We start from the raw sequence: 144,179 nt of genomic DNA on the forward strand, positions 1-144,179 counted from the left end.
TACATATTCAGGGTAATCACTGTACATATTCAGGGTAATCACTGTACATATTCAGGGTAATCACTGTACATATTCAGGGTAATCACTGTACATATTCAGGGTAATCATTGTACATATTCAGGGTAATCACTGTACATATTCAAGGTAATCACTGTACATATTCAGGGTAATCACTGTACATATTCAGGGTAATCACTCTACATATTCAGGGTAATCACTGTACATTTCAGGGTAATCACTGTACAAAGGGTAATCACTGTACATATTCAGGGTAATCACTGTACATATTCAGGGTAATCACTGTACATATTCAGGGTAATCACTGTACATATTCAGGGTAATCACTGTACATATTCAGGGTAATCACTGTACATATTCAGGGTAATCACTGTACATAATCAGGGTAATCACTGTACATAATTTCACGGTAATCACTGTACATATTCAGGGTAATCACTGTACATATTCAGGGTAATCACTGTACATATTCAGGTAATCACTGTACATATTCAGGGTAATCTGTACATATTCAGGGTAATCACTGTACATATACAGGGTAATCACTGTACATATTCAGGGTAATCACTGTACATTTTCACGGTAATCACTGTACATATTCAGGGTAATCACTGTACATTTTCAGGGTAATCACTGTACATATTCAGGGTAATCACTGTACATATTCACGGTAATCACTGTACATATTCAGGGTAATCACTGTACATATTCAGGGTAATCACTGTACATATTCAGGGTAATCACTGTACATTTTCACGGTAATCACTGTACATATTCACGGTAATCACTGTACATATTCACGGTAATCACTGTACATATTCAGGGTAATCACTGTACATTTTCAGGGTAATCACTGTACATATTCAGGGTAATCACTGTACATATTCAGGGTAATCACTGTACATATTCAGGGTAATCACTGTACATATTCAGGGTAATCACTGTACATTTTCACGGTAATCACTGTACATATTCACGGTAATCACTGTACATATTCAGGGTAATCACTGTACATATTCAGGGTAATCACAGTACATATACACGGTAATCACTGTACATATTCAGGGTAATCACTGTACATATTCAGGGTAATCACTGTTCATATTCAGGGTAATCACTGTACATTTTTTTAATCAGTACATTTTCGGTAATCACTGTACATTTTCACGGTAATCACTGTACATATTCAGGGTAATCACTGTACATATTCAGGGTAATCTCTGTAAATATTCAGGGTAATCTCTGTAAATATTCAGGGTAATCACTGTAAATATTCAGGGTAATCACTGTACATATTCAGAGTAATCACTGTACATATTCACGGTAATCACTGTACATATTCACACTAATCACTGTACATATTCAGGGTAATCACAGTACATTTTCACGGTTATCACTGTACATATTCAGGGCAATCACTATATATTCACGGTAATCATTGTACATATTCAGGGTAATCATTGGCGTGCGGGTCGTGCTAATACACGTGTCCTGGTACCCGGGTCCGTCATTCAAGTGACTCGGGTAGCGCGGTGCACACGCAATTTTTTTTGTTTTTCGTAGGTGTAAGGATTTTTTCTTGTAAGCTTATTAAGTTTTGTTGGAAGAATATTAATAATATTAATCAATTGAAATGAATTTTGATCATTTCGTTTGGTATTCAATGCAAACCAGTATTTAATCATTGAAGTTGTTTTCAAATGTAAGCAAGTTGCGCGTGCTTATGAAGAACAATACATGTTTCTGTTAAATGATGAGTCAATAAATCCTGCGGTACCCTCTGTCGCTGTGAAAATACAGTTAATGGTTGTTGTTATTATTATCCTATTGGATAATTAAAAGGATAATTTTTTATAACTTCATAGCACCACGTTTTACCGCTGGTCAGAATCTGGTTTGCAAAGAAGTAGGAACATGTATGTCTTAAACAGGAATTTTATATTTATCTCTTTAATCACTATTGATGATGCATGATTTATTTGTTTGTTTTCTTTTTTTCCATTTTAGCATGTTTTGAATTTTCTATTTCACTTGGTTATCAAGCCTTTACATCATTTGTCTTATCTTGAAACATTTCTTAATTCTACAACAATGCTGTAGTAATAGACTTTATTATTTTTTTTTACATTCGCCTGCTAATTGAACTATTCAGATAATATCACTTGTTTTAATTAAGTAATTAAGTCTCATAGGCGTTTTATTTTTTATTGTTTTTTTTTTTCGTTTTTGCTGTTAATGATTATCATAACACGAATTCCATTCAGGGAATTTGTAAGTTGAAAATTAAATCCTTAATTGTCCCGACGGACGAAATATAACTGATGCAACCGGTGTGCTCGCTATGATAACTCAATGCCATGCAGTGTCTGCACCAGGGATAGCAATAACAATGTTCCAAGCAAAGATAGTTTTAGGCTTCCCGGAAAATTATCGTTGATTCGAAGTAAGTATACACAAAATTTAACACTCCAGTTAAGACGACGAGGTTTTTGTTTAGCGAAAACACAATTACAAAAATATACCACACATAACATTTTAATTCAAAATGTGACTGAAAACATCGCAAAATCACTGAACAGTTTTGCACAAAATACATTGATACAATATTGCCAGAATTACGATGATCTCCCTTGTTAGAGGTCATACTGTCCTCCATTATTCATATAAGTTGATACCATAAAGACGATTAACCTAGCCCCCCCCCCTCCCCTTGATCATAGTACAAAACAACAACACGTCATATTGCTGTATTGCTCTATGACGTCACTCATTCTACCCTGACCACGAACATCTTAGATTTAGTCTCGTCAGACACCTCTTCTTTCACCGTTATCACAGAAAAACTAAATCCATCTTGCTTGTAAAAGATGCAGTTCTGGTAATCCTCTTCGTCAGTAGTCTTTATTAGTTTTTCAATACTGCAATTAAACAAAGATATAAAATTCGATAAAGGCCTAATTGACATTCGAGTGAATCTAAATTGTGCAGTCATATCATGTTTAGTTTTGAATAACCTATGAAAGAACGAAAAAAATATGACATAACGAAGGAAGATAATTTCTAATTCGTGGTCTGTCCAGGCCTCGAACTCACAATCTGCGGCACCTAATCGCCTAGCCAAGAAATTTCCAGACTGCCTAACCATCACACCACAACGACATCCCCAAAAAAAGGATGACTGGCATTAAACATACCATTCTTCTTCCAGCACTTTCTTTGTGAGTATTAATTTGGTTAGATCAGGTTGAATGCGGTCCAGAAACTGCTCAATAGAGGAAGTCATATCCATATCCCCCATATCAAAGACAAGAGGTTTTCCATATCTATAAATAAACATGTTTGTGATGTCATATCAAAGACAAGAGGTTTTCCATATCTATAAATAAACATGTTTGTGATGTCATATCAAAGACAAGAGGTTTTCCATATCTACTAATAAACATGTTTGTGATGTCATATTAAAGACAAGAGGTTTTCCATACTATAAATACAAATACTTGTGATGTCCTAATTATGACGATATTTTTCAACATCAAAATTAATTAAAAATATCAGTAATTATGTTATTACAATACTGACATACTAATTAACCTAATAACATAAGCACATCACTTATGTTAACGATTTTTTTCGAAACAAATTCAAAGTCGAGTCATGAAGATCATGTTTACTGACTTACAAAAGAGAGCTTAATTGAAGTGGAATTAGCTATTTTTCTGTTATTAACAACATGTAAACCAGTATTACTGATCGTTGTCGTTCCTCCGCAGAAAGTGAGAAAACAAACAAAACAAAGCTTTTGATGAAATGGCTGAAACATATTTTCCTGGTCAGTATCCTTTTTACAAATACCTGAGCGACCCTAGCAATGCCTTTCGTATCCTCTCGGGATCCATGTCATCCGAAGTCATGACCTCAAGGACATTAACATCGCTGTATCGGAGTAACCTTTGGACGACTCCAGTGGAATCAACGATATACGGCCACCTGGAGGTCATAAAGTAGAAGTGAGCCATTCGGAAACCCCTGGATCTGTAGTTTCGGTTTATTGCTTATTATTATTATTTTTTTTTAAATTTTTTGACGCAAATAACGATATTGGTAAGTAAAATTTGTACCGCCTCTTGATAAGTTAGGTTGAGAGCACATCATATATCAACACACGAATATACTGTATACCGGGGGAATTTTTCGTCCCCGTTTTAACATTCACCCTCTTCGTCCATGGACAGCGACGGCTTATTAAAGATAGGGACGTGAATTTGTTTGACTTTTATAACCCTTTTATATAGCCCTCAGAAGGCGAAATGAATGTGAGGTGAATAAAGCTGGCGCGAAAATATCGCGGTATGCTGTATAACAGTTGTGGAAACGCACAGCGCGCATCATCATCATCTCTTTTATTTCTCAATTGTGAGATTCATAGTAAGTATTATAATGTATTATAATATATACATGCTACATCGTGAATCAATTACATGTATTATAGTAGTATACTTTGTACATAAGTATGTGAAATGTTGCCGTTTGTCCTTACAACTGAACTGTATACAGATGTATCATTATTTAGTAAACACCCCCTACGTGTAATACCTCTTAACAGAAGCTTCATACTCGCAATTACTGTTACATTATACTAACATACACAATATAGATATAAATATTGACTGATGAACCGTCACTGATCCATATTAACAAATGTGTAATAATAACATATTGTGAGGCTCTACTACTAAAAATGATATCTTTATATTAATCAAGTGAGGTCGTTATAAAGGTCATTCGGTACAGTTTGTGTTGGAACGCACGGACAAAAGTAGCGTACTCCTGAAACCTTGAGATCAGTGTGTCTTTCTTCTGATATGCCGAGTTGTCTGTATATCTCGGTAGTGTTACCTAAAAATACCTGTAGCATTTGCTCCTCAGGTAAACAAATATCAAACATACAGTTCCATAGGAAATGTGTCTGTCACAGTTTCCTAATAACTTGCTGTATGTTTAACAGCAGATTGACATATCTTAACTAAATGTAGTGTTAAATCATTGTATTCATCACCACAAGAGGTATTGATACTCGTCAATTTTCAATTTATTTGATCTTACCAGAAATACATAGCTAAACTCACGGAGGAAAATAATCAACTGACTCGTATTTGCGATTTATTTTCAAACTGAATATTACCTTTCATATTTCTTTCTGATTTCATCAGCGCTGTTTGTAAGGAGAGGTATGATTTTTTTACCTTCCAACTTTACTTCTGGCAGTGGTGGTCCTTTAGGTGCTTCTGAATGTAAAACAACAAAGAAAATAATCAACAGAATCAAAGGCTTAATTCAAATTCAATAAAACTAGGGCAAAATACGAACAAAAGAAAGGTTACTCGGATATTCATAAAAACACCAGGAGAATAAGACCATGTGTTCTGGAAGAGTAAGCGTAAACAAAGTTTGTATCTATAGTTAAGTTTCCCGTTATAACTTTCGACGTTTTGTGGTGAAATCCGAAATATCTTGAAAAACTCGTGTAAATTGAAGTCTGTGACTCTGTATTTACCTAGGTGAAGGGGAAACCGCTAATCTAAATAGTGACCAAAGATCTATTGTGATTACTTAACTTCAAGAAAGTTTGAAAAAATCTTCTTTTGATATTCACCAACCACAATCTATCAAGATTTCCGAAGGGTGATCATGATTCGTCTCGTTGAAGAGTATACGGTCTTGTCATTACCAACCCCAATGGTTGTAAATTCATGTTGTTTTTATAACTAGATCTTATATGAACGTAGTTTAAATGCGAAGAGACATGTAAGATTTACAAATAGAAAAAAGCCCAATTGAAGTTTTGTTTTTGGAACTATTTTGTTGTCATGCGGTTTCGTACAGAAAAGTATGACTGTTCGATTGAACCCTCCACTGTGGAGATGATGTGTATACAATACTTTGTTAATGTTTTATGAAAGTGTATCAATCTGTGTTTACATTGTGGTAACTTCATATTACCGTTAGCCCACCAAGTAAAAACGAACAGATAATACAACTTGTTGTAAAATAAATCCATGAATGTATTTTCAACTATATGTCACTAGTCATCATATGACCAGGAAGCAGCAATCAGGATTTTAACCCGTAGACTCTTAATCAAATATCTACAACAACAGTTACCTAGACCAGGGTAAGGAATGATCGTGTAATGTTTCAGAAATATTTCTGTAATACTATCAAATCATCAAAATTGTATAAAAAAAAAACCACACACACAACTTAATAACACCTTTTAATACAGCAGAACAGTTGGATACAGCAGAGCCAAACCATGAGTTAAACAGCATCATATAGCTGAACATTTTTGTAATTCAGGTCGGCCTTACAATATTTTAGAAACTCTCAAAGAACATTTTTGTAATACAGGTCGTGATGGTCTTAATTGTTCTAGAAACTATCAAAGAACATTTTCATAATATGGGTCATGATCGCACGGCACAATATTGTTTAAGACAAACAAATATGAATGCACCGAAATGCTTTCCTACATTGTAAATGGTAGACAGATTGTTATGAGGAGCACGAATAGAATTTCTCTTGTCCAGAGCTTGCATCAAGTATATATACTTTAAAAGGAATCTTCATCAATGATTAAAACAGTCGGAAAAGGAGCATATTTTTGATTGCCTGGCATGATTATAAAGTATACACATGTTCTGGTATTTCAAAAGTTTTCATAATTATAATGTCACTAGTTTTTTTTATTCATTCAATGTTGAATATATTTGTCATTGTACCTTAATTAATATGGGTCCTTGTTATTAACAGGTTATATGAATATGGAGTCATAATGGAAATTATAGTACATCGTATGTGTGCGTGAAAAGCAATTCATGTGTTTAACTGTAAGATATATTCTTAGATCAATCCATAAGTGCTTTTAGAATAAACGGCTTTTTCAAAACGTCACATATTTTCACGTCCCCGTAACGTTGGTTTGAATTGGTTTTGCGATATAATAAAGATTTCTTTTGTTGAATTTAAACTCACATTTAGTAAAGGTAAAATACTTAAATGTTTCACAAATAATGAAAATCTGCATTTTTTGTTATATCTGTAAGGTTGAGAGTTGAGTTTGGTAATTCCTTAAAATTGAATCTCAACGCTATTAACATAGCAACTATCTATACGATATGCAAGATTCACTTCCAAGGGCTCTCAAATTAATTTGATATAAAAAAATAAAGAGTACCCCTTAGAATATTCCATTGTATCAAAAAGATCGATTTCATAAAATCGTTCTTCACCGACAAACAGTTATCTCTTAATACATCAATATCTCCAACGTATGATAGAATTACATTCAATTCCAAGGTCATAGACATAGGGCGAATACACTTACTGATAACAGACGACTCCGTTTTAATATATATACAGTTTGCCTACTAAAATACCCAGAAAGATATAATCTACGTCAGTTGACTTTTAAAAGCTTTTTAAATCACTGTTAGAATATAAGCTCAAACATGTAATTACCTTAGCGGGTGTTCATAACAAACTATATCATCCAAAATGCCTTTTTGATATTCAGTTAACTCCAGCTACCATGTACTATCAATTATTTGAATGACAAATTTCAGAATCACCCATGTTCACACAGGACAAATTGATATTTCTGAACATTATTTTTAGATTGGTAATGTCAATAAAAAGTGTTTATAACACAACCAGTAGAAGATAAGAGTGTGACGTTCTGATGACTACACAGTCACCTTCATCTTATAACACAACCAGTAGAAGATTAGAGTGTGACGTTCTGATGACTACACGGTCACCTTCATCAGACAAATAACCAGTGTGGAGCGAACTAGCACTGACGAACGAAGTGTACCAACGTTTTCGGTTGTACCAAAATCCTATTAACCTTGGGGTCGAAAACAGTGTGACGAGATGGTAAATAGATATAGACCAAAATACACGATACGGTAACAATTTTCTATAGCCTATTCTGCTACGCTTATTCATTCTATATTCTGTTCATATTTAAAAACACCTCGACATAGAATGTGCCTTGTAAATAAAACATGTCATGTATTATCGAGGGTAGTTGAGTTAATTTTCTTGCGAGATCTTAATTTCCAATGAAATTGTTATTATAATAATCCTCCAAACGAGTGACTGTTCAAGCTGTTTCGATGTTTTATGTTGTAAATAATACACCTATGATTATGTAGTGATCCTCATAGTAGTACAATCACAGTCAGAACTCTATATCTGACTGCTACTTAGCGTTCGCAAGGGTACAAACCTAGGTGCTTCGCGTTCGTAATGTCGTTGTCATTCAGTCAAATATGCAATATCTTATATATTTTCGCTCCCTACCTGCGACTGGTTTTGGCTTCGGCTTCGCTGCGCCTGCGCCCTTTGCAGCACCACCTTTTGTAGCGGGCTTCGCTGCCGTTTTCGTTGTTGCCGGTTTCTTCGGTGGCATTTCGCCCTTGTCGTCTGCTCTGGGTAAAGTTGGTTACCTCTTGTGATGGACAGTATGTACTGGGATCGTTATATAAACTCTTCCGATGAGGTTTTCCTGTTAATGTGAATCCCCTGTTCACTCCCTGTATTGACTCAGAATGATCGTTCACTATGTGTAGTCTCTGCCAAATTACAGAATTAAAGTGTATGAGATTTATAAGTGTCGTAAAATAAGCTATGGCGTTCTGCTGACTAACAAGTACAATGGGATTTCCATAGGATCTTTAAAAAATGCCAGGCGGGATAATTAAATGGTTTTACTATCAGGGACATAAGATACCCTTAGGAATAACAATTCTCCTATCATGACGTGTACGTAATCTAATTCGTGATTAGTAAGTTAAGGTTAATATATATTTTCACAATGTAAATCATTTGGTGACTCAGGACTTAAATCTATCATGTATATACTATAATTAGAGTGCTTACAGCAACAAGTATAACAACGAATTCGATAAAAGCAAAAAGACTAACAGACGAAACACCAAAGAAAAAGAACAAAACGAAAGGACAAGTAGTCCTACCTTACATCAAAGACCTGTCAGAAACCATTCAGCGGATTTACCATAGTTTTTTATATTGACTCAACTCCATCCATAAAGAACGCCGCAGAATGCGAATACAAAATCGGATGCAAGAACTGTGATGCATCGTACACTGGAGAAACTGACAGGCGGTACATCGAATCACCGAAACGGACCAAAACAGACCGAAACGGACCGAATCGTACCGAAACGGAACCGAAACGGACCGAAACGGACCGAAAAAAAATATAAAAACAGTATTGTATATTTTAATCAGTATTTAACCTAAATTTTAGTAGTATCTCAATACTTAGATGTGTTCCAAATGGGGAGCATATGTTTTACAGAGAATATTGATATTTTAAGATTAAATCACAAGCTTATCATCTGTCAATACTACATTACATACTAGAAAATTTCTTACATTGATCACAAAAGTAATGTCTTTCATAAGTATCTAAAGTGAATCTTTTTCACAATGTGTATTATATATATTTAGTAGTGTCAGTATTTGGCTGGATATTTTTTATATTGATGTTTTCTGCATTTTATTTTACGGTCTTTCAACATGGGACACATTAATAAAATAAGCATTTTTTCGTATGCTTCTTTGTGATGACTTTGCGGTAACCACTGAAACAATGAAAGGCCATGCCTTCTGTAATTGTTACACGCGTGGGTGTTGTGTAGACAGGTGAGACATGTTTGTTTAACAATAACTGAAGGCACGCGTCTATAGTTTGACGGTTGAGTATTTCACACCTTAGTCACTTAACCCGCGCGTGGCTAAAACCTTTGAGGTGGATACGGTACAGAACAATTACCAATCATTTGTTTAATGATATTCCAAAGTAAACAAATTAATGAAAAGGCTTCTTAGGTAAAATAAAAAATTGTTTGGCCGGTAATTATTTCACACATTTATGATTTTATAATATAAACAAATTAAATGGAAGGCTTATGTCTAAAAAAAACTTCGGAATTTAAAGAATTCCACCAATCATATTTAAGAACCAAATGTTAATTGTACAATACGCTATAAATTATCCTACACCTTCCACATCAAATTCACCATGGTTCGCAAACGAGTGCAGTGGCCTTGTGGGAAATGTAAAAAGGAAACCCACGACACCGAAAGTCTGATGTGTGAAACATGCGACAACTGGCTGCATGCGAGTTGTGAGGACGTATCCCAAAACCAGCTGAAAGCCTTCACTGCCAGTACAGAAACGTACATATGTTCCTCATGCAGAACAGAAGATGGCCAATTCGATTATCTCTACGGCATGGCCCAACTCCAAAAGGTAGTTATAAGTTGTAGAAAACAAAATCAAATTAGTATTAACAGCTATATTAATTCTAGTTAAATTGCGTTTTTTAGGCTTATTATTTTTCATATAGTTTGTGACATCTTATTGAGTTTAAACTTGAAAATATGTAATTATCATTTCCTTACTCTGCATACATGTACTTGTAACATTTAATTGTTTCCTTTCTGTTATTTATTTGAAATATTAAAACGTTAACTGGCATTGATTCTGTTGTCTTCTGTTGTTTTTTTTTCAACATTTTATCACATGCCATCAAAGCAGTATTACATTTTTAGTACAAAAGTACTGTTGCATATTATTATAGAAAATAATAAGAGAAACCCTAAATCTAATATACAATAGAACAACATTATTGCTATGTTCTTGGAATAGTATCTTTATTTTTTATTTAAAAAATTCATAAATCAGATTGAAAAACAACGCAAATTAGAAAAATTAACATCAGGTGTGAAAGCAAAACGGTGTAACAACTACATGTCTAGAAGTATGATACGACCATAGATACTTATATTTTGTGGTACTTATAAAATGAATGACCAAGCTTTATACAGCTGAAATTTACACAGCCTATATTTCATGTTCCTTTCTGGTAACACATAACTGTTTCGGTGCCGTTTCGGTCCGATTCGGTCCGTTTCGGTGATTCGTCGCACCCCTGACAGGTGATTCGGGGTCCGGCTTAATGCACATGAGAAAGACGCGGAATCCCAAGGATGCAAAAACTTCACTAGATTAGACCGAAAACATTCTCAGTCCCAAATTAATATATCATATATATAATATAAGATCATTCCACACAGCAAAATCTTATAATTGACAAGGTTAAATTTAAAAATAATCGACTGGAAAAAACATTTCAGTGGGTTGGTGAAGGAAACCATCTGAATACGCCGCATTATCCAAATACATAATGTTATTGTCCCTGAATTAGACTCTGTTCACCAATTTCATACTGTTCTTGTCTCTCCCTAAAATAGACACAATTAAGCAGTTTACGTGGAAAACATATTGTTATTTTTCTGTTGACATACCATCATTATTTATAGACAGTCTATGACCAAGTGTTAAACAAAGCGTAGCAGAACAGGCTATAGAAAATTGTTATCGTATCGTGTATTTTTTGTCTATATCTATTTACCATCTCGTCACACTGTTTTCGACCCCAAGGTTAATAGGATTTTGGTACAACCGAAAACGTTGGTCGATTCTTTAATATCTCGTACACTTCGGTCGTCAGTGCTAGTTCGCTCCACACTGGTTATTTGTCTGATGAAGGTGACCGTGTAGTCATCAGAACGTCACACTCTAATCTTCTACTGGTTGTGTTATAAGAATTTTTATTCTATGATAGCAATCCACAGTTTTCATTTACCTTTCTATTTGTTATAAGCGGATTACTATAAATCAATTATTTCGTGGTATCAAAAAATATTAAACTACAAAATTCTATTTTCATTTATAATTAAGGTTTATATTAAAGGTTTAAAGTATAAAAGTATAGAATATTTACATGCATTAACACTGATAATAAAGGTTTGATAACTTATGCCCAATCCCAGTGTATATATTTGATGCGAATAGGATCCTGTAGGTTTAAACAAAAAAAATATGTCTTAAAGTTCATAACTTGCATTTAATTAATAAAAAGTTGTCACTATTACGTTCATGTTGGTTGAAAGAAATCAGAAAAAAATTAGAATGTGGAGTTTCTAGTCGAAGGGAGCTAACTCCTATCTAAAACTACATTTACTTATTTAAACATAATAATGAGATTGCTCCTGAACAGTATGTCAATTCAATCGACTAACGTAAAAAAAGGCTCATGACAAGGTCAACTCAACCAACTAACGGATAAAAAGGCTCATGACAAGGTCAACTCAATTGACCAAACGAAAAAAAGGCTCACATCACGGTCACTCAATCAATTAACGGATAAAAAGGCTCATGACAAGGTCAACTCAACCAACTATCGGAAAAATAGCTCACATCACGGTCAAAGTAAGGTCAACGTAATCAACCAATAAGAAAAAGACATTGACAGCTTAAACAACCAATGAGAAAAAGGTTATGAGATTATCAATGTAATCAGCCAATGGGAAATGCGTTTACGACATGATCAACGTGATCACCGGAAGGAAAAAAATTTACGATTAAAAGTAATAATAATGATTAGGCACATCGGTACAATTATATTTTGATGATAAATAGTAAAGGTCATTTGACGCGTTAGGTTTACATATAAAAATATTTTTCCAAAGACATCAACGAAAATGAAAAGTAGATTAACCAACCATTGTAAGTCGCATTACCTGTAATCTACATATAGATTACAAGTGCTAATGAATCTGATGTAATTCCTGTATCAGATTACAAGGCTGAGTGTGTGACTTGTGATTTAGCCTTATTACATAATAAATTAGAGAGTCGGTTACCTGAACCCTTTATCTGTATTAATATACAACTTTGCAGTCCCATGTCTCTCCCCATACTTTATCCTACATGTTGATAACAAGACACAAGAAATTTGACCGCATGTCGATAGTCAAACAACATGAAGTATATCAATAAATTTTTATATATTTTTTTTATAAAACCTCAACAGTCTGTCACAGATATCAAGGTATAATCAGCATTAAGCTTGTAAGGTTAAATAGCATATACATGTTTATTGTTTAATCTTTCCGTACAATGTATAAAAATATCAGGCTGTGCGAAGTTATCAAATAACTAGATATCCTTAATCAATGCGAATGTCTCAGAATTACACCAGGAAGTACAAAATAAATAATGCACAATCACAGCACAGGTGAGGATTATCTAGTGTGGATCTGATCACACACAGACAAGAGGTTTAAATATGTATTGCCTGTGTGTAAACAATAGCGGAATTAAAAGTTACAGAAATATCGATTTTTACAGGGTAAATAAAGCAGGGGGATTAGAAGACGTTTTAAGAATACATTGGTTGAAGAGAAGGTTTGAAATACACTGATAACATTAACAAAATAAGATTTACAAATGTGACGTCATCAAGCTTAACTGTTGTTGATCAGAATAGAACTTAAATGTCAGAGCAGTGATTAAAAAACGGACACAAATAAACTGTACAGCTGTATTTTTTTCTGTTGCTATGATTTTTACAGATTTCGTTTATAGATAGTTGTCCAGTAACGGCCATTTTATTTGTACTTAAAATGCCATGAACACTTTCTATGATCACGTGTAAATATGAACATGCCATCATTAGCCGTGTGATTTTGAGAGATGTAATTCCAATTGGTACAGTTCAAACAAATGGAATTTGGTCCAAAAGTGACCGAAGGCGACTAATAGTTTTGAGAAGATTTGAAACATTTTCTTCGGGTTGGTAATGTCAATGGAATAGAAGTTCTGATAAAACAACCAGTAGAAGATTATAGTGTGATGTTTCGATAACTACACGGCCACCTTCATCAGACAAAGGACAAGTGTGGAGCATACTAGCACAGACGTGCGTAGTGTTCGAGATGGTAAGGAATCGACCAACTTTTTCGGCTGCACTATAATCCTATGTATACTAGAGTCGAAAATAGTGTGACGAGATGGTAAACAGATTCTACAGTTTTGAGAAGGTATATTAGCATTATGAAGCTATTGTTGATATACTATCAGAAAAGTAAATATAGATTTAATTTCACCATTGATAATAAAGTAGTATGGCATTTAACTGATGAACTTTGAAGGGTAGATGCATCAGGAGCGTGAGAAATCAGTGTAGTAAGTATTGTTTTATGGGATCGACCGTGAGCCGGCCGAGTATTCATCTCACGGACTACCTCTCGTTTGATGTGTTGAATTATATGTACATAGATCTATATATGTAACCAGTTATCACTACCGTTTATCTTACGGCGACCAAAGAGTTTACATACTGCTGATATGAGTACTGTACTCAAACGTGAAGGAATTCATTGATAAATATCATGACTCGCTCGTGGAAATAAACAGTATTTGCTAATATAGCAATACCATTGTGTATATAAACAGTCACTCGTACTTCTTTGAAGTCGAGGAATCGTTTGATTCCTGTCGAAGTAATTCTAATTATTTGGGAATGAATTCCTTCTGCAACCCTTTTCTATTTTTTTTTACCAAGGACGAGATATACAGTTTTTTTTCTGAAAGGGGCTGTTTTAAGGGTGTTGTATCATGTATCATTACGTCAGTACTAGCTAAGTTTTAGCTTAAAATCGAAACGTGTCAAACGTAAATATTTTTTATTTCATTGAGTTAGTACAATACAAATACAAATAATATATACATCAATTGATAACATATATTAGGAAACCTTCAGTGCCGGCTGCTTTGCTAAAACCAACCTGAAAGTAGCGATTTATCGACAAAATTTCGTTTCGAAAAAGTATAAACAAAAGAAATATTTGTATGGAGACCTCTGAAAATGACACTTAGGAGAAGATCATGTGTTCCGAAAGAATATGCGTCTTATGCTTCATCGACAACATCCGCCATGTTAATATTGTTCCTAGTAGAAATATGCAATGTCATATGTTCTCAAATAGGAGAAACGGTTAACAATAACGAAACTGCAAGGGATACTAACGACCATCAAATTATCACTTTAATTACTACATATAACTATTTCATTTCTGTTTGAAGTCAGAAAAAGGCATTTTTTCGGACACGCCTTAAACAGTACAGTTATAATGACCGCTTCCGAATTTTATTGCAGCCGGTGGCATAGCGTTTTATAACGACATCTTATGGGGGCATAGCATTTCATAAGCACATTTTATGGGGGCATAGCATTTCATAAGCACATCTTATGGGGGCATAGCATTTCATAAGCACATTTTATGGCGGCATAGCTTTTCATAAGCACATCTTATGGGGGCATAGCATTTCATAAGCACATTTTATGGGGGCATAGCATTTCATAAGCACATCTTATGGGGGCATAGCATTTCATAAGCACATCTTATGGGGGCATTGTGTTTCATAAGCACATCTTATGGGGATATAGCGTTTCATAAGCACATCTTATGGGGGCATAGCATTTCATAAGCACATCTTATGGGGGCATAGCATTTCATAAGCACATCTTATGGGGGCATAGCATTTCATAAGCATATCTTATGGGGGCATAGCGTTTCATAAGCACATTTTATGGGGGCATAGCGTTTCATAAACACATCTTATGGGGGCATAGCTTTTCATAAGCACATCTTGTTCTCCATGAAATGAATATTTCAATATTGATGTGAAATACGCTCCTTGCCCTTCCTATCAGCTACATAGTGTACATATTTAATAACATTGTTAGCATTAGTGTCCTATGGCTTGAGATTACTGTCACCTGATACCGATAACATGCTTAGTCCTGATCTGGGTTCAGCGTCATCACAGTTTCGGAACAGGCGTTCAATATGGCCGCATCATTTCCTGCTGTTCGATTGCTGTGTTTGCTCTGTTCTGAGGTGTATGACACTCCGAGAATGCTTCCGTGTCATCACACCTTCTGTAACGGTTGCCTCCAGGATTACATCGGATCTCTCGGGCTTGTAGCAGGGGATAAGGAGTTTCCTTGTCCCGCCTGTGCGCAGATAACTCCCGTGTCAAACAATACTGTTCCCTTGGATGAATGGGCAAGTCTATTCCCGGTGAACAAATTATTTGAGTCTTTGGTCAATACGTCTCTGTCACAGACGACTTCACATTTTAACACCTTGTGTGACCCGTGCAAAATGCTCAAGGAACAAAAGAGAGCTACTTATCAGTGCTTTAACTGCTCCCAGTCTCTATGTGGCTCATGTAAAAACTATCATCAGCGAAACAGATACACAACTAGTCATACACTCAGTTCCATCGAAGCAAGTACCGGTTCATCACCTGGTGGAAACGTCGATATTTTCTGCAAATCACATCCCAGAAAAGTTATAGATATGTTCTGCCGGGATCACAAAGCTCTTTGTTGCTCATCTTGTACCTCAAATAGCCATCAAGGATGTAAAAGAATGACGTCAATTGATGACGTCACACCGCATGGCGCAAGTACTGTTGCTGAAGCAACGACGCGGAAACTAAATGAAATCAGAACACAGATTGAGGAATTACGTGAAATTAAAGAGGAAAATATTAAATCTCTCGACTGCGAAAACGCGAAACTTCTAACGGTTATGCAGACAATGGTGGAAGATGCAAAGACCAAACTTGATGACTTGTTGGAAGATTTTCAGGAAAATCTACATCTTGAATGGGAAGACAATCGCCGGAAACTAGTCTCGGCATTAAGACACACACAGATGTTCTCCTTAGATCTGGACAACAGTTGTACTCTCGTTTCAGTACTCCAGGAAAAATCACTGACAAATCAAGTATTTATCGCCCAAGAAATGGTTAAAGCACAAGTAAAGGCTCACATCCATGACATGAGAACTATATTTGAAAAAGATGCTGATATTATGGAAGTTGACATGGATGTGCATATTGATTTACTTGACGATAAAGCCGTCGAAGCTGTTCGTAGCTATGGTGGCGTTTCCGTTGCGGAAATGAGATCTTCACGCACTTTCAAAATAACAAAGAATCTAGAATCAACTGTTAAAGATATGGATACCATCATTGAGCAGATAATTCCAGAGGAGCCAGCAGACCTGACGCAGCGATCAGTATCAAGGGTTGTAGAGATGCTAGGAGGGAAACAGGCCGCCAAACTTACAGGAGGTGCCCACCTTCCAAGCGGGAAATGCCTCATGGCTGATCAGAAACATCGACGTCTGCTTCTGTTTGACAAAAACTACAAGATCGAGAAAGCCATGCCCATTGACAAACCTCCAAGTGACATAGTATATAGCGACAAGCAACAGAGTGTTTTCATAGCTGTTGGGTACTACTTTGATAAAGACATTTACCGATATAGCCTGGACAAAGATTCCATCGAGTATAAAGATAAACTCAAAGTTCCGAAAGGAACGTGGGGTATTTCCGTGATTGATGACGTCATACTAGCAGGATGTCCTAACTCCATCGAAATGATTTCTGTTGATGGTACCTCGCTGAATTCATTTCCTACCAACGGAGTGTGTACGTACGTGGCGGCCTGCCCACGGTCGAACAGCTTCTGGTTTAAAGATGGTGACAACGTCGTTTGCATGAAGCTAGATGGGACTTCCGGTTTTCGTTATCAAGATGAAGATCTTAGAGGCGTATCAGGGATAGCGTGCGATCAATTTGGGAATGCTTACGTGTGCTCACGCGAGACTGGCCATGTTCATCAGATATTTAAAGACGGAACTGGTGGACGTATTCTCATGAAAATGCAACACAACATAACCCGTCCGCACGGTATTGTGTTCCACCCTACCAGACACGAGTTTCTCATCACTTCCGACGGCGAACCAACTGCATTCGAAGTGTATAAATTTGATTAAAATATACATGTAATTTGACTTGGATAAACTCATGAAATGGGCGCATGCGTCCAAACGTTGCCACATACCGTACATCACATGTCTCTAACGTGGATTTAAGCAACATTATGATCATCTGGACATAAAATGTACGATGTATGTCCATGATGTAACCATGAGCTAGAGGAGATATTATATAAAAAAACTTACTGCTGTTCAAATGGTTTCATATATAGACTTCCCGATATCTGAAAAAGCAAAGCTTTGCTGAGGAATAAAACACACGAAAGTTTTAAAATATGATTTTGTGATCGCAACATTTTGACAATTCAATGTTTATAACTTTACTTTTTAAAGAACGTTTATACAGTGTTTAGTTATTGCTTTGAAATAACAGTCAATAAAGTTGCCTTTTAAAATCTGATGACTTGAAATTATTATCGTTCGCAAACAACCATATAAATCACAGCGAGTCCTTACTGAATGCAGGATGGTAGTAGTTATCGGCTAGTATCCAAATCCCTTGATGTAAGCCTGTATGTTTTACACAGGGATATATATATTCAGGTTGTATGTCAATAGTAGCCTTTAAAGGGAGGGCGTAAGATTTCTGTCTGTGTTCCCACTGCAATAGTCTAAAACTTTGAGACTAAATTTAGGACATTCATCCTTACGTCCAACTTGGTAGCTATGATTTGGTATCCTTATCAAAGGAAGTTTGTGTAAACTTTGACGTCACCAGAACACTGACGTTCGTCGGTGAGACAAAGGCTATAAATAGGACAAGTTAAGAAGACGAAAACTATTATACAGAACTGTTTATCCAACACTGGTTACAGGGTCTAAAACTGGAAATCCAAAACTCTCACACAACTAAAAACTCAGCACGTACATACATAGATACATACACACACACACACACACACATACATACATACATACATACATACATACATACATACATACATACATACATACATACATACATACATACATACGTACATACGTACATACATACGTACATACATACATACATACATACATACATACATACATACATACATACATACATACGTACATACATGTACATAGATACATACATACATACATACATACATACATACATACATACATACATACATACATACATACATACATACATACATACATACATATATATATACATACATACATACACATATACATACATACATACATACGTACATACATACATACATACATACATACATACATACATACATACATACATACATACATACATACATACATACATACATACATACATACATACATACATACATACATACATACATACATACATACATACATACATACATACATACATACATACATACGTACATACATACGTACATACATACGTACATACATACGTACATACGTACGTACATACATACGTACATACATACGTACATACATACATACATACATACATACATACATACATACATACATACATACATACATACATACATACATACATACATACATACATAGATACATACATACGTACATACATACATACATATATACATAGATACATACATAGATACATACATACATACATGTATACATACATACATACATACATACATAGATACATACATACTTACATACATACGTACATACATACATACATATATACATAGATACATACATAGATACATACATACATACATGTTACATACATACATACATAGATACATACATACATACATACATACATACATACATACATAGATACATACATACATACATACATACATACATACATACATACATACATACATACATACATACATACATACATACATACATACATATATATACATACATACATACATACATACATTACATACATTACATATATACGTACATATATACATACATACATACGTACATATATACATATATACGTACATACATATATGTACATATATACATACATACATACATACATACATACATACATACATACATACATACATACATACATACATACATCATATATAGGTACATATATACATATATAGTACATACATATATGTACATATATATATGTAAACATACATACATACATACATACATACATACATACATACATACATACATACATACATACATACATATATACGTACATATATACATATATAGATACTTTTAGATACATTCATATCTTCGAATTTAATTCAACAAGAATTTCATTTACCATGTCAAACGGTTAAACCAATCAGTAATTGAAATCCCGGACACGACAAGTCCTTCTGCTGTAAGTCAGAGGACCAGATCTCCTCCTAGCTGTATGATCAAAATGATTAACCGATTATGAATTTTCCTTTTCTAGATAGCAGCTTTATCTGCTACTTCAAACAATGGCGTTTATATGTCGCAGTTCACTCGATATTCAGTGTCTTCTCAATTTCATGATTTTCGTCCAAAATGACGATGACTTTTGTTAAAATAACCAGAGACATATATAACGTCTCTGTTATATTCAAGAGATACAAGCTGAAAAAGATCACCTAAAGTCGATCGTCACATCTACTGGAAAATATTCCCTTTCCTTGTGGGATATGAAGTCTACCTTTTCAAAGCCCGAGAGTATGTCAGGTCATTTCGCTGTACTTATTGTTCTCATTTGAAAACATGACCTAACTTACTTGGACAGACCAAGATTTACATGGTGCCACGACGAAGTAGGAAGACACCTACCCTTCCGGAACGCGCGGTCTCATTCTTCTAGTACTTTTTTTAAACAATCTACATTGTAAAGTGTGAATCTTTCTTTGGTCAATACTTTCCCATATTTCATCCATTCTGAGTTCGGATAATAATTCAGTTATTTATCTGTATTTTTTCTGTAAAGTTGCTAAATCAACAGATAGTACTTACAGAAAATCGTCATACATAATGCACTATTTTTTAACATAAGGAATTCATTTTTCATGAGCATTTGTAGTTTTACAAAATCTTAAAAACATGCACTCCTAGTAGCTGTTGTGGACATCGGTTACACTCACATTAAATTTCCTTTAGAACCGACTTCGGTGACGTGCCAAAAGCATTTGGTCACGATGGCGATGGCGGCGTGTTTACATTTTTACATAAATACGGCCGATATAATATGTCACTGAGTGGTGCCCATGTAGGGACCAGGGTTACATACTCCCCCTCCAGGAAATAACTCGTCCTGGATTTTCCAGGGGTCACAGCGATGCCGGTGGGGCATGGCTAAGTACTATTCCCGGGTCCCTACAATGTAACAGAGGTCATTTTTCATCTCAATGCCTCCGCTAGGAATCGAACCCGGGACCCCTTGCTTACTAGTCTCACGCTCAACCAATCGAGCTAAAGAGAAGTTCTCCCTAGCCGAGTGGTGTATTGCGGCTAGTAGTTTACCAGGGTTACACTAATAACTCAGTTACAACAAAATTAAATATTTACCTTTAGTATTTGGTGAGGTGTGCCTTTAATCTGATCACGTTTAAAACCCGCTTAGAGTTGAATTACATAAGATGTGAATGTAAGCAGGTGTAATCTCCATTAAGATTTTTTGTATAAAATGTAAAAATATGTATAAGCCAAGTGGGGTGAGGCAAGAATTCCTAATTCAGGGGTCAGCTATGGATAAAGAAAAAAGGAAATAAAACATTTTTTTTTCAACTCAAAACAGTTTTATAATTAAATCATAACTTTCAAACATTTTGATCAGCTTTTCATATTTGTTGATACATATATACTAATCACTTTAAATATCACACAACAGAGATAACTTGGAAATCAACATTGACAAATCAACACATTTTTTCTTCTTTAAATAAACACAAACATCGATCAGAATTTCCATTTATAGCGACAAGTCCTTTTATAATCGCCAATCGTTTGGCAAATTCCACTGTCATTTATATAAAGTCAGGTTTCTTTCGAAAAACAAAACAACAACAACAACCAATTAGATTGCCAATATGAAATTTGACAATCTGCCTAATGATTGAGTGAAAAAAAAACTTCATCAGCGCTGCAAAATTTATTTCTTTCAATTGAAAAAGAAGAAAATAAATGAATGAAAAAAATGAATTGTAATAAATAATGAAATATTGATTAACAGAAATTGTTACATGTTAGTGGTGATATATCAAACAGTACACAAATTCAGAATTTTTGATCAATACGGTTAATTACATTGTTTCTGTTTAAACATTTTTCTAAAAATATATACATGCATTATGTACAAAGTATTGCGCCAGTGGAAGAGCACTATGATTACAGCCATTTTGACAAATTATTAGACAATGAACAACATCATGATTTATAACAAATATCCTTGAACAATAAGATGGCATTACAAAGCCAGTGACTAAAGCAAATCTGATGTTGCTCCAGATGCTTAAAGTTCTTCTGAGACATGCTGTTTGCATATATCTTAAGACATGAAGCATTATCGACTAATCCTTTTGAAAATTATTTCAATTGATATGAAATATGGTCACAATGATAAATATCATCTTTACGGAACTGAATCATAAAAAATGGATTTCACTCTATCAGGTATGAAAATTCCAGAAATTAGAGTACAATGTTTATAACAAGCTATTCAAATCCATGCTTTGATGATAATTGGGAAAGATATTATACAAACACCAATTAAATCCTACCAACTTTTCTTTGGATATCAGTTTTCTCTAATAATAACAAACAAAATGCTGACATTGATCTCTCCAAGGTCTCTGTGCAGTCTTGTACAACTCTGTTTCACTGTAACACTTTCCTTAAGTTTACAATTGTTGTATCACCAAGCAGCTGAGTCACCAAGCTGCTGATGTCACCAAGCTGCTGATGTCACCAAGCTAATGATTCACCAAGCTGCTGATGTCACCAAGCTAATGATTCACCAAGCTGCTGATGTCACCAAGCTAATGATTCACCAAGCTGCTGATGTCACCAAGCTGCTGATGTCACCAAGCAGCTGAGTCACCAAGCTGCTGATGTCACCAAGCTGCTGATGTCACCAAGCTAATGATTCACCAAGCTGCTGATGTCACCAAGCTGCTGATGTCACCAAGCTGCTGAGTCACCAAGCTGCTGATGTCACCAAGCTGCTGATGTCACCAAGCTGCTGATGTCACCAAGCTGCTGAGTCACCAAGCTGCAGATGTCACCAAGCTGCAGATGTCACCAAGCTTCTGATGTCACCAAGCTACTGATGTCACCAACTCAATTGATTTTGTCAGGTTGACCAAATATCGATCTTACATGACTTGTTGAAATGCAGTAAAAAGAATCACTTGATATTTCTTTTATTTTTTATCAGTATTTAAAAGTTTGAAATTCAAATTTTGTATCTGATATAGTCAATTAATTGTTCAAAATAACATTGAATATCACCTAAATACATATTGATGTAACAACTTTTCAACAGAATTGAATATAGGGCCTTTTTAGAGGTACCTAAAACACCCTGTCGCCCTTGATTTTTAAGGCCATGACCAGTAATGACATGACAGAGGTTGGTGACACTGAAGCTGTAGTTGGTATATATAAGCCCTTCAAATTCAAAATAAAAAGGATTTTTTTTTTAAAGACTTCAAGTAAAAAAAACTTCCGTAATAGTTCATGGGTTTGGCTGACTTTGTGTATCATGCACTGTTTAAACCATTGCTTTAATTACTTTTTTTCTTCAAAAAAGATTTTGAAATTTGAAATTTAGTCAGATACACTGTACAGTGGATGTGATTTCAGCATTTCGTGTGATTCGAGTAAATTATCAAATGGCTGACATCAGGTCAACCTAACCGCGTGCAGTTGGGGACTTTTAATATCAGTTGAAAGGATCTGGGACACAAGGTGCTCTAGGCGAAACTTAACACTACATCAATGTATTGAATTATTTGTTAAGTAAGGCGGGACATGGCAATGCTAATACCACACATGGGTACTAACTGAAAAATAAAATTATGTATGAATTTTTGAGATATCATTATGCATGGATATATTTGTTGAAATGCTCCGTTTTCATAAAACATGGGACACCTCTCTACCAAGTGATCATATCAGTTACAAAAATGAATGTACATGTATACCTACATAAGTAGAAGACGTAGGTATAGGCAAATTTATTTTTTGATTTTCAATGGCTTCTACTTTTCACAATTTTTAAGAAAAAGACAAAATCATAGAAAACATGCATGAAGAAATATATCGTCAGTTTTGTAATTTTTGTGAAAAACGTGTATTTTTTATCAAAATTTTTGGAAAACCATGAATTGACAGTACCCATTGTTACTTGTAATTACAATACATCCATTAAGGATTTGTCCTACAACTAATTAGCCTACAATTCACAAAAACATCCACCTAATATCATATCAAATATGTAGTAAAGAAACAAACCAGTTTAGAAAAAAAATACATGTATAATCGATATTTCAAATCTATAGTTGTAGAGGTTTCAGATCATTTTTCATTTTCTCTCTAGTTTAGCCTAAATTTCTTTTACTAAAGATCATTACATATATTTTTTTCTTTGTGTATATCAGTAAATTTGAATACATCAAATTATTGATATTATCATCAGTGAAATTTACTGACATTATCATCAGTGTAATTTACTGATATTATCATCAGTAAAATTTACTGATATTGTCATCAGTGGAATTTACTGATATTATCATCAGTGGAATTTACTGATATTATCATCAGTAGAATTCACTGATATTATCATCAGATGAATTTACTGATATTATCATCAGTGTAATTCACTGATATTATCATCAGTGGAATTTACTGATATTGTCAGCAGTGGAATTTACTGATATTATCATCAGTGGAATTTACTGCTATTATCATCAGTGGAATTTACTGCTATTGTCAGCAGTGGAATTTACTGCTATTATCATCAGTGGAATTTACTGATATTATCATCAGTGGAATTTACTGATATTAACATCAGTGGAATTTACTGATATTATCATCAGAAGAATTTACTGATATTATCATCAGTGGAATTTACTGATATTATCAGCAGTGGAATTTACTGATACTGATCCATCCAACGAAATCCCACAGGATGGTAAATATTGATAATCAGTAAATAATTTTTTTTCTACAATGTCACTAAATAGAACCTTCTCAAACCTGCAAATGCAATTACACTTGTTAGATTAAAAACAGAAATCCTAATAAATGGTAACAAGAGGCCCAGAGGGCCTGTATCGCTCACTTGGCTCTTTCTGACCAACAGTACTATATCTGTGCATATGTTCCACGTTTAACACATTTGACCCCTGTGACCTTGAATATGGGTCAAGGTCATTTCTTTTTGAAAACTTTCTTGGACTTCATAAAGGAACATACTAACCAAATATAATGATTCTAGGCTTTTTGATATTTCAGAAGAAATTGCTTAAACGTTTAAATACATTTGACCCCTGTGACCTTGAAGATTGGTCAAGGTCATTTCTTTAAGCACAATTTGAAGGACACCATAAGAGGAACATATTAGCCTAATATAATGATTCTAGGCCTTCCGGTATTTGGGGAGAAGTTGTTTAAAGGTTTTAACACATTTGACTTCTGCAACCTTGAATATGGGACAATGTCATTTCTATTTGCAAACTTTGTTGGGCTTTATCATAGGAACCTTTCAGCCAAACATAATGATTCTAGGCCTTCTGGTATTTTGGAAGAAGTTGTTTAAAGGTTTTATCACATTTGACCTCTGTGACCTTCAATATATGTCAAGGTCATTTCTTTTTGCAAACTTTGTTGGGCTTCATCAAAGGAACCTTCCAGCCACATATACTGACCCTAGGCCTTCCTGTATTTTGGAAGAAGTTATTTAAAGGTTTTAACACATTTGACCTCTGTGACCTTGAATATGGGTCAAGGTCATTTCTTTTTGTGAACTTTGTTGGGCTTGACCAAAGAAACTTCAAGCCATATATACTGATTCTAGGCCTTTCAGCATTTTGCAAGTAGTCGTTTAAAGGTCTTAACACATTTGACCTCTGTGACCTTGGATATGGGTCAAGGTCATTTCTTTTTGCAAACTTTGTTGGGCTTTATCAAAGGAACCTTCTAGCGAAACATGATAACTCTACGCCTTTCGGCATTTCCAAAGAAGTTGTTTAAATGAAAAGTTGACGGACGACGGATGGACAGACCAACGACGGACGCCGTGGTATGGCATAACCTCACTTAGCCCTTTGGGCCAGGTGGGCTAATAAAACTGTCTCATGCATAAACATGTACATGTACACAACACCGGGCATGATTCTAAGCAAGCACTTAGAAATTAAATTCAATCATGGGAAGTATTTTCAAGAAATTATTGAATTGCTCATTTTTCATGCTTCTGGTAATGGAAAAAATGGATTGAATCAAATCCATACCAAAATATAACATTTTCCACAGACTTGTAAATTCAAGACAAATGAAAACTCCTTAAAACTTCTATATCAAAGAATCAACTTTCAGGATAAGAAAAAATTAAAATCCCTAACAACTGACTTCAAATGACTAATGTGATGTTATGGCTGAGTGTGATATAAGGCTATTGAGGCAATCAAGATTACAAATATAATGTAAAATGAGAAATGATGAGATAGAAATGTCAACAATGGTCAAACATCTCCAATATTCCCTGAAAATGTCAAAAAGATGGACATACCTTGTAAATTATGTATTATCATTACAGTAATTATCCAGCAAGAAACCCAAGTCTGGTAATAAGCCCATCCATACCTGTAATTGTTTAGTAAAATCACTGACAAATATGGGGCTATCAGCAGATAGTTCTATCAACCCTGGTTACATGGTAACCTCAGGTGAAGATCCCAGGTGTGTCATTTGTCTCTCCCTACCTGTGGCCATTTGTGCTGAGAAACCAAACAATCTGTGCTGACTTAAGTTGTGAACTTGGCTACATATTTTAGCATTATTGATCTCGAAAGCATGCAATGGGCCTTCTGTATCATGTTCAATGTGGACAATCTGCACACAATGTTAATGTGCACAATTTGTGATATACATGTATGACGTTATTGCCGATAAATGCTATAAGCAAAATCTATTGGCACCAAAAACATGTTTCCAAAAATAGTGTATGATGGATATGAATGATCAGCATTGTAAAACCTTATATGATTTACAAATCATGTTTTTAATTAAATGCTGCAAAATTTTACTTTCATTTTGAGAAATTACTGTGTTTAAATGGCTGTATAACAACACTGAGTGATAATTAAGCCAACTCAAAGACATTGCAAGTTTCAGTAGAATTGACGAATTCTACATCACCATCCAGAAAACATGTTCAGTTCTTAAAGAGGATACATGTTAATTGCTTGATCGATACAGTATTTTTATCCTGGGTCAGATTTTAAATGTTAAAGTGTGTATTGTAGAATTATGTCTCGATCCTCACAAAACCTCTGTGTAAAATGCAGGTCTATCCAAACCAAACATACAGTGGACAAATGGAATTATAAAAGAGATAGCCATTCCCAAACAATAAAACATAACAAATTTGTACCCAACCTCAACTTGTGGGTGTTTTTTATCTGGTTTCTCTAGACCTTGAATATAGGAAAAAATCCTCACCAGAGGAATCTTCATCAAGAATTGCATGGAGAACAGAATGACTGTTCCAACGAAGAAACGCATTACAGACATCGCAATAACCTTTAAGGTTGGTAATTCCAATTCATAAGGCAAATCTGCATTATTGTCAATAACATTTGTAAAACCTAAATGAAGATTTGTCCAAGCACCCAGGCCAACACCAGCGAGCACAGCGACGATTTGTACTGCATCACCACGTGTGTTGTATGTATATTCATCTCCTGTCTTGCTGCTGGGGTAGAACACTGTACACATGGCAAGGCTGCTTATGAAGATGACCAACGGAGCAAAGGGATGGGTCTGCTGGTACCAGTCAAAGTCACCAACATATGGTATCGTCAGGGCAATTACTGCCAAAGATAGGACTATTCCAACCAGAATATCCTACAACAAATAAATTATGAATTGTTAAAGTCATTTAGTTAATTATTAATGGTTTTTTCAGAAACAGAATAATTTTTTGGTTCCTTGGATACAGGATGGTATAAGGTATATTCAAAATTATTTCACTTTAGTGAAAAAAAAAAAGAAAAAATGATTCTACTTAAATTAGTGTTACTGTGTCCTTATCAAACTGAGCTATTTGGACTAACAGCTAGAGAACTACTGCCACTCCAGTCTATCAGGCTGAGTATATAAATAATTTAATCTAAGGAATATTTCCTGCTTTGAACCTGTCTCTGAGCTTTGATTAGGTCATAAAGTGTAACAGGAAAGATTAAAAACTCAATTCTTTAAGTTCAACGTCCCTCATGATCGTAAACGGGAAATACTTTTTTACGCAGTGTACAATATGTCTTATTTACTTGTGCTGTTGTCCTAATGTTACATCAATTTGTTTCGCATTTTGAGATGCGGTTTCTTTGTGGTAAGTGGTGGCTATATCAATGAACAATAAATGGGAGGCCAATCACATGCTAAATCCAAAGTAATTGGGATAACATTGTCCTGACACTGTAGACTACATGACAATCCATTTCTCAGCTTTATTTAGGAAAAATGTTTTGAAGGAATGACTCATTTAAATTTAAAAAAAAAAAGATATTCATGAAAGATGATTTAGAATTTCTCCTGAGGATTACTATAATAGCCTAAAAGCTGATAATCCTAAACCTTTATCCAGGGTGCCGCCAAAGGAGTAATTTAAAATGAAACTAGAAATTGTTGCTAACAATTTTGCGGGCTTTTCACTTCTTTGGCGACAATCTACCAAAAAACAAAACATTAAATTCATGGATGTTCTGCATCGATCTGAAGAAGAAAATTTCAAGAAAGTTCAAAATTGAAAAAAAAATAAAAATTTGTTAAATTTTGAAAACTTCACCCAACAGCGAGCTTTTTTATTTGACATATTCTCTGATAACATGTCATGACAAAAATTTAGATAAGGAAATTCTCTAAAAATAATATAATTGCACAAATTCTGTATGATCAACGATTTTGGAGATATCGTCGTTTTTAAGTTTTTAACTTATGACGTCATGGCGGCCATATTGTGTTTTTGACCTACTTAAAAATTCGGCATCGACAAGTTCATATACGTATCTACATAAAGGTGAATAGAATGTATATCTATATATTTCAATTTAAAAGATTACGAACCCACAAAATTGGAAGAAGAATAAGAATAATAAGAATAATAAGAATAAGAAACAGAACAAAAACAATAGGTCTTTTTTTTCACCACTTAGTGAAAAGCCCTAATAAAACATGAATACTCTCACCAATGCAACCATCAAAACTCAAGGGTTTCATAAATCTACATGTATTAGTCAACAATACATACTGACCGTATGGATTTGATCAAATCATAAAAACTGACCCAGTCGTTTACGAATAGCTTCAGACCTGAGTAAATTTTACCGACAAGAATAAGACAGAAAGTATGATTTCAGTAAATTTTTCTTTAATAATGTTTAGTGGATTTAAAAAAAACTGACAAAAGGAGTGTGCGGGCCACCATTTAAAATATGTTATGGAAAAGAAGAGTCAACAGACCAGCAAAGCGAATGCTGTACAGTAGTCGTCAAAAAGATCATTAGTCAGATCAATAACACTACAAACATGTATGGATCACTCAAGTTCATCAACTGTTTGATGCTGCATCGATTCTCAAAGAAATAAATAAAACATGTATTAATAACATTTCACTGTTCTACAAAAACCAAAACCGGATACAACAATGTCAGTTATCAAGATTTCTCAAATACTGTACAGTCGGTTCTTTTTCGACAGGTTGATATATTAGCTAATGAGAAACCTGCATATCAAATGTCCATTTACATACAGATTGTGAAATTTTCAATTTGTCGAAATAGAATTATTTCAAATAAAACCACAAAAATTTTGACCTGTTGAAATAACTAGCTGTACAGTAACAAGAATTCAGAGCATTTGTTAAACTTCAATGAAAAACCATTAATTTGCACACTATATAAAATTAATCATAACAACATATTCTGTTAATGTAACATTCTATTTAATATCAAATTTTCTTGTAAAGATAAGTGATGATACCAAGCAGATATAACTGAAACACATATTTGATATGTGTCCCTGAAGTGGACTGGATCTAGTCATCCTTGGTAGAGCGTCCATCTACTTTGCAGGGTCCTGAGTTCAAACCTTGGTCTGTCCGTAGATTTTGGAGGGTCTTGGGTTCAAACCTTGACCTGGCTATAGATTTTTCATTCCTTTTATGTGTTGTGTAATAAGGTAAGTGATTGCGATAAAAGCCCACAACAGTTAAGCTTGCCTTAACTGTGGTCCTTATTAACATGTACCTATGTAGGCTGCCACACTTATCATATAATATTGATTCATCGCTCAACGCTTGTAATACAATACAATGTCTTATCCCCTGGAGATGGTAGATATCTTTCACTGTCATTATAACCACCCATTAATTTTAATGAAAATGTAGAGACAATAAGATTAATTTGTGGATGATTTCATTTTTTCTCGCCATCATGTACTCTCCATCTTGTCCAGGATAGAAAGGTCAGAAATATTGGTATATCTTCACAAGTTTATATAATCTAAACCAGAAATCTGAGAGGTTAGGCCCTATCATGTGTTTCTATCTGTCCATAACTGTTCAGGTTGACATAACACTAAAACACAGGGAAGCAAAATATAAATGTACTATGACACCAGTCTTGCTTACTTCCTCGACCTCTTTATGTTTTCATTGCTGGGCTAAATAAACATCAAAAGATTGCAATAATGCACATTTTTAAACTTCTATTTCGTTAAAACTTTAAATCCCTCTCCCCATGAAGTGATGACCAATCAGGACCATTGTTAGAGGTCTTGCAGCTACATGTATTTGTTGAAAGATGTTGAAGTGAAGTGCCTGCACGGGTGATAGATTACATAAGTAGTACAAGACAGGATGCAAATTCGAATTTTAAGATAAATACCGACTGGCTAGGATGTCTGCGACCTTTAAATCCACTGAGCTGAATACAGTCTCTGAATACATGGAAAATCTGTGATATATATTAAATATAACACAATAGCATGGAACAAATATATTACCTCATTCTTTAATGCAGCCCTCAGCAAATTTTGAATACCAGAATGAATGGACACTATTATATTTCATGTCTCTAATCACCATAAATGTAGGAATGACAAAGTTACATAAATGTAGCTTTAGGCAGATATAAACTGCCATGATGTTGGAATGATAAAGAAAATCTGATTAAATTTCTTGCTTCTAAGGCAAAAAATGCCATATTTTTGACATAATTTGTCAACATTCTTCAACCATCATGCTAAAAAACAGCGTGATGCATGTCTATGATAAATATATGTGGTAAACAGTGCAAAATATGTGCCTGGTGAAGCTATCTTGTCACAGTTGTTCCACCCTCTTTAAACATACATGCTATGCTAATTGCTATATACAGATGTTTCATCAGTTCCTCGATCCATTCAACTCTATCAGTGCTGGACTCGATCAGAAAACATTTACTGTGCTGTTCAAACCTTTGTGTCTGACTTAAAGCTTGTATTTTGTTGATTTCTAATGTTAATTGTTTGGCATCTGTTGTATGTTTACAGCCATCTTCACATTTATCATCATGGCCACCAGTTCCTCTACAAATGTTGAATTTGATAAGGAAAACACTTCTGACCAGATGACTTTAACCTTTGGTGGGTTGAATTTTTGTAACTAATTTTTCTTTTTAATGTTAAAAAACTGTGAAAGGCTACAAAATTTTATCTTGACCTTTGATCTAGTGACCTTGACTTTTAATCAGTTGAATTCATTCTTTAATAATGACAGACTGTGTTTCATAATGTCCTAACAAAATGTTCATCAGTGTAAAGATAAAAACTTTGATATTGACCTCTGGGCCTGATGACTTTGACCTTTGATCTTACATTTGGCCTCATTGTGTATTTTCATGAACTATGTCTTTATGTTCCTGAAAATCATCACTGAATATTTAGGTTATCAGCTTGAGTAACAAAATTTGTGAACAAACAGCTGACCAAGACCAATATGCTCTACTTTGTCCTTGACCTATGAACCAATAGGTCTAATCTAGTGAGCTTGATCATTGGTGACACGTTTAATTCTGATTAATTTTTTCTCCATATTTCTTTAACATCATTTAAATACACCAAATTTATGAAGAAAATAACATTTAATTGAGATTTTCATAAAAAATCACCCTGGAATCAAAACTTTTTCACCCTCATAACTTAATTTGATGAGCCTAATGTGGGAAATTACTTCTTAATCATGAATTTGCAGACCATTTCAATTTGTCGTTTCCTTAGAATTGAATGCATAATTAACTGGTATAAATGATCTTGAGGCACCGACTTACAGATACATAAAGGTGGTTGGGTGGTGTAGCAGTAATGCTCACGCCGCTCACCTAGGCGTCCAGGGTTTGATTCCTAGAATGGACATGAAAAAGTATGGGGTCACCTGCTTGACCACATCCAGGCCAACATTTACAGAGTGATAAATATTGGAAACGGGGAAAAAAAAAACTGTTTCGAAATTGTTGTAAAATGAATAAAGTGCGCAAGACCTTGTTTGAGGTTCATAAATTCTGCAGCAGAGCTGGTTCTTGAACCTTTGACTGTTCCTAAAACATTATTTTGAACCACATTTATATGTCAGCACTTGTTTTCATACTAATGTTAAATTTGTATAAACAAAAATAAATGCGAGCTGATATAAGTCATTGAGTCTTCTTTTATGCAAACAATTACAACTTTTTTATGACTTTGAATGTGACCATCTGGAAAGTTTCCCAATAGGAATTAAAAAGACCAATGAACAAGTGTACTTGTTAATTTAGACACTATTTACCAGTTATAATTATTACATGTGTTAAGCAGTTTAATGATATATCTTAATTACCCCTTTATTGTCTCACCTCAAAATATTTGTAAAAGAATTGGTTTAAAAGCTTGTCAATACAGCACATACTGCACACTTTCACATCATCCTCTGTCATGACAGGTTTATTTACACTTGGAACATTTTCAGCCATATCAATCAATATCAATGACGTAGTTTGATAAGAGATATTGTATACATGGCTGTTGAGAACAAGAATTTTGCTAAAGGTGTATGATAATACCTGCATTAACCTGCTCTACATGTATTTATAATATTGACTAGGAAGTTATGGGAATCGATGTCACTCACCCTCAATGCATACTCAAATAATAAATCTACTATACAGAAGATCTGAAAGGTGCTTAAAAGGTCACTCCACCTGATTTGTAAATAATTTCCCTTTCCAAATCATTATTACAATTTTCTGCCATTTCAGAACCAACCACCCCTCCCATCCCTGGTCTAAAGGATCTTTGCCTACAGTACAGGTACATCATTTCTCACACCTCAGACAGTGATATCCCACATAAAACCCAATCCTACATTTTTCTGTCTCGCCTGATCTGTCTAGTACCCTTAAGTGCCTTTTAGCAGAATTTTTTGCGCATTGGTGTATTCATCGGCGTATAGGCATAGGTGGCACGTATATCTGTGCATTACAACAAAAATGTAAGTTTTGTTGTTAAAATTTCAACAGTATTCCACTTAATTAATCCTATTCAAAATGAAATAGAAAATGCAACCCTGCTCTCTTAAAAGGTAGGTATCTTTTGTAAGTGTGGCCTACATTGTTTACACTGCACTAGCCAAACACTGTTTAAAACTGAAGAGGCTGTGTGGGAAGTTCGAGGCAACTCCCACTGGATATGCCAAACTCTGATGAAATATTGAATAATTTTCAGAGTCTAAGTCTCGGGCTAAGATCTTGTAACATCCTAACCTTGGCTAACACCTTGGTCAGGATTATGTTACAGGATCTTAGCCCTCAAATGAGATACCCCGATCTCACTCAGTTACAGGGAACAGATTTTATCGACCACATCATAAGACAATACTGCATTCCTTTGAATTGTGTGATTAATATTTTAATTGATCTCTTAAACTTGTTTTATGTACAGAAAGAACATTGCAAGGCTATTCACCACTGAACTCTCCTTATATGGCATTTATAGCCTTATGAATAATAGATCTCTACAGGCAACTAACTAGGTATCAATTATTGTTTTACTAGCTTAATCAAAGTGAACATTCCAGATATATTTTTTTTCTTTGCAAAACTTATTGTGTATGATATATTACAATGACCTGAACTAAAATAAATCATTTTTATTACTGAATGTTAAGTTCATCCTTTAAATAAAAACACCATTTTGGGAGAATCTATGATGACAGCAATGACATCATAATGTACACACACTTGGTATCATGAAGAAGTGTTTATAAAGGCTGGCTGGCTGAGCTTCTAGCCATTGAATACATGTTATAAACACCAAGACTAATGTACAATTATGCATACAGAAAAAAACAGAACTGTCGTGTAAGATTCTCGTGTAAAGCAATCTGTCAGTTGTTACACTTTCACTAAAAAAGTTATTTTGACAAAGATTATGTATCATGTGACCTGAATAATATGTAGATTATTACACTAATGGACTATTGGACACAATGTTTGAAGCCGAACGAAATATGTTTCTTTTTTGGTCCAGATTTGACTAAGTTTATTGCAGCTGTACATCGTTTCACAGCTAGGGTCATTTAAGGATGTGACAGGTTGGGTGGTTTAGGAAAACTGGAGTTGAAGTTACTGGAAAAAAAAGCAACCGACCTGCAGCCAATACCTAGAAACAGTCCCACATAGGCCTAGAACATTGCATGGGATCTCATGACCTAGAGGTGGAGAGCTAGTGATAAGAGCTGGTCTGACACCTTGGCCACAGTAGCCCCTTTTATACTTATATTTTTTTCAATGTGTATGCAGGCTGTTACACCTAGGTGAGCTACTGTGATTACCTGTGTTTTAGTAGATTTTCCTGTTTATTTTTTTTTTAATCTTTTTATCATTAGCTGTGGCAGATTTATGCCCCAAAATAAGCCTTAATGTCTGATATATATCACTGTCACATGATGTGTGAAATATTGATTGTGACAAATGAGAGTTTAACTGTACACAAGAAAATCATACATTTATCTATATAATAGACCTTACACACATGCTCTACACATGTATTCTAATCTTACACATGTTCTAAACATATATTCTAACCTTACACACGTGCTCTAAACATGTATTCTCACCTTACACACATGCTCTAAACATGTATTATTACCTTACACACATGCTCTAAACATGTATTCTCACCTTATACACACACATGACCTTACACACATGCTTTAAACATGTATTATTACCTTACACACATGCTCTAAACATGTATTCTAACCTTACACACGTTCTAAACATGTATTATTACCTTACACACGTGCTCTAAACATGTATTCTCACCTCATACACATGCTCTAAACATGTATTATTACCATACACACATGCTCTTAACATGTATTCTAACCTTACACACATGCTCTAAACATGTATTCTAACCTTACACACGTTCTAAACATGTATTATTACCTTACACACATGCTCTAAACATGAATTCTTCTAACCTTACACACATGCTCTAAACATGAATTCTAACCTTACACACGTTCTAAACATGCATGTTGACCTTACACACATGCTCTAAACATGAATTCTAACCTTACACACATGCTCTAAACATGTATTCTCACCTCATACACATGCTCTAAACATGTATTCTCACCTTATACACATGCTCTAAACATGTATTATTACCTTACACACATGCTCTTAACATGTATTATTACCTTACACACATGCTCTAAACATGTATTATTACTTACACATGCTCTAAACATGCATGTTGACCTTATACACATGCTCTAAACATGTATTCTCACCTTATACACATGCTCTAAACATGTATTATTACTTACACACACTCTAAACATGCATGTTGACCTTATACACACACATGTATTATTACTTACACATGCTCTAAACATGCATGTTGACCTTATACACATGCTCTAAACATGTATTATTACTTACACACACTCTAAACATGCATGTTGACCTTATACACATGCTCTAAACATGTATTATTACTTACACATGCTCTAAACATGCATGTTGACCTTATACACATGCTCTAAACATGTATTCTCACCTTATACACATGCTCTAAACATGTATTATTACTTACACACACTCTAAACATGCATGTTGACCTTATACACATGCTCTAAACATGTATTCTCACCTTATACACATGCTCTAAACATGTATTATTACTTACACACGCTCTAAACATGCATGTTGACCTCATACACATGCTCTAAACATGTATTCTCACCTCATACACATGCTCTAAACATGTATTCTCACCTTATACACATGCTCTAAACATGTATTATTACCTTACACACATGCTCTTAACATGTGTTATTACCTTACACACATGCTCTAAACATGTATTATTACCTTACACACATGCTCTAAACATGTATTATTACCTTACACACATGTATTATTACCTTACACACATGCTCTAAACATGTATTCTCACCTCATACACATGCTCTAAACATGTATTCTCACCTTATACACGTTCTAAACATGCATGTTGACCTTACACACATGCTCTAAACATGTATTATTACCTTACACACATGCTCTAAACATGTATTATTACCTTACACACATGCTCTTAACATGTATTCTCACCTTATACACATGCTCTAAACATGTATTATTACCTTACACACATGCTCTTAACATGTATTCTAACCTTACACACATGCTCTAAACATGTATTCTAATCTTACACACATGCTCTAAACATTAATTCTGACCTTATACACATGCTCTGAACATAATACTGAGTTTACACACATGCTCTGAATATGTGTGCTATGTGTAAATTAGTTTTTACCTGTAATTCTGATGAACAATATGATAATCAGTATTACTAGATAAGTAGCATTAAAATCCACAATGAAAAACGATTGGTTACACATCATTTACCCAACAAATCTAAGATAACACCTGCAATGTCACCTGTAACTAAAAACTCGTTAGGTAATGGAATGTGACCGACAGTTTATCAGTTTATAAGGACTTACAACAGAACAAAAATTAATTTTAAAACCTAGATTATTTTTTACATTTTAATATGCATGATAAATTACATATGTATGATAAAATGTTGGCACTTAACGTGGTGAAACATCTGTTATTTATCTTTAGATGCGTACACCTAATGAAGCTCGTGCATGTCAAATAAATTTCATGCTGTATTAAGAAATTATATTAAAACAATTAAGGAACATTTTACTTATTCTTAAGATTCATATACCTCACCATTTCACAAGTTCAAGTTATGCTGTCAGGTTTCTGTATAATAGAGTAAACAAACTGGTATGTTGTGTACACATGGAGCCATTATTTTGAAGCTAATTTGAACCCCATACAATAATTATTGTAAAGGAAATGACAGGTTTTCAATCAAAATAACAATGTATTCTCTATAAAGTAAAAACAGCTAATAAATTATCTTTGTTGTGTTACTCACAGTACGAGCTTTTTTGCATATGAATGAATTGTTTATTAAACCCTGGTAAAATACTAGCCTCTATATACCACTCAGCTAGAGATAACTTCTCTTTATGTGTCAGATTAGTAAACCACAGGTCCTGGGTTTGAATCCTATCAGACATTGTAATAAATGATGACTTCTGTTACATTTATTTAACATTACCTGAAAATGTATATGACAGAAATTGTACAAACACATTCTTTTTATCTGAACGTATTTCAAAAGTACTCAGGTGTGACATTTGACCCAAAAGACAGTGAAGATAGTGGCCGTAGTGGTAAAAATAGATTTCAGACTTACCCGATAAATAGCAACATGTGGTTAGGACCATCTCAGGATCATTTCAGGCAAGCTTTAGATAAATCCCATAGACAGAACTTGATAAGAAGCTTAAAATGGGTATTGTTTAGAGAAACCATGAGTGTGCAATCATGTTACAAAATGGTCACTATATATGCCATATTGAACATTTGACGAAGAATAACAATACTTTGATAGCTTTCCTTTCTTATCATTCCCACCAATTTCATCTCAATGTCAACAGTGAAATTTGACGAGTTTAAAATGTGTTTTTAAGATGGCAGCCATACTGGATTTCAGACTGCCTTGAAAAATAACAAGACTTGGTCATGACCATCTCATTTCAGGCACGTTGAGATGTTTAAAATGTAAAAAGTTTAAGGCATGGCGGACAGCGCATGATGACAGATGATACATGACGGCGATATGTCATCAGCTTATCCTTTCAGATGACCTAAAAATGCATATTTTTCAATTCCAAATGATGTTTCACTCTTAAGTTAAATTGCCTTGTATTTTTCATGACTTGTCTACCAATTATTGCTATGGTGGCCATCTTGGAAAAGGACTTAAGATATTAAATGTGGTCAGTGTGGACCACTTGTATGAGCTAATATGAAGATCTGTTTGCTAGGTTTATTGCCCCGAGAACAGCCAGGGTCATTTTGAGGTGGGACTTCATGCAGTAGCAACATACAGGTGACTTGTGACATGCTGTTCAGAGTAATTAGTGTAAATTGTCTTGATAAAGGACAAAACCACACCAGCACAGACACTAGTCTGATTCTCAGCTTCCTAAGAGTCAGAAACCAGCAAGGGTTAGGAGCATGGCGCACTACACATCTCAGATCTTTACATAAGGTTACATTAGCCAATGCTCTGTTGACCCACTAATCTGTTGTGTTCCTGTTATATATACCAATGTAAAGTTACACTAATGGTTAATATAGAGGCTTCGGAAAGTCACAAGTCAAATGGCACACACACCAGTCAAACATTTTTTTGTGAATTCAATTTCATATATATGCATCATCAAATGTAAAAAGCTAATGTAGACAAAGAATTTTTCTTAATCATGTATTTTTTTTATTATGGTGATCAAACGTAAATTTTGTTATTGCCAAGTAGTTAACAAAGTTTATGGACTAAAACTAATACATGTACATATTTATCATAAGGCTATTACAGTATACCAGTCACATGAATTTGTCAACGTGGTTTAATTTGTGTACTTGCAGGGCTCTCACACCCCACTTTGGGACTGGGGCCCAGGGCCCTATGATTGGGAAAAATAATGGTGTTTTCCTAAGAATTGGGAAAAATAATGGTGTTTTCCTTAGAATTGGGAAAACTTGGGGTCTAAATTGGGAAAAAAAATACTATTTTGCATTGGGACTGGGGCGAATATCGGCCCTAAATCTGGCAGATCGAGAGCCCTGACTTGCTTATACCTTGCAGTTTCAACAACCCAGACATTCTAGTAGACACTTGCTTATAAACGTACTTATTGGAGAAAATATTATCATAAAACTAATGGTATCTTTACAGCAACATGTTACAACATGATACTACCTACGATAAGCAGTATCACCGTATTACTGTGTGGTTTTTACAACCTAAATTGTCTTACGTTGTTGTACAATCATGTCTCCTACCAATATGCACATGCTACATGATTACAGGTTGCTTATCAAACATATGTTTGTAATTTACAGCATTTTGAAAATCAAATTAAAACTTATCACCTGTATCTTAATATTTTCTTGTGTTTAAGCAACAACAAAGTTTTTATTACCGATAATAAAAAATGCCGATGATATTCATTTTTATGCAGTTCATAGGTAAGTGAAGTATTTTTTTATTATTACTGGAGAGGAGATTAAATTTCTATGAATATTGAACACATAGTGAGCTGATTAGGTAATCAATTAACTATATAAAAACACCATTACAATTCTATCTGATAATTAGTTATGGTTTTTAACCCATGTCCGATCACTCATAGTAGCAGAATTGATTCCTGTTTGAATAAAAGATCTGAATTTTCCCAGAATTAACTCACAATTCATTGTTGACATGATAGACAGAGGTGCGTTATTACGTAATCGGAAATCCAGCAACAGTTTTGTCAATGAAGGCTCCCCATTTGGTACCTTTTATTAATCATTATGTCAATAGTCCCGATGCAGATAACCTGAGAAAAATCTTCTCAAGAAAAAGAGATAACAAATTTCATTGTCAAAAGTGAACTATTTAGTTACTCAGCAGCAAGGGTTTAAGCTTTGTAGTTTTTCACTGTTATATGATTTTGCTATTGGGTTCAAGTTTTGTAGCTATTTTTTTTTTTTTTTTTTAATTTTCCATTGCTGCATGATTTTGTAGATATACCAGAAATCAATTTTGATTTCTAACTTTCTATTATACGTGGACATATGAATACATGGATCACAAGATTGCCCAGGAAATCATTGAATGAAAGACATAATTTTTTTGTTAGAATAATGTTTTGAGCAATTTCATGTATGAATAAAAACCACAACAGTGCTACTCAGGAACACATAGTACGACATTTACATATAAGATAAAATGTATTAATATAGGTATCAATATCTTGTTATTCAAAGGGCAGACAACTCACCAGTACTGAGTGAACTCCGAGGTAGAGGCGACTGAGACTGACCATGCTACACCACAACACGGCTGCCACAATCAGCGCAGGGATATACACCTACAACATAAAGTAGCATTTAATTATTCATAACTCAAAATGAAATCTTTGAATCATCTGATACATTGAATATCTCTTGACCAACAATAACAAAAATAGTCTGTCAGGTCTTCTTGGGTAAGTGTGCATCATGCAGACTGAGTACAGATGACACTGTGCACATGGTATTATAGTACTACAAGCCTTAGGCATTTGTTCCTACCCTATAATTAAACAGAACATAATTAAAAGGCAGTAAATGAAAAGAAAAAAAAATCTGAAGAGAATGCTAATGAGTTTTGGACTTTCTATCGCTGATCCGACGTGTTAGCTGAACATTCTGAGAACAACTTTTTGGCTCACAGAGATCAATTTTGACTGAATTTTTGGGTGCACACATAATGCAAGTAGAAGTTCCTTTCACAATTTTCAGCTCCAAAAAGTACCTATGCATATTACGTAGGTGTGCACATTACGGATTTTTATGGCATATAAATACATGGTGCTATGGTGACCAAACTGATTTCTCACAGAAATGAACATATCTCTCACTTCCTACTTGTATATGTCCCCATTCTTCTTGTCCAGAAGTGGATTAATAAACTCAAAATATCTACCTGGTAGTCTTGATCTGTGATAGAAATAAAGTTTTCATCCAAAATTCAGGTTTTTAAGTTTTAAAGGAGAAAGTAAACATTTCACAAAATGAAGCAGAACTGTTTCACTTCAGTTGGATTCTTTTCTTTGATGCACCCTTTTTCCAATTTTTATTTAAAATCCTTCACCTTGGTCAGTGATACCAGCTAAAATATATCTGCATTTCTATTTACTTAAAAGAACAACAAGTGTCAGTAATGTACATATCATTTTAATTTGGATGGTTCATGGCAATACAAACACCCTGATAAATACGGGAAAAATGATTCACTCTTGTCCTCAGTGTAACTATTAGTATCATTTCTGAGACCGCATATATATCAATTATAAGCAGGAAAAACAAAACAACCCCCCCCTCCCCCCCCCCCAAAAAAAAAGGGAAAAATGAATCACCCAAACCTACATCATTAATTAATTTCAACTTTGGCTGTCCAAATACCCCTGTACCATTGTAGAGTGCAATAATTCGAAACAGGACAGAAATTGACCAACATCGTATGGTTTCCCTGTATTCTATTTCAATTTCATTCAATACAAAATGCGTTATATTGTAGATTCCATTTTAAAGTACAAGGATATATGCTATTTATATTATACCCATGATTTAAGACTTACATTAAGGATATATGGTACCTTACCTATGTTTGGGATTAGGGACAAGTATTGAGTTTTCTAATCCTTCAGGGATAAAGGTAATTAAACCTATTTATATACAAGCTGGTGGTGTATGGTGTGGAATAAATATATGATATGAAATATATTGTTAATGTGTATATGGTATACCTATTTTTAAACAATAGTATACATACTACACCATAGATTGATTATCTATAGAATACAAACAAATAAACAAGGGATCTTATTAAGGATAAAGACGATCATCTAATCATTCAACCACATCATGCACAGATCATTAAATTTTTCTCTGATCAATCATAATAAAGATGACAGCTGCAAATGACATTCATTCTTCTATAAATTCTTATTTAGAAAGGTATTTTACTTTAAAGTTACAAAAAAGGGAAACTTAAAAGGAACATATTCACATTCCATGAATACTGCACACTTAGTCAGTTATGTAGTTGATTAACTAGTTAACTAGGTACATCTAAAGCCTATCTAACTTGAACCAATATTTGATGACACATTTTCACTGATTTCCCATCACTAAGTCTTGGGTTTAACTATCTATAACAATATAACAGATCTTTATTGATTCAATTCAATCACCTCCATCCCTTCTACATAAAGATTCTTAATCAATGGATTGAATGTCAATCATTATGGCTACATTCTTAAACAAGGGAAGTCTTGTATACAGAATAGAAAAAAATATTACTTCTTTATCAATTCAATCTTTATTCTTCCTTTCAAACCAACGTGTCTGTGTCCAAAATAAAACAAGTGCACATCTAGGGACCTGAAAGGGAGTCTACCTATGAAATCTGACAATGATCCTTCAGTTTTTTAAAGAAGTACACACTTGCACAACTAGGGAACACTATAAAGGGCTCTGTTAACTTTTTTCGTCACATTATTTCCAGGAAACTGCCACCCAACATCTTGATTCTAGATATTTTGGTTCATCAGGAGCTGTATAACTAATTAGACTCCTGTGACTTTTCAGCCAGGTGAGCTAAATTTTTTTTGAAATTCTGTAAAAATCGAAGACGGCCACCCATCTGCGATTGCTATCAATAGAACCATATAAACACTGAGTATCAAGGATGCAAAGAAAACCTATAGAACACAGGAAACACCTAAAATGGGAAAATAATGAGATCCATTCTGTACACAGAAATCTGTCCAAATTCAACATGGCCACATGGGTGCCATTTTGATTTTCAGATTAGCAATCCCTACAGCAATGGAATTAATGAAAAAAATTAATATTAGTGATAAGTGTCAAAGTTGATCCAGTAATTCTCAAGGAATAGCAATAAAAAATGTGTCAAGGACACTTATAGACACTGTGTATGATGTGTATTGAAATAAAAGAGGTGGTATATCAGTATGGAATGGCATATAATCTGTAGATATTGGTAACACTGATACATGTATTCAAAAGGATCAAGGCATGTAGTCGTGATAAGATCTTCATATAATCATTTTGACACTAATGGGATTAGAGCGGTAATAACTGACCATGCCCAGTCAAGCGTGACTCTGAAATCTGCACCGTTTGCAGTGTACGGTTATAGACTACTGTAGTTTTAACAAGTAGTGAACTCTAGTTAATCAGTTGAATATTTACCTGTATTCATGGGGACGTGTTGAGAGTAAGCATGGTCACCTTTCTAGCTCTGGCTAGTGTGAATTTTTCTTTAGTCTAGTGGTGAAGTGTCTGGCTAGTGACCAAAGGGTCACTTATAGCCTCACCAGAATCATCAGTACTGGTGGAGGTGAAAGCCATGAAGAAGAAGAAAAATTCAAGCTATAGGCCTATTTCAATCTCATTGAGCAGCTAGGAGCTATGTTTTACATTACTCACTCCAGTTAACCTCAGTATATGTTCATTACTGCATGAAAATCCAAGAAAATCTAAACATGTTCATTTCTGAGTCGAAATACAAAACGATCAGGTACAATCCACACAAACTGCACATTAGGTTTCATTTCAACAAAAAATGAGTTCATAAATTCTTGCTCACAATTATGCAAATGCAAAAATAACACAAAAATTTAGAGTATACATGACTTACAAGACAAATCATATAGGTCTAATAGCTGGTTAAGCATTTAAACATGCTATTCACCACGATGTAAAAACAGAATTAGGCCTATAAACTTGACAAAACATGTAACCTTAACTGTTGCCGAAATTAAAATACCAACACATACTAGCGCAAAATTGAAGATGTTATCTAAAGACTGCTTTGTTCACATCCATGTAGTTTGCTGACTGCAGTTTATTTCTTTAAGCGATATATCTTTCACATGCTTGATCGTTTTCTCGTTCATACTTACAGAGTTTAAGCTTACTACCAAAATTTTATCATAAAAAATTAATTCTATACCAGTCATTGTTTTTTATAATCAAAGTTTTCACAAACTTTTCAATCAATTTAAGTTATTATATGACTTTCAAAATTGAAAAGTATTTCAAATTTCTGTTTGATGAATCATGCCAGAAACTTGATCTCGGAAGTCAGTGGTGGTAGGGCTACTGAAAATGAAACTAAACTACAAACATCCGATTTTAGAATTGTGTCAGAAATCAGTTACGCTTTCAAATATGTATGATCATCTATGCAACACTGATATCTTTCATAGAATAATTGAAAATATTTTAGCATTGTTTTAATTAAAATGTGGAATTAAGACCTTATCGTAAAATTATATATCTAGTGTATAAGTAACTTTGAAAATATTGACAAAAAAAGGAGATCAATTGGACAGTGTAGATGATAATTTTTAATATTTGCATGAATTAATTCCAATTTAAAACACAATATCTTATAGAATTTTTGTATCATCTTTTCTATCTATTTATCTTACATACATGTATTTATGAAATAACAACATCAACTAATTTCAAAACACATTTCCATGTAGGTATTTGTGCATTGTTTTTTTTTTGTGGTGTAAACTTAAGTCTAGGCTATGAATAGCCTAGCTAGCAGCTGATTTTGGTGATTCCTAAATATACCGAGTGTCCTACAAACACACAGCATCCAAAAACTTGTCAAAAACACAAAATGGTGACCTCTTAGTCTATTTGGTTTAGATCAAGATCAATCACAAATTAAAATCTCGAGAAAAATCTAAAGGACAGCTGGAATCAATGTGATCAAGGAAATTCATCCAGTACTTCTAAGAAGCTCTCAACAAATATATTATAGAGATATTAATATTTAAAGATGGAAGTAGAGTCATTATTGATGTGCAGTGATTTAGCAGCTTTAGATCTTACGTTTCCTACCAGACAGGATAAAGGTAAAACAATCGACTGTACAAATGGTGTAGGTATTCTATTCCACCCATTGATTAATTGATCAACACAATGACCTGTATTGCTCATTTCTAAACAACAGCATGTGGATTTAATCATTTTTCATAAGATGAGTCAGTGTGACCGAAAAACCCCAATTTGAAATAACCTTTAAGTACTGCATGGGTACCTCTGTCACAGAGTTTTGTATACAATCTGATTGTATCATACAACAATGCAGGATTAGTATTGTTATTTTTTTTACCATTGGGGTTATTCACATCAGGTACACTGAGCCAGCTAAAACTTAAGATCCTATTCAATAGGAAAATGTTTTGTTAAAAACTTTTAGGCAATATCGTTGATGTCAAGCACCAACGCTCAGGGGGTAATCTGATTATAAACGCAGTATGTAGTTAATACACAAATGTAAATAGATATTTCTGAGTGATCATACCATGACATGTGCACTCCACATAATGACTAGTAATCAAAAATCCCATTTGAAACAATAGGCAATGAAAGAAGAATTTCAGTATCTGTAAAACTGACTTAATGCTGAGAAAACATAGTAAAAATTTTCATGTGTTTTTGTACATGGATTTATCTATCATTTTCAGTAAACATATTCAAGGACATTGTTAAAAGTAAAATAATAGACCCCAGTATAAACACATAAACCAGAAACACATTATTTATTTTTGAAATCCTGCTATAATATGACATTTTATATGTGATGGTGTGGCAATTCAGTGAGTGATAAATGATGAAATCAAGTAATGTTTCTTCTGTTTGTTTTGTTTTTAGTCTCAATTCTTAAGACAAAATCAAGGAATCTTCTAAACTATCCAGTAAAGAGAAAGGACAGGAAACATGACTCATACTTGACATCAGATGGGCAAAGTATGTTAAGTTTTTTTATCAGATTGCCCAGTGTCCAGTTCTGATACAGGTGTCTAGTCATGTAGGCTGTCCTGTTAGTACAGGTGTCTAGTCATGTAGGCTGTCCTGTTAGTACAGGTGTCTAGTCATGTAGGCTGTCCTGTTAGTACAGGTGTCTTGTCATGTAGGCTGTCCTGTTAGTACAGGTGTCTAGTCATGTAGGCTGTCCTGTTAGTACAGGTGTCTTGTCATGTAGGCTGTCCTGTTAGTACAGGTGTCTAGTCATGTAGGCTGTCCTGTTAATACAGGTGTCTAGTCATGTAGGCTGTCCTGTTAATACAGGTGTCTAGTCATGTAGGCTGTCCTGTTAATACAGGTGTCTAGTCATGTAGGCTGTCCTGTTAATACAGGTGTCTAGTCATGTAGGCTGTCCTGTTAATACAGGTGTCTTGTCATGTAGGCTGTCCTGTCAATACAGGTGTCTTGTCATGTAGGCTGTCCTGTCAATACAGGTGTCTTGTCATGTAGGCTGTCCTGTTAATACAGGTGTCTTGTCATGTAGGCTGTCCTGTTAATACAGGTGTCTTGTCATGTAGGCTGTCCTGTCAATACAGGTGTCTTGTCATGTAGGCTGTCCTGTTAATACAGGTGTCTTGTCATGTAGGCTGTCCTGTTAATACAGATGTCTAGTCATGTAGGCTGTCCTGTTAATACAGGTGTCTTGTCATGTAGGCTGTCCTGTTAATACAGGTGTCTTGTCATGTAGGCTGTCCTGTTAATACAGGTGTCTAGTCATGTGTTAATATACAGATGTCTTGTCATGTAGGCTGTCCTGTTAATACATGTATCTAGTCATGTAGACTGTCCTGATAATACATGTGTCTTGTTAAGCATGGTGTCATGTTAATACAGGTGTCTTGTCATGTAGGCTGTCCTGTTAATACAGGTGTCTTGTCAAGCATGATGTGATGTTAATACAGGTGTCTGTGTCTTGTCAAGCATGATGTCCTGTTAATACAAGTGTCTTGTCAAGCATGGTGTCATGTTAATACAAGTGTCTGTGCCTTGTCAAGCTGGTGTCATGTTAATACAGGTGAATTTTCAAACAGTGTGTCCAGTTATAATCCATGTGTCTAGTCTTGTAGGCTGTCCTGCTAATACAAGTGTCTACTCTGACAGTGTCTCCTGTTAGGCAGGTGAATTGCGAGATAGTGTGTCCTGTTAAAACAGGTATCTTGTCAGGCATGGTGTTCTAGTTTTGGAGGTGTCTAGTCAAACAGTTTATCCTGTTTTTGGAGGTGTCTAGTCAAACAGTTTATCCTGTTTTTGAAGGTGTCTAGTCAAACAGTTTATCCTGTTTTTGGAGGTGTCTAGTCAAACAGTTTATCTCCCTTTTTGAGGTCTCTGCCAAACATTTTATCCTGTTTTTGAAGGTGTCTAGTCAAACAGTTCATCCTGTTTTGGAGGTGTCTAGTCAAACAGTTTATCTCCCTTTTTGAGGTGTCTGCCAAACATTTTATCCTGTTTTTGGAGGTGTCTAGTCAAACAGTTTATCCTACTTTTTGGTGGTGTCTAGTCAAACATTTTATCCTGTTTTTTGAGGTGTCTGCCAAACATTTTATCCTGGTTTTGGAGGTGTCTATTCAAACAGTTTATCCTGTTTTTGGAGGTGTCTAGTCAAACAGTTTATCTCCCTTTTTGAAGTCTCTGCCAAACATTTTATCCTGTTTTTGAAGGTGTCTAGTCAAACAGTTTATCCTGTTTTTGGAGGTGTCTAGTCAAACAGTTTATCCTACTTTTTGGTGGTGTCTAGTCAAACATTTTATCCTGTTTTTGAAGGTGTCTAGTCAAACAGTTTATCCTGTTTTTGGAGGTGTCTAGTCAAACAGTTTATCCTACTTTTTGGTGGTGTCTAGTCAAATAGTTTATCATGCCTTGTGTCTAATCAAACAAGTTTTTCCTGCTTTTGGCAGGTGTTTATTCAAACAGTTTGTTCTCTTTTTGAGGTGTCTGCCAAACATTTTATTCTATTTTTGGAGGTGTCTAGTCAAACATTTATCCCACTTTTGGAGGTGTCTAGTCAAACTTTTTATCCTGTTTTTGGAGGGTGTCTTGTCAAACATTTTATCCTGTTTTTGGAGGTGTATGTCAAACATTTATCCTGTTAACTCTAATGTTGATAACTAATTATTGACATAATTAATGATCAGTTACTATATATTTGGATTATAATCAGTTGCTGTATTACAGTACAATTAATCCATACTAACTGTACTAAGTGTAATATTGTTGAATATTTAAACAAAATATTCCCAGAAAGTATGATATCTATATTACAGGGATGTTATAAATGAAAAACGTATTATTGATATATTAACTAGTAAACCTGTATTTCATAAGGAAATGATGATATGACAACTTAACACTTGAATTCCTGAGTTGTTTGCTCAGGTAAGAAGGGATTGTGTTACAGCCGTCAGTCTTGTAGCCATATCAATAGTTCAGCAGATATTCTCTATCTAGCCTCAGATCTGGCAAGAACGAGCTATGTTCAGGTGTAGTACAGGTAAATCTACCTGTCTGACCTGATTTTCTGCATACCTCGGATAAACAATTTTCATCAATTGTAACGTATGTGGACAGTGCTTGTTATAGATAATGTACCAAAGAGGGGCTCAGTGTTAAAGTATAATGTTGGTAGTATCAAAAATGACTGATAAGAGGTGGTACACATGTAGGAATACATTTAAACATATATATGAGACATTGGTTGTGGAGTAGAATAAATTTTACATCTTGCTGAAATGATGCGGAGGTAAAGGACGGGTCATGCGAGGCCATATCTGTTTTATTTTCTATTTATGATACAGTACAGGATTTTAAAAAAAAGTTTGTTATTTCTGCTTTGGTTTAAATCATATTAAATACCTGTGAATCATTGTATTTGGGCATGTGTTATATTTTTCAAGTTTAGTAAAATTGTTTAATTACAAATGGGTCTATTATAATTCTTGTGATGTTCTCACCTGGTACCGGGAGATAATGAGGATAGCCAAGACGACAGGTATGGCTGTAGCGGACATGGCGTGAGTGGACGGCATCGCAAACTCTTGTAAATAGTAGGTCTCCAGACGTACCACAGGTGGGGCAGAGGGTCGGGGCCACATCAGATAATCTTTGATGCCTTGACCCAGCCACATGCACAAACACCAAACGAGAGCAGTTTGGCGAATTAACAGCGAATCACAATTCCACATACAACATGGATAAAACATCAAATAAAAAGCCTCGTTTCCAAGAGAAGATGCTATCGTAAAAAAATGAAGCAGTAATCTGTGTTTTATGGTGTATTTCGAAATGTCTGTCACAGGAGGGTCACTAGATTTTTCCCATTCATCTTCGTCGTTTGACACTTTGTCTTGCGTTCTTTTCTGCAGTCCGCCACAAATTGCATTATTATTATCGGATGTCGTCTGCTTAGCTGAGCAAGCTGACAAATCAACGTGTTTGAATGTTCCGCCCGAACGAACTGTAGTGTCCCCATTGCCACACCTACTCTCGAACCTCGAATAATGCACTCCACAAAACTGTTGAAATCTTGCTGTAAGTTCCGGATTGTTGAGATCTTTTAATAAATCCATCCTCAGAAAGTGATTCCACACCTGTGTCCAATACCACAACGATCACAGCACACAGCGGCTTCGAGAATCAATATTTATAGAACGTTTCATGTATGTGTAGTCCTTACGTGTGGTCATGTGATTAAAACTGTTACCTAGATTAGAACGGTGACGCGGTACGGGGGTTTTCCACGGACCGCTGCACACATCCTTGTGTCAAGTTTGTATCGTAAGTACACAATGTACTGAATTATCACGTTCTTGGTAATTGCGAATTGCATAGAAATTTATCAGAACACGAGTACACCGGACATTAGCTTGCATGTGAACGTTTTCATACACAGAAACAAGAGATATTTCGAACCGGTGCACGCACCATCCTGGTTTCAAGTTGTAAAAAAGATGACAAAGCTCTGATTTAAGCCTACGGAAATGTATCTGGTTTTTTTCGCTAATGAGCGCGTGATGATAAACATATTTCAAAGTAAACCATAAAGTTAATGCACAGGAACGTGATGTTATTAGACACTGTTCTTAACAATGTATCTGACCACGTGAGGCCTTTACTTTATAACCCAAGAAGGACTGGGAACGTTTTATACTGACAATGCATACACCAGGGACGTATATATTAATCATAATATGATATATACGTCCCTGCATACACGTACCTCGTGTCGACTGATTGGCGAAACAAGGATTGTCGACCGGTGGCCATCTTGGATTTCGACAGTTAATATTTTGTCAGTGATGGATGATAGACAACTTACAAAGGACCAATAAAGATCTTTTACAATGACAAAGCGTGAAGACACTCCCTTGATGCCTTTAAGTTGTATAAGAACCTATATAAAGTTTCCGTTTGGTATGTATGATTTACGAACCGGTTACATAAATAACATATATAATGAAAAAAGTTTAAGAGATCTTTCTTATCACACGATCCGGATTATCCAATTAAGGTGCGATAAAATATTTACTTCTAACGTGACCTACAATTTATGATGTAATATCAAAACATAATTATTGACATTTGAAACGAGGCTTCGTTAGATTTAATTACATTAAATTAATCTTTTTAGCCGAAATGAGAGAAAAAAAAATGACTGAATGTTTTATATGATGATTGATTTCGGCAAATTCGCTTTGTCGCGTTGGCGGGGGCGCCAAAAGCGACCGCGAGACAAACTCGCGACAAAGTGGAACGGCTGAAATCAGCCGGTTAAGTATTACTAAATATGCGCGTGATACAGAAGTAAGTATCACGTGATTCTTTATCAAGGCATCGTCGGAAACCCACGGGACTATGCTCTGTAGTTTGCGATGTTATCAATGCTGTGCCCGTGTGGTACCATCTTAATTTATCACTGTGTAAATATACTGTAATAGATTGTTCCAAAGACACACGAATGACAATACCTTTGAATATTTACGGATTTATTCACAGTTAATCGAGGAATTGGTTGTAGTTGTTTCACTTCATAATCAATTAATTGTTTCAGTATCACTGGCTCATACACTTTTCTGATTAAGAAATGGTTGCACTCATTTATCACAAACCAATCAATATTAACGACTCGTACCTTTATATAAACAAGTTATCATTTTTAGGAAACATAACTTACAATTTATAATAGTGCTTTCGTGTTCCTTTCATGTCACGTTTTCTTTCTTAACCTTTGACGTAAAAATAGCTCTACAGAACATATGTTTTATGTTTCCAGATATACCACTTAAAATTTATCGCAATTTCCTTTGGTTTGACACATATATATCAACTTATTTATTTATAGGATACTTTGTTATCACAGGGTTTATCAACCAGTATCTTACCCGTCCGACATAAACAGAGAGAAAAATATAGATAATTTTAAAGCTGTGAATATAAGGGACTACACGAGATACAAAGGTTTATTACCTGACATGAAAAAATTATATCTATAAAAAGAAAGGAACACTATGAATTTTTAGAATAATGTTTCGAGAATATGTTTTAAATGTGTTGAAGATGATGTTTAACGGATAAATTGTACACCCACGAGTTGCACAGCTGGACATAGAGTCTTATCTTAATGAATCTGAGTCAGTATCAGGTGAGTTTGACTTACCTAAATACGATAAAACAAACATAGTGTATCCGCATGAGAACAAAAGGCCGGCTTAATATCGGTTAAGTAAACATAAATTTTATCTCGTATGTTTACAATCATTCTCGGCGTCCATCGGGTCTTCAGCTTTATTGATAGAGTGGTACAAAGGGGAATAATTTTGGGAGAGCAGATGGCTAATAGCGTGCTAATAGTGAACCGAGCAAAAGTGAAATATATAATCGGGTTACTTACAAGTTTATCAATACATCTTATGTTATGTCCTTGATGTGAAGGCCACAGTGATCTAATTTCAGTGTACACCGCCCCGTCCATGTTGATGCATGTTTTGATTTTAACGTGATATCTGTTATGGTGAAGAAGTCACGGTCCAGAAAAGAATGACTAGTACTTATTTGACCCTTGACTTTGGCGAATTAAGTCTGTTTCTTATTAATCCCCAATATACGCATCATTTGGCAAATTTACGAAATTTTGAAAAATTCTGAGATAACCTCCATTTGGTAACTATTTAAAGATAAGATCAAAACGGCATAACGACTGAGCTGTATCTGTTAACACTTTGTGGGGATATCGAAACAAAAAATTGTAGTGGGTACAAATTGAAAATACAAACCGATGTTATACGAAGATCAAATGCCGTCACGAAAAAAAAACACGTGACCAATCGGCGTACTCATTTGTACAGGTGTAGAAAGCGCGTTTACATGATATTTTGTAAAGTGCGATTCGCACGTGCTGCGTTTTTCATGACGTCATACCACAAATGAAATGCATATGTGAAGTTATTGAAGGACGCGCATTTCAAATCTCTTCACATCAATCCGGATTTTCGACCCGCTTCACAGTTTTATTTTACAAGGTAGCTGTAAGCCTCGTTTTAAATCGAAAGCAAATGACAATACGAAAGTAGAACATGCTTGGCGCGTTATGTGTGTCTATTTTAAAACACGCGCCTAAATGTGGTAGGAGGATAAGAACATCGCTCATACCAGATAATTTAGTAAAACTTGGTAATATGTCGTATCCAGCGGAACACCATGGTGAATTTACGTACATTGCGTTTCCAGACAAACCGACGTATCTGTCGAAGCTAAATCTAAATTGCACGAGACCGGACGATTGTGCTACAGGCCTTAGTGATGCTAGTGACATTATCAGCGGTGATTGTGGATACAATACGATCCTGGTGATTCACCCTCAAGTGTCAGACGAAGACAGGCTGATGAAATACATCAAGACTGGAATAATATCACAAAGAGTAATACGCGATCTTCCCGATTTTCCAGGTGGATGTTCTCTTTGTTACACATCCAGATCTGAGGATGTAGAACGAGGTCTGTGTGTGTACTTCAGGGAGGAAGGTGACGACATCCTATCAAAAATTAAACGTGTCCTTAAAGAACATAAGATTAGTAACTATTTTCGATTCATCAATAACAGGAAAGGGCAACTTAAAAGAACTGAACATGATGTTTCAAACGAGGACATTGTTGATGAGTCAGAGTATGGTGTGCTGGAAAGTCAGAAACAATCTGCCTTTTTTTCTGTACCAGAATTTACACCTGTTTTCCATAATTATGCAAGAACCAGATTTATTCTGCAACAGGTACATATAGTATTGAGCTAATGTATGTGAATACATTATGAACCAAGTTTGTAACATCCTTGGAGTTGCGAGGATATAGAAATGTACATACTAGAACAAAGCATCCTCTCATTATCCTTGGATTGGTGAGGATGCACTTGAACCACAATGCATCATCATATAAAATAATGAGTGGATATTCTTAACTGATTTAGAATTTGCATAAATGAATCACATTTTAGTAGAAAACGGAATACATTAATGTATTATGATTATAATCGGTTAGTAATAACATCATGACATTTTCCCAGAAAACATTTGTGACTTTTATTTTTGGTTTAACTCACTTGGCCTGAAGGGTTGAAGAGAGAAGGCCAAAAAATAGGGGAAACAGCAAATTCTTCAAAATCCATCTTTTTCTGTAGGAATGCATAGATTCTTTTGGTTTTAATCTTCCTTGCATGGGTAGAGGAAAATCAATGTCATATTTATAAACTGATGGTCCTTTTTCCCTGTAGCAGGAAGGGCAAGGCCACAATATAGTGAAATATACATGTGGTAAATTCTTTTAAATATTTCTTCTGTAAATTGGAATTAAAAAATTGAACTTTGTCTAAATAATGTCCAAAGAATTCCTTGGGCATAGGGAGCACAGTAAACATAGTACACATGACCCCTTTTGAGACAGATTGGCAGGGCCATACACATGTAGCATTGCCTGTTAATTAATGCGCAACAGATTGAATATATTAATAGATAAGGCAGGTTCTTGTAGTTACAGTACTCTGGGAAAAAAATGACTCCACAAATGAAAAAAAAGTGGAAAAATATAGGAGAAATCCTAATTGTTTTATTTGAAGTAAAAAGGTTGAAACTTCAAAATATTGACAGTCAAATTGCTTTGGTAAATAGCTGATCATTCAAAATCAAAAGCGGGGATGGTTCTGCATAAAATTTTATTTTGTACTGATAAGGTCATCAGTTTTTTAATATGGTCAAAAGCATTTTGTTACATTAAATGGTTATCAAAATGGAAAAGAAGATTTTTTTTGTTTTAAAGGGGTCTGGAAAAGCACTCCTCTGGTTGTCATGGACGAGTGAAAATTGTCTCTGACAACCAGATTTATCTTTGTCAGTCCATTGGACGAGTACTTTTTTCCAATGATATTAATGTTATAACTTTAATTTCAATAAAAATGTAAAGAAAATTTAAAACAAAGAAACATGTTTATGGCACTTCGAAAACAAAACATATTCCAGTCTGCATTCATACTTTCGATTACACCGGAACTCCCATGACGTCAAATATGGCATTAGGAATATCTCCGTCATTTTCCTGCGGTCATACTGATGTCAGGTGCTCTCGTTCTTAACAGCACCTAGGCAGTCGGACGTAAAGAAACACTACGACTAGGCCTAAGTCGAGCACAATGTCTGATGCAAAGCAGCCATCACTACATAGTTTTTTCACTAAAACTTAAAATAAAAATAGAAAAAAGTCACATGTCACATCCTCATTAAGTCGCCATTTCATAGCTGAATTTGGACGAGTAAATTTCCAATCCGGATGAGTAAATTTTTCATCCCACCAGTCTTGTGCCTAGTGGTTTAAAACATTTTTCCAGACCCCTGAGTTTTATGGTTTATGGATGTGTGCCTACTTTACTAGCCAGAAGAATGAGAAACAGTGCTTTTGTTTTCCCTTTATTTTAATCCCAAATGAGTGTGAATCTGTACAATGAATCAGATGTTCCACAGCTTGCATGAAAGCTTTTTTTTCTAATTTTGGTTGCAGACAGATGATGTTCCAGAGGTTGCAGAACTCTTGGCTATTGCTGACCGTTTGGTTCCTCAGGACTTGAATGTCCAGCAGCTTCAGGACAACATGAAGCATCCTTTCATTGTGGTAGAAGGCATGGATGCCACAGGTAAATACTGTGTAATGATGAAACAATGTCGATGATCACACAATGACAGAGAAAATCATATGAGCTGAGAGTAATGGGCCATCTTTAGGAATCTAAGGTCAATGTTATAAACAAGAGGCCCAGAGGGCCTGTGCTGTTCCCCCATTGAAGAAGGCTTGAGGTCAAAATAATGACCATGTTTCTCTGTCTCTTGTTTTCTCCTTTTTTTTTTTTTTTTTTAGAAAACTCACCTAGAACGTATGATGTATTCATCAATTTCATAGTGTAAGGAAAATATATTTACATTTCATATAAATATTAGAAATAAGAGATGTTCCTGATGATTACGGGTAAATTTTCCATTGCTCTATACTACTTATAGAAAAGAAGATTTTTAGAGATGACCACATTTCTTTTACTTATTTCACCCCTGCCCCTTGACTCCTTGACCCCTTTGGGTCATTTTATATAAAATTTAAAAGAAATGAATAATGGAGGGGTCAATTCAAGTTTTTATGGACTCAGGACCTCTTTGCCCCTTCCACAAGTATCCCTATAGGTTGTAATATAATTATCAAAAAGGAACCTCTCTGGAAAAGTCCTGAACTGTTGATTTAACATAATAAATGCATTGGTGTAGTTTGTCAAGGAAAAGAGTAAGATAATTTTATTTTCAAAAATATTTTATTCTTGTTATGGTCAGACAGAAATAGTTAGGTAGCGAATACTAGTAGAGCTCTTGAATTGAAGAAAGTGAAGATTAATAAAAATGTGTTGGATGATTTTCTAGCTTCTGGTATAAGAGAATTGTGGGTGTACTCTAAAACTTACTCCTAGATTAGTAATTGTCTAATTGATAAGGATTCCAGTGTTTTATTTAACATGATATTTGATATAGTTGTTATGTCTAGAAACAATGATAATACTGGTACTCAGATTGAAATCTTGGTTAAGGCATACATCTGATATCACAGTTTGTTTAATTTGTAAGGAAAGACAACTCTGACTAAGATTCTAGGAGACAGACTATCAGCAGTACGTCTTTACACACCTCCTCCACCAATTGAAGAACTCCGTAAAGTCTTCGACCGTTTGCCAGAGCTAGTGCGTAGAGCATATTATAGTATTGGTAACTACATTGTCGCCATGGAGATTTCTAAAGAATGCAAGGAACATGCAGTTATCATGGACAGGTAATATCATTGTTATGCATCTGTGAATATGATTAATATTGTCAGGGCTCTCGATCTGCCAGATTTGGGGCCGATTCCCAATGCAAAATAGTATCTTTTTTTCCCAATTTAGACCCCAAGTTTTCCCAATTCTAAGGAAAACACCATTATTTTTCAAAGGGCCAATGTCCCAAAATGGGGTGAGAGAGCCCTGATTGTAACTTGATATTTTACAGGTCTGAATGTTGGACATTGAAGGAGAAAAAGGTACAGTACAGTATATTTAAAAGGAACTCCAATCAACATTAGGTATTATTACTGTGCATTGGACTCTTTGTTTCGTTATAAATGTTTTTTGTTTAGGCTAATTATATTTGTGTGCTGGGTTCATTGCTCTGTGAATGGCCAGGGTCATTTTTAGGCTCCTTTCCTTGTAATAGCTGGTTGCACACTGTCCAGAGCAATTGAGGCAAGACAAAAAAAACAAAAAATAATTGTTGTTTCCTATAACCCTCTTAACTCGACATTTTGTGCATACGCTAAACCATTTTATGGCAATTTACAAAAAAAAGAACTGTTGAAGTCAAGATCACTCTCCTTATAAACTTATTTTTCTACTTACCTACCCTAAATTTTTCAAACATGTTACAAGAAACATATATCTGTTTGTCTGGCCTAAAGTATGTTGCTCAAGGACACAACCACATCAGCACAGATCAGTCTGTTCTTTGTGTGTTGAGAAACACAAACTACTATGGGTAGGAAGCATCATACCACGAACCTTGCATCTTCATCAGAGGTCATGTACATGCAGGTTAATGTTCTAACCTTATTTACTAAATAAACACAAGATGTTTTCAGCTTTCCTAATAGTGTTATGGTATAGATCATCACCTGGACCTGTGACCTTGTCCCGAAAAAATAAATTATGAAATGTATAGACAAAATTTACAGAACTGATTTTTGCTTCTGTTTAACCAATCATTTTATAGATATCTGTAAATATGTCCAGTGAGCCAACATATCTGTATAAGTAGTGTGTATTGTTGCTGAAACACCAGACATGGGATTGCTGGCAATGCATTATATTTCCACTAGTGCTAATAATCATTTTTGCATACAGATATTGGCACAGTACAGCAGCATATGGTATCGCTAACGAGAGCAGCACAGGTGATCAGCCTGAACGTGGTCATCCAGTATACCAATGGCCAACTGATCTTCTCAAACCAACAGCAGGACTCTTCCTGACTGTTGGAGAAGAGATCCGAAAACAAAGACTCCAGGGACGTGGCATAGAGAAAACATTCGAGGAGCAAAGTCTGGACAAAGACCAGCTGTTCAGGCAAAGGTAGATTTTAAAATAAATCCTAAGTGGGTGATTTAGACCAAAATGTATCATTATGATGGGAAGTTGTCCAAACCAAGGTGCATACTAACTTACAACATTCAGGAAACAAAGTTGTATGATACTGCATTGTAGATTATTTTTCCTGTAATAAGCCCAGGGGGCCAATGTAGATATAACTAGTGACTTGGAATCGGCTGATGGGATTTATTTTACCTGACAGCAACTGGTTTGGGTTTAACATCTAGAGCGTACTAGATAATTTCTGTACAGATTAAACCATTCTGATAAAATATCATAGGACTCATTCAATAAGAATGGTCATTAACAGGTGTTATTTAATTAATCAATCAACAAATTCAGGTAAACTGTCAGATCAGTGTTTTTTAAGTCATTAGAATAACAATGAATTTTAACAAGAATTCAACAAATATGAAACAATTGTTTATATCTGAATGTACTGCAATAGTAAACTGCTCCTGAATTCTGTGTCAGGATATTGAGTTCCAACAATGCCTTATTGTCTTGTTTCGTAAAGAAAATTAGCCACCAGGAAAGCAGATTTTCAGGAGTCAACAAGAAGTGTCTTTATAGTTTTGTAGAAATACATGATGAAATTAATTCCTACCACCAAAAATCACATAGAACATATATACTTTCCCAAAAATATTAAAGTAAGCTCAAAACATGGTATATTACGTGAAATGAAATTGCGATAATATCAATCTTAGAAGTTTTATGGTCTTAGAGCCAAAAAGGTGGGGTGTTGAATGTTTACTTACTGACATCGAGACTGTTCCAAACCTTGAGGTGGGACAAAACTTTAACCCTAGAACTTTAAAGTTTTGAGGTGGGACAGAACCTTCAATCCTAAACTTTGAAATTTTGGGGTGGGATGTTGAGAAAAAATGTAATGTAATGAGTGATATATTCACTTTTGTCTTCACTTTCTTCTTTCCTCAGATTGTGTGATTCCTATCGCCGAATGGAGAATCCGAGCCTTATAGAAGTAGATGCTAGTGGTACAGTTGAAGATGTAGTAAAAAGTGCCATAGAAAAACTTACAAACTGTGGAATTCATATACCAAGCAATAACACTGAATGAATAAGGGTCCTGGAGTTCATGGACATTTTGGTTTTGTTTAACTAACATGGAGTCAACACAGCGGCTGTGGCCAAAGCCACGTAATGGGAGTATTGTTGATTGTATTGTTGGAGAGACTGTACTAAACAACAACATAAATGGATGGTATTATTACCATGCATCGGTTTATTGTTTGAAAATAGTAATTGTAGTCTTCAAATTCTGAATAGGATTGTAGATAATGGTATAATTATATGAACAAAATTATTGGTTAAAATGTAGCTTTGTATACAAACTCTACAGCTGAATGGGATAAACAGCATATAAACTGGCTGCATTCTCCATACTTCGAGAGATTAGGATCACTATCGCTTTCTTCACCACAAGAACGTTTCATATCTAAATTGATGGTTTGATCCTATGTACATCAAACGGATCTTGAGGTCACATGTCGTTATGTTGTACTGGCTTTGAAGTTATGCGTCATTCCTTTGTAATTTTCAGAGGAGCATATCAGTCTGTGATTGGTCAGTTTTTTCCCCCCTGAAATCTGCTCTAGACCAATTAAATTACTTTATTGGTGCCTTCAATTTTGCCAGGAAATGTACCAGTGGTGCAGATTGTGAAAGTGATTGTAACTCCGTACAAGCATTAATGATGATCTTGCCCCTTGACCTAGTCTAAGAATCTCTGTCTAAAATAGCTTATTTATTCCACACGTTTTCCCTCTTAAGTTATAGAAATCCTTATAGACCTGTGCCAATTTTTTTTTTTTTTTTTTTGCAAATGATAATCAGAATAGTTAACGTTTATATAATTTATTAGAGATGAAGGTGAAGGTGAAAGAACTGTACCTTTTGGGAGTTCTCTATTGGATAACAGTGATTGTTTTTAATCATCAAATGTTTAATAATAATAAACTTTACCAAAGAGTGTTTTTTATTTATCATAACCATATATATATATCTAGTCTGTTGGCAAAGAGAAAAGAGTTTTTTTATAGCGACTTGGTATGACAAAGGCATTGCCTTTTTAAAACTTTTTGTGTTTCAAATTTGATGTTTTATCTTGCATATGTATTCAACCAGACATGCAAATAATAAAACAGACATTTTGAAATATATTCATTACATGCTTGTATTACAGTAGTTTTTCTGTTGTATTTTTATAAATTTTTCTTAAGTCATTATAAATTTCACATCAATATTTTTCAATTTTGTTTTCATCATATGATTCAACAGTTTATATTACTTGTGGGGAAACATTTTCATTTGACGTGACGTGCACAAATTCCAAACATCATCATAAGAATGTCTCCGACCAGACCACATACAATTATCTCATACTCTTCAAACAAATGTAATTACTGTTAAAATGTCGGTCATCTTTGATATAACACAAAAATGCTGATCAAACCAATAATAGCTGAAAGTTAATTTACAAATAAGTTCTAGAAATTTTTTTTTTATTATTTATGGGCCAATCTGAGACCCAATAGAGCTCCTGTTTCATCATGTATGTGTATCTAGATAATTATTAAAGAAAAAAATTAAACAATTACCATTGATGTGAGGAAATATTAGTTGTTTGATAGTGTGTTTCCTTTTTGACTTTTGTTACTAAACATATAATTTTCTATTTTAAAAAGGGTGAAAGCCTTCCAACCCCATATAAATTGTTTGTGTGAAAAGAAAGTATTGAATATTTTGTATTGTGTTTTGTCCATAGGTTAGAAGTAATTTTTAATGTGTTTTGTCAATAGAATAGAAGTAATTACTGTAATTTTGTCAATGAATTCAAATTACTAATAAACTCCTACTATAGGGATTATGTTTGTTTTTTCTTCATTGCATATTGACACATACAGGGAAACATGTAATTTTGTTAGAAATATAGACACCTTGGTACATGTCAGCATTGTCTGTAACCCATGATCCTGACTCTCACGCAGAGTGTGCATAAGCAACTGGACAATGACACGTCTGTAGATTAAATGGAGACATTACATCATGGTTCTTGCCAATTTTTCAATACAATCTTGTATAGGCCATTAGAGATATCATGTTACCAATAAACACTGTTCAGTGCACTGAAATTAGGTCGCTTTGTCTCTCATCTCATGATTACAAAGATCAATAAATATGCAAAATTTCCAGTACATTCTTGTCTGGGCCATCACTATTGAACTGTCAAAGATATCTTTAGGGAATTTAGAAAAACTGTAACACCCAAAGATGGTTTTCATTGCATGAAATTAGGTCACTGTAACCTCCAACTCGAGTTAAAAGAAGTCAAATTTTTTAAGCACATCAAGGCAATATATTAAAATAATGATGAAATTGTAAACTTACAATGTACCATGTTATCTTCATCATCTAGACGTAAATATCAACAACACATGATCATTACCATGAAGTCAAGTCACTTCATCTTCAGCTGAAGGTGGTGATTACTATAAACAGTAGTTTGTTTTTAGTTAGTTTAGCTGAAGGTGGTGATTACTATAAACAGTAGTTTGTTTTTAGTTAGTTTAGCTGAAGGTGGTGATTACTATAAACAGTCATTTACAAAATATTTTTTTTTGATTTGTTATGACCAAAAACAATGAACAAAACCTACTGCTAATGACAAGTCACCTGAATAAATGTGAAGGTCGTTGGCTAAAGTTCAATTTTAAAATATTTTTGAACTGATTTGTATGATCAGCAAGAACAAGTGTTTTGTATAAATAAGTGGTCTGAATAGACAGGTGATCTGTATGAATTAGTGGTTAGAATAGACAGGTAATCTGTATGAATTAGTGGTCAGAATAGGCAGGTGATCTGTATATAAAATTGTATAGATAGGTGATCGGTATAAACACGTGGTCCGAATAGACACGCCATCACTTAAATGAAAACATCACTTGAGTAGGTGGAATAATAGATAAGGTGATATTAGACAGGAAGTGTAGTTTTAAATCAGTCATAATCAGGATCTAATAATCTGTAGACACATGATCTTCATAAAGAGGCAGTGAACTTAATTATAGTTAAAAAGAACAAAACTGCTGAGGAGTGTTTTAAGACATTTACTACACAGTAGCGTTTACAGTGCACTGTGTCTTTACTGATCAGAAATCAGCATCCACAACATTAAACAATCACACTAGATCAGGAGCTGTACTCCTTTCTGTTTATAAATGTGTACCATATGGTACCATGTGCTTGTATTGGTCCACAGAAACATACATGTTGTTATGTTGTGTATAAAAGTCACCACCAGGTAGAGAAATTAATTTTCTAAGTAATCTCTGCCAGTAGACGTCATATATTTCCTCATGGATCATTATTTTAAACTTTGCCATGAAATGCCATAAAATGTCTGCATTTTCACATCTGAAAAATGACTTTAAATGTTCCAGATGTATTTTTTTCACTTTTCATATTCCTTATAAATTTTTGTATGAAGTCCCTAATCAAGAACCATTCAATGGAGCTTAAGTGAGAAATATGGTCTCGTCCTTGCGTTTTTTCTGTACAACAGTGCCAGGTTTGTGTTGGGCTTCTGGATGGTTAGCTAGTTCTGGTGGACATGTGGAGATAGGACTAGCTAAGATAGTCTGTTTCAGGTCGTAGAATACTGGAGAATCTTCCTGAGTCAAGAAGGTCACGGCTATACCATTCTTGCCAGCACGACCAGTTCTACCAATACGATGTGTGTAATCTGGAAAAAGCAGAAAACAAAATCTAAGAACATGTTATACTCTTATTTACAAAGGCCGTAAGGTGGCGCTGTGGTAGCACATGTGTCATTCACCTAGATGTCTGGGGTTCAATTTCCAGAACGGACATGAATAGGTATGGGGTAACCTGCCTGACCATGTGAGAATTCACTAGGTAGTCTGGTTTCCTTCCACAGTAAGAGACACCTTGAGGGCATCCATCAGGGCTAACAAGAGTGATGAATATAACTTGGGAAAACATTATTCACAATCTTGTTAAATAAAGTTTCATTAAAGATTCTCATTTACAATTATACCTTGGGGTCCAAACATTTTCATCCAAATTCATTTTTGCCCTTGTACCATTATACAAAAATTTGTCTTTTGTTCATTTCACACTCGGAATATTACATAAAAGGGTTATATAAGCATGAAGAATTTTCGCCTCAAATAGCCCTCCCTGTTTATGGATGAAAAGGGTGAAAAAAAAGCAGAGCAAGAAACCTTTTTTTCTATGATTTGGGAATCAAACCGCGGTCCTCTAAGCTGAGTGCAGTGCTATCCATGGTTGTATCCGACCACTAAGATTTTTTCTATTAAGACCTGAATCAGTTACTTGAATGGACTTTATTAGTTTTACTTAATTAATGTACCACCATTTATCTCAGATACATGTATAATTCTAGGGGCTCTGCCTACTGAAAATAGGGGAAAGTAGGGGATCTGCTTACTGTTATACAGAACAAACCCTTTATTTATTAAATTCTTAGTCAGTATCAGTGATAATTTCATGTCACCAGGGCCCTTACCTTCTATACTCTTGGTCATGTCATAATTGATCACCATAGAAACGTCTTTGATGTCTATACCACGACCTGCCACATTTGTGGCCACAAGGATATCCTTAGTCCCATTCTTCAAACTAGATAGAGCGAACTCTCTCTGTTCCTGACCTTTTCCTCCATGGAGTGTGATAGCACTGTACTGTGAAAGACAAGAAAAACATGGTATGTAATTCCCCACTAAATAAGCATTAAGTGTTTATTTGAGAAAAGTGAAGAGCAAGTTAGTACAAACCAAGGGACATTAACTGGACAATCTCTTGACAAGAAAAACATGGTATGTAATTCCCCACTAAATAAGCATTAAGTGTTTATTTGAGAAAAGTGAAGAGCAAGTTAGTACAAACCAAGGGACATTAACTGGACAATCTCTTGAATGTGTCATTACAATTTTATTCCCCACCCCCCCCCCCTCCAAAAAAATAAGGCTTGACAACCTTATAGGTGGCAGACCTAAAACTTAACATTATCTACTTTGTATGAGACAAACTGCTGCCGTTCAAATTAGTGTCATAGATCGTTTTTGCATGAGTAATTGAAATGTTTTGACCGGTTGAACAAGCAAGAAAAATGCCAGGTAGAGATCGGGACTGAGGCTGGACTGAGGAATAATTTACACATGCAAGCTGAAACTTAACTGCTAAATACCATTAGTTTTCAGAATTTCAGCATAAAAAGTAGGGACAGTGCACTTGATGTTTCCCAAAACATTTTGCTGTTAAGTATGAATGAAATGGGTGGTATCTTAATTTAAGTTAGTTGTTATATGCCTGACAGGAAATTCGGAAAGTGTTCATTTTTAACTTCACATATATCAGGTTTAATATCCTGTACATGTGCATTTGAGTACAGTGGAATAATTCCAGACCACCTTAACTGTTTTATTCGGTTTGCACAAAAGTGGCCCTTGTGTTTATTTTCAGGTAACCTTGATCTTGACAATCTGAAGTCAAACTCATCCCAGATATTCTCATATATGACCTCCGACCTTTATGCCAGAGTGTTGACACTAAGTCTGCTGACAACATTTTAACTCAACTTTGAATCTAATACTGGTGCAATATCAACCAACACATGACCTTTTAATACAATTTACATAATTTTTGATGAAATTTGATAAAAAACCTGTTCAGAACTGTAAAGCTACAACAAAATGAACTAAAGACAGAACAAGACAAATACAACTTCTGTTATCTGCAATTGATGAAATAAAATGGAGCCGATGTAAAAACTTAACACTGTAACTGACAGACTTCATCAAGAAAAATGTTTTTGATAAGCCCATCTCAACTTCTTTGAGTCAGGGGTTATGTAAAGCCCCATACACCTGGTAAAGAATTGTATATGTAGTATCTTACACCCATCTTCTCCAGAGACTTTGCCAAGACATCTGCACCCTTTTTCTGGTTGACAAAGATGATGATAGGAGGATCGATGCCCTGTTCCAGGATGGTAAGTAACTTCTTTCTCTTCAGGTTACTGGTAACCATGTGAATGACCTGTTCCGTTCTCTCTGTGGGACGGCCTGCAGATCCGATGTACACGACAGCTGGTCTTCGCAGGTAGGTACGGGCTAGCCGTTCAACAGGCGGAGGCATGGTGGCTGTAAACATGACTGTCTGCAAAACAGAAGTAAAAATAAAATTACGTTTCCTTACCGTTCTTACAGGTTATAATCTTTTACATATTTTCCTTTATACTAATTCAAATGTCAAGGCAACATATTTTCTTCTTAGTGTCTCTAATATCTTAAAGATATCTTATAGGACTTTTATTTAACCTATTGGGCCATCCCCCCACAGGTAAGTTTACAAATAAACATAAGGTGCATCATATTGAGGTACTCTGTTGTACTATACCTGTCTGTATTTTTTGGTAGTGTTGAAGTTCTCTAACATTTTCTCATCATCTTCTGCATCCTCTGTGTCAGGCTTCATGTTTGTGACGGGTAGGTACTCGAGGATGCGTTGTACATCAGGCTCGAAACCCATGTCAATCATACGATCAGCTTCATCCATAACTACGTAGGTACACTGATTGAGAACAAGGTACCGATTCTCTAACACGTCGATCAGACGCCCAGGGGTGGCTATAACAATCTACAAAGATACAAGTATAACTAAGTCACAGAGTCCATATCAAAAGTGTGAATGAGTGTAGTACAAGCTTTTCTGCATGCACAGATTCAAGTTAAGTTTTTAACAATGCAACAACAAGGAAAGACATTTCTCACATAGTCAGTCAGTGAATGGTTCGGGCAAAAAATCAACAAAGTTCAAACATTCTTGCTTCTTCCACCTCTGGTTGCCAATGCAACCATAAGAGAACTGGGAAAAATGTTGATACTATGCTGAGAAGTATTGATGAAAAAGATAAAGTGAGTTGACACAAATCTTACTCTCTTGTTGTTCTTTGTTTATTGTCATGTCGCCATCACATTTTGATGTTCTCGGATGTCTCTCCTTTACTATCCTCTTTGACATTGTCTGTTTGTTGATCTAAACTTGAGGGAAAGGGATGTAATGTTTGTAATTCCTTTCTAACCAGCGTCCATTGTAACCTACTTCGCATCCCTGTCATTTCTAACCAGTGACCATTGTTACCTACCTCACATCCCTGTCATTTCTAACCAGCGATCATTGTAACCTACCTCACATCCCTGTCATTTCTAACTAGTGATCATTGTTACCTACCTCACATCCTTGTCATTTCTAACCAGCGACCATTGTAACCTACCTCAAATCCCTGTCATTTCTAACCAGCGACCATTGTAACCTACCTCACATCCCTGTTTCTCTAACTAGCCATCATTGTTACATACCTCGCATCCCTGTCATTTCTAACTAGCTATCATTGTTACCTACCTCCCATCCCTGTCATTTCTAACTAGCTATCATTGCTACCTACCTCCCATCCCTGTCATTTCTAACCAACTATCATTGCTACCTACCTCACATCCCCGTCATTTCTAACCAGCGTTCAGTGTAACCCACCTCACATCCCCGTCATTTCTAACCAGCGATCATTGTTACCTACCTCACATCCCCGTCATTTCTAACCAGCGTTCATTGTAACCCACCTCACATCCCTGTCATTTCTAACCAGCATTCATTGTAACCCACCTCACATCCCTGTCATTTCTAACCAGCGATCATTGTTACCTACCTCACATCCCTGTCACTTCTAACCAGCGTTCATTGTTAACTATTTCACATCCCTGTTTCTCTAACTAGCCATCATTGTTACGTACCTCGCATCCCTGTCGGAGCTTGAACCCTTGCTCTTCCCTTGAAATACCTCCTATTATGGCTACAGTGCGGAAACCCAAGTTCACACTAAACTTCATAGTTTCCTCTTCAATCTGCTGGGCCAGTTCACGAGTGGGAGCCAAAATAATAGCATAGGGACCTTGGTCAGCCTCCTCCATCCTACAAATAGATCATGTAACGGATAAAGTGTTATTCAATGTAGCAGGTATAATGTGGTTGACCTATCATTTACCTGATTACAATACACCTGACCTATAATTGACCTGATTACAATCTACCTGACCTATAATTGACCTGATTACAATCTACCTGACCTATAATTGACCTGATTACAATCTACCTGACCTATAATTTACCTGATTACAATCTACCTGACCTATACTTACTTGATTATAATTTACCTGACACAAGATCACACTATACTTTACCTGACCATGATGACCTATTACATTATAATTTATCTGACCTATAATTGATCTAACTAAAATTAACCTGACCTCAAATTTACTCGATTATGATTTACCTGACTATTTTTGGAAGTGACTGAATCCACTTGAGTAGAGGAATGAGGAAGGCAGCAGTTTTACCACTACCAGTTTCAGCAATGCCAATGATGTCACGGTTCTGCAGACCAATGGGAATGGCTTGTCTCTGAATTGGTGTAGGTTCCTGTGATAAAGATGAAATTAGTAATTTCAAAATAAAAAAAAATGAAAAAAAACTTCTGTGCATTTTCATTCTTTGATTTAGTTTCTTTGTTGCTTTACGTCCTATTAACAGCCAGGGTCAATTAAGGATATGCCAGTATTGGGTGGTGGAGGAAAGCTAGAGCTGTGACCAGTACCTGGCGACTGCCCCATTTAGGCCTTACCTAGAACCCATGACCCAGAGGTGGAGGGCAAGTGACAAAGACAGTCAGATGCCTAAATCATTCTGGCAATGTGGCCCCCATTCTTTGAACATATGTGAAAGGACAAAAGATAAAAATAAGTCCTCATTTAAAAAATTTACCCATGAACACATGTTTTTTTCCTTTCCCAAACTTCATCATGTGGTTTCAGCTTTATAAATACCTGATAATAACCCTACCAAAAATAACTCTTTCAAGAATAACCCTACCAAAAATAACCCTATCATGAATAACCCTTTCAGTATCTGACCATTGAAAACCATTAAATACTATGTATTGACACTTGTGTAGCAGCCTCTAGATGACCCAAAGGCTCTTTCAGTAAAATATCTCCATGACTCCAAAAGATATCACTTCTATTAATGATTCGGTCCCTGCTTATCTGTTCCGTGTAAATTGGAGTCCTGGGGTGGGATATATGGTTAAGTGGAATAGCCCACTGTTTTCATGTATCAATATTAAGCAGGAAGATTGGGCTTGCACAAGATTATAGAGATTTGAAACTACATTTGTTGTATGTAAATATGCAATGTTTTCTTAAACACATACATAAACATGGTTTTAAATGTGAGAGGATATGAATTACAATTGTAGGTTTTTTAATCACAAGAAGCCAATTGTAAACTATCATTGATTCATTATCACTGATAACACCAATATTAATTTACTTCAGGAACTATTATGTTAACAAAGCCAGTGTCGTCACCATATGCTTCCTGCATAATAGAACTGTTCAGTTGAACTTAGCGTTGTTCAAATGATGTGTATAATAAGGTAATTTGTTTGAATGTTTTATGAAAATCTTTGAGTATCAAATGTAGATATATGTATATTCTGTTCTGTATTTGCATCAAACATTGGGGTTTCCATCTATTTTATTTGATGCCTGTTTAATAGTCTGGTCAAGTGGCGCAATGATAATACACCTGACTTGCACCTGGGTGTTTGAGGTTCATTTCCCAAAGCAGACAGGAGAAGGTATGTGGATCATCTACCCCACTGTGTAGGTTTTCTCTGGAGTGCTCTGATTTAGTCCCACAGTAAGACCTCACACTCACTTCCAGCCAGGCCAACAAAAGTGATTACTATACCTGGTAAGCTGATAGCTTGTTTCACAATAGTAAAATAGATAAGTTTATATAGTACCCCAAATATATCATACATTTTAGACACAAGTACAGAAAATTAGGACAAAAAAAAAACATAAATAAAAAACAACTTGTTAGCAAATGAATATTACTAACATATTGACAGGAAAACAAAACTACTGATATGTTCATGTAAGTTTTACAAAATTTTTTCAAGCAACAAAATCATACCTTGTATCCAATTTTATCAATGACATCTAGGAGTTCTGTTGGCAGTGAGGACTCTTTCCACTTCCTGATTGGGTTAGGAATACGCCCACCTTTACAAGAGATATTGTAATCCTCTTTAAATATTCGCCAATCTCTTTCCGCCATCTCCGTTAATGATTTCTCCATCCAGTGCCTGTCGTCCCATTTCTGTTTCGCTTCTTTTTTAGCAACATTCTTTATCCTCTTCCTGAAATTTGATTTGATGATAAAATGACATGTATTAATCTTACTGTTTTTCCCTAGCATATTATGAGTCTAAATGCTGTGTGGTAGTAAAGGTCACAATTCTCCTTTACATGTATATTTAATCAGCTGACACATAAACAAGTTTCACAGAAAGGAATGTATTATCTATGCAATAAAATGAGTTCAAGTCGTATCCAGAAATCACATGCTGTCTAGGCTAAGATTGTTTGTCACATGAGAATTCAAATTGTTGAATGGACAAAAATGAATTTCCATTTCAACTAAGTTGACCTTTAACTATGATCTTTAATTCCAAACAAAGCCATTATACCATACAGAGGTTGGAATTAATTGACCCGAAGGAGTTTAGATCACACGCAACACCTCATCTTTTACTTGAAATAAAAAGTTACTTTGTCCCCTATCTCATATATACATTGTAAGCAGGGCTCTCACACCCTATTTTGGGACTGGGGCCCTGGGCCCTTAGAATTGGGAAAAATAATGGTGTTTTCCTTAGAATTGGGAAAACTTTGGGTCTAGATTGGGAAAAAAGATACTATTTTGCATTGGGAATGGGCCCGAATATCGGCCCCAAATCTGGCAGATCGAGAGCCCTGGTAAGTAAATGACATTTATTATGATGATAATCAGGACTCAAATCAACATTGACAGATCAATATAATGTTATGATAAATAGATAACAATCAGCCTTACTTCTCTTGTTCCTTTTCAGCATCAGTCCTTCTTTTTTCTAAAAGGTCCCCATAGAACTTTGACTGGTCAATTTTTTGTTGCTGTGACACAAGAAAAAGAAGATATTTCACTAAAACAAAGTTAAACAAAATTTAGATTTAACTGCCTAGATCAACAACCTTGAAAAGTTCCTCAAAAAACTTTTAAAACTTTCAAAAGTCAGTAAATCTTTATAGTCTGGTTCATGTTCATAAAAGTAAACATCACAATGTTGGAAGGAAACAAATCATTGTAAATTTTGTAATTAGCATTATAGACTGAGAATATTTATGGCTAATTTCATGAATGACAACATAAACAATGCATATTGTAAACAAAACAATAAATTTCGAAGTGAAAATCAGGACACAATGTATTTTGAGATAGGATATAGATGATAGACAAATCTCTGTCAAACCTGTTTATAAAAATCACTGATTTTTGGTTCCTGATGTTATAAAATTCAAAGTCATTGAACCTCTATATCAAGATCACCTGCCTATGTGAGCCACCATTATTAATTATGCCCGCCTGAGTGGCTTTTACAGACAGGTTTGAGAGTACATGAACAGAAAATTTTTCAAATCTTGAGTTAATTATTAAAATTAAACAATTTGCACAAATTTCACAAAAAAAACTCACTTAACCTTTAACAGTTATCTCAGTGAAATCAAATAACTATTTTATAGTAAATTATTATAAAGAATTAAAACACAGATGCAAAAAGTGATAGGAAACGTGACAGGCAAACACAAAAACTGACAGAAAAGGTAAATATTGTGAATTCTTCTCATGAAAAAAGTGATAGATAACGTGAGAGGTGCACAAAAAAATTTACAGAAATGGTAAATATTGTGAATTCTAAATATATCATACCTTCATATCAATACCTCCCACCTGGCCACGACCAAAAAATTGTATTGAATGCTTGTCCTTGTAGATTGGGTTATAATCCTGAGATGTATCGTCTCCTGCATCCCAGTCAAACACGAACTTCCTGTCATTCAGGCGACGTACGCGACGTTTTTTCTTGATTATTCCCAGGTATCGTTCCTGTAAGACAGCAAGTCAAGTACAATTTCTTTATGAGTTGTCAACTTCTTCCGCAACGTTGTCATGTTATTTCAGAAATCGTTTTTTTCCACAGAAACTATGGTGAATCTAAATATGAACTTTTCTTGTCTTCAAATATAAAGCTAACATCTTCTTTTCTCTTTTCTCCTGTCCATTTACCTACCTTAATAGCCTCAGTCTCCTTCTCCTTATCCTTGCCCTCTAAGACCTTCACGCGTTCACCTGTATCCTCTCCCCGTCCTGACTCACCACGACGGTCACGTTCCCGTTCTTGCCTTTCCCTTTCTCGTTGTCTCTCTCTTCGTTCACGTTCTCTCTCTCTTTCTCGGTCTCGATCGTAACGATCACCTTAGTAAAGATACAGATCACACAGTTAAGACAGCCAAACACTGGCTAAGACTAAACTGTGTTTATCAATGGATAGATAAGCTCTGAATATCCAAAGGAATTAAATTCAAAAACGGGATTTAAAAAATGTCCCTCCAAATTAATCTGCTTCATGTGCAGCCTCTTTCTCATATAAATATTGAACCATTACATACAGCAGTGGTGATTAATTTCATCAAATTTCTCCATATAAAGTATTTGGTACCTTTGAACCAGGCGAGACATACTATAAAGGTGTAATATGATTACCATAAGAATCTTTGCCTGCTGATAAAAACTCCTTCTGCTTTTGTCTTTCTTCCTCCAGTTTTTTCCTCTGTAAATCCACTTGTTCCTGTCTTCTCTTTAGTGCTTCAGCTGCTCTCTCTTCCTTTGTTAGAAACTTGGGCTGAATTTGTAAACAAATTAACACTTACAATTGAACAAATATTTGAAATAACTTGCAAATCAATATTTATAATTCATTTATCTTTTTTTCAGAGGAGGAGGACTATAAATATGGTATACATCTGTATATCCCCACCCCCTTCATTCAGTGAAAACATAACATACACACACACACACATATATAATTTTTTTCATAAAATTGAATGATGAAATACCTTGCTTAGAGCTTCCTCTTCAGCTTTCTTCTTAGCAAGAAGTTCTTCTAATGATAATGGCACAACTTTCTTTGCTTCTTTTTCTTTCTCTTTCTTTAATGAATCTCTAATGGAATAAGAAGTTTCTTTGTTAACAATGAGATGGGATTACTTGGCCATTGGTGGATAACATAGATCATACAAAACGTGTGTAAATCATACAAAACATGTGTAGATCATACAAAACGTGTGTAAATCATACAAAACATGTGTAGATCATACAAAACGTGTGTAGATCATACAAAACTTGTGTAGATCATACAAAACTTTTGTAGATCATACAAAACGTGTGTAGATCATACAAAATGTATGTAGATCATACAAAACATGTGTAGATCATACAAAATGTATGTAGATCATACCAAACATGTGTAGATCATACAAAATGTATGAAGATCATACCAAACATGTGTAGATCATACAAAATGTGTGTAGATCATACAAAATGTGTATAGATCATACAAAATGTGTGTAGATCATACAAAATGTATGTAGATCATACAAAACATGTGTAGATCATACAAAATGTATGTAGATAATACAAAATGTATGTAGATCGTACCAAACATGTGTAGATCATACAAAATGTGTGTAGATCATACAAAACATATGTAGATCATACAAAACATGTGTAGATCATACAAAATGTGTGTAGATCATACAAAACATGTGTAGATCATACCAAACATGTGTAGATCATACAAAATGTGTGTAGATCATACAAAACATGTGTAGATCATACAAAACATGTGTAGATCATACAAAATGTGTGTAGATCATACAAAACATGTGTAGATCATACAAAACATGTGTAGATCATACAAAATGTGTTTAGATCATACAAAATGTGTGATCATACCAAACATATGTAGATCATACAAAACATGTGTAGATCATACAAAATGTGTGTAGATCATACAAAATGTGTGTAGATCATACCAAACATGTGTAGATCATACAAAACATGTGTAGATCATACAAAACATGTAGATCATAAGAAACGTGTGTAGATCATACAAAACATATGTAGATCATACAAAATATGTGTAGATCATACAAAATGTGTGTAGATCATACAAAATGAGTGTAGATCATACAAAACATGTGTAGATCATACAAAACGTATGTAGATCATACAAAACATGTGTAGATCATACAAAATGTATGTAGATCATATAAAACATGTGTAGATCATACAAAATGTATGTAGATCATACAAAACATGTGTAGATCATACAAAACGTATGACTTTGTGTACATGTAGTTAGTGGTTGTTTCAGAGAGATACTCCAGTTAGACTGTATGATGAATCCTTGCCCTTCCATTTATACAGTCTTTCTTTAAGATTTATCAATTTTCAACTTTATATAGAGTACGACTGATAAGATGTACCTGGCATACTTAGCAAAAAAATCTATTGTAGGTAATTCTAAACAGAGTCATCTTTACCTTACTTTACATTTTAATACAATCTAACCATTTTCTTTTCTGGAGACCAGATTAAGAATGATCCGTTACAAACAGTTCAAAACTTCACAACGGTTAAGGAGTGAAAGTACAGGAGTAATTCTTTCCAAATTATTATTAAATCATAGGAGTGTATTGTGACAATTATTGAAATGTAAACACATTTCATAAATCTGCCTTGAAACAAAAATTCAAAATAGATGTCGTCCAGCTGAATCTGGTAACGAGGAAGCACTCCTGATTACTTTGTGATTACTAGGTCTGCTTGCATTTATTATTGAAATGAATTCATATTTGCTGAGTAGCAGAAGATTATCAACATGATAAAAGATGAATGGTTGGTATGAACAGAATATTACTATATTCTGGTAAATCGTAACAGAAGACAAATCTTTAAAATATTGTTAATATACAGCAGAATATGTATGCCTACTTTGAGTCTTTTTTGTTGTCCTTGCTTTCTTTGTGTTTTCGTTTGCTGCGATCCCGACTCCTGCTCCTTCTCTCTCTGCTCCTGCTTCTGTGTCTACCTCTGTCACGACTTCTTGATCGCTTCCTATAAAACCAAATAGGACATCACTGAGCATCAGACTGATATACAAAGGCCTATAGAGTATCATGCTCCTGGTCTGAATTATTCAGACTACTTCAGAACTACCTAGAATCTATTCATTATATATACACAAATATGACTACCATATTTGAAAGAAAAATGTCAGGAATGATTTTTCATCACTTACCAATTCATTGGTAGATGTTTCCAAGTAATAAAGAAAAAAATTACTTATCCCAAGCTTACATAACAAAGCAGAAGGGAAACTCAACAGTACAACGATGTTTTGTGGAATATGTCTACATGTGTCAGCCATTATTAGGACTCTGTTAAGGAATTCTACTGAATCCTTTACGGATCCACCTGAGGGCGCTACTGCAAAATTCCACATGAGGAGTGTTGGATCACCTTGTATTTATTATCCTGAGCTTGTAATGATTGACTCTTAGTGTGTCCCTATTTTTCAATCGCCCTGAATAACAAGTAATATATACAAACAATGTCTATCCAGGGATATAGGGAACGATGCAATCAATCCTTGATTTAGGTAGTGGTGTTGGGTCTACTACTAGGCAATGATCCTCACTCTTTCCATTGGGTTGCTGCAGCTAATAGAAATTTAACAGCTCATATATAAAAACCATCACTATGTTTTAACTAAGTTAAAAAAAAACACTGCATGGGCCAGCATTCTGACAATGTGGTCAGAACTTAGCCCTTTGGACTACACTGAAATTAAGAAAAACTTGCAAATTAGCAAAAAATCCTTCTGACACTAACACTATACTGAACTACCATGTAGGAGTGAGTGTCCTGCAAGGTTTTCGCACAACCTGCATTTCATTTGTTGAAATTTTTTCATAATTATTTTTGTATCATATACAGTGGTCAGTGTATTGGTGTAAAGTATATAATACATAAACTGCTGGGTGCTAAATATATCCCATGATACTCATTCCTATTACACTCCCCTATAGCAGTTAAGTGTACTGCATTGTCATGTGTACATGTTAATATAACTTCAACAGTGTATTTTAATAGCGAGCGCTTTATGGTATTGTGTGTGTGGTTATTAAACTCCAACAAACTGCCCATATGATCTACTTTAAACGGAAGTGTGGCTGGAACTTCATTACCCAGAATTCACTTACCGCAACACGCAACAAGAACTGCCAACCCGTTGAATGGTTTAAAATGATTTTGACCGACAAAATATTGTTTCAAGCTCTCATGTGGAAATGAAATCATACTAAAAGTCTTAAATAATTCAAATGGATTTAACAAATATATACTTCAATGGTTTTAAACGCACATAACGAATATCTCGTTGAAATATTACAATTTTAACCATTCAAAATATGAGCACGATTATGCACCGATGTACCTGACTTCCGGTTTAACATTCGGGAACTTTCGTCACTTTCCGTAAGACATCTGTCTCATACACGAAAGCAGCCGAAAGGTACCAACTTGGCGAAAAAACTGTCCTGTCTCCTAACTATAATAATTCTGCAAGATGTGGATATTCTTTCGATAACTGTTTGAAATTAATTATGATCAAGTATATGAATGCTTAGAAATTTTCCAGCAGACACGTATAAGGCACGATGATAAGATAACTTTTAGTGGTTGTTTTTTTTTCCAGAAAAATACAATTGATGTAATATATTGTGACTTTTGAATTTCATATATTTATATTGATTTTCTGAATTACAATGTATAACACAATAGTCTAAACAGTGTTTATAACTTTATCCTCTTTTTGCTATCAAGACAAGTCAACATTGCTTAAAAACTGAAGGCTTGAAAGCATTTCATGATTTGTTAATTATTAATTAACAGAACGAAACTTCAATAACAAAGAGAAAAGTAAACGGTGGTAGAGAACATTCTGTTGTTAATAACAGCGTTTTCCTTAGAATTGGGAAGATACGTTTTTGCATTGGGAATGGGGCCGATATTCGGCCCCAAATCTGGCAGATCAAGAGCCCTGAATAATGAGAACTAAAACTATGTTGTCTTTCACAATATTTTGACTACAAACTCCTTTTTAAGTCAAAGTTGATATATAGTGCTCTCTGCAATATCTGTAACTCTGAAAGGGAAACTCTTGTACATTTATTTTGAAGACTTTTTTTATCAATTTTTTAGTCTAGATATGTTGTCAAAGACTTTATTAATGCATTTGCTGTTACCATTGAAACCGATGACCCTCATCACAAATTTCAGTTTTTCTGGGCCAATGCTCAAAACTTTTACACTTATTAGGCTGGTGGTATCTTTTGCTAGGGGGAAGTTCGCCATTTAAATACTTTCTCTATTACCGTGAAAACTGATAGGCCAAATCACAAAGTTCAGTTTTTCCAGACCAGTTCTCTTAAACCATTCAAGGTAATTACTGTTACTCAAAACTTTGTACAGGCATCAAGCTAGTACTCTAGCAGAAGTTATCAATTTCAATATTTTATATGGAATGATTTGAATTGAACCCCGAACAGCTAGATGAAAGACAAGTGTGTTAATCATCGCCTGATCATGTTGATACCTTGTTTTCTAGAAGATCAACAAGAAGAAGATGTGTTGATGACGATGTTGATGATGATGATGATATATTGGTACATTTGTATGTGCAGATGTTTTGTTAAAATCTTGAGAAATATACAATTTTAAAAACACGCTTCAGTGCAGACATGGATCAGGCTGTTTAAAATGTACATCTTGCTGACCAACTTGAGCTCACTTTTAGGCAGTGCCTATTTCATATTACTTTCCTGTAGGTTAATCTGAACAATTTTTGCATGTTGCTAGACAATGGTGTAAAGTGTATATAATACAAAAATAAATTATAAAAATATCTTGATTAATGAGCTGTTTGGCGCTAAAAATGTCCCAATGCACTTATTCCTCCTATGACACTCATAATGTACAACCCATGAACCAGTGTATGAACAGCTATTTGACAAGAGATTGGGTGACACTGTAGTAATCGACATAGTTATTTCACATATATTACTCAATTACCGCCTTAATTCAAAGGGTCAACATTTACGTAAGTTTAAGAAAGACATATAAAACGACACTTTTGAAACGATACATAGTGTCTACTGGCTCTATCGCATATTTTAAAACTTGTTGTCGGCACATGTATTTAGTCTTCAGTCTATATAACTGTAAGTGTAATTACCTTTCTCTACTTCGTGATCTCGCACGCTTTGGTTTCCTTTCTCTGGATCTTGACCTTTCGCGTTTTCTGTCGCGTCTATCGTCTGAGACTTCCATTTTTAAAAATGTGTAATACCTGATGTCAGAGACACGTCGCTATCAATGCTAAAGATAAAACCTATCTCACTTCTTATTTGTAGACGCAGCCAAACGTTCACATGGAGGCCGCCATATTGGATTTGGCAAATCTCGTAAAAACGCAGTACAGTAAAAATATGAATACAACGTAAATACAATCAATATAACAAAATACGATATTTATTGAAAAAAAAATACGGAAAACGTAACTATTCAATCAATTTCAGCTCAATATTTTGTTATATTTTAGTCTTCTATGCGTTTAAACAAGTAGAGCTATTTAAGCGTCTAGATGACATCGGTCCTTAGGAATTCTAAAGCATCAAGATGGAAGATCTGTGGGAAGACCGAGATGTCAGATTCGACGTCAACCCATCGTATGTTACTGTTGTGTATATTTGGCTTTTATGGGGAATTTTCAATGTGAATAGTGTGTCATTTCAAAGGTTTATATCGATAAATTGCACATAAATAGACTACTGGAAAACTTTTGTTGGTTTCACGTGTGAAATATCTGGATATTTGATTCAGAGCGGTATGGGTTTCGGAGTACTCAGTTTGTCCAATTGCATCGCATTAACTATTAACCCGTGTGTTCTTATATTCAAATGTTTTAATTGCCGCAATATTTGACGCAAGACGCAAGGATTGAAATGCTGCGAATTTTTTTTTCTGATAGAAAATCACCATTGTTTTTTTGTTGACAGAATGCAGCACTTTTTCTTCAAACACATTTTGGTATTAAATATTCTCCCAAATATGATACAATTACACATATAAGTTCACCTCAGATGTTTGCTTTTTGTTATCTTCTGCTGAAAATATGTTCATAAGTATGAAAAGATATTAAATCAGATCTCCATTGTCCTTGCCCTTGCAATGTTTTTCACAGATGACAATTTATACACAGTGAGGTGTCGTATGTTTTTCACGTTTTTTATGCAATGAGATATTCTTTATATTTTTTCAAATTGAGGGGATTGATTTTGACAATATTTACTTATTTTGTACAATAATGTCCATAGTTTCTTCACATAATATTCATTTAATCTTCTGTTGTTTATTTCAGGAGTAATTATCAACACTGCTAATTTCCATGTTTCCTATATATACGCGTACCAAAATGACATCAAAAAGGCACCCTGAAAATCATATATTGCAAATAAATTACCATTTCCCTGGTAATACACAATAGAAAACAATGAAAATAATATGAGATGAAACAGAAAAGAATTCTCAATAAGTGTACAAAATTTCATTAAATATGGTCAATGAACAAAGTCAGTAAAATTCATTGAAAAAGGTTTAAAATGCAAAAAATGTATAGTGAAATAACAGAATGTGATAGGTGTGTGGACATCACTGTATACACATTTATACAGGAAGCTATTTATACATTTGGAAAGGCTAATGAGGATTGTACTTATTGTGCCCTAGAATAACCTGTCTAGTTGTGATGTTGATCTGTAAACAAACAAAAACAGAAACAACATAAAGGTACTGAGTTGGTGATTATGACATCACCTCAAAATGGAAGCACAGTGCACTGCTCCAAAACACATATTAACAACATTAACTTTTGACAGAATTTATGATATGATATCAATAAATATGCACTGAGCTACACATGCATAAACCCATTCCTGTGTTCTAGCCAATAGTGCTGGCAGAAATGGTGGTAAACTTCATTTGTGGTTTCCAATTTACACTGTACATCTGGTGTTGGATTAATAAAGATGAAAATGACTTATGTTTTATTTCAAAGACAAATGAGGATGCGTCCAGGGGAGAAGATGATTGACAGGTTGGATGCTGTAGAAGACACAAAAGGCAATAATGGAGATCGAGGTACGCAAACAATATAGCTGTGCATAATGTGATAATATTTGTTTGTTAGTACAATATAACTGTATGTAAATGCTTGTTTGTACATTGTAGCTGCATGTAATATTTAGCTCAGGGACGGAAGCTATATATCATCATTTGAGTATTTTTTTTTAGGACGTATTATGGTAACAAACCTGAGGATAATTTGGCACTCACTCAACATGCCTCGAGTCAACTTATGTAAGTACCACTGAAGATCATTTGGCACTCTCTCAACATGTCTTGATGAATCAACTTATTGTAAGTACCACTGAAGATCATTTTGCACTCGCTCAACATGTCCCGAGTAGATTTATGTGCCGGTAAGTACCACTGAGGATCATTAGGTACTCACTCAACATGTCCAGAGTAGATTTATGTGCCGGTAAGTACCACTGAGGATCATTAGGTACTTGTGACATGTCTTGATGAGTCAACTGATGTAAGTATCACTGAAGATCATTTGGCACTTGCTCACCATACCAGAAATCAACTTATGTATAAGTATCACTGAAGACTGTTTGGTACTCACTCATCAAACCTCAAGTCAGCTTAAGTAAGTACCATTGAGTATCACACTCTCTCAATATATGCTTTTTTTTTTCGAATCAATTCATGTTTGGTTAACTGTACCAGTTATTGAAGTAAGGCCTGTTTTCTGGTGTAGAAAGTCTTTGCCTTTATCATTTTGATGCAGAACATGAAAAGTTTCTAAGCTTTTGTATTTTTCTCAATATAGTGATATTTTTCAAATTATTTTGTGCTGTTGAAAATCTAGCAAGCATTTCTTGTATTATGAACATTGATTTTAATTTGTGTAGTCGGTAAATCGCCTTACATTTTGTTATATATCATGAGATTATATTGAATAAGTTTACACTTTATAGAACCAAAGGTTTTGTCTAAAGTCTTCATTGTCGTTTATCTATTTAAAATTTGTTCAAACATTACCACTCAAATTATTGCATGGGAGACAGTAGGACAGTCCAATGTAATCACCACACAATTAATCCAATGTTTCTCATCTGGAACTGTTAAAGGATTAAAAAATTAAAAATACAAGGTCCCAAACTGCTGTACAGGTTGTGAGGACTCTAAATTTGAAGGGGTTTTATTTTTCACCCTTCTTTGTGAGAATAAAATGAAATCCCAAAGGTAGATAATCCGTTTCCTGAAAAATTGTTTGGTAAAACTGCAATAAGTTGAACCATTGGAAGAAACTAAACTTTTCAGAATAATCAATATAAATGTGTACATTGTATTATCATATATTTTGAAAAAGGAAATTGGTTTGATATGACACCATGTTTGTTTCATTTCAGCTATTGGATTTAACTGTGTTATAAACATTTCAACAAAGACCGCCCAATCAGTAAGTTATAAAATCTATTTACTTTTAAAGAAGATACTATCCTCTAAAATAAGATGTTAAGGCATTTACTTTGCTACTGTGAATAAATTGCACAGAAAGACTTTGATCAATTTTTTAATATAAAAATGTAAAAACAAAATCAGTTACTAAGAAATCTGTGAACCCAAAGAAAAATTAGATCAATTAGATTATGGAAAAGATTTCTTATTGAAAATCTTTTTGAGGTAGTAAAACCATTTATAGCTGTAATAACCTAACAAAAATATTTTCTGCTGTATATACATATTGGCAGCATTGATTTTGTATGTAAAGTTAGAGGGAAATTGCAATACTTTTATTCAGAAGTCTCTGCTGCTCTTTGAATAATTATTTCACAAAACTAATTTATATATTGATTTTGTTTCAGAAATTAAGAGGGACCACTGAGGCTTTGTATGTTCTGACAAAGTGCAATACTACCCGATTTGAATTCATCTTCACAAATTTAGTAAGTTTCTTTTTCTACAGATGAGACCAGACAAAAATTTCTTGAGTTTCTTGTAACATGTTTAAAAAAGAATTGGGAAGGTAGGCAGGTAGGTAGGCAAATCATGGTACGTTTATATGAGAGAGTTCTTGACTGAAACAATGGGCATTTGAAAATTGTTTTTTAGGAACAAAATATCAACGAAGGTAGGTTTACTGGAAACAGGAAATATTTTTTGTTTGGCCTGAACTGTAAGCAATTCAAATCTGATGTTTAGATTTTAAATGAGAGAATTATAAGAGTAATTATTCAAATCTTAATACAATTATACAATCTTCTATACATTTCTGACTCTTTACCACTTACAATGGGTTTTAATGGAGTAATGAAGGATTTTCCTGTTTAATCAAAATGTCATATAAATGATTTATTAAGCAAACGACACCATGGGGAAGGAAATCTCGAAATTTCGTTTGGTTCAATGGTCTTCAGGGATTGAACATACTTACTATCCATGTATCTTTGTCTGATATTGCACACATACAGTTATAAAATCTCACATAGTGTGTGCCCAGAGTACATTGTGTCTCAGTGTTTGCTGACCCTTTTAATAATGTCCACAGATTCCTGGCTCTCCACGTCTGTTTACAACTGTTATTGCAGTACACAGGTAAGTGTGTAATATTTGCAGTAGTCTAGCATATGCTACATCACTACTATCAACTTAATGTTGTTCAAACATTTTACATATACTACTTCAGTACTGTCTGTTAAGCTGATCAGTGCCTTTGGATGAACGAATAAAATTTCTCGTACATTAGGCAGGGAAATCTTAAAAGCCACCCAGTGTCTTGTCTGATCTTTTTGGTACCTTTATGTGATATTAGGTGCCAGGTGATGTTCAAATGAGGTTATATATCCAACTGCCTTTCTGATTTATAACAGCAAAGGTAGGTAACCAAATTAATTTGGAAATTAAATTATATGACACAATATAATAGGATAAAAAGAATATGTTGTTTGTATACATTAAGCATTGATTTATCACAATATCTGGATGACATTCTGCAACATCTCATCTTCGGCTATCTTTCAAATGAGATTTTGTTACAGAATGTCAGCCCTTGACGGAGATAAATTTATCTGGAACACATATAAGTTACAAATTCTAAAAATCGGCAACAGAGTTCCTTTACTCCAATGCCCATTCTTGTTTAAGAAATTCTGTACATACTAGGAAAGTGTGACATTGACCTTGGAATTTTGAAACACAAACACATGGATTTGATATATCTTGTGTATCAGTTTTGATCGAAGTTCTCAAAGAAGTAAAGTCAATACAGAGATGATATGTATTCAAGATATAACTGAGTCGTATAGGCATCACCCATTCCCTGTAAAATGGCAGGTCATTGAAACCAATAATTCATTCCATTTTCAAATTAGCCTGGTTTGTTTCTTTGCATGTTTCCAATTTTATGTTTCACTATCAATTTAATTAAATTAAATCTAAATTGCTGTCAAATGAGTAACAGGTGCATGCAATTAATTCTACATTTTAGTATATAAAGATAGAGTATATTCAGACAAAATTTTTTTACATGTACAGCTGTACATTATATATCCACCATATATTTGCATCAGGGCTTACGACACATCCAAGTTATACAGAGATCTGAAGCTACGAGGTGCTCTTGTCCACAACAAACAGCTCAGACTTCTGCCACAGGAACAGATATACAACAACGTGAATGGAGTGTGGAATTTATCAAGTGATCAGGTCAGACTCTAAAGTGGAACATGTTCTTTGGTACTAGGTTTAAATCTATCTAATGACCTACTTAACGTGGTGCCATTTTCTATAAAATCTTATATGTATTTAAAAAACCCGGTTGATCAGATGAAATCTTGTGTATAGTTGACTTTCCATTTAAGATACACATTATAGATTTGTATGTAAATTAATCCTATTTAATCAGGGATCTGTCATGACTAGGCCTTGCACTAGGACCATATCATTTATATATATAGTCAAAATATGATTATAAGTTTAACCTTTATAATCTGGAAACTTGTTTAAACTAGACATGTCAGTTAAGTTAGATTTCTCATGTTTATGTAGATTTAACCTCTGGAATATGAAACCTGTATACATCAGACTTTACAGATGTGTATCATCATTGAAGTATCAGCAACAGTATGGACAAATGTTTTTTAGTAAAATTTTCAACACAGTCTGCTCCTTTATCAAAATACTGTAGTAACACAATTTTGCAATGATGTACAAAACATGAAACACCATTTGAGTGGACCCATGTTAATGTGGATACTGATAGTTCAGAAAACTCACAAATCGGGCTTAATTTTTGGGGAACAGATTTCAGTAACATTAATTGTACTTACCAGTCTGGAAATACTTTTTGGGAATGGAATGAACTTTTGAAAGTAATATTTCAGCTATACATTATTTATTCTTTATACATATCATAGGAATATAGAAGTAATATTTTGATGACATTATCGTCCTGCAATACTTCTGCATATTTAACGTAGAAAAACATGGCACAGGATTCCATGTTATCAGTCAATTGATATACTTGAATGTGAATTGAGAGGGAAAATCAAGGTATTTGCAGTTTTTAAAGTACTGTGTTTTATTGCTTTCAAATCAATGAATCTGCCATATGCACTTTACATATATATGTGCTCATTATGCAGTCACTTCACTTAATTCACTTGATTGTAGAAATGAAAAAGTTCAAGACGACAAGAAAATTGTCTTTTTCTCTGGGGAATTAGCATCTGAATTGTGTCAAAATACTTGTAAATACACTGTAAGGAGTGCATATCATATTAAGAAAGCATGGGTTATTAAATATTTTTAAGTAAAACATTATTGTTGATATCAAGCAGACATTCAAAAAATTGTCTGTGATATTGGAGTTCAACAACTTTCACATAAGTAATTTCAATTTCTATACAATTGTTAATGGAAGTTAAACTTACTGAGACAGTGAAAGACATTTATTATTTCCTGTATTCTAAGTATACTCTGATAACTTCATTTCCATAAAATCAAGGGAGATCACTCTGGTTAGATTGGCTGGTTGACTGAACTGTATTCAAAATACATAGTGAAAACTTTATTGCCATGTAGTCAAGGGAGATAACTCTGGTTATATTGGCTGGTTGACTAAACACAGCAATCTGGAAAACGTGTAATTCTGACGATTTAAGCAGGATAGATGTTACTGTATCATTGAGGGTCTGTTGTACATCACAAAAAATTAGGAATCCATCAATCAAATGACATTATTTTATGTTACACTTTATGGTTATAAATAGAGATAAAAACACTTAATGTTGGAGGCAAAGATAAAAAAATACACATAACAACCTGAACTTATTAGATGACATTAACGATGGATTGGTTATTGTGAAATGAGTAGGGTCTTGGAAGGAACTGCATTTTAATTCTACTTTTTCATTTCTCTACTACAGGGTAACCTCGGAACATTTTTTATAACCAATGTGCGTTTAGTCTGGCATGCAAACATCAATGAGTCTTTCAACGTCAGCATTCCATATCTCCAGATGGTTTGTACTCTTGTGTTTTAAACTGTTCATAACATCATATGAAGATGTTAACTTTCACTTTGTAGAATAGGTATAACCCTTTTCCCTATTTGTAGAATGCCCCCAACTCACCTTACAAAAAAAAAAAAAAATGAAAAAAAACGAAAAAAAATGACTTGGTTTTAAAAAAAATGAAAAAAAATGACTTGCTGTTCTACTGAATAAGCAACAAATTCAAGGAAAATATTGGATTGTTCTTATATGATATCAAGTTAAATTCATTCAAAGAGGAGATGTAAATATTGTGTACATTTGTATGTATGAAAGAATGTTGGAACTGTTGGTGCAAATCAATTCAAACTGTAAGGATTTCTGGCTTGTTCCCGTAATGTCAGGACAAGACTTTAACAAATGTAATAAATGAGTTATATTTTTTTCAGAGATCTGTGAAAATCCGAGACTCTAAATTTGGATTGGCTCTTGTTGTGGAAAGCTCCCAGCAGGTAACAACAAAAGTGTGAAAAGTAATGAAAATTAAAATTTAATGGCTAGAAACTTTTAAGTCTTGAATGCATTCTTCTAAATCAATGAAAATTTCCCAGATAGGTTGAATGCTGTTTATCCTTAGTCCAAGAAGATAGTGTAGCTGTGAAGGTGAAAGTCTGTACAGAAAGGACATCGATATATACATTGTACTGTAAAATCAGATATTTTCGTGGAGTTTAAATTTCATGGTTTTATGCATTTCACTTGACGCTTGACTTGTTGGACATATTGTTGTCACTTACTCCACCAGTACTAATATTCATGTTCAGTTTCATTTGTTTATCCTTTCATGGATATATAAATTTGTGGATGAAGATCAGTTATGAAATCAGAGAAAATAAAACATCCATGAAAAAGAATGATTTTACGGTATTATGAAGCATTTCTGTCCAGTCCACTCCTGAATCATGTCATCGATCTTGAAATTTTATTTCTCGGAGAATTTTTATCAAAGTTTATACAACAAACACGCCTCAGGGTTCAAAGGTCAAGATCACCATTACTATAGCAAATTGTCAACTTATTTGTGTGGAAGCAGACATCAGCTATAAATATAACAATTTATATTATATATTATATAAAAATTAATATTTTTGTATCTGCAGCTCAGGTTTTTCCAATTTTATATAACTCTAGAATACATGCCCATGCAAAAATGCAAAAAACTTTGTCAATTACTTCACAAGATCAATTACATTAGAATTTATAGTTAAACCAGCAGATTTGTTATTTACATTGTTTTAGAAAATTGTGCATAGGAGGACTATGCTTTATTATGAACCTGCATTATAGAGATTTAGAGAGAAAATCATGACAAATACCAGAGATAATCATCAGAGTTATATAGGAAATTTGTTGATTTTGAAATGTAAAATAGTGAAATATTTCTTGAACTGTGATAATATTTGTGCACTGACATTTTGGAAAAAATGGAAAAGAAATTGATGACATCAGAACATTCTATGAATATTCCAAGTGAACTCTTAAGTGAAGAAATTGTTTTTGAAAACACCATATCTTTTTGAATATTGCCTAAAATGGTTATTCCTCATCCTCTAAAGCTATGCCCTAACAATTCTGACTTTTTCATATCTTTAACAAATCATCCTTTCAATTTTTCATAAGAGATGATTATTTTTCAATGTTTTTATTTATCACCATTGCAGACATTTGATATATACCCATTGCTTGTCTTTGTCAGAGTGGTGGCTTTGTGCTCGGGTTCAGAATAGACCCTGCTGAGAAACTACAGCAGGTCGTCAAGGAGATTCAGAGTCTACACAGAGTCTACAGTGCTTGTCCGCTCTTTGGTGTAGAGTTTGAAACAGAAGAAAGGGTATGGTTTGTTATATCAAATGTGGATAAAAAACAGGAACTGATGAAAGTGATAGAATGTCATTTCATTTGGTAAGAATGTTTTTATGTGCATATGACAATTTTCTACAACAGCAGGTATTCAAAATGTAGGCAAGTGTGGGATTGAAATGTCAGTGTCATTGATTGTACTTTGTGTGCATAGTATATCTCTCAGAACATTGAAAACCATGTAACACTGTTTAAATATATGGTCTTGTCAGGTAAAATGTGCACAAAGAAATGAGACATGGAACCCTGTGCTAACAAATTTGATACTGTACATTTCATGAAATCAATATTTCAAATATTACCTTATTATTGTTGTATTTTTACAGATTGAGGACAGTCAGGACTTAACAGTCGAACGAGTACAGGATGATGTTGAGATAGAAAATGAAGGGACGTCTGACGCTTTTGCTGTGAGTTGTTATAAACGGGTTCTGCATTTATAATAAATCCTACTTATTCTAGAATACTTGGCATGCAATTTTCCAAAATTGTAATCGGGAAATAATGACGATATTCTAACATTTAATGTTTTATATTAAGATTATGAGAGCTAGATATATGATAAAACAAAAGTTCTCCCAAGTTTTGAATTTCTTTATGGCTTAATTTCCATTTTGTAGATGCAAGCTATGTAGATTTTTTTTAATACATTTGCTTGATATGGTATGAACAGGCTTACTTTGCTGATGGTAGCAAGGACAAGGATCGGGACCCAGTATACTCCGAGGAGCTAGGACTGGCCATAGAGAAGTTAAGAGAGGGTTTTACACTCCATGGTCTCTGGGATGTACTTGGATAAGGCATTGGACATAAACATTAAAGACAGCAGAAAATAAGATATGTGATGTACCTTGATGTCTGTTGAGGGTGTGAAAGATGTTTTGAATGTGTGGTGCAGATGAATTTCTTGGAAGTCTTGAAACGGAATATGGAAAACTTTTAGTCTTGTTTTATTTATGATATTTAGAATAATCTGATGAACCGTCACAATTTTATTGATGAAAGTAAAATAGTGAATAGTTTATTTCACAGATAAATGATACAGTTTTCATTGATAAAGAATGAAGATATCATTGATACGTGGAAACATGGATGAATAGTGTAGATATCATTATTGATAAGTTGTTTTGTTGAACACTTTTTGCAAAATTAAGCAGTGATTCACTGTGGCATGTTTAAAATATACCACTTAGAAACTATTGGGGAAAAAAATTACTCATAATTTGTAACTAGAATGTCTTTAAAAAAGGTTTGAAAAAAAAGATAGAATAAAAACCATGTTTTTATGGTTAATTGACATTGGTTTATAAATGCTGGGTGTGTTGTATTGTATTTCTGGTCAGCTGGATTGTGTTACATATAAATGGAAAGTTACATATTTAAAAAGGTTTACAGAGCACATACTACTGTACTTTGAGAAATTCTAAAAGTGTTATGCTTGATAATTGAAAAGACTGCAATATGTCAGTTTAATGTGATGCACACCTCGATAGAAGTTGAGAAATTTTATTTATTTTGTACAAGACATGTCTGTGATATTGTTAAGTCCTGATCTGACATTAACATGCTATTGTTAAGTCCTGATCTGACATAAACATATATGTTTATCATTTACATTTCATTTGTGTGAGTCTGAAGCGAGAGTAAGTAAAACAGAATTTTGTAGCATTCAGTTTTGTTGATATTGTTTATTTGTAAATCACTTTGATTTCGATTGTAAATTTTTTTTTTTTTTTTTTTTTTTTGCAAATTGATAATAAATATGTGAGTCATTGCTCCCACCATCTTCAGTGTAATTGAAATTGCTCTTACAAGTATTGTCATTACATAAATCCATGTCATATTATGACACAAACTTCATCAAGACTCTATGTCATTAAGACAAAATGTCATTTGAGAAACAAATAAAGATTTTATCACTGATTGCAATGGTTCTTATGAACATATTAAAATCTTCAAGTCCACAATAGTTTGGATTTGATCTGAGAAAAATCAGCTTACAAAAGTCCCAACATTTTACTTCAGACATCTAAAGCCTGGGTGGTGCTGGGGAAATTCTACAGTTTTGTGTGGCAATTTGCTCATGCCATTATGTTTAGCTAACCTGACCCAAATGGCAAAGGGAGCTTATGCTCTGTGCGGTGTTTCTGACACCATCTTTTAACAACTTCTTTTCAATAACCAGAAAGCCTAGAATCATGATAGACATTGTAATACATTCTTTATTTTCTTCAGAATGAAGATTCTAATAATAGAAAAATCTTAATTCATTCATCAAATGTACATCTTTTACTTCTTTCTGGTCAATCACAATGAGTCTATGATATTAGTGTGTAAGGACATATGCTCCAAATATGGTGGTCAGGTGGCCAGATGGCGCAGTGGTAACGCACTCCCCTTTCACCTAGCAGACCCGGGATTCGATTCCAGCAATGGATGTGAAAAGGCAATAGGTCACCTGCCCGACCACGTAGGTTTTCTCAGGGTGTTCCAGTTTCCTCCCACAGTAAGACCCCTCGCGCGCGCTTCCATCGGGTCAACAAGAGTGATTAATATAAGTTGGAAAAACTCTGATCACAGAACTCTAAACAATTATTAAACCCGATCCAGCAAGCCTTATAGGGAAAACCGTGGATACAACGTGCGATATTCCACCAAGAACTGTGTAGAGATTATTATTACAAACCATTTGCATGTATTACATAAAAGGATATTTTAGCTATTGACAGATGCTCTAGATCACAAAATCTTAATCGGTGTCAACTCTATGTAGGTGGACTAAATGAAGGTGTTTAACACGATCACGCGTAATGGACTGTAACAATAACTAAAATTGTCCATTGGGTAGAAAACCATTTATTTCAAAGGATTCGTCAGAAGATCATCTCGTATTTAATAATATTTTTCAAGGAAGTGTTATATTGTCGCTACATGTTATATCTGTTTGCAATTTACATAAAAGAATTGCCCCATTATACACTATAAAGTACATTACTGTTTACAAATGACACAAAGACTAGCCCTAATCATTCACTCAATTTATGTAAATACTGAATGTAAGTGGCTGTAAAAATTCCGCGGTTATGTCCGATCGGCATGTTTGATTAATGGTTTGTTAATTGTAAAAAAATAAACAACAGATAAATTTAAAAACTGAAATGGCAGGCGCTAACTGTATCTTTTAAATGTGATAATTCGAAGAATTTTATCAATGTCTTCCCGCCGTATCGGAGTACAAACGATAACCTAGATGTGTATATTTCATTTAGATCTGGTTTTCATGTAATGTTTATTGTCAATCTCAATGACTGATAAAGACAATAATGTATGAAAGGACACGAAATGTAGGTTATCTTAACAAATTTATCAAAATTCACCTTGACACATATTAATAAGAAAAAAAAACGACGCGCAATTTACAAAACGATTATCTCGAGGATAATACGTGTCGAAATGTTAAAAAGAATTTGTAACAACACCTACTGCCGAGAACAATGCTTTCACTTAATTAAAGCATGAAATGCAGAACTATACCAGTTGCTCAAAGATTGGTTAGTGTTAACCAGTGGTTACAGATAAAAATGCTATCTTATCCCTTAAACAGCGACTTTCAAAGCAAAATTTACAATTAGAACGACATCGATCAGACCGGTTTCAATGAACCTACTACTGTGAAATTATAAAGCACATTCCCAATTATGTTTAATTCATATTTAGAGAAAAAGCACCAGCCGCTGGTTAACTCCAATTAAGCTTTGAACAACCGGGGCCTGTTGTATATGGATATGTGATAGTGGTCAACAGCTGGTAGGTGTTAGGCAGGTTCTCTCGTGATCTTATCGGATTTACTAAATGCTTCATTACGTACACATTTCCTCAAGATGTAATTATGGAAGTACTGAAAATAGAGATATTCAGGATAAAAAATACCTTTCTGATATAAAAGGAAGGACAATGAGGACAAATTACATCAACTATAAAAACATTTTAAAGTTTATTTGTGATTACATAACCCTACGTGATAATGACTATTCGTAGTTTTATCAATAATGTGCTGTATAGTTTTTATGTGGTAGATCTTCTTTCATTTCTATCAGGAATTGTTTAAAAACCACTTATCTTATCGTTGTGTTAATCAAAATATATTATTTTGAAGTGATTACTGAATCAAGATCAATACACATATACATGACACGTCATAAGTGTGTCAAAATAAATAAAAATAAAGACTGATAGAACTGTATCACGGTTTAGTTTATTGTTTCATGACGTCATAATATTTACCATTGTAAGGCATGGTTACAATGTAACCTTACCAAAGTCAGCTGTGTATGATCAGCTCATGAACTGCCAACAACATAGGAATATACAAGTAATATAAGCAAATTGAGACGGTCTTCCTATACCATAAGACGAAAATCGAAAATAGAAAATGTGAGTATTGATATGCTCTCAGTTGGCATTCATGGACTATGAATGCCAAGTGGATAAATTCAGGTTCAACATGAAGGGTTAACGCTCTTCATTGAACTTGCCAAAACTCTGTTTGCATTCAAATGCGAATGAATGCCAACTGAAAGTAATCCAATGCCTGATTAACAGACAGGGTCATTTAAGGACGTGTCAGATTTGGTGGTGGATGACAGGGGGATTAGCAAGCCTTGAGAAAAACCACCGACCCGCGGCCGGTACCTAGAAGCTTCCCCACGTAGATATAAAAGGCGTTCCAGAGGTGGTAGGATTGAGGTAAAGGAGGTATTTCAATGCATGATAAGTAGCATAACAAAAGAGATATCACTTAAGAAATAAACTGAAAGAAATGTATTAACGTGGTTACTTTATCATCATACATAATGCACGAGTTTTTTTTTTTTTTTTTTTGATAAGTTGTGAGCCTTGTATTGAATAAGTTAAGCATGGATGCCGTTTTTCAGCTCTACTTTTCAAGGCTGTATACCCGAAGACTGGTGTCATTTGGTCATGTTGAAATGGTAGTATTCTAAACTAAACCATGCAAGTGACTAGCAAAATGGACTAAACATGTGATTCGATTTTTACATTAGAAAGGTTTAGCACCTACGGATACCTCTTCATATGATACAGTAAACAGGTGGTATGCAGAACATTGGGGATAACGACCGCCTGTTGCAACCCTTAAAATGGTCAACAAAGTCCATGATATTGTTATTGCTGACAGGCGAGTTACAGAGAGATAGAGTTAGGATTTCACCGGAAAGAATATATTCTGACAGACCTCTGACAGTTGATCACATGCACACCAAGCAGACTTTGTTGCGTGCTGACCTGAATTTTAAAGAGACAGAGATCCTGCAGAGGTTTGTGGCTATGGATGAAACGTGGGTCCATTATTTCACCTCATTGGCCAAGCATCAGTCTAAACAAAGAAAACACCCTGGTTCACCCCTGCCAAACATCAGCTGGAAAGATTATAGCCTCAGTTTCCACGGATGCTGATGGTATTCTGATGGAAGATTATCTGTAAAATGAGACAAACAATCAATGGCGCATATTATGCACCACTTCTTAGGAAGAGAAAACATTAAACTCAATCGTTGCCATGGCTGCCATTAACTATTGTGGCTTTGAATTGATTGAGCATCCTCCTGATTCGCCTTTCATCTATTTCCAAAATTGAAAAAGGCCGTTTCTGGTACCCACGATCGGTCAGATGATGACGTCATACTCACACGAAGTGGAGGACTTTGTTAACGTCCAAGAAAAAGACTTCTTTAAAAGTATCATAGAGGCCCTTAAGCATTGTTAGCAAAGGCTTATAGATACTGAAAGGGATTATGTTGAAAAATAATGCAATGTGTCCGCCAAAAGTAAAACCGTTATAAATATGAGGCTCAAAACTTATCAATCGGCCCTCGTCTATTGATTCAGAATCTGTCTACATGGTTTATTTCTTATTTTATTTTCCATTATACATGTACAACGTTTACATTATGAATAATAATGAATAGTACCATGTTGAACAAATACCTGTGGAATTGTAAAAAAAAAAAAAGACATTGATGAATAACATACATTGACAGTGAACATATCTCATGATTAGTAATAAACATAATAAATTATAGAATGGGAAAAAGACACAGAGTTGACACAGAGTTCATTAACACATTTCAATTCAGATTTAGGTTGAGATACACCATAGTCTAATGATAAGATAAACGACATAATACAGCTGCTGCTAGAGATCAAAAGTTCTCTCGGAGTGTCTAGGCTAAATACAAACAGTTACTGTACAGAGACGCTGTGCAGTTTCAGACGAAGAACTAAATATTGTAGGAGACGGCTGTCTTTGGCCACTATGAACCGGAAGTTTGTCTTCTGACGCTATGAAGGATGGCGTAGGCATAGCTTGGTGAAGAACTGTTCTATCTTTACCTGATGTATCATATTCTTCTATACTCTTGGATGGAAAATATCATACCTTCGTAATGCAAAAAAAAAAAAAAAAAAAAAAATCAACACCTAAACCAAGAAGAATGTGGATGTTTGGTCGTTTTTTTTTTATGTTAAACACCGGTAAAAAAAACCAAGACCGACATTCAAGAAGTGAGTGCAATAATTTCTTTAGTAAAATGTATTTGGTACCTATCGGTCTGTGCTTTCAACGATTTAATTTTATCTCTCATTCAATATTAGAAATACTCTCTCGAAACTCATCTTGAAACACAAAGAAGAATAGAACTAGCTGTATATCCGATCCCTACATACATTTATATGCAAAAACATAATGTTAATTTGAGTCTTTATTTTCTTTCTTCTTTCCATTCTTTTCTTCTTTATAGGGTGGGGGTCAGGGTCAGGAGAACACATAAAAGTAAAGTAAGACGACATCATCTCAGTATTGTACATGTTTGCTGTAAGAGTAATTGTTTATAGAATGTAGCTATCCTGTGGAAGCACTATAATCTGGTTGAAAATGTATTATTTTCTTCTTCCTCTATTCTTACAACGGAACCATACTCACGAATAATATACTTAGTTATAATAACACCTGAAATATAAAGAAACACCAGTGCAAAACTCTCTATAGCAAAAAGGTAACTAAACCAAATCGTTGCGACATTTTCCATGAGATATCCAAGTAAGAGCGGATTCAATGAGCTACCTACCATTGCAGAAATAAAAAATGCGGACGAAATTTTACCCGTCACTGGTGTAAGGTATTCATTAGTCCAACTGAACAGTAGAGCAAATAATATGGATTTTCCGTACCCAAATAACGGTACAAATATCCAAATACCTGTTTCAAACCTGTATAAGGCGATAAGGAGTAAACCCAATAGCGACAAACACATAGCACAACTATGAACACCAACACAGACTAAGCTATTTAACCATCTAGACACTACCAGGCATACAAGTCTAGTTGTGAGATTGAAAATGAATAAAAGTGACGTCACTAATGCTCCGTTGCTACTTGACCAATCAAAATACGTGACTACGAACGTCGATAAATAGGCTATAAATGCCTCGTCGATTGCGTTGAACATGAAGAGACTTGCTCCTATGATAGACAATGAAATGATTTTGATACGTTGAGGTAACGGCCTTGTCAGTTGCTTACTAGATTTTTCAAATGTGACTTCTTCCCTGTTCATGCTGGTGGCTTCATTAAAAAAAGTATTTAAAGTCACAAACGAAAGAGCCGTTAAAAACGATAAAACTGCAGTTATAGAAAATGCTATATAAACCCTAGTTTCAGATCTCGATTCACCTTTGTTAGTTTCAAATGAACTATTTCCGTCTCCACTGAAATATATTGAAACATTATCTAAAATAGTCTGATTTATAAGATAAGGAAATTGGACTGGCTGTATTTCCTGATGAAGAGTGAGATTGATGAATGTACTAGTATGTATTGTGTTATTTGCAGATGTCTGATTTTCGCTGGTTTCTGCAAGAAATGGTGCTGTTGCTAGAGGTGAAATAACACTTCCGATTGACAGGGCGAAGTTCATTCCTAATATTGCAGTTCGTCCACCCTTCGTTCCCCAGATCCTCAAAATCTCTGCATTGCCTCCTGTAGTATAGAAGTATTGGTCATTTAGAATTATTTACATACATCTAATGTAACAAAGACATGTTTTAACTTTTGTGAAATTGAGGAAACAGGAGGGTTGCTATATCTTAGTTGTCATCGCACAGAGAAAATTTATTGTTTTGTTTCCCAATCATTAAATGCATACATCAACTAGGTTTGGTAAAACAACAAAATTGACGACGGTATGAAATTGATACATCATTACCTTGTAACATTATTGTGAAGTTAATTGTTGTTGGGGTTTATGTCCTTGTAACAGCTCAGATCATATGAAGAAGGTATCTACGGATAATGGTGCCACGAAGTTTTTAGAGTGCCATCATACCTACACATGTCAATATGAAACCCAAACAGTTCACATCAAACTGATAACTGCTTAATAGTCCATGTACATCCATTGCATCAATGACAAACAGGAAGCATCAAGTATCATTTTAACGACTTTAGTATGCCGTGGCTTGGAAACAGAACCCATCGCTCTCTTCACTTAGACAAACGCTCAACACTAACACTGAATGAGAGGCGATGTCAAGACAGAAGCTGAACGAAAAAACGCCATTGGGAAGAAGAGAAGCAGTTTAGAAGTTTATTCACTTCTGACGCTCACACATTGGGGGCAGTAGATACGATTCTTATTTCAGGAATAGTGCACTGCAGCATCTCTGCTTTATTATTCAAATCAGTTGCTACGATGCCATTGGAGGCAATGTTAAAATATTCTTCCTCACAACCTTGGCATCAAACAACGGTAAGTAAAGTGACGCATGGTATGTACTCAACGCTTCATGGGACAGCTTCTGCAAAACCGTCAAATCGCATTGATCTTGAAAGTGGCTTTGTTTTCTAGGAAGAACGTCATATCAAACCTTATCTACTGTTACATAATCTAGCACTGACAGCCAGAAGATGACTTTCAGTTTAATGATGTGTTTTATAGCAATATATGTCTCTGGATCAGACATGTCAAAACGAATGTCGTGATTAGAACATGCAGGTTTGTAATTCTCGCTGAGTTTCTAAGGATTAAAATCCGTACGATTGCAGTAAGTGTTTGGTTCTTAGAATCCACTGAGTAGTTTGAGTACACTAAGTCTTATTTTCGTTGCACTCATTCCGGGGGTTCCACGAAATCTCTAACTTGTTCATATCTTGCAGTCGTTTTATGAATTTTGAGTTGAGTTGCGATTTCGTTGACAAGGGGTCGTTATTCTTATAATGATTTTTTGACATCATGGTATATATTGCTAAATGTCCCCCTCATATGCCATTATCTTAAGAATCGTTTGAAAGTTCTTGGCTAGTTAACCCAAAGTATTCATTGGGATGAAAGAGATAGGTGGTACAGATAACGCCTCTTTATCTCTATACTACACTCAATATTCAGCGTATCATCGGGGAAAATAAACAAGATATGTCACTTTGACCTCTGTTATATAGTAGAGAATCTGATAATGAATCAAAGTCAATATATTGTCAAAATTGACCTTTATCGCACAGGGTGAGGTGTTTTCATAGTAATCAAAATAATATTTTGTTTTAAGAGAGACGATGCATCTGACAAATAAAGTACTTATATAAATACACAAATAAGGTGTCAAAACCAGTTGTGGATTTTGTACAGCTTGTTTGGTATACATTTTCTCTTCCTAACGTAGTCAGGATGTCATTACAATTCAACAACATTTTTCGTAAGAACTGAAATTGAGACATACTTATACTATTACTATTACTAATAGCATATTACATGAAAACATTTGGTTTTTTTTATTAGTTAGATCATATGTGAACTAAATATTTTATCTATATTTCATGAAAACAACCAATTCAAAATACGAACATTTCAACAAAATTATAATCAAAACGCAAATGCCATTAAACTAGGGCAAAATATGAGTAAAAAGAAAAATTATTCTTGGACCCCTGAAGAAACTACAAGGAGAATAAGATAAGAAGTTCTGGAAAAGTAAGCGTCTTTTGCTTCATCAACGAATTCCGCCATGTAAATCTTAGTCAATTAAAGTAAGTAATTTTAGGTTCTCAGATAAGAATGAAGTATACAACAAAAGAACCGACAGTCAAACTAACGAGCATCAAACACGTCCAGCTTCATATCATACAAAGAAATAGAATATTTCTCAAAGAGATCACAATGACGACTGTAAAATTCCCTCATACTTTTTATCAACAACATATGTGAAATTCGGTATCAAGGGTTTGTCAGTCAGTTGAGGACTTCTGTCACGAAAATCGTGATAATGGAAACATACCCTTGAATATCGAATCAGTTGTGACAAGTAACAACCATACGTGGGGGATGCTGTGTTTATATTGTTCAGAAATGGAAAATTCACATAAGGAAAATTAAAAACATCTGTTGATGCTATCCAGAAATGGAAAATTATCACTATAATGTGACCGAGCACAACACCATTTTGTCGTGTCCTGGTTATGACATTTCAGTGTGATAACACTAAAAAGTGCCCATCAGTGGCCCAGTAATCTGTCGGCAACTCATGCGAATGACGCGTGCCATTGCGACGATGTGAAATCCAAGAACAAATCTACTACCCAACGTTTCTATACAGGATCAAAGCCGAAAAAGATTAATTATAGGAAATAACTTTTAACATCGATTTGCAAGTCAGCGAGACCCGCTCAGGAGACGAGGACACATTATCTGCTTTATAAAACTGCGTGTGTTAAGAGGCGAATAATTTTGACATCCGAGGGATTTCTCTAATATCTGACGTTAAAGAGATATCGGGGAACCCAAGAAAATGGTCTGCTATATTCCGAGGCATTTAGGTAGAAGGCGACTACTACAGGGCACCTGCAGAATCAGGGGTTTCCTCCGTTTCTTCAACAGAGGGGACATTTGAGTGACCTTGATACATCTACTGCCCTGACACAACACTTCCGATCTGAACCTTTCCCTTTGTTTCAGTCTACCTGCTCTGTATATTTGTCCTTTTTTCCAGTTTAAGTGTCCCTCTTGACACCTTTCCACATACGGCCCTAACGGTCATGAAAGCCCGTAGCAACGAGTAAGACGAAACAAATGGCATGGGATCGTATGTAGGTTGTGAACTCTCACGATAAATACTACATGAAAAACATACAAATATGGCAACAGAACGTATTTCACTCTCAAATCCGATGCAACTATGGGGAAAATTAATAAATGAAAGACTTATCTAAAGACACATGAAAAGTGAACAAGTAAATGTTTCGGAAATGTAAGCACCTTCAATGTAAATCTTGCTCAATCCAAAATAGTAGTGTTACAACGTTAACGAGACTAACAAAGGAGCCACAAGGTATCATAAATAGCATCGAACTTTCTATTGCACGAGGAACTGGAATATTTCCTGATATGATCAACAGGTCGACCCATAAACTATCTTTTGTCATTATCAATGTACAGTTCTTGAAAGTCACGTGTTTAACTTTCAGCTCTCGACATCGTGCACGACAATCGTGATATTGGGAACAAGCCCTTGCACATCTAGTCAATACAGTACACTCTACCTGGTGGTTTTGTTGTGGGGAAAGCGGCTGAGTCTGTCGTGTCCTTAATTTCCAATTTCATTATACGATCGACATGGTCAATACATATAAATATTGATTTATAAGAGATGTGATATCATCGTCTGATATTGATTATGTAATATAATGATAATTAGTTTACCTGGATCTAAAACTCCTTCCATAGTCCCTTGTACAAAGTGGGCGGCTACCATAGCTTCAAACGGGAAGCACCAAGGAATTACAGTAACCATAGCTGCTAATATTGATAGGCATGCACCAAAGAGCAATTTCCGGTTGACTTTGCTGTAGAGAAACCCCTCAAGAATGGATCCGAATGTATATCCGATGTAGAACGTTGTCACTATCCATGAGCCCTTTTCTATGTCCACGTTACAGATAAGTCTCAAGTCCGGAAATGAGGGGCCGAACTGCCCCTTTATCCAACCCTTGACATAAAAGGACAATGAACATGTTTAAATGCAATATTCAATGCCTATATTACAAATAAAGAGAGAACGAAAGACAAAGGATGAATATTTGACTAGTGTTATTGCCTGACCTGGAATGTCTTATCACTGTGTTTCACGATAAGGCTCTTTAAAAGTCATAGCCTATTCCTGTAGTATTTGCAATGTAAATACGATATCAGAGACCAGCGCAGTCACATGAGATAATTTCAAACACCAATTCCTGTTGAACACAAAACGATTTCAATTTTTTTAACCCCCCCCCCCCCCCCCCAAAAAAAAAAAGAAAAAAAATATGTTAACGTTAATGTTACAGCCTTGTCAATACTTTCATAAAATTGTAATAATATGGGTATTTAAATTGTATATCTTTAGAGTATTATTGCACTGTGGAATATATTATGTGATAAAAAGATTTTTGATATCTATAACTACATTTCGAACGTGAGTAGCCGTACACTAGGCTGTATTGACAATGTCTATCTGAATCACTATATTGCTAGGCACGTAGTATCGCTAGCTTCTACTAGTGTATATACTGAAGTGAAATGATATACACATGTACATTAGTACTATTAACATATTTATATTAACTCGATTGTGTATTTATAACTTACTATATGAAATATATTTTCACAAAGCACTGATATATACATCGATATCTAGCCAGTGGAAACTGATTTTAATGGGACATTCATAGTTTTTAATTTCCTCGTCCAGCTCTGCTTATGTAAGTATCAACCACCGAGTTTATTCTGATGACTTTGTTCGAAAACTTGTTTGAATGCCACAAGAAGAAAACAATTAAATAGATAATCAAAGAAATAAAAATAAATCTTAACAACTCAATTTAGATTCATTAAAACTCATGCAAAATATAGACAACATATTTCCACAGAGAAAAAAAAACTACGGGAAGAACATATGTAACCTATATCCATACCCCAAATGTAGTTACACGTTGGTCCTTTAGTTTCAGAATATCATTGCTAATAGCTTTTTACGTAAATGTCATAGAAAGTGCAACAGCTGCGTGTGTGTAAATATATAAATATATATTACAGATAAGAACACTGCAATCTACCTTCTGTAAGAGTGCATTCAGTTAGATTCTTCTTTACTGATATGAATGTATGAACGAAATGACATAGCATGTTTTGTAATTTTACAAATCATGCAACTAATGATATCTATTTAATTTGTTTGCTGTTAATAGATAAAAAGAACCATATTTATAAACACTGCTGTTGGCATTAGAAAACTATTTTCTGATCAGTATTTAAGTAAATCAATATTTCACCGTGTCTTTTTATACAAGGCTTATCCGAGGATCACTTAGACATTCACCGTTAAATGTGTAATCATAGACCTACATCCCTGTACCTTCTACGGTATTAAAACAAGGACTTATTCTGTTTTCTGTTTAAAAACAACTAGGAACATACCGACATGTTTACAGTATCTTAATTCAACTCGATAAGAAAACATACGCGTAAAAGAAAGATATAAGCAGCTGCTCCTTAAAACGCAAAAGGAGAAAATGACCAGGTGTTCTGAAAGTGTCAGCGTTTTCCGCTTTATGTAAGACACTCGCCATGTAAACCTCTTGGTTAAAAGAATCCACAAAGAATTCATAAAGACTCTAGATATTAATGACAAATGTTTATTGTAAATTGTTTTTTCTGATATAATCCAAATTTAAGGTTCCTTGATTTTCAAGAGAAAGGCAAAAGACAATTTATGAATTTAGCATACTTCCATTGTACAGAAACACACCATCGGATGAGTTAGTAGTGTATACCTATATATATATCACTTCTCCAGTTATAGATGCATGGAAAGAGAAATAGAACAAGTGGAAGCAATTCTTTACATAGATATACCCCGGCTTTAAACAATCATATTTAAAAGTTAAGGCTAGCCATTTATCAGCATATAAATTATCTATAACATTGTCAATTCAAAGAAATTCAACTGAAGGATATTTTATTTTTTCCATTGAAAAGAGCAAATATTTAGGTTAAACCAACATCCCACTAAATCAGTGTATATATTATAAGTTACCAAAGTTTGGCTACCATCGATGTGTCATCACTAGATATACATTTATACATCGTAAATAAACTTTTCTTTTTCGATGAAATCCAAGAAACAGGATATATGATATCCGACGAAGTTTTGGTTCGCATGACTGTTGAATCGATTATGTTTCAATTTTCGTTGCCCAATAGCTACGATGAAGTGTTTACTGATAACAGGGTCATTCAAAGGTCGTTTTCAATGGCAGAATTTTAAATACCTGGACACATTATCGTGATAAATTGTGTAGAACCTTTATTCTTATTGTCCACTGGCATATGTTCACGGAAATACAGCAGCTATGGAAGATATGCGGCAAGAAATAAAAACGTCATGCATATACTTACGATGACGAAAAAGGCAAAATATATACACAAGCTGTAATACACTTTTCCTTTGAACAATCTATCTTCTTTTAAGCGTAGACGGATCCTTTTCCACGCACGATTGCACCGCCATTGGTATGATATTCTCTGGTTGTGATCGATGTGATCTGGAAATGACTGTGGAACATCCCGTTTGTATTCATTAATTACGTCGTCGGTCAATGTAGTCATCTTGGTGTTTACTTACTATCCCATATCATATCTGGCTAAAGGGATAATAAACAGCAACAGGTATCTGCACCGTTGGTCTATCTGCTTTGTGTCGTCTGCTTCATCGCATTACATTGACTTAAACGCGGGAACAGCTGGCAATCCACATGTAAGTCATATATATACATATATGTGTAGTCAGTGCTATCTACATAGTATACGTCGAGGTATGAAAGTATATAAGCTTGGTCTGATTTCAGTTGATATATATTGAAAAGGTTATTTTCAAATCCCAAGTTGAAAAAGTAATAAAGAAAACAACTGATATCGTGAGAAATTAAAAGGAGTATTTCTGATTCCGCGATAGAAAATTTCAAATAAACTCAGTATCGAGTGTTGTGCTTTGTTGTTATTGATTGTAGGTCAAAGACTTGGAAAGGTTACACAAACAATATCTACATTATGTAAATAGCTGTGTCTAAATATCATAACTATTAGAAAATTGTATGAATACGGTTAAAAATAAAAGCTGGACAGGATCAAGTTGTTCTGCGTTAGTACAAATTAATTATTGTACTGGAGTAACGGGTTCAGTGTGATTAAAGATATCCGTGTTGTATGAATCATTTACATCGTATGTACGCGCATAACGGTGCCCGTTTCCAACTCAAAGATCAATTCGCTTGCTCGATCTACAGTTACATGTGATCTAAAAAATCGATATCCTATGTACCCGGAAATGCAGTGAATATGAGAGGCCTCCCCGAATTTTACCTTGATGTATTTGTGGTATTATAGCCACACCATACAATGCAAACAATTTATATATACTGAACTATATTTAAGAGTCATTGTTCGTGACAACACCCACGTGATGAACAATCAACACGTGTGCGTGATGCTTGTTTATCTATTAGATATATGCAGAATACGCCATTTATCTATTTATGTGGATAGTGCGTCTCCCACACCATTATATTTATGTCGACCGGTTTGGAATTTCCCCCAATATCCTCATTGGTGTAAAAATTTAGGTCGGAAAACAACACTGACGAGTCCTAGAAGGACGAAACAGCTGTATGATGTAGCATCACTGACGAGTCCTAGAAGGACTAAACAGCTGTATGATGTAGCATCACTGACGAGTCCTAGAAGGACGAACCAGCTGTATGATGTGGTATCACTGACGAGTCCTAGAAGGACGAAACAGCTGTATGATGTAGCATCACTGACGAGTCCTAGAAGGACGAAACAGCTGTATGGTGTAGTATCACGGACGAGTCCTAGAAGGATGATACAGCTGTATGGTGTAGTATCACCGACGAGTCCTAGAAGGACGATACAGCTGTATGATGTAGTATCATCGACGAGTCCTAGTAGGACGATACAGCTGTATGATGTAGTATCACCGACGAGTCCTAGAAGGACGAAACAGCTGTATGATGTAGTATCACCGACGAGTCCTAGAAGGACGATACAGCTGTATGATGTAGTAAACAGCTGTATGATGAGCATCACTAGAAGGATACACTGTACGAAACAGCTGTATGATGTAGTATCACCGACGAGTCCTAGAAGGACGATACAGCTGTATGATGTAGTATCACCGACGAGTCCTAGAAGGACGATACAACTGTATGATGTAGTATCACCGACGAGTCCTAGAAGGACGATACAGCTGTATGATGTAGTATCACTGACGAGTCCCTTAAGGACGATACAGCTGTATGATGTAGCATCACTGACGAGTCCTAGAAGGACGAAACAGCTGTATAATGCCGTTTCCTTCATTATTTGTTTGTTTTATCATTTCAAGATTTATATTTGTCTTCAAAGGTGAAAATTTCGAGTGTTATAATCATAATTACTTTATTGTATAATGTATAACACTATGCTGTACATGACCAGAAGGAATATTCATATCATCAACTAACTTACAAAACTAGGGGAGCTATGGTCATTTAAAGACAGCTTCATAGAGTGATAAAAATTATCTCTATTTTTATCATCGTATTAAAGATATTAAAAAACACCCACTGGATTCTCAGGTTTTCACCTGCAAATCTTTATAAACATAAATACACACCACACACACACACACACACACACCCTCACACACACACACACACACACACACACACACACACACACACACACACACACACACACACACACACACACCAGTCCCTCTTTCCCATACACACACAAATATCAACAATTCTCAAATCATAATTCGATTTTACTGCATATGACAAATAGTTAAATGGTGTTGACTTATCTTGTTTCATATTGAAAGGGAGGCAACTGAGATAAATAATTCAATATCTCTTGTACCACTAGAATGACGAAATACATTTCATCTTGCAAAACAAATGGCCTGAAATATAACGCATATACCATATTTTTTATTCCAAGAGGTGAGGCTAGTCGCAAGGTTTATAAATTCGTCTCATGTACATTGTTTTTAGAATCTTCTTAGATCTACTCGTCTGCATTTTGTTTGACTTTTTCAAACATGTTTTGGATAAGACGTAGTTAATACTGGATACAATTTTCTCATTTCTGCTGATGTGTTTCATGAGGCACTAACTTTGATTTTCCTGAAGTTACGGAGTAAAATATCGTGCCTACTGTTTCTATATTTGCATGATCGTAAAAATTTCAACATGAAATTCGTGTAAATCTCCGGTAATGGAAGATGAAAAACTCATGAATGCACTCAACCAAATCTGTTAACAGCCAGAAAAAATGTCAAAGACCAGTCACTAGGCTTTATTAATTCAAAGCCAAACGTGTTTCTCATAACAGTTTAGAAAAAAAACAATGAAAGGTAACAATGATCATTGTGGATTTGAAGTCAGAGAAACACACATGGACATGCTCAGGATAGCGGTGATAAAAAGACTCACAGATAATTCTAGTGCTAATTGCTTTTTGAAGAAAAAAAATGGTGGAAATAAATTGATTTTTAAAATGAACATTGGGACGTTGAAAAGCATTCCTAATTTAGGGAATATCCTTTCTCCGTTTTACACACATATCTTGGAATCACGGACAAAATTAGGGGTAGACACCCGTACAAACTATAAAAAAACATTTAGAACAGTTCAAGTATATAACAATATAAGATAGATCTCCTTAAACTCTCCGTAAAATAATGTTTGCCTTCTGCCTTTCGGAACATCATTTGCGGGTTCACAATCGCCATTCGGAATACATTTTTCTTTCAAAAACATAAAGGAGATGGAAGGAGGATATTAGTTTCGGTATGGAAGATTTTTAAAGATCGTTCTTCATCATTTACACTGGGAAAGGAATTTAAAGAATAAACAAACACTATTTTGTTTTACTATTAATTAAGTCGAAAATGTTCCTCATGCAGAAAGGGCAAGCAAGAATTGTATCTGCTGCCACATTTCATGATCGTTTGTTGAAAGGAGTAAACTTTAACCTTTTTCCAAAGATCTCCCTAATGTCTTTCTGAACATCTCCTCACTCTTGGCCTTAAGTTGTACGTTCGCTCTTAATGCCCACCATGTTTTGATCTTAAGTTGATCTGAAACAGTTTGATATTTTCCTTCCCTTCTTTTCTATTTTCTTAGTTTTTGCTCTCTCTAATGTGAACTTTGAAATGTCATCTTTCGAGATAATAATAGTTTTCTGTCAGATCCAAGATGGCCGCCAGACCAAAATAATCTACATATGAAATTTGGTAAAGATCCAGAAATTACGATAACACATTATGACACTTAAAAAACAAAAAAGGCAAGACCGGAGAATGAACGAAGTGATCTGACCCATTTGATGATGGTTGAGAAATTATGCCTAGGTTTAGGAGCGAACTGTTTGTTAAATTCAGCAATGTTTGATTGCACTGTCATGAATTATATAAGATATTAGCTAAATGCCGGGTTGCTAACATTTCAAGTTTATGTATGAGGACTCTGCCTATCGACCGTATTACAAAAATGGATAGTCAGATGGCGCAGTAGTTAACGTTCTCGTCTTTTACCTTTTCATTAGTCAGACGTGAAAAAAAGGATGCGATTACCTGCCTGAGGTAATCCGTTTGTTAATCCGGGTCAACAAGAGTGATAAATGTGAAAACTACTAAGAAAATGCAGACATGTCAACACAATCATAATCCAAACTCAAATTTGATAAAACGAAGGCAAACTATTAACAAATAGAAAAAAAATTACACGGAGACTCCCGAAAGGGCAAGGAGAATAAGATTATATGTTCTGGAAAATTTACAATACAACTTGTCATACAGATTGGTGGAAAGCTGTCCATGTTGGTTTCGTTGTAGGAAAACTAGTTAGTAAGTTACGTCTACGTTTTCATCTATTTGTGGTCTAACGACCTTTAGTGGATATCCGCCCTCATTCGACCATGAACCCAAGGATACCCGTCACCATATTGACCTGCTGGATTGAACGAACATTTTTTCATAGGCCATGAATAGGAGTAGCATATTACATTCCATAGTGTGATACTGTCTGTTATGATTATTAACACCCCGCGTATGACTAAACATGTATGAGAGAGGCGATTGGTTGGCTTTGTATAGCATTGGTAATTCCAAATTGTTACGGGGTGTTTGATAATGCGACACGTCGCTGTAAAATTAACAACGGGTCGTCTCCATCGATACTCTTACATTCGCTTGGTGAGTATTATTGTAAACCAGTTCATGTTTGACTTTTCTGTTGCTACAGTTTTTCATCTACTGTGCCACTCATGTGTAACGTCCACTGGACAGTCACACGGCACAGAATTGACAAAGCTCGTTGTAACGTATTCACAACTTTGAGACATCAAGCTTTACCCGTCAAGAACTAAACAAAATGATTGTTGTTCGTCTAATTGACATATTGTTGACCATTGTTGTGTCGTTTTGTATCTTGCTATATTCTTACTATAAATGTCCGATATTCAATATTCTATAACAAATCTTGTAATACATAATGTATCATGCTGTATATTTTATCACTGTAGATCTTCTCACGCAGTTGTCGATAATTTTATCTCACGTTTTAACTTCCTGCTGTGAAACGGGTTATACATGTCTAGGTATTCAAGTTATTTTTAGTGTGCACTGTCGAGATTACTATTCTTATCAATAAACAATATTTATACATTTACTGAAATTGAAAAAAACTAATCTTTTGGCTTTTAAATGACACCTTCACTGTTTCACGATTTTCCTGAAATTTTCACCATATGTTCTTGACATACAGGGCCAAATAACATATACGACTTTTGGTGTACTCAAACAGGAAAATATATGCTTCAGTTCTTTTAAAAATTGTCCTCGTTAAAAAATATAAAAAAAAGAACAATTCTTCAATATTTTATTGTCAAACATCCTTGTTTATCAAATTTACATTTTTTTGAAAAACTAGCAGTTTTGTTATGTCACTAAATATTTAGGGACCTTTTGAACTTTTTAATCCTATCATTGTTCCTGAAAGAGATCCTTTGACTTGAAATGGTATATTGACTTGTGTCTCTATTGGACAGTTTTTCAAAGTCTATTTCTTTTTCTAAATAATCGTCCTTTATGAGTTGGTTGGTTAATATTGTATAATGTCCTTTCAACAGCCAGGGTCATTTAAGAACGTTCTTCCGTCTTGAAAAATGTCGGCCTGTAATTTGATGCGACAATACTACAATCCAACACAATTAAAACTTAAAGTAGGGTATTAATTTCTATAAACTGTACAATGTCCGTTGTGACTACATAAAGGGCTCGTTAGTAATGCGATAAATGTATTTTGTTGTGTTCCGTGCTGTCTAGTTCTGTTTAAAAGATCTGTGACGCATCATGTAAAAATCCTAAGTATATTTAATGGCTGTGTTACGTACTCTGTCACAGTAGTTTTTTAACACTTATTTATTCACACTTAACTTATTGTACAAAAGAAATGCAGGTTAACTTTATGAAAGTGCTATGAAATACAGTATAACCTAAAAAGATAAATAAATAAATAAATAAATAAATAAATAAAAGCAAAAACAAAAACTGGCCGAGGACTAAATTTGGGAGGTAAACTGTCATTCAGAATTGGCAGGGGTTAAACTTGTAGAGATGTTTACATTTCGAGGGCTGCTATTTTGCGGTTGTTCCGGTTAGGGCCATATATTAATTTCCCTGATGTCGACTCGGTTTTTATGCATACAGGCATGTAATACACATTTTCTGATAGTTTTCTTTCAGTTAAAAAATGTTTTCTGGGAGTTAATTTTGCTCTATGAATGATGATCACACTTAGGCGAAGTTAAATCCCCCGCCATCATTACCAACTACACAGTAGCTTGATAATATTTGACCTTTGATAATTTGCATACGATGCCATGAATTCCATAAATAAAATGGAGTAACGTTGCACTTCAATTATTTGTTGCCAAATTTTGAGCTTTAAGTTCAGTTAGAAACGTCTTTACACCTACAATTAACATTAATAAAATATCAGCATAGCAACAAAGTCATAATCCAAACTAAAAATCCATAAAACTGAAGCAACAAGTGAAAAAAAAAAGAATACAGCTAGTCTAAAATTACTGTTTGATACTGAAAACATGTATAGCATTCCGAACTGCTTGAAAGAGCTCTTTATTTCTGATATAATATACACTATTCGTTAAACGTAGTAGGCAAATAAGTTTACGTCCTTTTGTCAATTTTGTTCCTGGTTTTCCTTCGACAGTTGTTCATTTACCTTAATTAATCTTAATTGCATGGTCTGTGTTAAGAATCAAACTAACAATAGTGACTTCTGATGCTAGATCATTCTTTTTGTATTGATTTCAGGCAATTATCTCAAAAATCGCGGCTAACGTCATGGCAAGATATGTATACTCATTTCTATGTTGTTCAAGAAGTCCAACACCAATTTGTTTGGCCATTTTTCAGCACATCCGCTATGAAAAACGCATAATGACTGCATTTAGAGGGTTGCCAATCCTGATATACTGCAAAAGGGACAAATTAGATAATATAGAAATAAAGTGAAAAACACATAAAGAAAAGAAAAATATTTTCATTTAAAATGTGTTATTGTTATGAATAGTACCTAACTGATTTATATGTAAATATCACATACACGAAGTGAAAGACAGGATGTGGAAGATTTAGGATGCACGTTCACGAAGGTCAGATCGAAAAAAAAAAAAAAAATGACATGGCAACAACAATAGTTTTCGGTAAAACTCTAATCAAGTCAGTTTCACACGTGATATATTACTGCTAAGTATGAAGGGTTTTATTATCTTAAGTTCCCAGGCTTGACAACTGTGGTGTTTTATCTTCATCTGTATGATGTGCCAGCTTCGTGTATTTCGTGTATTTATCTTACTCTTCACAACAGTGAGCAAAATGTCGATAAATATTTTGGAGAAAGTGAAAAGAACAGTGCTAAGCATTTACGGAAGTAATCTGATTGGTGATTATTGAATTTCAATATCGATTAGCTTTTTACCACATTTCTTTTCCCTTACATCTCCTTCCTTAAATTCATATCGATTTGAAAGACTTCATAAGCATTACATGAAATTGTATTTTGCATAACGGCATTGAGAATGTACAAATTTCGATATAATAAACCATGAATATTCGGTGGAGTGAGACGAGCACATCGGTCTGCCTCCCGATACTGTTATTGTGTTATCATCTATATTTTTCCTTTATTTGCAGTGACGACCATCTAAAACAATAGATAGATACACACTTTCTTAACCTTAAATAAATCCTGCAATCATCAAGGATCTTCAATGGAAAGCATTCTAAACTCTACGGAACAATACACATTGGCGACGGAGGAACCAGATTCCGACAAACGTACGTTACAGTTATTTACTTCCTTTTTTACAAATCAAGGGGAAATATAAATGTCCCTGTATGTAACGTAATGATTGTAGGGATTCCAGCTTCTTCACACCTTGATGGAATTTGAACAAACTTCACATACACTGTATTTATACTTAAAGGTTCAAGGTACTATGATCGATTCTATTAACAGAAAATCCTTTCCATGCTTTTGCAGCCCCATTTCCGTCACACTTATGACGAACTATCTTATAGTGGACGAATTCAAATTTCAAGATTCTAAGGTCAAGGGCACAGTGTTACGTCTTTAGAAAATCATTTTTTTAAAAGTCGTTAGTGTACCAGTTAGTTCTGTTGTTGTATACCTTGTACTCATTTTAATGTTTACATGGCAGATGTCGTCGATGAAGCAGACGACGCTTACTCTTTCAGAGTACGTGGTTTTATTCTTATTACTCTTTTTTTGGAATCTCCATGCAAATCTTTTGTCCATGTTTTCCCATTGTTTTATTTAATTTGAAATTAGATTATTGGTATGTTGGTTTTTCTTGCTTGTTTTTGCCTTTCACAAAACAACTTAGTGGCTTCATTACCAGAGGTAGTTTGATCAAACTTCACAAACTGTAGAAAATTGGAATATGTGGCAAATTTTAATCTAAGGGTTGTACGGTCAAATTTAAGATCATTGAACATTTTTTTCAGCTCTCGTGGCCTCCTTTTTTACGGAATTTTGATCAAACTTCAGGGGTTGTGGGACAAGGTTAGAATCACCTCTACGATTTTGTAAATCCTTGTCAAGTCTTAATTCCTTGGTGACTTTCAATCAAACTTCACACAACTGATCATCAAATCATCAGTCATAAACTGAACATACTAACCAAAAGTTTCAATAAATTTTTAACAAATCTTGGAAAAGTTTCAGTATATGATAATATAATTTAGTTTGATTAGAATTTGAAATATTTTATTATGGTCAAACTAATTTGATTACATTTCAATGAAATCTATAATCATATTGTAATTTTTTTCGACGCAAAAATAACAGCGTTGCATTTAAAATATCAAAACAGCAGTTTTAATTCTATATACCATCATTTTATGCTACTATACACTACCATTTGATTACAATGACATATGGAAAATCACATCGACATATTTCATCTGACCGATATCACCTTAACCTTTGAAATTAAAATCATTTTTGTGTCCACTTGTTGGTATCCATGGTGAACGAAAGTTTTAAGATGACGCATCTTTTAAATGAAAATAGCTTTATTGTTTGTTTGAATTTATTTTCTGTTGTTTTTAGGCAATAATGCACCGTATGTGATTCCACTTGTAATAATTGTCGTAGCAGTGACAATATTGACAATTTGTGTCTTTATCTGGCGACATCTAATCAAAAACATAAACTACAGGGAAGCAAGACAACCTTTATCCGAATCACAAAGATTGGACTCTCTGATTACGTATAGTAATGGAAATACTGAGGCAGAAAATGAGGTCTTTTGCAATCCATGTCTTGACACAGACGATGACATTGAAGGACAAAGAAGGAGTTGCGATTTCTCAGATTCATTTAATGAAGTGGGAAACAATAACTTTCATTTGTCTAAAATAAGTGATCTGGGTTGTTTACGAAAAAACCCACCAAAACCAGTACATGATACGGAGCATCCAGGACCACAATTAAAACGGAACAAACTTGCCAGCATTGAAAATGGTGATATTCCATCAACAGATATCTTAAATGGACAATTACGTATCCGTACAAAAATTAGTTTGAAGAACTTGAAAGTTCCTATCGAAAGATCAGATGTTAAACTGATTTTTTCAGAGGGAAATTTCAAACAAAGACCTGATTCCTCTTTTCCTTTATGTGGTTCTATTCACACTGATTTAGAACAGCTGTCAAAGTATTTAGATATTGAAAATGGCAGGATGCTGGTTTCACCTGTTCCCGAATTTTATATAGGAAAGCATGTGATTCTCAGTGATTACGCAATGATAGAAATTCCACTATGCATTTCAGTCAGATCAAACACTTTGAAAGTCCATTGGATAGACACAAAAGATATAACAAACCCTCAAAAAATGCGCAATGTACCTCTCGAAAAGAACGCACTTAATGCCAACTTAGAAGTGTTCTATGTCATCCCTGAAGATAGAAACAACTGTATACGAGTGTACACAAGACATTTCTCTCTGTTTTACTGCACTGCATGCATGGAAGAGATTCCATTTAAACTGGCGGCCGAGATATATGCCAGGGAAGGCAGCCTTGATGGACTCCCGACTGTTCATGTCAAGATGCCGCTTCTTGGCCCATACGAAATGTTGCTTGACTGCCGGGAGGTCTGTTGTTTTATATCAATATATAGATATAGATATTTCTGAATCCTGCCAAAAATCACGAAAAGAAATCCTATATGTGTATCAAAGATTAAAGTCTTAAAAAGTTTGCTTGCATTTTGAGCTTTCCATTCAGGAAATTTAATTAATAATTATATTTATTTCAGAATTATTTTTCTGGTGAATTTATTCTTAAACTGCTATATGCAGAACTTGAAATATATGTATTTGAAAACAAAAACAAGGTAACAAAAGAAAGCTTAATTGTACATTCCGTAATATGTATTTATTTCTATTGAACAACGAAAAATGAAAATGCAGATGTTGCAAGAAACAAGTACATGAAAATAAATAATCAAATCCATGTTCCATTTCAATTTTATTGTCATTTGATTTAGGAACGAAACAGGTCAATGGAGGAAATCAAATTCAGAAGAATCGACAGGGGTAAAATCAACGTGTTTGGAAATGGTCAAGGCACAGGGCTGAAATTCAGACTCAAACCTCCAGAACATTGGGGTCACGTGACAGATAATGACCAAAATGTCATATACGAAAAGGAACAGGTATGTAACCGAGATTACTTAAAACAAATACGGCAAATTAACGATCCTGTAAGGTAAACTTAGTCAGTCAACATTACAGCAGATCGCAACAGTGACGTAGGTAACCATGTTTGAGGTCATTTACTTCGTTCCTACAATCGCAAGGTATAGCTTGTAGACCTTGTGTATTGTACAAATGACTCTCAAGTGAGTGGTTATGATTTTGATTCAGGTAGAGTAGTGCAAAGTAATGAAGTAAACTACAGGCTGTTTCGCTGGTCTAGGACACCTCAGAGATGCTAAGGGTATAAAAACATGAAAAATACCAACGTTGCAACATTACACAGAGACTCCTGAAAAAGTACAAGGAAAATACGACCAGGTGTTCCGGAAGAGTAAGCGTGTCCTGTTTCATCAAATGAGAACAAGTTATACAACAACTGAATTAACAGGCAAAATCAAATATGTTGAGGTTCATGTCACACAAATAAATCGAAATGTTTTCAATGAGATCATTACGGCGATTAGAAAACTTTTTCATCAACCTGCATCTTTTGAGCCCCTGTATTACGAGTTTGTCGGTCATATAACGATTCTTTCACGAGAAGCGTGATAATGGGAATAGGCCCTTGAATATCGAATGAATTGTGATGTAAATCGCATAGGTTAGAGAAGCAGGAATATTGCTTTTAAGTAATGGAAAATTCACAATAGGAAAATTGAAATCATTACGAGATCATACAGCTTAATGGATATAGCTGCCTATTTTGGTTTCGCTGTAGAAAAAGATGATGAAGAAGAGTCTGTCATATCTTTGATTTCCAATGCTGATTGATATATACGATATATATGTAGTCAATAAATTTTTGAAGGTGAACTTAAACGACTTTGCAAGGTCTTTGTGACCTGTTGTGATAAGCTCTTCAATAAATTCGTACAAAATATAATACATACTATCATTCAACACATTTATTTGTTTCTGTGTATCTTATAATTCCTTAAAAACGTCAAGTACATGTGTATATTCTGAACCGTACTACTATTTCAGTGAATTCAAACTTGGAAATTGGCACACTGAAGCACTGGTTTGTCAGTCCAACCAACGGTCAATACATGCAATATCATGCCCCGTATCGAATTCATTCTCAAATAAGGGTCTGTCGTTGTAGACAGGTTCAGTCAAAAACAACGAATTCATACTCAGTAGTGAATTTCAGGAATACTGTTTAATATTACATAGGAAAACAATTGCTTTATATTTTCATGACACATATTAATCAGTCAGTGATGTGTCTTATACAGACTGTTTATTAGGAATATTGATCAAGTGGTGAAAAGTTAGTTGGAGAAAGTGGTTAGGTATTACACAATAAAAAACAGACGCAAGTGCATTCTTCTTTATTTCGAAATGCGAGGGTGTGGTCGTGTTGACAGTGCTAAGTGTAAAAAGAGTACCACATCCTTAAGGGTAAATATTTTGTCTTTTTATTTAGCTTCACACTTCCGTTAAACTATATGAGGTTGTACACTCCATGTATTCTGGCAATATGCATAGATACCAAGGTAGGTTAGGTTAAAAAAGTGAGATGGTTGGGAAAGAGGCGCAGTATCTCAGCGGGTACAAACCTGATTCATTTGTTGTCTTGTCATTTACATAGAGATAGATAGGAACGGGAAATTAATGAAATAAAGACAACATAAAATCGTTCAGTAAATATGTTAAATGTTATTGATTTGTACATATTCAAATATCTACATAGATTTTCACGTTTCGTAATTCGATATTTGAAGGCAGGTTCCTATAGCTTGATTTATGTTACAAACGTCGATAGCTGACAGAGACATCCATGTAGATGAAAAACAAATAAACGGTTGTGCTATCGTCTTTATGTACCACGAAAGTGACAAAAACTTGATTGTGTTTGATTCTTTAGACTTCACCTTGTATCTTTCAAACAAACTTCCCTTGCTATCTTTTTAATCACATGAAATTGCATAGAAAAACATATTTGTTCAAAGCATGTTTAATTTTCAACAAAGACCTAGTGAAATATCCAGTCTGACTCCCCTAGGTCTTTTCAAAGAACCTCATTGTGTTCTCGTACTTCTTCCTTACATTGGCTTCTTTGACAGACTAGAATTGTTGTTCTGATTACTGCTTTAAAATGAATAACGAACAATAAGATTCAAACCTAAGTGCGAAGTGAGTGAGTGTTGAAAGCATGTGTTCGGAAGAGGCTGAAAACGTATGAGCCCTCTCGTGTTAGTGTAGAACTGGTGCCGACTTCTTTGTACTACCAGTATAATGCTGAAGACATACTATACCGAAAACGGACAAAGAAATCATTACCCTACCGTCACCAGAGCGTCAAGTAGTGAATACTATATTATTCAAAATCACAGTTTGACTTCTCTGCTATGTTTCAACAATCAGACTGAACCCAAAACTGTCCCTTTGCTAAAGGGGGGAAAATATGTTTAGCATTTACCTGTTTACAGTTTTAATTTGAATTATTATTTGAACATGATTTTGATTAAATGAAAATGATTCTAATATGTTTAAGTAAGTAGATATTGCAGAACTTTTAGGGGGTTTCAGTTGATAGACGATACTCCTGCCATTGATTGTATGAAGAATCGCCATCTCCTGCAAGATGATGGAGACATCCAATGGAAAATAAAATGTGGAAAAATGTTTCGCGGTAAAGTAGCCCTAACCATTTGTGTAGTCAACTTTCTTCGATGCAATCACTACCAGGATAAAGAAAGTAGATTCAATCCGGAATTAAACATAGAAGGCGATTTTCCTTCAGTGAGTAGTACCTTATGTATTTTCCTTGTTAAGATCTCTTTCATTTTCTTATACTTTAAAACTTCCTAAATGATATTACCATCATTATTCGTAAAAACAATACATGATTATTTGTTTAACGAATCATTTTGTCTTCTTTTAAATAATAATATCCCAAAATTACATGTTCAGTGTAAATTCACAATTTGATCCCTTGTAATATCATTACATATGTTTGAGCAGTGACTGTACTCTTGGTAGCTATAAAAATTGCGTTCCTTATCAGGCTGAGCTTTGGGGGTCACCTGACGAACATCCCACGAGTCAAAAGGAACTACTTCGGCGTCTTGTGAGTGGTCTTCGTAGACGAGCGACAAAGGAAAAACTGCTGGAAAAGTTAGGTAACTCAAGGTGAGTTTTATAACAAGTCGTTAGTTGATGACTTAATCATCGAATCAAAATTCCTAGTAACAAAGTTGAAGTTAAATATTGCAGTCATTCGAGCTAAGGTAATATTTGTCTAATCATTGAATACGTTATGCCTCAAGAGTAATTTCAAATCTTCTTGGCTGGGTATAACTAGTTAAGTTCAAATGCATTCCTTACTGTACATCGCAAGGTGTACTATGAACAACACTGAAAATTGAATATCATCTTAAAATATCAGAATTATTTTGTATACCCTAGGGCCATACTTTTTCATTATTGCATTTGTTACAGAACACTTTCTGTAGATGATAACTTGGAGTTACTTGAAACTTTATCAGACATTCAACAGAAAGATCATAAGTCGTTCTTGACAAACGTCAGGATGGCTTTAGCGGAAATGGATGTACCTTGTAATGAAGATATCAGCTATTTCCTCTTGAATATTTACAAAGTAGGGACGTCTGTTTCGTCGCATGGGCACGTTTCTAATAGAAACCACTTCTTTAGAGATACACATGATACAAATGATCAGGATGAGACAACACCAAAATCGATTATCCAAGAGGAGACGATGATATCTGAAAGAGAAGGGCCATCTGGGCAATCTGCTGGTTCAGGTGTGTACTGGCTTCTGCCATCAGATGAATCGGCTAGTGTACACGGAATGGTGAATGGCAATACACTCACATCTGGGAGTGGAATCTACACTGATTAAGATTCACGTTCTTGAACTGAATGCTACAATGCGCATTGGATCGGTTGTGGCGCAACTCATACAGATACGACTAGTTTAACAAAAGTGAGTTTATTCATTCGCTTTTGGGACACCGGATCGGCTGTTGATGACATCCACTGAACTGATGCACATTGAGGAATCGCATTTAAGTGTGCAACAAAGAATTAATATGATTTTAAAAGAAAGTTTAAATCGCGAGATTAGTCCACTCAGTATAATTTCAAGACGTGGATCTAGATGCATGTCCTATACAACCAAGCAGCAGATGGACACTTTGATGATACGTATCTATAAGCATACATAGGTAATATGTAATTTGTTGTGCGCTTTCTTATGGTTCTGTCTATTTTACACTCTTTATCGCACTACAGTTCTGATTACCCGTTCATATATGGGAAGATGAACATAGATTAAACCATTTCAGCCGGTGGTTCAACGATACGGCTGGCAACACAAGCAGTGGTTGTTGCTTAATAGAAGGTAACGGAGACGGCAAATTCGGCAAGATGGGATTGTAACGCCAACTTTGGAATAACTGCTACATGTCCTGTGCGTACGGTCCATTTAGCAGCGGCGTCATTAAAATATTAAGTAAGCCATATATTGTCTTTCTTTCAAGCAAGATATGAGTTGTAAAATTTACAATTTCACATAAGTTGGAACGAAGAGAGTTAAGTTTGAGTTCAATACAAAAATATTTGAATACTTGAAAACACTGTCAGTCTTTAACGTTGTATACAAACATGAATTCTTTCATCCTTTGAAACGTATTGTCTTATATGTTGAAAAGATATGTTGTAAAAAGAGATAAACATTACTATGTTGTAAATATTTCATCCATACCCGTTCTGTATTTCATCATTTCTGAATACTATGAAATAAATATATCAAATTAAAATGGTAGCTATTTTTTATTTTGATGGAATCAATCATGGTTTCTTGATGGGAGAAAAATATTCAGCATTCAAAACATGCACGTTAAAAGTCTATCATAGCGACTCTTTATTTTCTTTCCAATTTGCTAATTCGGTCGAGTATGAGATTTACCAAACAGAGAAATGTCCCGGGTTTGAATCCTTAAGAGAACTGTTAAAAATTATTGAGTACGATGTTCGCGCCTAAACAAACGATAATTTTTGCGAACACTATCAGCGTAGGCCATTTTGTAAGCGTTGTAAAGTTATTAATTAGCTAGCAAATGAGCTTATGTTTTGCGTATCGTCCCTAACCTGTTCGTCTGTCGTCACCATTTTTTCTTTAAAATATATCACAATACCTAAAATGCGCACGGTATTTATTTAAAGCGATGGCAAGCTGGAACAAATTTTTGTTAGAATGCAGAACCTTAACTTACTAAAAATGCCTTTTCAAACATCTTCTGCTAAACAGCCAAAATAATCAGGGTCCAGACTTTGAGTATGTCATAATGCATAAATGGCGTCCGTTCAAATAGATAATATAGAGTGATATGAATGTCACAAGTGCCGAATTCCTTAAAAGTTTTCGAACGCCTTCATCCTAATAAAGGTTCGGGTAGTGATATCAGGCATTTGGGATGACGGGCTATCAGCTTTGTTCAAAGCACTGGCCTTCATTTCCTTTAAATGTCTGTTTCTCAATAACCAAGAGGCCCATTCTCGTGATTTTCTGAGTCATAAGGTTAAATAACCACTATGCCCTATACATGGTATTTTTATATCAGCATGCTTGAGAAATGAACTTTCACGTTTGCGGAATCCCTCCCTCCTTTAAGCTGCTGGAAAGGAGAACGATTCAGACCCATTGAGCCTCTTGTACTGGTTGTATGGATCTCAGAGCCGAGGAGTCGGAATATAATATTTTATTAGGTTTTTTCACCTAAAGTTAAGACATATTGTTTTTGTTATGTTTCTAATCATTATTCTTCTTCCGAATGTGTGGGTTCGTAATCTTTTAAACGATTAGGGATAGGCACGCAACCTATATAGTATGTTATGGAAGTACATCTGAACTTGTTAATGTCACATTTTGAAGTATATATATATTTTTGATATTATATTATGGCCGTCATGACCTAATTACCAGAAATTCTAAAAACCGCAATAACTCGAAAACTTTTTGTCCTACAAATTAGCTACAGTTAAATGTTATGTAAAGGACGGTCATATCTAACCTTTTTTTTCTACATGTTAATAGAAATTCTTTCAAATAAAAAAGCTCACCAATGGTCAAGGTCATCTTAAAAAAAAAAAATGTTATCATAATTTTTTTTTTCGATTTTTTCCCCTACAGTTCAATACAGAATGTCAATCCGATCATTAAGTGTCCACATTTCTTCTGTTAGGCCTTTATTTTACGTGTTACGTTATACGTTTTAAAAAATACCATAGTTCAATGTGAAGTGCAGACAAAAATTTTGAACTAAAATTACTCAAAGGCAGGGGTCAAAGTTCTAAAGTGCAATTTAGGATACCAAAATACCCGAAACTTCTTCTCAGGTTTTGAAACGTCTTGACGTTCGATATTTCACACACATAAATGCTAATTATCTATTAGTTTTAATAATATGAATGACCTTGATTTAATTTCAAGGTCAAAGGTTCAATTATATTAATATCATTAAATGACGTTTTCTTACTTTTTAAGATTGAAATAGTTACATGATTTGGTTAACAACCTCCCATAGAGACTTGCTTTTGATTGGTTTAAGCAAATATTCCACTTAAGCCAACTTCCGGTTTCAAAGGGGTCAAAGTTCAAAACTTCAATGTAGGGTACCGGCATATACGAAACTTTTTCTCAAGTTTGAAAAGACCTAGAGACTCGATATCTAATACATATAAATTAATATAATTGTTGATAACTGTTGTTAATATGGATGACCTTGACACTTTCAAGGTCACAAGGGTCAATTTTATTAATAGCATTAAATGACCTTTTCTTACTTTTTAAAGAGGAAATCACGTACGTGATTTGATTAACAACTGTTTGCGGAGATTTGCTTTTGATTAGTAAAAGAGAAACTTCCACAAAAGACATACTTCCGGTTTTCCAAAGGGGTTAACGTTTTCATTAAGTGCTATTTGGACTACCAAACGTTTAACAATTGTGAAATTTCTTTAAAATCCTCCTGTGGTCCTGTTCAAAATTAACGTTACACAGCATTATTTTGGAAAACAGTACCCTCGGTGCTTTGATCTCATACTCTTGATTCCGTTTCTATTTGATTTCATACAAAGTTCCAATTTATTGCAGGCATTGCCTTTTATTATAAGCCAAAATAGCTGAAAATCTTGTGAAAAATGTCTTTGACAATTTCTAGTTTCATAATAGCCTGTTTATCATTCCTCTGTACGCGGTCAGTTCGTAGACAATTACCGCTACCGTTTGGTACCGCTATATCTGGAGAAGTCGTCAAGTGACGGACAAATTCGTAACCCAGGTCGTTAGAAATGTCGACAGGCGGCCATCTTGTAATTTTGCAGTTATCGTTGGTTATCATTTCCAGAGAAGCCACTGGATCAAGCATCCTCAAATTACATATGTCGGTATACTTAGACTCCAAGTTGTTCACATTTTTTACATTGATAATTTGTCATCGCTTTTAGCTTGAGTAGTAATGAAGTTATCATTCCCAAATTTCGTACCCCTCAATCTTGTCTCTTTGTCTCTTGTTGTGTATGGTTTAGTTTGGAACAGGTTAGAGGGAAAATGGCCCTGGCGCTGTCATTATAAATTTTGAAAGTAATAATTTTTTTGTTACAATTTCCCAAGAACTACAAGACTGATCCTTATCATATTTTATATATATTTCCCACATACCTAGTTGTGCATTGTTCATTAGGACAAAAATAAATGGTATGTTGTAAAATAAATGGCATGTTGTAAAATAAATGGTATGTTGTAAAATAAATGGCATGTTGTAAAATAAATGGCATGTTGTAAAATAAATGGTATGTTGTAAAATAAATGGCATGTTGTAAAATAAATGGTATGTTGTAAAATAAATGGTATGTTGTAAAATAAATGGCATGTTGTAAAATAAATGGTATGTTGTAAAATAAATGGCATGTTGTAAAATAAATGGTATGTTGTAAAATAAATGGCATGTTGTAAAATAAATGGTATGTTGTAAAATAAATGGCATGTTGTAAAATAAATGGTATAAAATTGTAAAATAAATGGCATGTTGTAAAATAAAATGGTATGTTGTAAAATAAATGGCATGTTGTAAAATAAATGGTATGTTGTAAAATAAATGGTATGTTGTAAAATAAATGGCATGTTGTAAAATAAATGGTATGTTGTAAAATAAATGGTATGTTGTAAAATAAATGGTATGTTGTAAAATAAATGGTATGTTGTAAAATAAATGGTATGTTGTAAAATAAATGGTATGTTGTAAAATAAATGGTATGTTGTAAATTAAATGGTATGTTGTAAAATAAATCGTATGTTGTAAAATAAATGGTATGTTGTAAAATAAATGGTATGTTGTAAAATAAATGGTATGTTGTAAAATAAATGGTATGTTGTAAAATAAATGGTATGTTGTAAAATAAATGGTATGTTGTAAAATAAATGGTATGTTGTAAAATAAATGGTATGTTGTAAAATAAATGGTATGTTGTAAAATAAATGGTATGTTGTAAAATAAATGGTATGTTGTAAAATAAATGGTATGTTGTAAAATAAATGGTATGTTGTAAAATAAATGGTATGTTATAAAATAAATGGCATGTTGTAAAATAAATGGTATGTTGTAAAATAAATGGTATGTTGTAAAATAAATGGTATGTTGTAAAATAAATGGCATGTTGTAAAATAAATGGCATGTTGTAAAATAAATGGCATGTTGTAAAATAAATGGCATGTTGTAAAATAAATGGCATGTTGTAAAATAAATGGCATGTTGTAAAATAAATGGCATGTTGTAAAATAAATGGTATGTTGTAAAATAAATGGCATGTTGTAAAATAAATGGCATGTTGTAAAATAAATGGTATGTTGTAAAATAAATGGCATGTTGTTTAAATGGTATGTTGTAAAATAAATGGCATGTTGTAAAATAAATGGCATGTTGTAAAATAAATGGCATGTTGTAAAATAAATGGCTGGTATCTTTTATTCTGACTTGTGCAGTTTGTTATTTCTATTTGAGTAATTGAAGGATAGATGTGTTGTGCCTAAATAAATCCGCGTTGCAATTGCTTCATATTGTTCCATCCAATTAAAATCCTGCAATGATAATGACAACATACATATTTTAATAATAATAACATGCATATAAAAGACAAAATGTAATGCTTTCCATTACTCTCATCCTTGCCAGAAAAAGCTGTCGGTCCCGATAAGTTAGGTAGAAGATTGAAGAACAATGCTATCGTTATTAGATACAAATAAATTGAGTCTTATCTTGTCCAGAGATAGAAATAAAGTTTCATGTTGTTTCCCGTGAGTCTCCATTAGACTGAAAATTATACCCTGTATATAGTGGAGTCTTATCAAAGTAGATGGTATATCTTCGAGGGATAAACACATTTACTTTTCGTCTGGTTGAAACGGATGCAGTTATTTTTGTCATCGAAGAAAGAGAAGATATAAACACCATGTCTTTGTTTTTTGTATTTAAGCATCGGTTTTTTCGATTTGAAGATAATTCTGTCTGTCTGTATTTGCGTTGTACAAATATGTCCATCTAGGTCATCTTGTCACAATTAACAATTAACTGCTTCGCAGTTCATTAAATTTGTCTCAAGACAAACACAATTCATCATCCCATGAAATCGACACAATCAAGATTCAATCTTTGTATTTCAATTCGCGCTTCTTTTTTCTCTAGCATGGGAACTGACGAAATTTCTCTTCTACTTTCATTTTTGTTTCTTGTCGTCATATCGTTTGACGTCATACAAGCAAATAGTCCGTCATTTGAAGACAGATTATTGTGACAGGTTGAAATATATTTCAGCGTGGTTACTTGATATTCAATGAAACTTACATAAGAACAAAATTTTATATATTTTTAGACAACTTTAATGAAAATTGAAATAATACTGTGCAACAAAGACAGTATGCATTTTCCCCACGGAGGAATAACGTATAGACGTGGTGCGCCGGTTCGCAAACGAAGCGGTGTCGGTCATTGTTTTACTGACACCGAAGCGGGGAACACGAAATATCAGGATTCAGTCACTTCACATCTTTTGAAACGTAAAGTTACAGTTATTAAATGTTGAATACACGATTCTTTTTTTTTGTTTGTTAATTTTATTAATAGTTTTCAATAGTTTTCAGATTTTTATTTTGATGTTTTTAAATCTCATACTTGTGGTATATTGCCAGTCTAGTAGAAGTTGGGGAGTTTTCTCCCCTTACTTTATATTTGTATTCATACGCTTTGGCAATCTTAATCTGGTCAAATTCATCGGTAAATGAAACAAATCACATTACTAGTTTCATTGAGTCTGATTTGGGTAGAAATTGAAATGTTGTTCGGTATAAACTTTACCTAATTCGTCTCGTCAACGGAAATATGATGTAAACATTTTACTATTTTTTCAATAAATTGCATAAGGCGTCAGTTGTAATATATCTCTCGAGCATATTGTTCATGTTAACGTCTCGAGTGAAAAATCAACCTGAGGGAGGAAGACATTTGGTTCTGATACATGTCAGGCTGTGAAACGAACATACCATTTCAAGCAATACTTTTAAAGACCTACCAATAATTTAACTTGTTTTTATGTAAAAAATGGATTATTGATTTCAGTTGTGAAATATTGCAAAGGCAGTTTGTGATATTGAAATACAACACCCGTCGCTTATATTATAGATTACAACCTTACCGTCATTAAACTATATTTTGTTAAGACATAATTCACTGTAGGAGTTATGCCCCATGTAACGTTGTAATTGCACTTCGACAAACGAAATGATGCCATGTTTGCATGAAAAATGAATAAGCTTCATATTTCATTTTTCCTACAAAAGAGAATACTGAAAGATACTACAAACGGCTCTCCGTCCTCAACAGAAAATGGCAACAGAAACCATATTGAAATTCAAATTCGATGAAAATATTAAACAAAAGGAAACTCCACGTGGAAATCACTAAATAATTATAGTGGGAAAAGACCAAGGGAGAGCTTTCTTAGCTTCATCATCAAATTCTGTCATGTTAATCTTTGTCCATCAAAGGAAGTAATTTGTTACGTTCCTAAATGAGAACAATGTCAACAACATGGGGTCCATTAAGCAAAATAACATCAAACACATCCAACTTCAAAGCATATGACGAACACAAATCGTCTACGTAATAGCCATTGACCTGCCTTGTCTTTTCCCTCCGAGTCTATAAGTTGTTGTTATTTTGCATGGAAATCGAGATATTGGAAACAAGCTTATGGATATCGAATCAATTAAGACTTTTTAATGTCATCGGTACAGGAAGTAGATTTTGTAACATTACATATCTGTTTCCATGTATACAGAAAAAAATCTAAATTGATAACGATATACAAAGATTTTAGTGATTGTCTGAGTTCTGGTTCGGAAAATGCCGATTCAGGGTTTGACGGATTTGATATATATTACAATTATATTATACCTAATATAATACAATTAAAGGGAGATAATCAAAAATAGTTGGTTTAGTTACATAAATTATGTTAATTACATCCACAAATAAACACTCTTGGTTTGCTCACAAGAAAGAAGAATACAAACACATGTGCACTGTAACAAGTTATATGGAATATTAGAAGGAAGTAAATCATTTATAATAAAAATGAGGAATTCAGTGAATGAAATAAAGGAAAAGAACAAAAAATTCCTACACTTTGAAATTAGACTATTAGATAAAAATTATTATTGTCCTACCGATAAAACTGGCTTCATTCCGTACAGGATTTTGATTAACGCTCACACATTTACAAATGACCACTACACGTTATTAACCATTGGCGAGGAAACTGTATTGTCAGATTGTCATACTTTTCATCATATCGTACATATAAACCAGTTATAAACTAACCGTATAGTTTCCTCCTTTTTAATCCGAATTACACCAGAGAGCACCATCGTATATTAAGATATTGTAGACACTTTCGAAATTTTACCTTGCCACCTCTGAAACGCTTCATAATTGTAATAGCTGTCGCCCGATTTAATATCAAATAGTTGATCACCAATAAGACGTTGGAAGCCAGTTATTAATCCGAATATCTTTTGTCTGTGAAAGATGTTCCCAGCCATGTCAATTTTGGATTCATTTTATAACTTACTGCATATACATACATTGCAAACAAGCATCATCTCTTAGAGCTCATGTAGTAAACACACATAAGCGCATTACATATTTTGGATGTTAAACACCAACAGCGCTAGTAATTAAGGCAAATACGAAACATTCCTTCTGGAAAACTTGTAAACAAAGAATCGTATCCTTTGGCATACTGGGGTGGACGTAAAAGCTAGAGTAATGCAATAATTTGTTTTCCAATCACAGTACTCATGGACATAGATTTGTCATCGTTAGGTGCCCCGCAGCCAGTTGTCTAACGTTATAATGTTTATATCACGTATCTATGAGTCTGCACTGATAGCGTTTTTATTTTTTGTCCTACTCACTTTTTATGTGATACATGTACATTACTAGACTGGCATCTGTCTCTGGAATACTTTGGTTACTTAACATAACTTAAGGGCTGGTAGCTTGAAATTGTAAATTATGTATAGGAGTAACAGTCTCTCGTATCATTAGAACGCAATACAGTGGTCTTAATGACAACAAAACAGACCATGAAACTAGGGCAAAATATAAACTAAAGAAAGATTTACGAGGAGACTATTGAAAAAGGATAAGGAGAATAAGACCAGGTGCTCCGGATGAGTAAGCGTCTTCTGCTTCATCGACGACACCCGCCTTGTCAACCTTGGTCAATCAAAGTAATTTCACGTTCTTCAATGAGAATAAGGTATACAACCAACCAGCAAAATAACGAGCATCTTAGCAGTGACATTTTGGGAAATCACAAAAAAAAAAAAAAAAAAAAAAAAAAAAAAAAAAAAAAAAAAAAAAAAAAAAAAAAAAAAAAAAAAAAAAAAAAAAAAAAAAAAAAAATATACACACATGTATTAGGGAATATTCTTAGATAGTTATCACAATATTGAGATAACTTTTGAAGGAGTGGTCTCCCTTGTAACATACAAGATAAATCCTAAATAGAGAATTAATTTCAATATCATACATTGTCTGATGATTCATTTTACTGAGTACCAGATATATCGATGTAAATATTTACTTTTATCAGCACAGATCGCATGGTTCTCTTTCACAAAGAAGTTTTATTTCAGAGTCTGTACATCGCACAGTAGTTTATGTAATTAAAAGTATACAAGAATTTACAAAAAAAACAAGCAAAAATTACCTTAATTTTGGAATTAGATAAGATGAAGCCTTAATTATAATGAATTAAAATCCTACAGCTGTTTGGCTATTTGAGGACACGACATTGACACAAAGATCGAAATTCTTAGATTGTGATACCTACGAGGTGATTGAGGAAAACAAATCTAGATGGGGAGGTGCACTAGCCCCATAATTAGATAATTAAGGCCAAAAGCAGTGTCTACTATCTGCAATCTCCAAGATTGTACAAAAGACACACAAGTGAAAAGCACTATTAGATACAGGAAAGCAGCCTTGATTTAGCCCAAAATGAAAAAAAAACCCTAAAAATGTACGAGATAAGTCTATCGATGTTTGTAATAAGACTCCTTTCTGAGATATGTCCTATAGAGTCCTGTGCATTAGAGAGCGGCTTCAAAATCCAATAATAACAACCTAGCAAAAAAAAAAAAAAAAAAAGGGGGGGGGGGGGGGGGGGGGGGGGGGGGGAGGGGTATGTGACTGCTAAACGCAGCCAAAACATAACCATTGCAGCCATTGAAACTGAAAAAAAAATCAATTTAGTATCAGAATGGTGAAATCCTACCTTACCCAAAGTTTTCGAAGACTGATATATCGGTGAATTCGATGGCTTTATTTTTGAAGGACGAATTCGAATTCCTTGTAGCTCAAATCATTGCATCATTAGTTTTCTGTCAGAGAAGCCAACACCGTTTCCTTTACTGATATGTCAGACACTAAGGTTAAAATCACGTTCGGCTGTAACTACAGCATGCGTAAGAGCCATTGAAAATAACTCCAGTGGTTGGTAATCATGCGGGATTTCATGTCCAATCTTGCACATGGTACTGAAGAGCGTCACAGTACAACCATCCTTGCATGAAGGACCAAGTCATTTAAAGTTGGAATTCCAGACAATCTTCCTCGAATGCAAACTATAATTGACTTGATGGCGAACGGGAAATTTTAAACTCGCCGATGTTGATGTCATTCGCCGTCGATGAGATTGGAATTTTTCGCCGAAATTGAAATCGGAAACTTTAAACTTCAGTCCAGAGTAATCCATTACTTTAATTGTAGCTTTGTGATTAAATTTTAAGAATCAAAACAGATGATAAAGCGGTCTACCTTCTGTATTGTTTACCGCACCGTTTCTCATTGCGATTTATTCACAGTATACTTTCACGACCGGCCTACACACCAACAAATCTTTTGATTATAGCGATCCTAAATCAAAGCGATATTACAATACTTAAATTAAGATACCATCTTAATAGATGAGCTCTATACGATGAAATTCTTCCAGTGGATTTTTTTAACGGACTTTGCTATTATGATAGTTAGTGATCGTTCAAATGAGTAAAGATATGTATATTATGTATATGTGATATCCTCTGACTTATGCCAGTTATTAAATGTTATATTGCTATGTGCTTGCAGTTAACACCAAAATAATGTTAACATAGTATCATTACTCATGTCATTACTTACCCAAGAAATCGACGCTAAGAAATTCGCCCCACAATCTGGCTAATTGGTAAACATGTTGCAGGGGAAAACCTAGGACACACAAGCATTTCAGTATACCGGTGTATATTTTATGAAGAGAACTTACCCTGGTAGCTGTAGAATAATGACCCCGGGTACTTTTTCTACCACGGGTCACTTTTTCACGTTACACCGGTCGCAAAAGGGTAGAGGCGGAGATAAAGGCTTTTTGTCCGCCTCCTCAAGTCGACTGAACTCTGGGTTCGAAAGCAGACGTTAAACACGTAACCAGTTAACCATAACCAATCCATCAACCAACCCATCCCAACCCAACCAACCAACGATTACTGCTGCCGTCAATGTCATAAAACTTACTTTCATTTTTTTATAGTTTACCATCGCTACATAAGAAAATGGTGTTTCCAAATGTAGAGTGACGTCCCCTTGATTTATCCCCATTGTTAAAGGACATTGTTGTGTTAACGTCCGTTGAACATGCATTGATCTGTCCCTGATGTACATTAAAAGATTATATTTCTCCCTATCACAATCCCAAATGATGTGTGAATCGAAAAAAAAAATGGCTATTTCATTGCAATGAGAATTAAATATTAAATATGGAGCTCTTGATAACTATTATTCCGGAGTTGTAAGAAACAAAAGAGGATATTTATTCAAACGAAGGCTTGATTTACAACCATCTAAAATGATGATATGCGATACGCATGTGTCGTAATGTCTAAATAAAAGTTACATCCAAAAGATGGTATAAAACAATTAACGTTAATCTATCGCTTTATAACTAACAACATTCGGTGAGAATAAAAATGTTTAATCTCTATAACAAAAAAAAAAAAAAAAAAAAAAAAAAAAATATATCATTAATTCAATTAAAACTAATGATGTGGTCCCTGTAGTCGATGTGACAATATGAAAACTTATTTTACAGAAAACATAATGAAATACTTTACTTCGTGCGGACTCCTGACATTGTGGTTGAAGTGCAAGTAGTGATTTGTGTTATTCTTGCCACAAACGATTCGATTTTCTGTTAAGTACTTTTTTAATAACATGAAGAATCAAGTCATTTTTATTTCCTTGACTCCTTTTTAATGAATCTAAATGTTTCAACAGAATCACGCGAGAACTCCTGACAGATTTCGCCAAACTGAATTTCACTCTGAATAAAACAAAATCGAAGAAAATGCGATTAGAGGCAATTAGCTACTTTAATTAGTGTTTTGGGAAGTCTACAAGGGTATAACACGAACGTTGAAGATTTAAAAGTGGTAGTCTGGAGACACTAGTAAATTATTCTTTTGTCAGTACTATATCAATCCACAACATTCAAGATACATTTCGTTTCACCAAATAATCATCTTCATGCCATACATTAATGAATTTAGATATAATCCTAATGTAGTATTACTTCAGTTAAATTACCCATATTTACAATGTCTGGGAATATTCTGAATATTCTAATGGATAATCAGCTGCAGGGGTCTGGATAGAAGTTGTTTGTTAATTCCAGAAGACCTGTTCACGTTCGATGGTATCAGATTTTAATCTATTTATTCAAGATATTTGTGAAAACTTAAAAGCTATAATTATATTGTCTGTGAATTGTGATATATATAGTTACATATTGTGTATCTCGTATAAAATGCTGTAAATTTCGCTAAGATCTCTCTCTCTCTCTCTCTCTCTCTCTCTCTCTCTCTCTCTCTCTCTCTCTCTCTCTCTCTCTCTCTCTCTCTCTCTCTCTAACGCAAAGGGTAATATGAGGATGGTTTGTTTAAAGGGATACAAAGAGTGTAAAACAAAACATCAAAAAATAAACATCAATATATAAATGATGTTGTTCCCTCCAATGTCTCCTTGTTAGAAACATAGCAGATGCCGACTTATTGGGGAGACCAGAAAAACGGAAATAAAGGAAAGTTAACGCACTATTCTTGTGGTGATGGTGTTGTGTTGTTGGTTGTTGTGATGATGTTGATGGTGTGTGGTGGTGTGTGTGTAGTGGTTGTGCTGGTGGTGGTGGTATTGGTGGTGGTGTGGTGGTGTGGTGGTGTGTGTGTGTGTGTGTGTGTGTGTGTTTTTGTCTGGTGTTTGGGGTGGTGTGTGTGTGTGTGTGTGTGTGTGTGGTGTGTGTGGTGGTGGTGGTGGTGTGTGGAGGTGGTATGTGTGGTGGTAGTGGTGCTGGTGGTGGTGGTGTGTGTGTGGTGGTGTGGTGGTGGTTGTGTGTGTGTGTGTGTGTGTGTGGTGTGTGTGTGTGTGTGTGTGTGTGTGTGTGTGTGTGTGTGTGTGGTGGTGGTGGTGGTGTGTGGTGGTGGTGTGTGTGTGTGTGTGTGTGTGTGTGGTGGTGTGTGTGGTGTGTATATGTGTGTGTGTGTGTGGTGGTGGTGGTGTGTGTGTGTGTGGTGGTGTGGTGTGTGTGATTTGTGTGTGTGGTGTGTGGTGATATGTGAGTGGTGGTGGTGGGTGTGGTGGTGTGTGTGTAGTGGTGGTGGGGTATGGTGGTGGTGGTGTGTGTGTGGTGGTGTGTGTGGTGGTGTGTGTGTGTGTTGGTGGTGTGATGGTGTTGTTGTTGGTGGTGGTGATGGTGTGTGTGCGTGGTGGTGTTGGTGGTGTGGTGGTTGTGGTGGTGTGTGTTGTTGGTGGTGTGGTGTGTGTGTGTTGTTGGTGGTGTGGTGGTGGTGGTGTGTGTGTTCTTGTGTGGTGGTTGTGGTTGTGGTGTGGTGGTGTTGATGGTGTGGTGATGATGGTGGTGTGTGTGTGTGGTTGTGGTGGTGGTGTGGTTTTGTTGGTGGTGTGGTGGTTGTGGTGGTGTAGTGTAGTTGGTGGTGTGGTAGTGGTGTGTGTGTAGTGGTGTTATGTGTGTGTGTGGTGGTGGTGATGTGTGTGTGTGTGGTGCTGGTGGTGTGTGTGTGTGTGGTGTGTGTGTGTGTGTGGTGTGGTGTGTGTGGTGTGTGTGTAGATGTGTGTGTGTGTGGTGGTGGTGTTTGTGTGGTGATGTGTGTGTGTGTTTGTGGTGGTGTGTGTGTTTGTGGTGGTATGTGTGTGGTTGTGGTGGTGGTGGTGTGTGTGGTGGTGTGTGGTGATGGTGTGTGTTGTTGGTGGTGTGGTGGTGGTGGTGTGTGTGGTCGTGTGCGGTGGCTGTGATGGTGGTGGTGTTGTGTGTGTTAGTGTGGTGGTGGCGGTGGTGTGGTGGTGTTGGTGTGTATGTGTGTGTGTGTGTGTGGTGGTGGTGGTGTGTGTGTGTGGTGGTGGTGGGTGGTGGTGGTGTGTGTGTGTGTGTGTGTGTGTGTGTGTGTGTGTGTGTGTGGTGGTGGTGGTGTTGTGTGTGTGTGTGTGTGTGTGGTGTATCTGTGGTGTTGTGGTGTGGTAATGATGGTGGTGGTTTGTGTGTGGTCGCGGTGGGGTGGTGTGGTGATGTTGGTGGTGTGGTAGTGGTGGTGGTGTGTGTTGTGGTGGTGGTGTGGTTGTGGTGGTGTGTGTGGTCGTGTGCGGTGGTGGTGGTTGTGTGTGTGTGTGGTGGTGTGTGTGGTGGTGGTGGTGGTGGTGTGTGTGTGTGGTGTGTGGTGGTGGTGGTGTGTGTGTGTGATGGTGGTGGTGGTGGTGGTGTGTGTGTGTGTGTGTGTGTGTGTGTGTGTGTGTGTGTGTGTGTGGTGTGTATATGTGTGTGTGTTGTGTGTGTGGTGGTATGTGTGTGGTGGTGTGTGTGTGTGGTTTGTGGTGTTATGTGTATGGTGGTATGTTTGTGGTGGCGGTGGTGGTGGTGGTGTGTGTGTGTGTGTGTGTGTGTGTTGTATGTGTGTGTGTGTGTGTGGTGTGTGGTGGTGGTGGTGTGTGTTGGTGTGTGTGGTGTGTGTGTTGGTGGTGGTGGTGTGTGTGGGGTGTGTGTGGTGGTGTGTGTGTATGGTGGTGGTGATGTGTGTGTGGTGATATGTGAGTGGTGGTGGTGTGTGTGTGGTGGTGATATGTGTGTGGTGGTATGTGTGTGTGTGGTGGTGTATGGTGGTTTGTGTGTGGTGGTGGTGTGTGTGTGTGTGTGTGTGTGTGTGTGTGTGTGTGTGTGGTGGTGGTGGTGTGTGTGTGTGTGTGGTGGTGTTGGTGGTGGTGTTGTTGTTGTTGGTGGTGGTGTGGTGGTATGGTGTGCTGGTGTTGTTGGTGGTGTGGTGGTGGCGTGTGTGGTGTTGGTGGTGGAGGAGGACAAAGATCAAATGTCATTTCGTTCTTCAACTTAGCGTGTTAATAGTGTGTAGAATTGTAGTGTTTGCACTGGTTTTGTTTTTTAATTTTTCGTTCAAGACAACCATTTTCGGAGACCTTTGTATTTAAACGGACAGTACAATATCAAATGAAATATGCTTTACTTTCGATTGCCTATTAATGTAGGCACTTATTAGTATCCCTTGCTTTTCGAAGAAAGCTGAGTAATATTAGTATAGGGTTGTCAGTCCCACCTTAGTTTCCATGCTAAATGCAAATGTGTTTCAATGACATTAGGTTTGCGAATGCTAGATTATTGTATCCCTAAGCCCCATTACATCAACGGACGTCGTTCTTAGAAGTATTTGCATAACTGAATAGGTACTTCGTTTCTGATAGGCTAATTGGTTTCAATGCGATAAGTTCGCTAAATGTGGAAGGATTGCCATCAAATTTGACTTCCAGGTGCATTTTTTATACTATCAATCAAGAAACGGCATCGTCCGTTGTCGCTCATTCTAAATTAAGCAGGTTCTTCGTTTCTGATTGACAAATCAGTTTTCGTGCGATAATTCCGCTCAGAGTCAATGAATTTGAAAACAAATCATTTTGACAGATACGTCTTGCCAACCATCAGCATTACTTGAGCTGCCTTACAAGTCAACCATGGAAAGACGATAATACGAATCTACTGGTTTATATTGTCAAGGAGCCGCATTTGTGTCATATTTGCCCTCCATTACGATTGCGTTTGTATCCGTGTGTAATTTAGGTAATAAACAAGACATAGACATAAACAGGAATGGCCTGAGACGGAAAAATAGTCTTGATGATCATGGTGTCTGAAATAACATCGTTCTTAGGCACTATCAACCAGTCCAATGCGGCGGATGGAAAGACGATTCTACTGTCTACTGAAGATGAACGGCGGTAAACATATTTCGTGACAGTGTGTATGATCAGGAAACACACTTCATATTGACAGGAATTGAATTCCGGTATCGGACATGAAAGACCACAGTTCTACCATCTGAGGCGAAGAAGTATACCCCCTCAGCTTAGAGGCAAAGGACGCAATTAACAGTATTCAAATCATCACACTGTTTTCAAAATAACATGTAATGAAAATAAACCGAAATTCGCACAGTTTATTCAACGGTTTCAAGTAAAATGTGAAGCCTGCAAAGCCGGCGATTCTAGTCGTTGACTTCTACGGGGGCAATGTATAGACCAAAGAAGATCTGTCTTCCCAACTGAAACGCTTGTAGTATTTGTTTCTTCTCTTTTGTGTGTCCCCCATATGACCATGTCTGTTGCGATGACATACATTTCTTAGCAGTTGATGATCAACACATCTGTTCGGAAGAACTCATTACATAATTAGTGTGTCGTTTGTACAGCAGTCTTGAACACCATTGCTGATGGTAACGTTCTGTTTTCTGTTGTTGACCAGGTATATTTGTAAACTATATGGAAAAATGAACTGATTAATGTAAATCTTCAATTTCTAAATAGAAGCTGGTTACGTTTGTCGAGACTTTACTGTTGCTTACCGAGTGAATCAAATATTAACCTAAAGAAAAAGTTACATTGAAAATATCAGTATGTGTTCTTGTACAAAAAACACATACAAATTAACAGAAACAACCCGCAGATGTGTTACTTTCGTGAATCTAAATAATTAAAACTCAACATTTCTTAATACAATATACGGAAACGATCAACTATCGTCATTACCTATCTCCACTGTAATAATATTATTGGATGATGTAAAAATATTCAAGGGAGATATTTATCATTCAGAAATAACGTAATAATTTGACAGCATATGTTCAAAATTTTCCACAAAATAAAATTATGACTTAATATTCTCCTTACATAATTGACGATTGATTCGGCCAGCATGACATCGCGTGTTACAGAAAAGATGTTAGATAGCATAGTTATCTGCAATATTTCCATTGTGAGAGGCCTATTGTGGCCTTAACTTAATCAAGCGAGAGCATCGTGGATGGAAATATGAAGAATATCCGAGCAGAGAAAGATTCAATATGTGTAAGGGTAGTTGTTGCTTTCTTTAGATTTAATCAAAATAAAATGCATGTCACTTCTGAAAGCAAAACCAAATTGCATTGATCTATAATCCGTTTTGTTCGTATATCTTTTTCATAGAATGCAATCTTATTTTTTGTGTAGTAGCATATCGCTATCCTGATGATTCCATATGGCTTTGCAATGTGTGATCACAGGCCCAAGAATACAGTATAATGGTATTTCTGTTCACTTTTTCGCTTCACCAATACTTGCTTACCAAAAACTACACTTGTTCAGCACTCTAAAAAGAGCTCATGCGACAAAGCAAAGTCCGAAGAGAAAGTATTATATCGTTGGTTCCGTTATTGAAACCCTTGTTCTTATTTAAGAACATGACATGATTGCATTGACCAAGGTTTGCATGACGGGTGTTGATGAAGCAGAAGACGCTTACTCTTCCATAACACCTGGTCTTATTCTCATTGTAACCTTTTTCAGCTGTCTCCGTGTAATTGAATTATGATTATGTTGCCATGTTGTATTTTCCTGGTGTTTTTGTGTACATGTTCATCTCGTTGGAAGTTGTAGACGAGTCTGTTGTATCTTTGATTTCCAGTTCTGGTGGATATTTACGATGGACGTAGTCAATAAATACCTTGTTATTTAAAGACAAGACGTCATCAATATATCCGAAGGTGAGATTAAACGACTTTGCAACTTCTATGTGGCTTGCTTTGATAAGCTCTTCAATAAATTTAATGAACAAACGAAGTCAGTGATAGTGACAACGAAACGAACATGTACTCGAACGAGATTAAGAAGATTGACAACCAAAACAAAAGAGTGCAGGAATAGTTACATCATATCGAACACGTACATCAAAAAGTCCAGGGGTACTGACAACAAAACGAACAAATACCAACCGTGGTCAGAGATAGTGAAAACAAGACAAACACATACCAATCGAGGTCAGGGATAGTGACAACAAAACGAACATATAGCAATCAAGGTCAGGGATAGTGACAAGACGAACAAACTAGGCAGCGATTGCAATAACAAAAATAACATATGCCAATCGAGGTCAGAGATAGTGACAACAATACAAACACACACCAATCGAGGTCAGAGATAGTGACAACAATACAAACACACACCAATCGTGGTCAGGGATAGTGACAAAAAAACGAACACATATCAAACAGGGATAGTGGAACACATATCAGAAATCAAGGATAGTGAACACATATCAATCGAAAAAAGTGACAACAAAACGAACATATAGCAATCGAGGTTAGGGATAGTGACAACAAAAACGAAGTATACCAATCAAGGTCAGGGATAGTGAAAACAATACAAACACATATCAATCGAGGTCAGGGATAGTGATAATAAAACGAACATATATCAATCGAGGTCAGGGATAGTGACAATAAAACGAACACATACCAATCGTGGTCAGGGATAGTGACAAAAAAACGAACACATATCAATCGAGGTCAGGGATAGTGACAACAAAACGAACACATATCAATCGAAATCAAGGATAGTGACAACAAAACGAACATATAGCAATCGAGGTCAGGGATAGTGACAACAAAAACGAAGTATACCAATCAAGGTCAGGGATAGTGAAAACAATACAAACACATATCAATCGAGGTCAGGGATAGTGACAATAAAACGAACATATATCAATCGAGGTCAGGGATAGTGACAATAAAACGAACACATATCAATCGAGGTCAGGGATAGTGACAATAAAACGAACACATATCAATCGAGGTCAGGGATAGTGACAACAAAACGAACATATAGCAATCGAAATCAAGGATAGTGACAGCAAAACGAACATATAGCAATCGAGGTCAGGGATAGTGATAACAAAACGAACACATATCAATCGAAATCAAGGATAGTGACAACAAAACGAACATATAGCAATCGAAATCAAGGATAGTGACAGCAAAACGGCAATCGAGGTCAGGGATAGTGATAACAAAACGAACACATATCAATCGAAATCAAGGATAGTGACAACAAAACGAACATATAGCAATCAAGGTCAGGGATAGTGACAACAACACGAACATATACAAATCGAGGTCATGGATAGAAACAACAAAACGAACATTATAGAAATCGAGCTGAGGAGAGTGATATCAAAACAAAACATTGACACAACCGAGAAATGTACTGGTATAACTTCAGATTGCATAATCAACAAATAAATTCTGATATAACATTTCATTATCATCTTAATGAATCTCTTTTAAAACACAAAAATGAAAATGATAAAAGATACAAAGATAATTACTACATTAATCCACCTAATCAAGTGTATATCTGCCAATACGAATTAGTGCTTTGATATGTCTCTCCTGTGGGTGTAGACTTCGGATTTACTGTCTATATTGATGTATTCAGTTATCGTCATTAAATTAAAGACATTGCTTGTGTCATAATTGATGATATGTTGTATACAAAACTGCAGCAGTTATTGATAACTGCTGGGAAGCTTATCAAGAATTTAGCACGTGAAAATTAAAAATGAAGTTATGTAATATTTGGCAATCGCCTTGACCTAACACGAAAGAAACCATTATTTTTGCACTATTTTCTTCAGTTAACAACTGTTACCACGAAAATCGTGTATGAAAGTCTGCATCAACGACAGTACAATGCATTATTAACCTTAAAATGACTAATAAATTATACACAGAATTTTTACTTTGTACATTATTGATGATATCTTATACAGCAGGTGACATTTAACGATAGGTCATTTGCCAAACAAGACCACGAACATTTCCTAGTCATTTAAGATTCACAGCGGTACATCTTTCTTACCTAAACGTACATGGCCGTACTAGATATATAAGTTTCTCGCAGCTGAACTTTAACAACCAAAGGTTCGTAATATTGTGTTATACTAGACTTTTAACAGTCACCAGACGCCGTATTTGACATTTCCCTGTCTAAAATCATCAACTTCTAATGACCGCTCTTTAATTGTAATACAAACTGCACCCCATTCTTTGTTAAGTAAAACTTTTTTTTATTTCCTTTCCTTTTTTAATGTGTCGCATGTATCATCTTTTGAAAATAATAACTAAATATCTAAGTTCATTTCCTGTCAAGAACCGATTTCCCAAATTTTCTTCCAGGCGTGCTGTAAATAACTGCACATTGTCTCATGCGCCAATTTAATCGTCAAAGATTACCATGAAACAAAGATCGTTAAAGGTCCATCACAACAACTGATGGGCATGTGGGTAAAGCAATTTTTTTTTCTTTTTTATGGGGTGGATAGTTGTTAAATCCTCAACTATAGCGTTAGAATACATTGCAATGTATTTGCTAAAATCAATAAAAAATAAACGATTAAGTTCAGCAAAGATTTCACTAATGGAATACTTGCAGCTATCTTACTTTTAAAATATTTGTTCATCGAGACTCAATATAACGCTCTCTTTATTCATTAACAGCAAATAATTGCGTGCGCACACTTCACTCTAATGTATCCGGACTTTGAAGAAGATTTTGGATTCTTCTACACACATTTTTTGACACTAAATATAAAGAAATGCCATTGGTTAACATTTTCTCCGTTCAGATGCTTAAGTCAAGAAGTCAATTTGTTTGATATCATACCGACCCCCACCCCCTTCTCCCTAAGAAAACAAAAAGAAAATATCGACATGTTGATATGTAAATATTCTGATAAACGTCAATATTGTGAAATCCAATAACCTTTTATGCAAGTTTTGTAATCCAACAAGTGTTCAACGTAACGTTCCTCTTGCCGTTATAATACTGATAGCTGACATTCATGTCTTTTGTGATTAGTTTCCGATATGGGTCATTTTAATGTAAAATGACTACAGAAGTTGCCAAATAGATTTTGTGTCACGATTGACATTTGTTTGGAATTTGCTTGTGATCGGCCTGCCTTTACGATCTTACCGACTGACATATAACAATGGTCTCATTCCCATAGAGATATTAGATTAGAGTGTTGATGGAGTTCATATAAGGATAAGCTTACGTTGGGATGGTAGTGATTATTTATTCGATATTTTAGAGAACAGATGATGAATCTGAACATTTTAATGCAAGCATGTATACAAATTGCTGCACAACCAAGAAGCCAGAGGGATGGAATTCAACGGAAGCAGCGTCGATAGGCTTTCCATCCTTGGGGCCACTTGTGGACATTTTGTCACTACCGGGATGCTACGGTAAATATATCTATATCATTAAGAAAATTGTATTCATGAATTTGAATATGACAGTAATAGATGTCCGAGGTCGAATATTTTGTATCTTTAGGGTTTCTACGAATAAACAGATCTCGTTTTGCCGTTTCCAATTATTTGTGTAGCTGAATAACCGAAGATGAGATATTTTTTCGTTTCTTTCAATGGCGTGCAATAAACATAATTTGGATGAAAACACTATCGGGAGAATTGTTTCATTTCAGCTACTGATAAGTTCGAACTGAAAGTGCTGTCTGAGCTCTTTATATTAATGGTACGGCTATGCCGTTCAGATTTGTTTACATATGGCGACGATGTTTTGGACGTTGGACGAAAAAATTAGGTTTGGAATAAGACTTATAAAAGTTGTTTTTGTAACATTTTAAATATAAATATGAATTTTAATATTTCGGGAGAGTGTTTTCTGTGTGTATATAGACTACAAAATACTGGTCAAGAAGTTTCAAAATGAAGCTAAATGTCAATATATTTGGTTGGATTATTGTGTAAATAAGGCTGGTGCTCACATCTATCTTCACATTTAAAAAAATTGCCGCCAGGTTCTATGTTATTGATTTGAGAAGAAGCTGTGATCCGATTCAAGATTATGAAGGCTCTTCCTGGTGATCTCACTGATGACATATCTAATTCTTGAATTCTAGTGTAAAGCTCTGAGTATATGGTTTGCTTTTTTTGAATGGGTCCTGTAAAAAGCCTTCCATTTAAAGTTGTTGAAGGGCAGCTTGTTGGTTTTGAATTAATACCTACATTGACATAAAGCGCTCGTTTTTAAAACATTGATGATTTCTTTTGCGAAATAACTTCTTCTATTGCAAAAACTGAAAAAGTACAAGAAGATGAAGATAAGGTATTCGGGAAGAGTTTTCTGTTTTTTCGATATCAATTTCCCATGAGAACAGGCTATACAACAAAGGAATCAAGAGGCAAACTAAAAAGCATCAAACATGCCCAGGTTCATATTGCTCAAATGGAATATTTCCCAATGAGGTGAATCTGACGCCGGTAAAACTTCTCCATAATTTTCACCAACCTGCATCTTTTGAAACCCGATGTTACGAGTTTATCAGTCAGTTGACGAATTCTTGCAATCCTAATAATGGGAACAAGCCCTTGAATATCTGCGAAATGTAAACACCATAGGAGAAGGTATGCAATCCAAAAATTGAGAATCCACTCCAGGAAAATGGAAATCATCACACTTGTCATGCAGCTTGGTGGAAACCGTCTATATTTCGGTAGTAAAATTAACCGGTGACTTATACCTATAAATACTGATACAGATGTCAACCATGTTAGCCAAGGTAAGCATATTTTTTTATAAAGAATTTGCTAGAGTGGGAATGTTCAATATATGGTATCCGAAATGCACGTATGACAACTGACTTTTCACACTTTGCTGTCGGCAGCAAATGCTTGTTCGCGGTGTTATTACAACTACGAAATTACCTTACTTCTATCCCAAATAATCAGAATATCAGTTTCGTTACGCTTTACGTAGATGTCGAGAAATGTATCAAATTGGGCACTGTTAATATGTGCGATTTCGGTTCTTCATATTTTGTGGTTATTAATCAGCAATAATCACAGGAGATTTCAACAACAAAATTCCGAAACCGGGGAGGCCACTGGGGCAAACAAAACTAAAATACGCGAAAGGAAAATCAAATTAAGGATGGGAAACTAGGAGGTACAATACCATGCTTATTTAATCAAGTTCGTAATTTTCATATATCTAATATTTTGAATTGGACGTGGAGTTAAAGTGTTTATTTAAACTATTTAACTTCATAGGTAGAATCACTTTCGTTCATTTGGCTGATTTGTTGTTCAGAGAGATACCCTCATCTGTCACTTTCTCGGAAATCTTCGTGTTAAATGTAGTCATTCGTAATACTTAATTGATGCATATATTCTGTACCCTTTCCTTCATCTAGTTGTAACTGCTGGTTATCAATCGTATCTGACGCCACAGGAGTGCCTCGTGCGTATTTCAATTTTGCTTTTTAAAACATGCTATTGTAAAAGAATATTTCAAGAAACACAGAAAAATTGGGTTGTCACATGAACAAAGTTTTCGAAAACGTTCATCTTAATCTCTTAATCTTGTTCTCAATTACATGTGTTGTTAAACTGGTTGCGTGGTAAGCCTCTAGACTAGATACACGCTTCAGGTTACGTGTGAACAAAAGATGACTACAGCTTGGAAAAACATATTTATTGCTATATATAGTTTCCTGCTGGTTTCTCCTATGTATAAACTGCATGAGGGCGCAAATTTAGATAGGGCATGTCTCTTATGAAACAGTAGCTGGTTAGCGGATTTGATTGCCTAAGTCTTGAAATACAAATTATGGAGAAGACTATATAGGGCTTGTAGCATGTTTTTTAAGGAGAGTTTATCTTCATATTAATTAAATATCTACTATCACCAGCATTCAAATATCAAATGTGTTACCCAATCGCTTTATATATCAACACACACATATTTATAATACCCCCAAGAGCTCTCGACCTAGTGACTTTAGCAGTCGATATAACATAACTTATCACCAAGCCCCCGTTATGTTTACACAACACAAATGAAGATTTTAAAATCTTATTGTCTTCCTTCAAAATTGCATTTCTTTTTTTATAGGTATGAAGCACAAAACATGCAACAAGAAAACAAAACACAAAAGAGGGTTTTACTTTCTGCAATAATAAATAGTTATGCTTACATCACAATTGATTCAAATCCGTTCATATCATCAAAGGCTGTACACAACTTTATACTTTTTTTTGTCTTCAATTGTATTGTTTTGTGAGTGTACACCGAATGCTACGGGGCGGGATAACCTTAGTGTCACATAACGTCTTATCTTAAGTATATAATTTACAATGAATACAAATAATGTAATTATTTAATTAGTTTATTGAACATGGATAGAAATAAGGTATTGGTCCAATACAGGGATATGCAGATGTTGTGTGAAAAGTGCTTAACACCAAGTGCGTGCAGCCTTTATTACGAAGCGGGCCAAAAACATTCCGATTGTATACAAGACCAAAACATTTCTTTTCTCTCAGAAACACGACACAAAAAGGAAGGTTTCAAATATTTGTCTATCCTATGTTGGGATCCATTTAACATAAATAACAAACCACAGGTGACATAACAGGTATTTTGTTGCTGTTGGTTAACAAACTCCATATATATAGCCAGGGTTTTGTATTCTTTGACAGAATTATAAAGCCTGTATTTTATTTGTAAAAAATATAGCAAACCTAATGTGCATTTCCCAAGATAGTCATGTTTTTCCAAAACCTGTTCTGAAATAAATGTGTTCATAATAGCATTATAGGGCCATATCTCAACAAAATCCATGACGCCATTTGATTTTGCCTGACATTGACCCCATCAACCTTCGCAGTCGTCGTTACAGCTGTCAATCAATAAAACTGCATTATCAGCAGTGATCTTATCGCTGTGACGTCGATACTGTTGATAAATCATTTATAATCGGGGAATGGTTAGAATGCTTTATTTGTGGGCAATGTATTCAGTTTTATTCTATCTAGTAATCTAACTGTTCTCGAATCACTCAGTTGTAGATACTGGTCGGCTAGTTATGCCTCACTATTCATTGTTTTATAATCGTTCAGACATAACCGAATTATGTATACAAGAATCACATCTTGTCTGAGACTGTATTGAATATGTATTTATCGTTTCATTGAAAGGATCTTAAACGCAGCAATTTTGTACGAATGCATGCGCGCACATACACTACAGTTAAATATTGTATGAAAGAATGGATAGACAATGACAATTTTGTTTCATCCTAAGGAAATAGACAAATCAATGAAAGCCTGATGAACACCAAAATAAAAGCACACTTTTTTCTATTAACAACAGTCGTATACAATACTCTTAAATGTAAACATGTTGAATACAGTGGCAATTTGTAACAAAAAACAAATGCTCCTTTAATCAGTTATAGGAATAGAAAAGGACTTTAATCTTGTTAATCTCCTGAAGTGATGATGTAATCTGAACAACAACCATTCATGAGATATCTTGTGACGTCAAAGAAAAGAATGTCTTCATGTTTTATAATTAGATAGCATACAGCATGTAGAAGTTCCAGACCGAATCTACTAATAACTGTTTAAGGAGAGGACTTCCTTACGCATTTTACCATTCACTGTGTGATTTATTCAATTATTGCGCTAGGGGGATTTATTTTTATCTCAACCCGTATTTCTGAAAATATGACTATAAAAAACTCTCAGATTAATTTCCTATGTCGACGCAAACAGTTTGTCAGAATTATGTGACCAGGTGCGGTGTCCTCCTTGATGCGTTCATGAACATATCGCAGGCGCATTTACTCACCTCACATAATATGGACTGTTGATAGGACATCAAACAACTTTAACCAAATCAAACGTTTTTCACTGCCAAGGCAATGATTTATGACGTCACAATAGTGTTGCTGTACATGACACAACAGGCCAGTTATGTGATAAAGGTTTTGCATTGCATACTTCAGTGTGACCAAGAAGCATGGTATATGCAAAGTGTTATCAAATCGGCACACTGACCAGTTAGCTTAAACATGTTATAAACACATCATTTACATTCATTTCATAAAAGAAGTATTCGTGACATGCGTGAAAAACTACGGGACGTCAGACTGAATCACAGTTGGAACTTAGTGGTACAGAAATCTAATGTTTCGAGTTGTATTTTGTATCAAGGGAAACTAGATAAACATCCGCATGTGCTTCAGTGTTGTATCTCATTTTGTTGCTCATTAAAAGACACAATGACGTGAAAGAGGTATTCGTGCCATGCGTGAAAAACTACGGGACTTTAGATTGAAATATAGTCGAGACAATGATAGGAAAATCTAATGTTCCATTGTGTATTTTGCTATATCACAAGGGAAACAAGATAAAAACATCCTCATGTGCCTTAGAGTTGCATCTTATTTTGTTGCTCATTAAAAGACACATTGAAATGAAAGAGGTATTTGTGACATTCGTGAAAATCTACGGGAATTCAGCTTGAGTTATATGCGGGAATTGATACATAAAGAAATCTTATGTTCCAAGATGTTCTTGTTTTGTTATATAACAAGGAAAACTAGATAAAAACATAGCCGCATGTCTGTTATTGTTGCATTTCATTCTGCTGCTCACTAAAAGAGACATTGACACTGACACATTACGAAGACGTCACGATGTTCCAGGAGTATCTGCATCGGCTGACATTTTCGCCATATCATTTTCCATATCACATTTGCTTGTGTAATGATGTTAACATTAATTGAACGATGTTAAGTAAGATCAAACAAGAACAGACAGAATGTTTAATTTCATGAAATACGGCTGGTTTCGCGTAAGAGGCGAAAAGATCATCACGTGCAATTATACCCATACCAGCGGTTGTCATAATATTGTATAATGCTTGCAGAAAGGCAAATGTAAAGAAAAATAAACACTTGATGTTGATAGCCTATCTTTCAAAAATCCTGATTGGCTTTGAAATCTCCTAATTGCATCATTGATGGTTGTAGATATCTACCAAATATTTAATTGATGCAGTGGACAAATTTGTGTGGGCGTTGTTGACAAGATCGATGAAATAGGAGTTCATATGATTAATAACAAGAAACACGTGTTGCATACTGTAGCAAAAATATGTATGATTAAACATTCTCAAAATTTCAAAATTTACATGAGTTTTTAGCATTATGCAATATAGTGTCCTTGCATACTTTTCTTACATACATTACAGGTCACTCGTACAGACGATTTAAGTTATCTAAAGTTTGGTTTCATATTGCTTAATATCCTATCAATATTTATGGTAATTACAAACATCCTCCCTACACAGGCGAAGTGCGTGCACGTGTATCGATATGAACCGTAGTATCATAATACATATATCAATAGTTTACCATTTTCGATTTCTAACTTAGGTATGTTTATGGAGTGGCATATCTTAAATTATTGAAAAAATATATATATCTACGAATTTTTGACGCTGTGATATCCTTTTTGTATAAAATTGAATATGAGAGACTTGGAGGAGGCGAGCTCTTCTTGTGGTGTTAGCGAGATAAAGAGTAGCTATGGAGAACACAACACTCGGTCACTTTCAACAGATAACTTGAAAACCATATATTACACTGACGCATTGTTGAGTGTCAAGCAGGCAGCAGATATTATGTTTTAAAGACTATGTTATGTGTAGACCAGGGGACAGCCCAAACATTTCTTCGGAGTGGCGAACATTCAATTAAAGGCCAGAGAGAAACATCATCCAGGAAGTCACTTCTTACGATCATGCAATATGAATAACGGGTGCAATATATGTTCTATTTATGACAATGATAAACATTGTATAAGAGATACAAATATATCGTCCGCCAAGGACTGATCAATGACACCTTAATTTTGAAACCTAGGAGAAGACGGAGGAAAAGCATAATTGCTCGAAGGAAATGTAAAATAAAATTTAGAGGGGTGCACTAGACCGGAAAGTTTCCTCGAAAGAAGTGCATGTGTTTGTTCTAAACTTTGTCACTATACAAATAAAATATTCAACGTCACTTTTTGCACCATGTGTTGCTAGGTATGTCTATATTTGTGTAAGATATAGCAATGACTGCACTGCTTGAGACAGATAATGACCGTTAAAACGTAATTACCTTTCCATTGTAATCATTTATAACATAATACTTTATTTTTGCTAAATGGTTTCCAAAAACAAAGCATGCTCCATATCAGCACAACGACTATATAAATTCCATCACGTCTGGCTTCCTTTATAGTTGAGACACTGCTCACACGTGTCAAACAGCACGTGTTTTCTTCTTCAAGCGCCGTGATTCTCTGGGCGTCTCCAGCCGGTTCTCCTACCTGCTCCTTTTGTATTCCTTGCGATCTACATCAAATTATAAACTGGATTTACAGTCTTGCTATATTTTTTATGG

At 34.9% G+C, this 144,179-nt stretch overlaps 8 protein-coding genes across 8 annotated transcripts; 4 read left to right on the forward strand and 4 right to left on the reverse strand.

The window, feature by feature from the left end:
• Positions 1-2,785: 2,785 nt before the first annotated feature.
• LOC132565201 (IQ motif and ankyrin repeat domain-containing protein 1-like) lies at positions 2,786-8,491 on the reverse strand. Its single transcript, XM_060229833.1, has 5 exons — positions 8,383-8,491; positions 5,201-5,303; positions 3,871-4,005; positions 3,213-3,341; positions 2,786-2,936 (listed from the first exon to the last, which is right to left on the reverse strand). The coding sequence occupies exons 1-5, from the start codon at positions 8,489-8,491 to the stop codon at positions 2,786-2,788; spliced, it is 627 nt and encodes a 208-aa protein (XP_060085816.1).
• A 7,319-nt stretch (positions 8,492-15,810) lies between these two features.
• LOC132565223 (E3 ubiquitin-protein ligase TRIM56-like) lies at positions 15,811-25,809 on the forward strand. Its single transcript, XM_060229859.1, has 3 exons — positions 15,811-17,728; positions 22,663-22,715; positions 25,738-25,809. The coding sequence occupies exons 1-3, from the start codon at positions 15,811-15,813 to the stop codon at positions 25,807-25,809; spliced, it is 2,043 nt and encodes a 680-aa protein (XP_060085842.1).
• A 1,443-nt stretch (positions 25,810-27,252) lies between these two features.
• Positions 27,253-49,618, reverse strand: LOC132565238 (sphingosine-1-phosphate phosphatase 2-like). The gene is made up of 3 exons (XM_060229873.1): positions 49,004-49,618; positions 40,439-40,528; positions 27,253-27,837 (listed from the first exon to the last, which is right to left on the reverse strand). Exons 1-3 carry the CDS (start codon positions 49,616-49,618, stop codon positions 27,253-27,255), a joined length of 1,290 nt encoding a protein of 429 aa, XP_060085856.1.
• A 3,003-nt stretch (positions 49,619-52,621) lies between these two features.
• On the forward strand, positions 52,622-58,825 carry LOC132565219 (UMP-CMP kinase 2, mitochondrial-like). Its single transcript, XM_060229855.1, has 5 exons — positions 52,622-53,314; positions 55,089-55,221; positions 56,192-56,393; positions 57,496-57,723; positions 58,684-58,825. The coding sequence occupies exons 1-5, from the start codon at positions 52,622-52,624 to the stop codon at positions 58,823-58,825; spliced, it is 1,398 nt and encodes a 465-aa protein (XP_060085838.1).
• Positions 58,826-61,860: 3,035 nt separating this feature from the next.
• Positions 61,861-77,304, reverse strand: LOC132565210 (probable ATP-dependent RNA helicase DDX23). The gene is made up of 14 exons (XM_060229844.1): positions 77,114-77,304; positions 73,810-73,932; positions 71,871-71,976; positions 71,518-71,656; positions 71,045-71,229; positions 70,684-70,860; positions 69,790-69,869; positions 68,848-69,073; positions 67,142-67,287; positions 66,600-66,777; positions 65,209-65,448; positions 64,708-64,968; positions 63,317-63,491; positions 61,861-62,509 (listed from the first exon to the last, which is right to left on the reverse strand). The coding sequence occupies exons 1-14, from the start codon at positions 77,206-77,208 to the stop codon at positions 62,283-62,285; spliced, it is 2,358 nt and encodes a 785-aa protein (XP_060085827.1). The 5' UTR covers positions 77,209-77,304; the 3' UTR covers positions 61,861-62,282.
• A 252-nt stretch (positions 77,305-77,556) lies between these two features.
• Positions 77,557-88,078, forward strand: LOC132565217 (Bardet-Biedl syndrome 5 protein homolog). Its single transcript, XM_060229852.1, has 12 exons — positions 77,557-77,606; positions 78,995-79,077; positions 79,231-79,296; positions 80,418-80,467; positions 80,874-80,954; positions 81,557-81,603; positions 82,578-82,713; positions 84,435-84,530; positions 84,950-85,012; positions 86,257-86,391; positions 86,747-86,830; positions 87,094-88,078. The coding sequence occupies exons 1-12, from the start codon at positions 77,557-77,559 to the stop codon at positions 87,217-87,219; spliced, it is 1,017 nt and encodes a 338-aa protein (XP_060085835.1). The 3' UTR covers positions 87,220-88,078.
• A 5,277-nt stretch (positions 88,079-93,355) lies between these two features.
• Positions 93,356-101,128, reverse strand: LOC132565224 (sodium-dependent glucose transporter 1-like). The gene is made up of 4 exons (XM_060229860.1): positions 100,919-101,128; positions 98,186-98,471; positions 93,891-94,476; positions 93,356-93,632 (listed from the first exon to the last, which is right to left on the reverse strand). The coding sequence occupies exons 1-4, from the start codon at positions 101,126-101,128 to the stop codon at positions 93,356-93,358; spliced, it is 1,359 nt and encodes a 452-aa protein (XP_060085843.1).
• A 7,755-nt stretch (positions 101,129-108,883) lies between these two features.
• On the forward strand, positions 108,884-115,770 carry LOC132565226 (uncharacterized). The gene is made up of 6 exons (XM_060229861.1): positions 108,884-108,950; positions 110,248-111,293; positions 111,689-111,856; positions 114,435-114,647; positions 114,913-115,037; positions 115,347-115,770. The coding sequence occupies exons 1-6, from the start codon at positions 108,884-108,886 to the stop codon at positions 115,768-115,770; spliced, it is 2,043 nt and encodes a 680-aa protein (XP_060085844.1).
• The last annotated feature ends 28,409 nt before the right edge of the window (positions 115,771-144,179 follow it).

This window comes from Ylistrum balloti, unplaced genomic scaffold (genome assembly GCF_031769215.1).
Source record: "Ylistrum balloti isolate Yb309-2 unplaced genomic scaffold, AGI_CSIRO_Ybal_v1 Utg369702, whole genome shotgun sequence".
NCBI lineage: Eukaryota > Metazoa > Mollusca > Bivalvia > Pectinida > Pectinidae > Ylistrum > Ylistrum balloti.

Excerpts from the sequence above, each read along its gene's own strand:
- LOC132565219 (XM_060229855.1), top strand. The coding sequence starts at position 52,622 with ATGCTTGGCGCGTTATGTGTGTCTATTTTAAAACACGCGCCTAAATGT. Across the intron at positions 53,315-55,088 it reads CCAGATTTATTCTGCAACAG|ACAGATGATGTTCCAGAGGT; the intron begins GTACATATAGTA and ends TTTTGGTTGCAG. Across the intron at positions 57,724-58,683 it reads GACCAGCTGTTCAGGCAAAG|ATTGTGTGATTCCTATCGCC; the intron begins GTAGATTTTAAA and ends TTCTTTCCTCAG.
- LOC132565226 (XM_060229861.1), top strand. The coding sequence starts at position 108,884 with ATGGAAAGCATTCTAAACTCTACGGAACAATACACATTGGCGACGGAG. Across the intron at positions 108,951-110,247 it reads GGAACCAGATTCCGACAAAC|GCAATAATGCACCGTATGTG; the intron begins GTACGTTACAGT and ends TGTTGTTTTTAG. Across the intron at positions 115,038-115,346 it reads GAAAAGTTAGGTAACTCAAG|AACACTTTCTGTAGATGATA; the intron begins GTGAGTTTTATA and ends CATTTGTTACAG.
- LOC132565210 (XM_060229844.1), bottom strand. The coding sequence starts at position 77,208 with ATGGAAGTCTCAGACGATAGACGCGACAGAAAACGCGAAAGGTCAAGA. Across the intron at positions 71,657-71,870 it reads AAGAGGAAGCTCTAAGCAAG|CCCAAGTTTCTAACAAAGGA; the intron begins GTATTTCATCAT and ends TTACAAATTCAG. Across the intron at positions 70,861-71,044 it reads AGGAGACTGAGGCTATTAAG|GAACGATACCTGGGAATAAT; the intron begins GTAGGTAAATGG and ends GCTGTCTTACAG.
- LOC132565224 (XM_060229860.1), bottom strand. The coding sequence starts at position 101,128 with ATGACTACATTGACCGACGACGTAATTAATGAATACAAACGGGATGTT. Across the intron at positions 98,472-100,918 it reads ATTTTGCCTTTTTCGTCATC|GGTTGGATAAAGGGGCAGTT; the intron begins GTAAGTATATGC and ends TTTTATGTCAAG. Across the intron at positions 94,477-98,185 it reads GGAAGGAGTTTTAGATCCAG|GAGGCAATGCAGAGATTTTG; the intron begins GTAAACTAATTA and ends TCTATACTACAG.
- LOC132565217 (XM_060229852.1), top strand. The coding sequence starts at position 77,557 with ATGGAAGATCTGTGGGAAGACCGAGATGTCAGATTCGACGTCAACCCA. Across the intron at positions 79,078-79,230 it reads AGGCAATAATGGAGATCGAG|GACGTATTATGGTAACAAAC; the intron begins GTACGCAAACAA and ends ATTTTTTTTTAG. Across the intron at positions 86,831-87,093 it reads GGACGTCTGACGCTTTTGCT|GCTTACTTTGCTGATGGTAG; the intron begins GTGAGTTGTTAT and ends TGGTATGAACAG.
- LOC132565223 (XM_060229859.1), top strand. The coding sequence starts at position 15,811 with ATGGCCGCATCATTTCCTGCTGTTCGATTGCTGTGTTTGCTCTGTTCT. Across the intron at positions 17,729-22,662 it reads CAACATAACCCGTCCGCACG|CTGCTGATGTCACCAAGCTA; the intron begins GTATTGTGTTCC and ends GATGTCACCAAG. Across the intron at positions 22,716-25,737 it reads CTGCTGATGTCACCAAGCTA|TTTGTTGGGCTTGACCAAAG; the intron begins ATGATTCACCAA and ends CTTTTTGTGAAC.
- LOC132565201 (XM_060229833.1), bottom strand. The coding sequence starts at position 8,491 with ATGCCACCGAAGAAACCGGCAACAACGAAAACGGCAGCGAAGCCCGCT. Across the intron at positions 4,006-5,200 it reads ATCAGAAAGAAATATGAAAG|GTGGCCGTATATCGTTGATT; the intron begins GTAATATTCAGT and ends TATGACCTCCAG. Across the intron at positions 2,937-3,212 it reads AAAGTGCTGGAAGAAGAATG|TATTGAAAAACTAATAAAGA; the intron begins GTATGTTTAATG and ends GTTTAATTGCAG.
- LOC132565238 (XM_060229873.1), bottom strand. The coding sequence starts at position 49,618 with ATGGATTTATTAAAAGATCTCAACAATCCGGAACTTACAGCAAGATTT. Across the intron at positions 40,529-49,003 it reads TCATTATCTCCCGGTACCAG|GTGTATATCCCTGCGCTGAT; the intron begins GTGAGAACATCA and ends TTTATGTTGTAG. Across the intron at positions 27,838-40,438 it reads TCGGAGTTCACTCAGTACTG|GATATTCTGGTTGGAATAGT; the intron begins GTGAGTTGTCTG and ends TATTTGTTGTAG.